The sequence below is a fragment of the Orbicella faveolata genome, unplaced genomic scaffold (genome assembly GCF_042242905.1).
Source record: "Orbicella faveolata isolate gen_17 unplaced genomic scaffold, um_ofav_v1 contig_12, whole genome shotgun sequence".
Classification (NCBI taxonomy): Eukaryota; Metazoa; Cnidaria; class Anthozoa; order Scleractinia; family Merulinidae; genus Orbicella; species Orbicella faveolata.
Window position 1 is genome coordinate 28,634,702 of NW_028301539.1, and position 114,785 is coordinate 28,749,486.

Below are 114,785 nucleotides of genomic sequence, written 5' to 3' on the forward strand. Positions count from 1 at the left end.
TTGTCTGAAATCTGATTTCATTTCGAGAGATATATTGAAACCCGTTTGTAACGAAATTTTATTCCCGCTCTCTTTTCCCCAGGCAAGAATATTCGGTGTTTTTACTGATACCAGCTAAATTAAAGTCTAACGCAGTTTCTAACAAAAGAAACGCCCATTGTCAGTTTTTCGTTAACCAAATTTAACAGCAAGGGGTTTTTAATTTAGAAAGTTGACCACTAAAATTTCAACTACCTCTGGTCATGTTGTAATTAACAAAATCGTAAAGCTAGAGATTATAATTTCAGGGTTCAACTTGTGGCATGAGATGACGGGTGGGGAAACTTAATCCATTGCAAGTCATCTCCCAGCTATTCCCTATTAAGATTGGTCACTTGTAAACCACAAGATATAAGCTTTTAACAGTTCAGGTTGTGTTTAGTACTTCACTGGTTTGGTTGCACTTCGCTTCGCTGCATTAATGAACTGTTGTTCGCTCGGCTTGTCGGGTTGTTTACATCACTTGCAGCAGGCTTCAATGCCAGCTTAAAAAATGTGAAAAGTTCAGTTTCAACGACTGCGTTTTCCTTACTAAGATAACGTTTTATAGACGCGTTAAAACACATTGATAGATCAATCTCGGTACTGAGATTACACTATTTTCTGTTGATTTACAACGTTTGAAATCATGTAACAATTAACAGAACTTGGCAAAAGGAGAGGGCCAAGCCTCGAGAAGACAAGGGACCAACTAGTCGTCGCTGTCTTACCGTGTTCATTTTGTCAAACTTTCTTGAGTCGACTCGAGCAGGCCACGAATGTGAGGAGAATTCAGTCAGCACACGGCAGAAAAGGTGATATTCTAGACGGAACACGTATAGATGCAGTTCCCGCCTAAGGAAGGAAAATCAGTCTCTCTTCTTTGTCTACCTTGGGCAGTCATTATGAATGTTCCTAGCCCGTTTTAGGCGTAGGGTTAGTTGAGAATTGGATAGCTTTAGCTAACACAACACGGAAAATTTGACGCGAAATGAAGGCGTCATATAGTGTGTAGAGTAGTGTGGATCCCACTTCCAGTGGTCACCTTCGCATTCTCGTAGAACTGAGATAGAAAGACTTTTAGTCTCATATATAGCTAAAATTTCGTTTGTTGAAAAGTTGATTCATCAATCCGTCCTCTCTCGAGAAAAAAAAAGGTTCTTTGATTCTCTGCACACGTAATGTTCTTCCTTGTACACTGGTGTGACTAAGGCGTCGTTCACACTTGGTGCCCGGGCACTGTGCCCGGGCACCGGTGCGAAACTGTGCGTTGTTCAGACTTCGGTGCCCAGTTTTGAATGCGTGTTCACATTCGGTGCCCAGTACCTTGTCAGGACATTTAAACTTTCGCGTATTTCACGAAGGCACATGTATTTCTTAAATGTACAAATAAGCATGTTATATGCTGTTTGTACCTTTTTGATGATGTTCTTCCACATGAGGAAATTACAAGATGACAGATACGAAGAAGAGAGACTAAAATTTACGCGCATTTTTACGACCACCTGCCTTTCAATTGCTTGCAAGTTGAGAGACGTTCTGTCAACAAAGGGACCCACAAGAAGAACATGGGAGATTCGACGATATAAGCATGGTTTGGAAGATGAGTTCCTTCATTTTCCTGAGAGAAAGTGGTTGGAAAGCTATCGCATTTCAAAAGATATGTTCGAACATTTGGTAAGCGAGATGCAGGGCCTTAAACGTACGGTTACTAGATTGCGCAAACCTGTTTCTGTAAGGGTGATCGTGGCAATGCTTCTGAAACGCTTGGGTAAAGGTTTGGACTACCGCGAAATAGGAGACAAGTTTGGAGTCGGCGCATCAACAGCATGCCAAAAGGTGAATGAAGCTGTGCAACTTTTGGTGCGATCAAAGAAGCATATGATCAGTAGGCTCCAAGGTGGCGCAGATTTACAGAAGATCATAAATGGCTTTCAAAGGAAGTGGAATTTTCCGCAGTGCTTGGGAGCAATAGATGGAACTCACATTACCATAAAAGCTCTATTAGAACATCACACAGACTACTTCAACGGGAAGTGCTTCCACTCTATAATTATGCAAGCTGTATGTGACAGCCAATGCTGTTTTACTGACGTTTTTGCTGGTTGGCCAGGAAGAGCCCACGACGCCAGAGTGATCATCTTTCATCAATTTTTGCACTTGACCATAAACTTCTTTGTTTGTTGCTATCCCTTCCACGTTTTCCTGCACTCTAACGTCACTGTAAGCGTCGATTAAAGCATCAACTTGCTCTCTCGTCCACCTTTGACCTTCCGCCATTTTGAAACTGAAGAGCAGGGATTTGTGGGTAAAATAACTGCTTGGAGCAGGGGTTTGTGGGTAAAGTTCTTGGGCACTCGCTAAAATCGTGTGCAGACTTGTGCCCGTGCCCGATTCAGTGCCCGGGTACAAGGTCTCCACCTTGTACCCGTGCCCGAGTACCGTGCCCAATTATTGGCTCGGGCACTCACAAAACGTTGTGTTCACATAGGTACCCGTCAGGCACCGTGCCCGGGTACAGTGCCCGGGCACCAAGTGTGAACGACGCCTTAATGGTGGCTCTAGACAAGGCTCGATATTCGAATTCCACCCATCGAGATTACTCTTTCACTTCAGCTCGACTGAGATGTCTTAATTACGCTGATTTAAGTCTGTAAATGCAGGAATTGTTTTCATTTATTTTAAACCCTTGCGTTCAGTTTTAAATATATTTTACTAAAACGTTAATCAACTTTGATTATGGATACTCTCGAGCAATAGACAATATTGTTCGTGTGACCTTCGTTATCATTAACAGATGTAGCAGACATGCATCACAATTGTTATCGCAAACGGACGAGTCGTCTGCCTTCTCGGAAGGAAAATTTTGATCCTGTTGTTACTGATAACAAAAAATAGCCTTTATATTTCCGGCGATAACCGGTTCATTTTCTTTCTTATACTTATTTAACAATTATTCCACGAGCGCGCGTTGGATATCATGATGTGATAGATAGGTAACGAGGGGCGTCGCGCCGAGTTGGCTATAATCACCTCACATCTAACAAGCGCGAGTAAAATAATTGTATTATTAAAAACGCTCCCAAAATAAAGAAAACTAAAATAAAATAAAAATGAAAACACCCCGAAAAACTACTCGTACGCTTACCATATTTGTAGAGAATGGTATAATGGCTCATATACCATGATGGCTAAACCAGTGAACACTCTTGAATTGCATTATCCAATGATCTAGTTTCTAATAAGTTTCTATAGTCATCGGCTGTCTGAATATTTGAGGGAGACGTGTTGCTTCCATTCTTTAAAGGGCCTGAACTCAAAATTAGATATCTCTATCAGACCCTCGGCCGCTTTCAAAATCGCCAAGTTCATGAAATGACATGCGCGTTTGTGAACGGAAACTTTATCACATCCACGCAAGGAAATGATGATCTGATCCATTCCATTATTTTCTAATTCCAAAAATTACCCGTTTCATTTATAGCGAGTGACTGGAAGGTGCACGTTAGCCGAATAATCGTGCGAGTAATTTCAAATCGAACGAGCACAGCACCCTGGCCAATCAGAGATCGAGGGCGTTGTATGATTGGAATTTTATAGTAATTAAAGTGCTAGGTAGGTGCATTTGTATGGTTTATTAGTACAAGAAATCATTTAAAATTTTGGACGAAGAGTCAAACTCTTCTCGTGTTCTCATAAAACCCTTTTTGGATTTTGGAGTAGATAAATCCTGAAATATTTACCAGGCTTCAACTTTATCCAATGTCAAAGAGCTTATTTTATTACCCTAGCTACAGTATTTGCCATCCGATTAGAAGGCTCCATACAATGACATTTCCCCTTTGCGCATTTGTTACCTTAGTTGAGCCTTGTGGTTCTTGGTGTCAAGTAGATAAAATGTTTTTAATTTTGCTGGATGTTAGATTCGCCAGATCACTTCGAAATCTTTTTTCTATACCGCTTATAAGCCCCCCGGATATAAGCTCACTCCTCCCCGTTTATACGCCTACCCAAAACAGTTATTTAAACTCAAGACTTATGACCGGAATTCTACAGTACATGGGAATATATTTAATTTGATCAGTGTACAAATTGAACTTAAATTTATTGCGATCAACACTTCAGCACGTATACTAACCGACCTTCTGCAAACATGTAACATATAACGAAGCCATAAATTCCAAATGGGTATTGCTTTCCCAAATATATTGTCATTCTACAGAGAAAACTCTGTATTTCATCAGACATAATGTACTTACAACTGCTAAAGCTACTTAGCTGAGTCTAGTTCTCAGGCCATCGTAGTTTGAATAAAGATATAACACAAACAATGGTGAGAAACATTGTACACCAGCGCATTTCATCCTAAACTTAACGTTTCGTTTGCTGAGCAACACACAATTTCATTAGTAACCGTTTCAATTTTTTCAACAACCGTTGCAAAATTGATGAGAATCTATTCCTTACAGAGCTAAGGCCTTCTCTAAACATCAACATTAGATTAATACTGTAGATCATTTTTCTCAGTTCTATAGACCTCCAATAACAATAATGATATAAATAATTGTTCAGAAAATTGTGATGGTTGCCTTTGAAAATGTATGTTAATCAACAAGCAAAACTTCATGCTTGGGATAAAATGCTTTCAACTGTTACGTGAACAATTTTTATCACTGCTGCTTGTGTTCTATTTTTAGTTGAGTCTGTTCATCACAATTTTAGTGAACATCGTCTTCCTGTCTTCCTCTTCTTTGTAAAAGCGAAGAAGGCGACTTTCTCAATTCCTTAGGGCTTTCACGGGGTGATTCAGTTTCTGCAGAGACACCATACTTTTGTCTTTGGATCGAGCTCTTATCCTCCCCTTTAATGACAGAAAATTCTACTTCAATAAATTTGGCAAGTTTCTCTGGAAGATTTAAAGGTAGTTCCTGTACATGGCGCCGACTTTCTGACGGGCTAAACAAAGGCCGGTCCTCGAACTCCTTACGGGACGAACAAGGAGACATGTCTCTTTGCGACGTTGTAAACGGCCCCCTTCTTTCCGAGGGTAGCGATAGTGCTCTTCGACCCAAGTCAAGCTTCGCAGGCAACGTGTTAGAAAGGTTTGGCGAATCTGACGAGATCTTATTTACGAAAGAAGGTTCGGTAACAGAATCTGCACTTCCCCAATTAGCTTCACCAGCCCAACGGCGAGGTCCTGTAGATGGCAAAGTATCGCGTCTTGTGCTTATGCTGTACTTTGACCTTTCCCGGCTTACGTTTCTGTTTGTATTTCCTATCACTGGTTTTCCAGCTGACTCCGAGCGCTCGGTCGAGTTGGAATTAAGTGGTGGTCTTTCTTGAGAAAGATCTGAATCCGATCGAAAAGGAGTTCTCAGAGTTGAGCTCACACTTTCTCCTTTAATGATCGAAAACTCCCTTTCTAAGAATCTAGTGAATTTGTCCGACAGATCTACAGGACGCTCCGGTTTTGGAGTGACTGGAGGGCTGAATAAAATTCGCCGCTGGGCGTTTTGTCCGTGCAGCTCTGTGGAACTTCCAAGCGACAGCTGCTGAGGTCGGTAAACAAAAGCACTAAAAGAGTTAGCCGAATGTGAAGCTTCTTTCTTGGCAAAAGAAGGTTGAAGTATCGCATTGCGTTCCGATTTCTCTTCGCCAGGGCAATGCCGGGATCCTGGAGATGGTAAATTATTTCTGCAGATTGTCCCTTCCTTCCCGACTCGTCTAGAGTTGGTCATCGGAGGTTTCTCCCAACCCGACAAGTCGTCCAAATCGATGCAGCTTAATTCCTCTCGATTCCGTTCCTTCCTTAATATGTTCCTCTGTCTGACAGATCCGGGACGGATACTTGGCAGTTTACCAGCATGAGATTCCCTCTCTCCGTTCGCTTGAACGTAGTCGGCTGCGGTAAAAACTTCATTTCTGCTCTGTATTTCGCCCTTGCCTTCTGCTCGGTCGTACGAGTTTCTGCGGTCGCCGCTACTTTCCCGAAAAACATCGCTCTCTTCTTCTCTACGCCTGTTTCTCGTCCGCGATTTCAACGCTTGGTTAGGAAAGCTAACAAACAGTTCATCCAGCGACAAGTACGAATCCATTTTTCTTGGTCGCCTAATTGCTATAATACGCACAAGCGGAGTTAAAGTTGTCTTTCTTCAGAATAAAAGCTAATAAACACCGCGCATTTCGCTTGAGTGCTGAATTATCAAAGCTACGTCGCGAATTATATCGCGTGAAGTTAGACTTCAAGTAATGATTACTCGCTTAATAACAGGAACTGGTTAATTTGCATATGGAAGCTTCTTCGCTAACACCTGTCTTTTGATATGTCCAATTCGTTCAGGATTTACAAAGCGTAGCAAAAAATAGCCTTGGTGACTGAAAAAGGCAATGAGTTTTTGCAGTTCGTCGCTCTATTTTGACTTAGCATGCCAGAAGTGGAAAAAAGTACTTCTGACCCAAAAATTCATTTTTTCAACGAGCAACATAGAATACTTACTGTAACAATTAATCGCATTGGGTTGTTTGATGACAAAAGAAAATGTTGGCTGCAGAAAATAACGAATAAATTTGCACAACGAAAAGACCAAATGAGAACTAATAAAAAAAAAGGTTTAAAATTGAAGTAAATTTGACGCCGTCTTTCACCAATGTGGCGTTTTAATTTCTAATCTACCGCAGTAAAAATGAAAACAATTGTTTTCCTAAAACGCAGCATCTGCGAACTCTGTGCAGTATATCGCCTGGAAAACAAAGTTATTCACTGATTGCAAAAGCACCTGAAAATGTTTTGACTACGGTTTCGGATTAACTACAGCCCACATACAACGTGCGGACATTGAAATGAGAGTTATCGGAGCGTAGTTAACAGCTGGAAAACTTTTTTTTTTGGGAGGTTCCGGAGCCCAAAAATTTATTTATAGATCAAAACAACTACCACTTTAATTTCTTTGACCTTCGTTAAAAATCAAAATACCGTACCTTCGTACTTGTTTTTTTCTTTTTCATCATAAGACGACGACTGGTGGGATTTAGTTTATTTCTTATTTCAAACGATATGCGCTAGCAATCGAATTTATGGGCCACTGGAAAGCGATTTTAACGGAAAAAGATCGTTGATTAAAATTTCTCTTCTTAACAACACCGCGTTTACATTTCAACTCGTCTTGAGTACACGAAAAGCAAATTATTCACTCTTTAGAAAACCACCAGCCGGGCCTGTCAAAGGTCCCAGCATTTAATTGATAGCCTGTTGTCACTGTGATCTGTGGGACACAGGAAAATGTCTCTGTTATGGTAAGTTGCCTCTTGAATGCAGACATTTTCGGTCCCATTAGCTCCTATTGTAACGGGATTACGCCCTTTTGCCAATACACGGCTGGTGGGTTTTACCAAGTAGACCACAGTTCCTTGCGTTGCACCATTCCCGGCAATTTTCACCTTTCAACATTCTGGTCACTGGATCGTGTACAGAAAATGAGAAGAAAGGACTGAAAGCGCTGGTCGTTGTTGCATCCTCACATTGCACACTGATCCGATTCTACCATCTTCCGTGAATAAACCCAGTGTCGGCGTTCTTTGACTTTTGTTATATACCCGCTCGAATGAGGCCATTGGTTTCGCGAGCACGAAATTATGTCCCGGTAAGGATGGCCACGAAGGACTGGGGCCTACGCAGAAAAATCCACCGGCTATTGCGCGCGCGGCATTAGAAACACAAAGGGTATTTATTTTTTCTACAGAAAAGAAAAGCAAAATACAACAGCACTCACCTAATACTTCACACTCGTTTTAATTTAAACATCTAAAAGGCACAAATGACTCTATTCTATATCTTACGGCAAATTGTAGAAGAATAATTCTCTGTATAATTATATAAACTCCACTCTCAATTTAAAAAAAAAAAAAAGAAATATATTAAGCTATTTGTATGAAAATGTATTGAAATAGTTCAAATTTATATCCCAGATAATAAAATTACTTAAATTTGATTTCGAGCAACAGACAAGGGAAAAACACTTACAGTTAATTTAATGTTTTTCGCAGATTTTAAGAATTAGTCCGAGGTTCAGATAAACATTTCTCAGCTCAAGGCCCGAGCCTTCCTTCAATATCCATCTGATTAATATATATCGATCAAACTGACTTGTTGACGGTTTGGTTAATTAACAATTAGACCCGTAGCCCGCAAGGGCTACGGGTCAATAGCCCATGAGGAGAAACCGAATGGGCTATTGACCCGTGGCCCTTGAGGGTGAAGGGTCTAATTGTTTTAGCATCACCCAACTAGTCGGACAGAAAAGGCAATAATAAAGTTAGCAAGTGCAAGTTGAAAAATATTGATTTGGGAATAAAAAGAAAGAAAGCGTCACGCTCGATTGCGCCAATTTCGGTACTCGAGGACTATTACTAACAGCCCTCTAGTAGTGTAGCCAATTAAAATGCAGGATTTGCATCAGTCCACTAGTTGGGTGATACTAATACTCTTATGCATTAATGCCGAGCAGCGCGTGCGCACCAAGACCGACGGTCTGGCGATAGATAGATAGTATTATGTACCAATCAGATTGGAAGTTCATCAACAGTCAATAGCTAAGTTATGGCAATAATTACAGCGATCACACAGATATAAATCAATGTGCGGTCTCAGAATTGTCGCAATCGTAATTGATATTTTTGAATGCAGATGCTAAGATTTTTCCAAAGCAGCATTAATTGAACTTTCTAACACTGAAATCCACTGGAATTTCTGTTCCCAAGAGTGTGCCTGGCAGAACCACAGTTTCTTCGGCGATACGATGGTAAACGCATTTTTTACATCTAGAATGAAATTTAAAGACGTTAGTGATGTACAGTAAAAACCCTCATGTAAGAACCTAGTGGTTTAAGGTCGTTCGCGCTAATTGTTTCTGGGCATCCTTACTGCGCACGCAAATTCACGCGCCACGTCATGCATGAGAGCGCGCGCTAAGTAATAAAATGAACAATGACAGGGCAGATGGTCACTGGTATAGCTTTCCCTGGATTTAACGATCTTGGACGTTCGGTGACCCCTATTTTTCTTTTGATGAATCATTTTCTCTACGGATATTCTACGTTTAGCGAAAACATGAAGAAAATCTATCTAAAAGAAGTTTGAATTTTTTGCAGAATGCACCATCGAATTCCGTTCTTTTTAGCACTTCGTTTATCTGTGCGACGGTTTCAAGTGTCTCTTGACGGGTTAAGTTTTGTGAAAACGTCGGTAAAATTTGGAATTATTTACGCAACAGACCCACTTCTACAAAATATGACTAAGATAGTTTGCCTCCGTTGACTCACCTTCGATATTTTTAGCTACAAACCTCTGTAGAACATGCTGAAATTAAGAACCTAATTAAGAACCCACTTAGCCTAAATTGCCAATAACTACCACAAAATACAAAAACCTGTTTTGCCAGACTTCAGAAAATGTAGGTTCTCACACGCGGGTCAGTTTTACGGTAATTTGCGGTAAAAGTTCTAGACAAGTGTTTTCTCGAGTAACGTGTCAATACGTATTTAGTAGTGTCAATACGAGAGGGAATTCGAGTAACTCTTACGAAAATACGATGGAAACAATGAGTAATTAGGTAACTTACATTTTGAATCCGCTAGGTTCTCCACTTGCAACTTCTTTAACGTCAAACATGCTTGGAACCTTGAACGATAGATTTGAATGTGTGAAAGGTGTTGTGAAAAAAAATTCAGAATTCTTCCGCCTTCTTATGTAACTCCAGGGTCAACTATTCCTTTAGTCTGCTTTAGCACATGTACCGCCAACTGCTAGCTAAATTATACTTACTTATAGTTTCGTTGAACAAGTCTTTGAAAAGGAACAAACTTGAAAGTCAGTGTCGTTACCACAAGTGCATCATTGAACAGAAACAAACCAAGGTCACCAACTTGTTGGTAGATTCTGACGTGAAAACAAGCAAACAAAATCCAGTGACCAATTTTAAAATAGTAAAGCAATGTTACAGGCTCCACGGGTTGTCCAAATGTATCTCTGCCGGCAAAGCTACAAAAAGAACAACTTTGGAAAGAGAAACTCAAATATATAAGGGAACCTATATTCGTAATGCGTTTTTGAATATGACTGATTTAGGTAGGTAAAACTTAACGTGTTTGCAGATTTTTATTAACGAAACGAATCTATGACAACAATGGCATCGATGAAATCGATGAGTAATTGATGGGCAAACGATGCGAGGTCAGTTGATAAGTCACTGAATATTGCCGATGATCAATCAATGAGTAACCCATGAATAATCGAAAGGCTACGAGGCAAGAGTTTCAGGCATCATTGATTAATCATTGAGGCCATTGACTGGTCATCGATATGATCTCGTGGAAACCATCCTCTGCTTAGAATGTGTACGATTGAGCTTATTTTGGAATTAAGTATCTGTTCGATTGCGTGTTTATGCCAACTTAAGAATACACGGAGTATATTCCAACGGTCTGCTCTAGGGAGTAGAATACTTGGAATAATCCAGCCGGACTTCGCGTCGTGTCGCGAAGAAAAATCGTCAGAAAACCCTTAAGGAGACCACTCTGGGCGTGGCTCGAGCTTTATTTGACCCCCTGAAAGATACCACTTCAAACGGGATAGGCTCGATTACCAGCCGCAGTTCAGGACAGGAACCCGCACTAGCAGACTAGATTCTCGAGACCGGCCGAAATCGAGCCTAAAAACGGAAATAAGAGCGTTTTCTTTGTTATTATTTCTTCAAGTGCACCCTAAAAGATACTTTAAACGACTAAGAATAGTGGCCTTTCGACGTGAACACCCGAAGTGAGACCAGAATCCTTAAGTTATACCCCTAAGCGAGATGACGAACATCCCCAACCTTTTCAATTGGGAGTCCCCCGGGATAAACATGTCACTCCTGTACCTGAATTCTGGTTTAAATTGTCTACCAATGCTTGGGGTCGACAATAGGATGACATCCTCCTCTCGAACAAAATGGCGGCTTTTCTCTGCCAGTACCTGCAAAGAGAAGGCATTGCTTTGTTACTTTGACGCTACAAAGTCATTCAAGACAATCAAATGAATGGAAAAATAAAGTATGAGAATTTACCGGGCAATTGATTATTCTTTTCTGCAAATCTTGAAGAAACCTCTCTCTTTCCAGGCGTTCTTTGTACTGCAGAACATAAAAAACCAGGCAACAACAGTTAACAAAATAGACATCGCTTTCTTAATACATGTAACTGCTATTCATTCTTCATATAAACTGTGAGGTAAATAACTTTTATCATTTTGGTGTTTGGCTATCCGCTGAGAAAATAAGCCAGTAGAGCAGTTTGAAATTTTAAATCCAGTTAAGTCACTGTATCAAAAACGTAATAACTGGTATAGAGCCGCCAAGTCACCTGGGCCGGGTTGTTCAAAGTCTGATTAAGCTAACTTAGGATTAGCGAGAATTTTGATTTGAGCTTTGAAAATTTTCGGTGAGGTTTTCTGTTTATACAGTTTGTGCTTCAGTTTTGAACTTGACTAAGCTCAAACTACAAAAAACGTAAGCAGTAGAAAACATTTTTATGCAGTAAAAATTAATGCTCCGGTTAACATTTAATCCTGGGTTAGCGTTAACCGGCTTTCGAGCAACCCGGCCTAGGTCAGTAAGCTATCGTATCAAACTCTTATTTAATGTTACCTAAACATTAGTCCTGCGTTAGTCACCTGTTCATCAATGATGAATTGTAAATGAAGCCTGCGTTACTCCTTCGTGAAGTTATTTATATGACTAACTGTGCTGTTTTGGAACTATTTAAAGTCGAAAAGGAAAATTCCACGCTAACCAATCCGTAGATTTGCAAACGGACAAGAATATGTTCGAGTCCAACGTAACTGAGTTCTAAAGAGTGATTTCTTAGATTAAACTGCTAAATATCTAATGTTATTGTGATGTTCAGTAAGCATATAGGGCGAAACATTGTAAAATAATATTTGGTTATGAGCTAAGAGATACCGTTGGCAAGTCCTATAGGGTCCGACATCCATACAAGATACCTCAAGATCTATCTATGTGTTCCCCATTAACGCAACAGATGCTATGGGCAAAAACGTATCGTCGCGAAACCCCTCCGCTAGAAGCTTTCTAAGGGTGGAGGGGAGAGGCGTAACTATAGTACAGCGATGAGGCGGATGGAATAATAGATAGAAGATAAAAATGTTCCAATATGATACGTTTGTTTAATTTTATTTTTACCTGTCTAAATAAACTGTCGAGGTCCTTAAACTTCGCGATGGCCTGGGCCAAGTTTTTTCTATCAACGTGGTCTGATGGGGTGTACTTCATAAATGACTCCAGTAGCTCCACGTAACTTAATAGACAATGCGATAAAAGGAAAGCCTGATAAATTAGCTAGTTGTTTAGAAGTAGTGATGTTCGGAAATGGTTGTTATTTCTTGGAAAACGAAAAACAGGTTAAGACTGCATACGAGCCAAGTGGCCCATCAGGACGGAGCTTATCACGGTTTCTGTAGCATGAAGCGACCAAGAATATTTCTACTCCCCCATAGATGGGATGCTAGTCCATCGCAGGGTTACCCCCAGCATTAACTTCGCTGTTACCCATATGTACACCTGGGTGGAGAGAGACACTGTGCGAGTAAAGTGTCTTGCCCAAGAACACAACACAATGTCCCCGGCCAGGGCTCGAACACGGACCGCTCGATCAGGATTCAAGCGCACTAACCACGAGGCCACCGCGCCTCCACTGGAAAATGAAAGAATACCACAAAAACTTTGTCGTCTGTTTTGTTAGGGTTACACGCCTGCTGACTGGAAAATCTTGTCAGGGACGTTCGTGGCCGTGATGCATTGTCCCTGATGAATTCGGACAAACTGTTGCGCGCCCCTGTCCATCAACCAGCATTCTTCCTACTTGTCAGTTGATATAACAGGGACTTCAATTTAGTTATTTTTATAAAGAATAGCATTAGCCATGTTCACTTACCTTTTAATTCTTCTTCCTGGGAGAAATAACAATTCAGGTAAACTATGGGTAAAAGGAGAGACGTCAAAGAATTCGTTATCAGCAAGTAATTTCTGAATCAACATTTGAATCAACTCGACAATATTTTCTCGACGAACAACTAAATTCTTAAAAAAAAAGCATTAAAATAGAATTGTGGGAGTCAGTAAGGAGAACTGATGTTTCGAGTCTGGGAATTGAAGTTTAAATTTACATTTCGACCTTTGGGCAAAGTGACAAACAAAATCTGGTTGTTAGCAATAGATTTGCGACAATTTATCGATTGAAGGAAACTACTCACTAAAGAAGAAAAAAATATTGTGATCAATTTTATCGTTTTAACACTCAAATGCTATTCGTTAATTTCCAAATAAACGATTCTATACCACACTTACCTCATCATTTTTGTGCTTGGCTGCCTTTCTTGGCGACCGAGAAATGAGCGGAACTGGGGATTCTGTTCTTTACACTGTTGAACATACAAACAAAGATTACAGCGATAAATGAAATCTGACTAAGACAGAGCGCTGCAACTGGCAAGACATAGATTGCTGGCACTTTTTTCGCAAATACAGTAGGAACTAATACAGCAAAACATTTAATACCTGTACCGACAAAACATCATGACATAACGCGGAACTAACTTACGATGTACAACAAATCGTGATATCGAAGTTAAATCTTAGAACAAACTGCAGACCAATCACGCGCTGAGTTATCTGTAAGATAGCGACTATTTCAACTGCAGCTGAAACCCGTTAGATTCAATTTAGAAATTAAAATTTAAACTGACAATCTCGGTCTAAAAGGGTTTCAGAAAATAACGCGCATAAAACAGTGTTACTTATTAAATCGTCTTACCCGCTCAAGTGTTTGCAGTGTGACAGGATAGTTGTTGAGGAAATTAGTGTAAGCTCGCAGCTGAGTTGTGAACCTCAGAAAAATGTCTCCCAGCATCTGAAAGTGGATATCATGTATCGAGTACAATATCAGTTTCTTACAGTTGTCAAGTCCATGATCAGTGAGCAACAGGAACTCGTTGAAGTTGGGCCATTTAGTGGCGATCATGGGCAAGATACTTTACTCTCAGTGCCTCTCTCCACCCAGGTGTATAAATGGGTACCGGCGAATTTAGTTCTGGGGGTAACCCTGAGATGGACTAGCATCCCATCCAGGGGGCAGTAGAAATACTCCTAATCGCTTGATGCTACAGAAACCAGAATAAGCTCCGACCTATTGGACCACTTGGCTTATATGCAGACTATGCCGAAAACTCTTGAAATTGTGTCCTACCAGTGCAGGGAATTTAGGAGGTTTAAAACCCCGTCGCTGTGATTTTGATTTCCGGGATATGAGTAGAGGGACTCCAACGGAGACGGTAGCTACGGTCAAGGTTGTCTATTATTTACAAGGCAGAGAGCATTCATGCGATGTTGCCACAGGGAACGCAATGCTGGTGACTTACTTGATGTGAATTCCATTCATCTAAACGGTTCGACAGGTCGTTCACCAGCAAACTGAAACAGAGACCAACAATACAATCGTAAACCTGAGACACAAAGCCTATGCTTTATTGACACAGCTTTATATCGGCACCTAGCCTGCGAGCAGATTGAAGGAGACTCACCTCGCAGACTGACAAATTTTCAGTTCACACAGTACTTCCAGTTTTGTTCAAAAGCTCAATAAAAGCATGAAATGTTTCGTTGACTCGTGTAATAACACGGACACTGAAGGAAATTTCGCATTTAAAACAAGTGAAAGTGATTACATTAATGAATTGATTGTTGAATATTGAACTAGCTAGTCATTTCAGACATCAATATTAAGAAGTTTTTTTTGAACATTAAGCCCATTGACCGTACTCTTGGAAGGAATAGTGGGTTCAATTTTCCAATAATCAATTTATTATCGCATTCTTGAAATGACTAGCGGGTTCAATATTTAAATAATCAATTAATTAATGTAATCTTGAAGGGTACGCTTCACTTGGTTTGACTGTAGGCTCCTTTGGCTAGTTATACCTGCTAAGACCCAGTAACGTCTGGCTGTCAGCAAACAAACTCTGAATGTTGGCGGAGCTGATTATGGCCCTGAAATAGGAAATCAAACTGCAGTCGATCATTTTTTTTCACAAATAAATAGCTGAGGGCTTCGCTGAGAGTTAAAGAATGAGAAATTAATTTATGCAATTCTGAAAATTTCAAAACGGGGACGAATATTGTGGAAATTCCCCGGCAAAGTCTCCAGGAAATATGAAAATTATTGAATTTGTAAGGAGCGAACCATTCAACCGAAAATTCCGAAAATTCCAGAATGAAAATCAAATAAAACGGAAATTCCCGTGACGTCCGAAAATTTGCGTACACCTCGCGAGGTTGTCCCTTTCTCCGAAAATTCCGGAAAACACTGTTCCATTCGCCACGTGAAATTTTCGGAAATTTAGACCAGAATTTTTCATCGAATGAAAAGTGCCCCAAGGCTTCTTAAAAGCCAAGGGGTGCTTACCATTTGTCAGAATAAACCAGTTGACCGTTGAATAATGGTAAGGGTTTTTCCAAAATCAGCAAACCAACCGAATGAGATGGCGCTTACCATTTACAATTCAATTTCCCGTTATTGTTTTCAGCTGCGGAGAAACTGGAAACTGGAAAATGTAGTAAATGATAAGGAAATTCCGTCGTTCCGTCAGGAACGGTAAAAGAGGTGGTGTATAATTTCGAGAACAGATTTCCCGGAAAATTACTGTGCCATTTGACTTTCAACCGAAATTTCGGGATTTTTTTGGCTAAATGGTAAGCATCCAAGATTACCAAATGCTTCTTTAATCTGGACAAAGGAACACCGCGAAAAACAGCTGACACTAGTGCGATTTCATCTCCAGCCAAAATAATAATGAAACGCAAGATCACCCTTTCCCCTTATTTGAGAAACCCCCGAGCGGCCAGCAAAGAAGAGCAGCACCTTTACATGCGGGCTACACTCAAATACGACTTCACTAAAGATCGAACAAAGTAATGTACCTGTTAGAAGCAAGGGAAGCTTGAAGAGGTTTCTTGAAAACATCTTGAATTATGGACAAGCCGCTCATATAGGTCAACTCTGTTGATAATATTTCGTGAGCTACTAACGTCCTTTTCTCCCCAGCAGTAGCGCCAGTACCAGGTTTCGAGGCGAGTTTCTGCAGAAAAGAAATTGCTATCAGTTAGACTTCGAGAAATTCACTTTAACTTTCACGGATTTGTTAGGAAATGAGTCGACGAGTGGGGCGCGAATTCAAACAATGGCTCTCTTTTCACCAGCAAGCGAGAATTTGACTATCTTAATTGACCACTCCCCAATGGAGCATTCACGACCAGGCTTCTCGCATACATTTGCTTATTTGATCTTCAGCGTAGATTAGAAAGTTTTGCCACCGAGACACTCAGAATGATATCATATGAACAAAGCTCGAAAGGTAATACTTCATTTCAATAAACAAAAAATAAAATAAAAATAAATAAACGTCATGCCCCTATCCTGTCATGTAATCTGGGCCGCGGAAAGAAATGATTCCGTGGAAAGACAAAACATTGTTGACAAAGGAAGCTATAAGGTTTGGGTCTGAAGAAAACGTTAATGAATTGTTTGAGTTTTAAACGTGGAAATCAGAGCATCCACAATTCGATTTGTGAGAACTCCAACTAATTTCACCTTGTTGTAACAAGCCAAGGGTCTCCAAGGTAATGCTGTTTTATTGAAGTTACAAGACAAAACATTTAATACTTACATCAGTTTCAAATTCTCTTGTTGCAATATCATCCTCGGAATCAGAAACCTCCAAATCTGACAAAGCTTCCTCTTGCTTTGTCTAAAGAGAGGAGATTCAAGTCAGACCTCACAACTAATACCTCGTCCACACCACGCCAGAGAAATTTGAAAACGCAGCTTTATTTCTTTGGTTAGGCCAACCGTCCACACTAATCCGTCACGAAAACGGAGCTTTTCGAAAACGCTCTTCAAAACGGAGGAATTTGAAAACGCCGGCCTTGTGTTTTAGTGTGGACGGAAAGCATTTTGAAAATGGAGCTTTTCGAAAACGACGACGCTACGCTTATCACGAAATTTTTCTGTCTGAGTTTTCCTCAAACACAAATCCAAAATGACCGATGATTGTTGCGTTTTCAAATTTCTCCGGCGTAGTGTGGAAAGGGCCTAACTTCATTTGAGACTTCGTACCAGACCTATGTAAGACCTTGGCTGCCAAGAATTATTTTGTTATTGTTTTTGTGAGTAAGTTTTCGTTTTCGATATTTGTGCCAATACAACTGAATCAGCGGTGATGTTTTCCTTTTTGTTTGATGCTAAACTTTAATTTGAAGAGTGCAAATCGGTCGTGTAAATTTTGCAATACGGAGCTTTATTATTGTACTACTTTAAATTAAATGTTTAATTACTTCTACGCGAGGTAGAGAACTGAAATTTAATTTACGGATTGAAGTCATATTTAGGTGCTCTATAGAACAGTTGGACACAAAATAGCGTGCTATACCCTACAGTTTGGCTCAGGATGAGGAAAAAAGATCTATGACCGCCCGTTGATAACAATTGCAAATTATCAATAATTACTAGCCTTTCCTGATTACTTTCAGCATAGTCAGTTTCCCGAAAGTTGTGAACATAAACAACACAATTTTATGTACAGGTGCTCCTAAAACTCAATTAAATGAACAATATCAGAGAAGCCTCCACAGAAACGTAATTTATTTATTATAATTAACCTTTAAATGTTCCAGTGAATTAGTTTCTCATTACCCATCTATATGCCGCTCATTAAGCGTGACCTTTATGAGAGTTACAGACATGTGCCTGGTCATAACAAAAAGAGATAAATCACAACTCGGCTCGTTTTGGGAGAAAGTGACATCCTGTTATTATTTCCAACGGTCATCATAATTTTAGAAACAAAAAAACCTTTCTTTTTGGATAAAAACTCATCTCTTACATTTACTAAAACGAGATTCTGCAACACGGAAGTAATTTTTTCAGTTTTGTGCCGTATGCTGTTCAAGTTGCCATACGAAGACAAGGCAGTTCTTTCCTTAAGATATTTTTTTCTGTTTGTAGAATCTGTTCTTGGACATGACAGTTTCCGGTCACTACAGATACGAAGCTGCAGATTATGCTCAACCTGTTTAAAATTAATGCTTGCACATTTCCATTTTTTCAGCTAGTTTTAAATTTAACTGTTTTTTTTTCTTAATTTGGTTCAACTAAATTTGTCAGGTAAATGTAACCGGAGAGCGTAATGTATTGGGAGCTACTGTGAACGCACCGCACGTACAGGAAGCGATGTTCTTCTATCAGCAACAATGGATCAAACGAAATGTTTTAACAAGCATATCCTGAGGCACGCAAACTCAATGACGAAATCATAACTTTGCTCATCTCCAAAAGGCAAAACCAAATGCATGCGTCGAATTTTGTCTTTGGATTCACAACCAAGCGAGCTACAGTTTGTTTATAGCCACAGGTCATACAGGTGTAGTGAGTATTAGGTAGCAGGGTTTTGAGACGATTTTTCATAACTGGTGAACTTTTATCAGTCGAGCCTGCGGTACACTGAGAAAATTGCTATGAGAAATGGCTAGTTTAAACAGACTATTCCGTTTGAATCTCTGCCTGGGGAACAGGGATGGCGCAGTGGTAAGAGCGCTCGCTCAGGTTCGATTCCGGCCCGGTACCATATGTGAGTTGAGTTTGTTGTTGGTTCTCGCCTTGCTCCGAGGGTTTTTCCCTGGGTTTTCCGGTTTCCTCCCTCCACAGAAAGCAACATTTCCAAATTCCAATTCGATCAGGATCTAGAGGACCTCCATGAAAGCCAGCTAAGCCGCTGACGTGGCTTCCCCTCTAAATATTGTAACTTAAGATAGCAAGAATTTGATCAGTATAGATTGGATATACGCAAAAGGAGTAGGGTTAGTTTAATCCAATCGCCACGCAAATGACTAATCCTAGAAACGTCACTCTTTACGAAAACCCAAATGCGGGAAATGAACTACTGTATTTCCTTAAGATTTTAAATATCATGAACAGGTATAGAGGTCTGCTCCGTGTAAAACGCATCAGTCTGCATCATTTCATTGAAACTAGGTGATCGAAGCTTGTGAAAGACTAATTTTGTACACAGTTTTAGAAAATTGATTTGTCGACCGCTTTCTATAGCTTTGTTTCGGCTTGAAGGTAAACGTTCTTCGTGGTCTTTGTGAGTGTACGTAAATGGGTTGTCATCAATGGGTGATTTTCTTTGATAGAGCGGCTTTCGATTGAGTGTCGTAAAACCAAAACCAAATCAATTACTTAATGATTACTCAGCCAATCTCAAACCGTAGTAAAACCAAAACCAAAGTAATTGTCTGATTTCTTTCGACACTCAATGAAAACCGCTCTTAGAAGAGCATTAGTTATAACTCATTTTAAAATTATATTCAGTCTAAATGAGTTTTGATTCAAAGTCACCCTTCCTATCTTGCTCCCGTGCTACAAATGTAAAAGCAATGGGTAAAACGATTTCTTTCCTACTTTCACGCATTTTTCAGAGGAACATTGGATGTTTTTGAAGTTCGATTCAACCAAACATGAACAAGTCTGAGCAGAATTTCGGAAAAAAACGCTTTTCCGCCCTTTTAATCTAAAATCAATTGGCCTTTCTTTTGAAACTATAAAATCCGTGTTTTGCATAAAAGCCTAAGCTAGGTAATGCTTACTAAAAAAAGGGCCGCGGTACACTAAACCTTGATTGGAAAAACATTCGGGACAAATCATTCCGAGTTAAATTAATTTTAACAAAAGTAACCTAGAACTGCGCCATAAAGTATTAAATACAGTGATATAGACCCCAAAGTACCAAACACTTTCATATAGATGGGTCTCGCGATCACAGAAGCGGAACCGGCGGAGATAAAAAAAAAGCAAGTAACGGTTGAAAGTTTCAAAGAGCTCCCTATTCATAAAACAGAAAAAATCTCAAAATAACCTGTTAGGTGACGTGTCAACAAAACATACCGCACAGGTATCGCAGAAGTCATGGGTTCGAATCCCGTTCAAGCCTGATTTTTTTTTCAGGCTTTAATTTTACAAGTGCGTAAGTTGTGTACATAATAAACTGCGATGATTATTCGTGTCTTTAAAACACGTACTTTACTTCATTTTGCAGATTTCGAGAAAAAGACTGAAAGGAAAAACAATGTCATCATTGGAACTTCCTCCTCGCAGCATTACTCGAGTCAGTTTGGAATTTTTTTCATGGACAGTTTTGGCCTTGGCCGGTTTCCTAGGGAACATCGCAGTGATCGCTGCCTTTGTACGAAGTCAATTCTTACGAAAGTTTACACCGGTGTACATCATTGCCCTTGCGATCAGTGACATCCTCAACTTTGTCACCAATGGCACGTTTGTAGCAGTAACCCTTCACGCCGGAAGTTGGCAATTTGGGTCCTCTGGCTGTTTTGTTGGCGGATTTTCCACTCTTTTCCTCATGCAACTCACCACTAGCACCATGTCACTCACGGCCATTAACAGATACATCCGGGTTACCAAGCCTGAGCTGTTCAAAAAAATATTCGCGCCAAAAAAGTCCATCGTGATTGTGGTCTGCCTGTGGTTCCTCGTCGCCTTGACGACGCTGCTTCCGTTCGTCATTGGAGATTCAGAGTTCGCTTTTATGGCCAGCTATGCGGTATGTGTTCCCTCTTTTAGGCAAAAGGTTACATTTTACGTTACGGCTATCCATGGGTCCTTCGGGGTTGTTTCTCTGCTAATTGTAGCTGTATGCTACATCAAAGTTTCTCGCGCTATAAGACAAATTCTACCGCGGGACGCGCAGAATGAAGATGAAAACCAAGGCGGGGAAACCTTGGAAAATGGTGACGTTGCGATGAGAACGAGAGAAGTGAAGATCACAAAGATGATGTACGCTATCGTGCTGGTCTTCGCAATCCTCTGGATTCCCACAGCAGTGATTATCATTGTGACCCGCGTCACGCTCGGTAAAATCCCTCGGGATGTCTCGATGTTGGTGCCTTTCGCATACAATATTAGCAGTTTAACAAATCCTGTGGTGTATGCAAGCATGAACAGGTCTTTCAGAAGGGAATTTAAAATGATTTTGTTGACTATATTATATTACCAATGTTGTAGATAGTGTTTGCACAAGTGTTGCGTGACGCGATTACTTCAACAACTAAGTTGTTGAGGCGTGACATTTCATACGTGACACTGGAATGAATGTATCGGCGTAAATAACTTTGCGAGCGTTTATGAGGATAAATACGTGACTTTAAATTTCCATACTTGCGTGAGTCTTAAATTTGGATTTAATGTGGAAAAAACTACGTAATATAATATTTTCAGTCAAGACAATTGCGTGACATCTAAATTTGGATAAGTGCGTGAAAATTTAACGAGGAAAACTGCGGGACATTTTCATGAAGAAAACTACATGATTTTGGATAGTCACTGGGCGTGGAAATGTTACTTATCAAATCCAGGTCAACTGCAATGTGACTAAATCTCCAGGTATTTTTTGCTGGCTTCTCCGGCTTTTCAGGTTTAGTGCAGGTTGTTAAATTAGAATAATCGCATATATAAATGTATGCAGTCAGTAAATAGAACATATATTTCTGCACTATTTAGAAGAGTAGAGCTGTTTAATTGACAAAGCCAGCTTAATCTTGTTCACTCGTGTATCTTTGGTCTTTAACACATGACCTAGAATTTTTTTATCGTTCAAAATATGGATAATAAGCAAATATGACATGCAGCACATCTTTCATGCAGCACTCCGGTCAGTACAACAGAAATCATTGGTCTTACCATTGTTTTCTGAACTTTCTTCAATTTTCTATCTTTGTGTCCATAGTTCTGTAGATAATGAATAAGACCTTGAACCGGATCGCTCTGGAGTAAGGAGAACAAGACGATAAACGCATTTACCCTCAGTAGTTTGTAATCTGACTTCCAATGTAGACAACACGTTAAATAAAGAAGAAGTGAGTGGTATCAGAGAATTGAAACTAGGTACTTTCTTTACCCAATTCCTGGATGCGTTGTCCTTTCCAAGAGAGATGACGGCATCAACAAGCACAGAGGCAATCTCCGACACTCGGTACACCTCACACATCCCTAAGGCTTCAAACGTGATTTGTCCTAAAACAACGACGTCAAAAAATGCATTAACGCTGCAGATTAAACCCAGATTGGACACTCAGCAACTAGAATGAGCTGTCTTTTTCTATGACATCTGTGGATCGGCGCTTGTGGACTATAGCCCTTTACATGATTGGCTTGTATGGCAACGGACGTTTCACTGATTTGGTGACGTAAAAGACAAGCTTCAGCCCCCGACAAAAGACAAGCTTCAGCCCCCGACGCCGGAGAAATTTAAAAGCGGAGTTTTCACACTAAAGATGCATCGAATGTTTTCCGTCCACATTTCGCCAGAGAAATTTGAAAACGCAACAATCACTGATCATTTTGGAATTGTGTTTGAGGAAAACTCGGACAGAAAGTTCACACGGTTATCGTGGTGTCATCGTTTTCGGAAAGCTCCGTTTTCAAAATGTTTTGCGTTCACACTAAAACGCAAAGCCGGTGTTTTCAAATTCCTCCGGTTTGGGAAGCGTTTTCGAAAAGCTCCGTTTTCGCGACGGATTAGTCTGGACGGTAGGCCTAACTGTGGAAATAAAGCTACTTTTCAGTTCAAATTTCTCCGCCGTAGTGTGGACTGGGCCTTCGACTGGACTCCTATTCTCGATAAATTCCGTCACGAGTAATTGTGTATTACGCTGCTTTACATCATTTGTAGTTCATTTAATGAGCCATTTGAACTGAGAAGTTATTGGAATGCATTCATGAAGTACTAATATTCAAAAGCACTCCTGCTGCAACTTACCAACAAGACGCTTAGCTAGATTCCTTTGCTCTTCACAGAAGAAACAGTTGAGATTCTTTTTTACAACATCAACGCATTCCTACAAACAGAAAAGCATTCTTAAAATAGCGCCAACAACTATTAAAAGTTACACTATGATCTCGAGATTTCTATCTTAACAGTAGAGTGTTTCTGTTGAGGGCCAATGGGCTGATAGTTGCCCTTGGAAATTCTTTTCTTCAAATTATTATTTCCAATTATTTCTCTACATTTTTTTAAAACTAGCACTTAAGTTCAAGTTTCAGCGAAATCGTGCGCGGACGGGCGCTGACTGAATTTTCATTTGAAACTTGCAGCCGGGGACGCGCACTCATCAATTCACTCAACAGGTTTGAAGTTTTATAATCGCATTGCGGTGAATGTCTTTCTTTTAATCCTCTGGCAAATTAAAAATTGTCCAGTAGTATTTCTGAATCTTCCTAGGAACTGCGCACCGTCTAATGGTTATAAACGCAGCATTTGCTTTTCTATACATGTAGTAGACTTTTAATGAAAAAAAGGCCATGAACATTACTTGTTTTATACAGTCAAACTACACAGTGTTGACAGACCTCAATGTAATCCACGGTACTCGACCAAGCTCCAAGTTTTGTGGCATTGAAATACAGAGACGGCGGTGAACCACTGTTAGGTACAAACAACCAATCACTTTCCACTATGGAAATTGAAAATAATAAGTATGAGAACAGCTAACAATCTAACCAAAATAAATTGGTAGTTATAATGATTATGCCAACCGAAATATATCAGTGCAAACTGAGAGGCAACGAAGCAGTCGAAAGATGGAAGCAAACAACAGGAAACAGGCGAATTGCGCGGGAAAACGCGCCAAAACCAACCCATGTTTCTGCTCCTGATTGGTTCGATTTAACAGTATCTTTGTTCTGATTGGTCAGAGCATGTTCTATGAGCTCAGCAAATGCGAAAAATGAGAAGAAGAATTTTCCTGTATTTGCGCGTTCAGCTATCATTATTTCTTTACAATACACGATTGCAAGATTTTCAAGGTTTAAGAGGCCCTGCGCCTAAGAAACGACCGATGATTTCCGGCTAAAAAATAAAATCGGCCGATTTTTATCTCCCAAGTAGAGGTTACCGAATACTATTTAAAAATGAATTTCTTTTGTTTCAGTTTCGCTTTAAACCAAAAATATCGAGCCGCAAACTTTTTCCGTCTGATAGTAGCAAAATCAGGCTGAAAGTAAGCCCCCGCAAAAAACTGTTCAGAAATTACTCTCGCAACGCAAAATAATGAGAAAACTACACAGTGTTGAAGAAAAAGGCCTTTTAATGCAATATCATTCGATAAACATCAAAAAACTGCCGAAGCGATTAACAAATAAAGTTTCAAATATTGCATACTAAATTAGATGGAGCGTTGGAGCTGATTTTAAAATAATTATTTCTCAAAAGTTCAACGCTTTTGAAAGCAATCACAGTGATGAATCAAACATTGGAGGGATACAAATCACGTTTCTGGAAAAACATTTTTCGGCCAAAGTATATTGGCCTTGTACAAAGTGTTTAAAGTTACCGTGTTTACCGTTATCCTGCTACTTCGGCGAAACACTTCTCTTTTGCCAATACGGCCGTGGATAGCGTGGTAAACGCCACTTTAAACCTTGCTAGGCATTCAAAGACCGGTACCTCTACTTGGGAGATAAAAATCGGCCGGCCAGAAATCGGCCGGAAATCATCGGTCGTTTCTTAGGCGCAGGGCCTCTTAATTTTGCATTTAAAATCTCTCTTAACAAAAAATGCAAAAACAATTCCGACTGTGTGTCGTTACATAATCCTAAAGAGTCAATGTTATATGGAAGGTAAGCTAAGTATATTCGGACATGATATCGAAAGTTTTACCTCTAGCAAATGATCCCGTCATTCCTGTTGGACAAGAAAACTGCATGTCTGTCAAGAGACCCAGCTGTACCAAAAGATCCATGCCTTGTTCTGAAGAAAGGCGAGGAAAAAGTCGTTAAATACACTAATAACACTTACACCGCTTAAACTGGGTAGAAGGAAAATTTTTCATGACTTTCGTGTTCTTGTGAGGAAACTTGCCAGTCCGTTTGGCTACCCAACGCAAGTTTTTACTACCCAATTTTCAAATTGAGGCTACTTGCGAGCATGTTTGGCCAGAACTTAGCACGCAGATAATTGTGGGACCTTCTTTCCCTGCCCTTAACTTGTTACACTCCTCACCTGTTTCTACCAAAGGAACAAAGATGTCCACGTGACCTCCTGATTCTCGCCCTGTCACACTTATCGTCAGAGTTTCCCAGAAGTGTCGCATAGAAGGCTCGTTAACGGTCTCTAATGACAGAGTCTGACCTGTAAACAGAAGGCATTCTCGTGATACGGATTCAACTGGGACATTCTAGTGGTCGGAAACAAAATTCGACGCGACTCAAGGGGTAGAATCAGATTACGTATAACTTTAAAACTGTTTTAAACAATTTCGGCATTTTTCTTCCGTGGAAGTTCTGTCGACGATCTTACTGAAAGCACATGTTCAACCTTCGTCGCTTCGCGCCGACAGGAACCGTTCAGATACTCTTGTGCCTTGCAATTAATCATTAATTTGTGCCAATTCTGATTGAACCCGAACATTCCAAATATACTCCTTCATGTAGCTTTGACAGTTTCAGAGGTTTTACGGGAGGCATCGTTTTGACCCAGGGTGAAAACAGCATAGCCGCTTGGTGTCCGCAATGGCGAGCTGTCTGCCACGAGGAAAGGAATGTGGGCGTCATTGATTCAGCTACATGAAAATCTTGGTTACTGACCTTTTACAAGGCGTAGAGTACCAGAATCTCCCCAAGCAAACACACCAATGCTCCTGTGAGAATTAAATGCAGAAAAAAAAAGTCAAAGCGGATAGAAGTTTTAACCATAATCTCTCCCAACTAATATCTTGTAAGCAATTGCGGAGAGAGGGGTAAGAGGAGATGATATTCCAGTTCATGAAGATATACCGATTGACAGAGCCCGCGGTTTTCGTCCTCGACGTTGTTATGAAACACGATGCACCCTCGTTGCGTCATTGCTGGCGAGACTATTTCGGGCTATTTCAGAAGTACTCGTGCAACTACTTTCCAGTTCTACACAAAAAATTCCACACTGATGACATGGCCTTACGGAGATCTCTGTCGTGCTCTGATTGGTTTGAATTTTCGCGCGCAAGTTACGACCAATCAGAGTCAGACATAATTGGTATCTCCGTAGAGTTACGTCATCAGTAAGGAATTTTGCCGCTTGAATGTCTGAATTCGTCTGAAGAAAAAAAGAAACTCAAGTGCACGCGCGATTATTTCAGATTTCTCTCGTCAGTTTATAGTCAGAAGATCGACCGACCGTTCTTACCTAGCTTGTCTTCCCTGCAGAGCAAGTCTAAGTTTTTCCATCAGGGCGTCCAGTGTTGTGCCTTCATATTCGTAAGGGATTGCAATGACACCAAACATCACAGCTTCTAATAACAACTGACAGAAACGAAGAAAGTCAGACGATTAGAAGAAAAAATAATGAGGTTAAAAACCAGTCAAACATTTTACATGTCGAAGATATACGTTTCCCGCCTACACAGGCATGCGCCACCTCAATTTAAGTTAAGAGTTTGAGCAAGAGTTAAGAGTTTTCCAACGAAAATGACTCATAATTTGTTTCCATTTGGTCTAAAATTGGCCGGGTGTAGTCTTTAGGAAGCAGTGTACAGTATTAATTTTAGAAACGTATCAGTCTTCTCTTGTCATCGGGTAGTGAAGTAAAAATACCACTTATTACCTGGCAGTCACACACAAAACAATTTTATAATAGGTGAACTTTAACAAGCTTGGCTATTACATGTCAAGAGGGCATAGAAAATGTTACACGCACTATTGTTAATGAAGGAGTACAAAACAATTTTCAAACCCAAATACCTCAAGGGACATCAACCGACTCACCTCAGCCGCAGGGATTTCAGACGAGATAAATATAACGGCTGGACAAGGTTGGCTTCGAAGGTCCTACAATTAAAAAACGTAACAGTAAATGAAATTTATCATGACTGAAAAACAGCAATTGTACAGCAAGATAACTGGCATAGATTCCTGGTTAAAGGAGCTACGTCACAGTTTGAACATCTTGAAGTGTTTAGCTTAAATTGTTCCAGTTTGTCGTTTGCAATCGTTGTTTATCTTCTCAATCCTTAACCATCCTTGTTCCTTTGTGGTTTAAAATTATCTCTTTAAATAGTGTTTTTCTATCTTAGTAAACTTTTTTTTTTTTTTTTTCAGGTTTCCTTCAATCTAACTCTGAATACCGTGACTGAGCTCCTTAAAATGAAGTCGAAAGCGGACGTAAGGTGAACTTGCTTGCGTTCTCACTTGTAGAATGAAGTGACTGGGTCACTTTGTCTCTTCCAATAGAAATAATAAACTAAAGTACACCTTACATTTAGCGTCAGATTGAGAATTCAGATTCAGATTTTTCACTCGATTTATACACGGGTTAAAATAACAATAATTGTTTACAATAAAAAGAAGCAGAACAGACGATCGGCAAAACACAACACGTACTAATATTTATTACCTCCTTTTTTCTTGTTTCCAACACGGAATCGTGCGCACTGGGATGAATTCCACAAGTTAGATCTTGTCTGGAAGAATTAAATCAAGAAGTGAATTCTAAACATTTCTCTGTCACAAGAATTCACGATTGGAATCAAATGGACGTGTAATGACTTGAAGGAGCTTCTTCACGGTTTGCGCATCTTTAAAAGTTTAGCCTAATTTTTAAAAGTTTTTCGTTTGTAATCCGTGTTAATCTTCTCCATCCTTAACAATCCTTGTTCCTTTATGGTTTATTATTATCTCTTTGGTGTTTTTCTATCTTAGTAAACTTTTATTTTCAGGTTTCCTTCAATTTAAAGGTAACTTTGCACGTGGCCAAAACAACTCAAAATAACGAGACTGAACTCCTTTAAAACGACGTGTTACATGCACAACACTGTAGTAAGCACTTCCTCAGAAAGAAATTACTAAATCGCATACGAGTAGTCTGGATAAATATTTCACCGGTCTAGATCAAAAGACTGAAGCTCTCGTTCGACAAATCACATTGCATGATTCAGTTCACCAGGGGCGCTCGGGTACCATACACCTACCGTCGCACTGGCGATTTTGGGGCAGGTGTGGCCCACGACTGCTCCACCACCGATTCATCACCTGTAAAAATCAAATAAAAAAAACACCGTCAGTTACTGTAACCATACCTGAATCGAATGTTCCTGTGTTAGCGTCAAACTAACATCATGAATCATGATGGCAAACAACTCAAGATAAGCACAACGTTGAAAACATACCTCCAGATTCAACAGCTAATGCCTCGGTCAGGGTCAGCTTTGATGGATGTACAGGTTCTTTCCCTTCCTCAATTACATTCCCATTGACATCATGAATTTTCCCATCCTATAGGATAATTTGTAAAAATCCAAAAATAAGACCAAAGCCCTTCAAATCCAAGACCTTAAACTCCCACCGAGAAAGGCTGGATGGAGTGGAAAATTTTCATATTCATGCCACACCCACCAAAAAAATCTTGGAAGGTTCTGCTACTAACTGACATTTGAGAAAGGAGGCATGGCTTATTGTTGCAAGGCTTATTACATAAGTAATAATATATATAATAAATAAATATAGATTTAGCCAAGCCTAAAAACTGAGTTCTTGGGCCGGGTACACGCCCACAAGCAATACCGCTAGCCATGATAACCATGAGAAAATCAATTCATGGGTTTCCTTTCTTTCTTATGAGTATGGTGCTCCGCTTGGCAGGCCTTTGGGCTGCCAGAGCTCTGCTATAAATGATAGAAATAGCATCAACTGAAAACTCAGAAAAATCTGAGTTCCTGACGGGACTTGAACCCAAAACCCTCTATGGTGTAGCTGGATGCTCTAACCACCAAGCTACTGGAGACTCTATGGCAAGCAAGGGTGAAATGTGGATGTTTGAATGGAACCGCATCGCGTAGTCACACAGCCAAATAATTACTTGGCACATATGAACTCATAACTGCATGATTTGGCAGTCACATTGAGGCATATCAAAGATGCAACCAAACTTCCTCCAAAGTGAGTAATCTAAGGAATACAAATGATAGAAATAGCATCAACTAAAAACTTAGGAAAAAAAATCTCTTCTTATTACTTTCTCCACTTTCTCCATACGCATGTGTGCAGGAGCAGTATGCGATCTTCTGTGTGGAGGTCTGGTACTCAGTCCCAGTCTCTCAGCTCTCAGTTGGTCTGGGGAATGAGGCTGGTTTGGATTATGTTCATAAAATAAAGCCTTCCTGGCATTCTCCAGGTCATGGGGCTGAGGATCTGTGTCCAACCAAGGTGGGCGACGTGTTTCTGTGAAGGTTCAAACAAAGGATGAGAATAAGAGTCAAAGAGATGAAAGTGAACTGAAAGGATGACATCTGGTGATACAACACAGATAAATATTATTATCACCAGTAATATTACAGTTACTGTAAAAATTATATTAATTTAATTATTACTGTTACGAACACCTGCAGTGGATTTTCAGTGAAAAGCTTAAGACCAATAATTCATGCCCACATTCACTTGCTTAGTACTGAGTATGAGGAAAAAAGGTAAATTTTAGTGCTGTAATGAGTCAGTGAAGCTGATGTTTGGATCATTAGTCGTCAGAGCACTCAAATTGGCACCTCTCAATCTGGAGTCCACTACACATTCATCCTTTTGGTTTGGCCTAAACTGAGGCCATTGATCAGTAGCTGCAAGATGATTAGTAATTGCCATACCTTGTCTGTAGTATTTAGTCTCTCTATACTGTCTCTTTTCAACACCTTTTTGTTTCTCTCTTTTTTGCGTGGACACTCTTGCAGTGCTGTCAGCAAACTGACCATACTTCTCTGCCTTTAGAAATAAAATTCACAAAATTTGTTATTAGTTGACAGGTAATTAGAATGCAATAAAGGATTCATTAATAGCCTACAATACAGCAAGGTCTTGGTTTGAGATTTTCCTGTAAAGACCTCACTCTCAGTAAGTAGTTAGTTTTTTAGCACATAAAATGTTTGATAATAGCTCCTAATTCACATCATGTGTAACTATTTAAAAGGCATCCACAGTCAAGCATTGATCGATACCCTCAATCGATACCCTTGATCAACATCTCGATCGATACTCGATTGACATCCCGACCAATATTCAGTCAACACTCAATTGACACTTGATCAACAGTCGGTCCATAGTTGGCCAAGTGTCAACTGACTCTTATGCATCAATAGAAAATTAATCGAATGTCAACCGAGATGTCGAGGGAGTGTTGACTGAGTGTCAATTGAGGTGTCGACAGAGTGTCGATCCAGTGCTGATCTGGATGTCGATCCCTTAATTCTTTGGAAAAGTAGGAAGTCCCAACCCCCTCCCATGTTCTTAAAGCTCTGCTACATGTGTAACACCTGAGAATCACTAAGGTTTGGGAAAATTTAATTGACCTTAATAACTCTTGACCTGTCTCAGCAAAGTACATAGATATGATTATTGACAATTAAATTAAAGTAAATACACATTATTGTTATTAGTAAACACAATTACACTGATTAAGCTAAGCCATCTTTTTAATGATTCTGGCATATGATTTAGGTTTTTATATTACGGAAATGTATGCATTTATTGAACAAGAAAAACCACCAACCATTCTGGATGGAGCTTCCATATCAAGTGAACCAGCACACATGATGTAGTGATGTTTCCAACATCCATATTCTCTGCTACTTGGTGTGTATGGCAAATACCAACCAAATTGTAAACATTTCGGCATCCAGATCACATCTTGCTCACTTATAAACTTCCATTGCCAAGACACTTGCGCAGCACGACAAAGGCTTCTTGGATCCAGGAAAGAAAAGATGTAAGTGGATATAAATCGAGGCAAAACAGTTGTATAATCTAAGTGGTGAATTGGAAGTTGCTTTTTGAACCAGCCTTCATTTACAAATCTTAATTGTGATTTCGTGCATTTCTTTAGGATGAAGGCGAGGAATTTCTTTCGTTGGGCATCTGTCCACAGAGAGAACTGCAAATGAAATTAAAAACAATTATTTTTTAATTGCCTCATGGTTATAGACAAATCTTGTCTGATTATTGTAGGGATCAGAGGAGCTTAAATGCTGGCCGCCTTGCCAGTATTTAATTACTATTCAATACGAAACTTCCAATAAAACCACTAGCTGCAAAGGTTTCTGTCTGTGCAAATTTTGATCCTTTTTGGATAGTACGATAGTACGAGTTCCTGAAGTTTACTCACTCAGATGCATGTTGAGCGAAAGAGGCCTAAGTGAGGTTGGAGTGAACTGAATTTGTCCTAGGCGATGAGAATCTCTATTCTCCTCACCAAATTAAATAGAAATCAGACACTGATCACTTGAGTCTAAAACCTTCACACAACTTCTTAAATAAACAACAGGGATGATATTTGTTTACAAACATTGTTTTTGTTATTTAAATGTTCAAAGCATTAAACAAAAGAAAATTTTTGTTTCACCAGCCAATAGTTCTCTGGTTGGCATATTAATAACAATTGGTGACGTCACTGATATCTTTGCTATATGCTGGTTACAACTGCCTTTTCCTTCCCCCCCCCCCCCCACTCGCTGAATTCGGGTTTCTGCCAGAACACCCCCCCCTTCACCCGCAAAAAAACCTCACTTCAAAAGTAGTAAAACGTGTGGACGATTAAACCTTCTAATTTTGCAGTTGATTCAACCATCATTTCGCGTTGACTAGAGTTTGATAAATACCGACAGATCAAAACGAGCCGCAGTTTGAGTTTTAAGCTTATAAGTAAACTTTAATTATCTTCAATTAGACAATTAGTTCACGACTCCCAGTGAATAATCTAAAGTTTAGACTCTGCAAATTTGGTTTACAAATTTATCTAATGCTTCTGTAACCTTATATTTTGTATCTGCCTTACCCAGTGTCCGATCAGATCTAAGCGTTCCACGAAGATCTGAAAGAAACAAAGTACAATACAAACTTGAAATTAGCACAGGTAGCTACAAGTAGCTACAAGTGCTTTCAAAAATTCAGGCTGTGAAATTGGCATAACACAAAAGCTCAAATTGATTGTTTAAACACTCTATCAGCTGGACAACCGTAAAATTTCAATTACAATTGAAGTCTCGCAAGACAAGTCTCGCAAGGCTCTCTTACCTTACTGTTTGAAGCACTGTTTACTACTGGTGTCCAAGCACTGTAATGAGTTTTGTATTTATCGGTATGAAATCCATGCTCTATTACGGAGGGCGAAATTCGTGGTTTTCTATTACCACGAGCGCCGACTATTTCGTTCTCCGTTGCGAAGGCCTCTGTTTTTCTCGTTTTCTTGATATTTCCCGAGGTTGGCCGTCCATTTCGCGGTGTTCCCACCGACATCGCTGGCTGTTGGCTCGATACAGTCAAGTTTTAGGGATGAGACAAAAGGCTGAACAGTTTTCAAAAGTGTTTACAAAAAGCGCGCACATTTTGAAGTTGGTGGCGTCCTTGAGTTGTCAAGGAAAGTTGTGCTCCTCAGGCTACCCTAGAGGGGAAATGTTTCTTTCGACAACTGGTGATGCGAATGTAAGGCGAATAATTTTCTCCATGCCCCTGTATTGAAAAATAAAACAATATACAATAAGAGAAAAGGCACTACGACCGTATATATTTGTAGGCTAGAAACTCATATTTTGGTATGAGGCCTTGACAAACTTAGGGAGGGTGCGGCGGGGAGAGTTTGAGCATGCATGTAAGAAAAATCAGTCTGTTAAAAAACAAAGAGATTTCTTGTACTTTTTTCTGTTTTTATTTTTTATTTTTTATGTTTCCCTTTTTTTGTACCACGTCAGTGGCCTAACAACGTGGTGACCCTGGTCACTATATACACTACCTGCTCTGGCTCCGTTTTACTGGGGCTCCTCTACTTTTTCGGTATTTTCGTTCTTCTGTTTTGGAGAATCATAGCATCATCCCCCCTCCATGGGTTGCATATCATGTGGATGGGAAAAATAACGGTGAAGTTTTTCCAACGGAGATCCAACTTGATCTATCTGTCACACGCGAGAGTAGAGTGGTCTACCTGTGTACCTGTGCTCGTATAGCGAGGAGACTGGATCCCACCGACGAATTGTATATTTTTTTGTCGCTTCATGCCTTCTTCACTACGAACATTAAAGACAGAATGATGAGACGATATGTCCTCCTCAGGACGGGGATTTGGACAGTCAGGCGAACAAAACTTTGACGGTATGAGAGTTATCGCTTTTGCTTAACGATTGGACAGCAGAAAAAAGACAGTTTTCAATATTTGCGATGTGTGCTGGTTTCAATTCCAGGTGGTCGACCAAGTAAATTTCTGTACGCCGGAAAAAACAAAAAGATTGATCCTTGGGGTACCAACGACAACGATCATGAAAATGGTATAGAGCTTTCTCTACAGCCTAAAAATACGCTTCTGAAAACGAAGGATACCCGCAGTTCGCCAGGTAACAAGCTTAAGTAGTTGTGTTACGATTTTCGTGTGTTAGCTATACTGTTTTGTTTGTAAGCTAAACCCTTGAAATCCCCGGCTTGAATCAGTTCTCACTGATTTTGCAATTTTTCTGATTGGTATTTTCGTAGGTTGCGAACTCGACGATGTTTGGAGTATACGCAAAAACGTTCAAGTCACACAGGCAAGCAAGAAAGGAACGGTTCTAAACACAAACAAATCTACGCCTTCATATTATTCCAGGCATGGTGGTTTGAGCGGTAAGTATGCTTTTAAGCTTATCAACTTTTCAAAGAATTTTTGTCTTAATTAACTCATAAGTAATCGCCGACTTGCATTCTTCATTTCTCTTGAGAAATGATAATTTCAGGGTTTAGTGGTTGGTGTCAATGAGTGTTTTGTTCTTTCCCTCAGCTCAATTTGAGCTATTGTTGCGGCTGCTTGAGTTTATTAAACGCACCAAACAGTTTCTTGCAATATATACCTAACAACTTAACTTTTCAATTTTTCTTCCAGGGACAGGAGACGTGGACAGCTCGATCTTAAACAAAGGAAATAACGACGATTTTCTCGGCTCAAGTGCTGGTGAGAATATTGTTTTCGTTTCTTGCGGTGTTTAATTTGTTCGTTTTCTACCCAGCATGAAACGAATTGCAAGATCTCCGGCCGGTATTTTATTGGGTTGTGTGAGAAACAGTACCATCACCGACTGTGTGAAAGTCGCTTTTGCACTAATTACTTGTACACAACCTTGTAAATTCACCGCCGTTACGTTTTAATGAATTTTGACAAATTTTGTGTACGATGACGCGAAAGCTATTACATGTCTTTTGGTTCTGTTTGCTTTGGAAACTGAGGAATTTACTTGAGAAAACGTATTGTTATGTGTTGTGTAAACGGAGCGTTGTTAGTTTGTGTTGCCATATTTTATCAGGTTTATTGGAAATAGGAATATTTTGGATTTTCATTTATCATTTGAAGAGTGAGTTTTTCTGTGTCTCTGAACATATATACATGTATGTAAGTTCTGGATAGAAACTCAGCTCATGAAGCTTAAGTTTTACTTTGGCATGGCATGTTACACTAATAAGCAGTGCTTGGATCTCATTCAGGGTGCTTAGAAAACCAAGTTTTGAGATTTTCCTTTGGGCAGGCTGTGACTATGATACGTGATAAAAGGTCACTCTCAATAGCCCCCAAAATTCCATTCTGTATTTTGAATTGACTCCAAAATTTTCCAAGGCCCTTCAATTGCTCGACGAAGGAAGAATTCACAAGCCAACTACAAAATCCATAAGCCTCCGGCTATCAGACATGACCTTCTCTGCATGTAGCTCATTGGTTTCTTTATAGTGTCGACTGGAAAAGTTCCACTAAGGAGTAAAATTGCTTGGTATCATTTTCAGGTTTTAAATTATTTCCTGTCAATGTCAAACACTGATATCATATCCTGTCTTGTGATAGAAATAATATTGTGTTGGCTGGAAGCCATGTAATAACCACTCTGTTGAAAGCTTTTTGGCCATGATGCCATGATGTTGGGCTATTTGTTAGTTTCTGCATTTTAAGGAAATTTTCAAGAGCCTTTGGAGAACTGAAAACAGTTCTAGAAAGCTCTCATGGTATTTCTCATTCTTCCAAACATACTCTTGTTCATATGAAAAAATAAAATATGCGAATAGTATTTTTCCAAATATTAATTAGCACTAAGGTTAAAAATTTCCTTTCCCAAAGCACTTATTGCCTTGAAAATTAAATTATTTCTAAGTACAAATTACCTTGAAATTGGAAATTGAAAATATGTAGGAGTGTGTTTTGTCTTTCAAGAGTGCGCATGTATATTTATCAACAAGTAATAAACAACACTTTCAGTAAATTTGTTGTGTTGTAAAATCATGGTTACAGGTAACATTTCTCCAATGGAACTGTTGTAAGGCCATTGTGTCATTGCAGAAATATCCATACCCCTGGCCCTCCAACGGAAGGTTTTTTTAGCTCGAACCCCCCCACCCCTCTGGAAATTCCATTTTAGTCCCATACTTTCCTTTAAAAAATTGGGCTTTTGAAACCCTCCTCCCCCTAGGAATTTCCGTTAACCTTCCTTGGGGTGGGTATGGATATTTTCTGGAACTACACATTCTGGGTGAACACAACGTAATTTCTTAATTTCTTCATTCTTTCCTGATAATGATCTCAGGTACAGATCAAAAAGTGATATCAAACTTACTTGTAATAAAAAATAATACTTTGGGAATATGCCGTTAAGCCTGATTGGCCTAGATTCTATTCCGTCTAAGGGTTTTTTAACCCAGAATTTGGCAAACAAACAAAAATAAAACCTCACTTGAACTATTAGGATTAATTTTTATTACCAACTTGCTTGGATAAAATTGAGATTAAATCAGATTGAAATCCTCAATTCCCCATTACAGTCCATATGGCCCTATCTTCATCAGTACCCACAAGTCATGTGTGTTTCTAAGTGACTTTGTTAGCCCTATTGAAGATTAGCAAATAACTTGTTGACACTTGGCCAGTGCTGTAGTACAGTAAATTATACAGCTGACTATCTTGAGATAGTGGGCTTCAATTGTAGAACAGGTGCATTGTATTCTATGTATATACACAGGGGTGTATTCTATGCCAGAAATTATTAAATCTTAAATCTTGCATATTAATAGAGGCCATTCATCTATGGGGCGCTGTTTGTAAATTTATTATTTAGACCGAATTTATGCCATTTTCCCCTTATTTATAAATAATTGGAAATGCCACAAAATTTGTTTACAAATAAGACACAAGAACTTGTCCATTGATATGTATATAATTATTTTAGGTACGTCCTGATTTATAAATAATCTTTTACCATAGAGTTATTATATATAAATAATAAACTAAACAACCTCAATTATTTATAAATCAGGTCATCTCTAAAATAATTATTTACATATCGTAAAGTTTGTAAATCCCATTATTTATAAATAAATTACTTCGCAGAGAGTGTAAATTCATTATTTAGAAATAATAAATTTCACCTCACCGACTGTAAATTTATTATTTATAAATAATGAACTTCACTGAGTGTGTAAATTCATTATTTAGAAATAATGAAGTTTCACCTCGCCTTGTGTAAATTTATTATTTCTAAATGGTGAACTTCATTGAGTGTGTAAATTCATTATTTAGAAATAATGAAGTTTTATTTCACTGACTGTAAATTTATTATTTAGAAATAATGAATTTAACTGTGTGTGTAAATTCATTATTTATAAATTCATTATTTATAAATAATGAAGTTTCATCTCGCTGAGTGTAAATTTATTACTTAGAAATAATGAACTTCACTGAGTATGTAAATTCATTATTTAGGAATAATGAAAGTATGAATGGCTGACTGACCCAGCGTCTCTTGCCCGATCGATTTCGGAGGCTGTTTCTCGCGCTATAAGTGAGACAGTTAATTCTGCCCTTGCTCAGGTAGGTATGCAGCCTGAAATTCAGCAGTGGCGGATCTAGTGGAGGCTCCCCCCCCTTATTTTGGTTAATTGCGTTTAAGCGAGAATCACGCTTCAAATATCTATTGTGTAGTTCTTAGTCACGCAACAATTCGGGAGCTCACACTGCAACTGGGACAACGACAACGACAACAACTACTCAAAGGCCGAGGTAACAGGTAAATTTTAAGACAAGAAATTGCTGCATGAAGAAAATGCAGAACTTTTAAAATCGGGAAATCGAATAATGTGTTTACCTGCTTAGATAATTCTTTGTAGCCTGCGAACAGGCTCACGTTGGAGCACAAATGCACTCGGCATAGCTGAGAGCGAGAAATCGACGGGCAAAGCCGCAAGAGGAGAAAGTCACTTTCTTGGCGCCTCTTTCCCGCCCATCGCTATTCTTCTTTGTCACTCGTGCGTTTGACTCAAACATGAGCCTGCTCACAGGTTAAATTCTTTGTGACCTTTGTGACCTTTGGACAGATAGCCGTGTGACACACTTTGTTTGGCTTGATCAAGTCACAGCTAGGCATGTCTATTCCAGGCAAGTCCAAAGATCGTACATGTGGAAAGCTAAATTCATTTGCGTTTAAACCATTGTTGAATAGACCTTTTTTGACTGGGCAGTTTGTTGCCCCATTTCAGACCATGTGATGATACTCTTGAGAATTCTTCCTTTCAAATTTTCAAATAGTTGCGCGTATATGAATAAATAAATAATTTTTAGATGAATAAAAGAGCAATTCTCTAGAGAATATCACGTGGTCTGTACTGGGACAACAAACCGCCCAAGCGAAAAAGGTCTATTTCAAAAGAAATCAGAACTTTGACTTAACACACCAAGCGATTTTTATTTTCTTCATGCAGCAGTTTCTTTTCTTAAAATTTACCTGTTACCTCGGCCTTTGAGTAGTTGTTCCTGTTGCAGTGTGAGCTGCCGAATTGTTGAGTGAATAAGAACTACATAATAGATATTTGAGGCGTGGGGGGTGGGGGGAACAGGCCCCCGGGCCCCTCCCCCAGATTCGCCATTGCTGAATTTCAGGCTATTTCTAAATAATGAATTTACATACTCAATGAAGTTCATTATTTCTAAGTAATAAATTTGCACTCGGCGAGATGACACTTCATTATTTCTAAATAAGAAATTTACAGACGGTAAGATGAAACTTCAGTATTTCTAAATAATGAATTTACACACTCAATGAAGTTCATTATTTAGAAATAATAATTTTACACAAGGCGAGGTGAAATTCATTATTTCTAAATAATGAATTTACACACTCAGTGAAGTTCATTATTTATAAATAATAAATTTACACTCGGCGAGGTGAAATTTATTATTTCTAAATAATGAATTTACACCCCCGGCAAAGTAATCTATTTATAAATAATGGGATTTACAAACTTTATGATATGTAAACTATTTTAGAGATGACCTGACTTATAAATAATTGACAGAGGTTGTTTAGTTTATTATTTATATATAATAACTCTATGGTAAAAGATTATTTATAAATCAGGACGTACCTAAAATAATTATTTACATATCAATGGACAAGTTCTTGTGTCTTATTTATAAACAAATTTTGTGGCATTTCCAATTATTTATAAATAAGGGGAAAATGGCATAAATTCGGTCTAAATAATAAATTTACAAACGGCGCCCCATATTCATGACGATGCAGAGATATGTATTTATATTTTTGAGTGGTAAAAGTGAATGAGAAATGACATCATTAGCCAGTGTAGCAAGCGTTCCCATAAAGAGAGCTTTTCTAGATTCTGGCCACGTATAGATTGGAGCGAGAGCAAAAACTCGACAATGTAGGGGGTTGTGAGGCGAGAGAGGAACTGCTTCGTCGAGTTTTTGCTCTTGCTCCAATCTACGCGTGACCAGAATGCGGAAATGCTCTCTGCACAGGAAAGCTTGCTACGCAGGCTATGACATCGTCATCCTTATCATTGAGGATATGGATATAGCACACAACTCAGGTCTCAGATGTAGTTTCGTATGAATTTTGGGAGTGGTGTATTTTCTAGTAAAACACTTGTGTCTGTATAGTAAATGCATACATGATCCGTGAGATTTACCAGTTGATGGGTTTCTTCTTTGATACTTCAATATCATGATAATAATTTTAAGTTGTTAATGTTTTTTTTCTTCAGATCGCAAATCATGGAGCATTGCAAGAGGAAATTTTTCATATTCAGACAAACCCAAGTTCAGTCCAGGTGGCATTCATGGCTCATCAACAGCAAGTCAACCTGACGACTTTCTAGACACTAGTAGAAACTCAGATAATTCAGCCACAGATGAATTTGATATGGTACAGAGGAAAAACCTCTTGAACAGCAAACTTAGGATGGCTGGGGGTACGTTTTCAATACTAATGGCAAGAAATGTATTATTAAAATAGCAATCTCTTGTTCATTGTAAGGCTTATAATTGTGCTTGCACCTTTTAAAATACAGTTTTTAAGGGATATAGAAAGTTAATTGTGACAAAATTTGCCATCAGGGAAAGGTTCTTTACACCGAAAAAGCAACAATCTTTACTCTGCCAAAAAAGGCGGAGATGTATTGGCCTACAGTTCTGGATAGTGCGACAGGCGTGGGACTGAACTGGCTGGCTCTGACCATGGGTAGAGTCATAGTGTTGGGTTCTTGGGCATGACTTTCACAGTGCCTCCCAACCCAGGGATATTAAATGGCTTGTGGTGATCAGTTAAAAACCCGGCAAAATGCTGTGGAGTCAAATGCAATTACTTAAACATCCCATTTATGGGAAGGGGCAGGTGGGGACTACTTCCACTGAGTTGCTTCATGATATATGACACCAAGATAAGCTCTGATGGTTACAGACCAAGCTGTGTCTGTTAAAGCTTTATCAAAAGTATTGAGACTTGCCTGGGTAAATTAAAGTCTGCATACAAGCCAAGTGGCCCCTCGGGCCAATACTTATCTCCGGTTCCTTTAGCATGAAGCGGCTAGAAGTAGGTCTACTTCCCCTTGGATGAGATGCTAGTTCGTCGCAGGGTTACCACCCAGCATTAAGGTTGCCAGTACCCATTTATACTGTACCTATGTGGACAAAGGCACTGTGAGAATAAGAACACAACACATTGTCCCCAGCCAGTGCTTGAACCCAAACCTCTTGATGCAGAGTTGAGTGCTCTAACTATGAGGCCACCACACATTCCACACCTGGGTGAGTGGATGGGTGCTATTGGTATCCTTGAGTTTTACAAATTGTGTGTCAGGATTCAGGACCATTCCATATTGGCTGGATGTTGTATTTTAAATCAATAGATTTGAAAGAACTCTGTTGTTGACATTGATCATTCTTTCAACCTGCTTACAAGTTAGATGTTTCAAATCTGGTGAATAATCACTCATTTTAAATTCCATAAATAATAATTATTAATATGAATTAGTAATCCAATAATTTATCAGTTACTGTAATAATAAGTAAATCCAGTAAGTAACCATGCAAGTGCCAAATAAAGTGAAACATTGACCTGGAAGCAGAAGCCTGTTGTTACAGGTGTGAAAAATTAATATGGTAGTTGTTTAACTTGCAGCTCCGCAAATTGCAACCAGAGAAATGTCGGCAAGAACACGGCGTGCAAAGAAGATGCATGATGCTCACCTCAGGTCAATGGGTTTGGCTCAGTACACCCCTGGAAATGGATCGTATATCTCTCCAGGCGAAGAACAAGACAGCAACAACTGGAAACAAAGTGATGATGATGATGATGATTTCTTCTCATAGACTTTGCTTGGTACCTGACGCCATCATATTTATAGCAATATGTAAAATAGTAAAAGTGTACATATTATATGTGTGTGATAGACACAAAGGTGTGATAGATGCAAGTGTCTGACTCAAGAGTTTTTTTTTTTTTTCAGTTTTTAAAATATACAATGACAGGCGTAGTTGTTGACTTGGTCAACTGCTATGCAACAAATTTGTAGGTGTAGATAGTTCAGTATTTCATGGGACAACTTTTGTCGCATGTACAGTTTCTCTTCCCAAAATTTGATTGCTGGGAGAAAGTGTCAGGTTTTGGGATCGATTAGACTTCAAGCAGTCTCTTTCGTTTTCTAGCATGTGACAAGTTTCTAGCATGTCGGTGAGTTTCTAGCATGCAGTGAGGGACAAACTCCTTGTTTCTTTCCCTAATTTGCGTAATCTTAACTCAATCCTGTGTGGAGGAACAAATAAATGCCAGAGGTGTCTAAATATCTTCTGACTCCAGTTTCCCATTCAGTCCCTTGTGGATTAAGGAATGAACATTGCTGAATTGTGAAATTTCAGAAGTTGTTGTCACCATTTTCCAGGAATCTGTGTGAGCCAAACTGGTTTTGAGCTCTGAAGAAACTGTGTGCATCAACCATATGCAGCAATATACTGATCAATTTAATTTTGTACAAGTATTAAAACAAATTTGGAGTGCCTTGTTGGCTATTCATTCCTCTGTAGGAAAAAAGGATGGAGGCTGTACATTTTTACACAATACCATGTAAACTTAACACAGCCAATTAATGCCATTAAGTGTACTAGATTTGAAGATGTTTGAACTTTTCTGTAGTTTGATGAGCGTTGTGAAGGGTTTTGTACGCGAAGAATCATCGGTAAATGTACCAGTCGCTATCTTTTTTTCCACAAAGGATGTTGGATTGATTTCTTTGAAATTACCTTGGCCTAAAAGGTAGGTTAAATGAAGGCTTTCCTCACAGGGTATCCCAAAGGAAAAATAGACAACTATCTCCTATAAGTCTTGACTAGCCTCCGTCATAGACGCTTCCTACCGAGGGTTAAAATTTCCGTCAGCAACGCAGGCTGGTCTTGAAATACTGTACAGGTTTTTAAATTTTTTTGCAATTTCCCGGGTGTCCATTGCAGTTTCTTGTAAGAATTTTTCATTCATATTTTTTTATGATTTTATCTACAGTGGTAATAGTTCATTCATTTACTCTTCAATCCAAATGCATGGGTACAGGGTATTTAATTTTTTTACTCGCGAAATGCAGAAACAGTTAAAATGTACATATGATCAGAAAGCCCATATTTCATTAACTTGTAGTATTTAATTTAACGCAACATTTGAACGAGATCTGTGAAAGATAAGAAATAAATACAACGTCGTTTTCTTGAGTTATGATTTATTGACTACTTTCAATTTTCAAACCAAGGTCTGTCTGTTCAGGGGAGCCTGAGGTAGCATTGTTTTCCGTTGCCATACTGTGTGGGAAAGTAGCGATCACACTTTCACATTTTATCGCACGTTCGACACTTAAATTGCCCTCATTCGGTTGTTGGTTCTTCTAAGTACTTGTTATACATATCTTTTAGAAATACTTTCAAGACAGTAGATCCAGTCAAGAGAACACCTCAAAACAATGATTTTCTTTATTCTAAGAATTAATAATGTGAATGGAAAATATATCTTTATATATGCCGGACAACGTAATGACATAGTTACGAAACTTGATTTTGATGGAAGGGTCAAAAGAAATAATAATAAAAAAAACAATTTGAATTTTACAAACAATTTCAATATAATTCATTAAAATAAATAACACGCAACTCTTCTACAAGAATTATATACATTGACATGCCGTATTTTGTTATTATTATATTTTTGTTAAACGAATTTTTTGAGAAAATATTACGTGCAATTTTAATTGTCTAACTAAAATATATAATTTAGGCCCAGTTCAGACGTCGTGCTTCTGCCGTGCCGAACTAAATTGCAATTTGGTTCGACTGTAGCACGGCAGGAAATCAACTCTGATTCAGACGTCGTGCCAGAGTCGAATCAAATCCAGGGTTTACTAAAGCCTCGTAACAATTCTCCTCCTAACTCCCCGAGGGAACGAAATCTCGCCAAAACACATTGACATAATTTCTGGATTTAGTTTGGCGCGACAGAAGCACGACGTTCGAATCGCTGCCGTGCCAGAGTCGTGTAGCACGGCAGAGCTTGTCGAACTTAATTGCTTGCCGAACTTAATTCAAAAGTTTGATTCAGACGCCGTGCTTCTGCCGTGCTTTTGTCGAACTTAATTCCTGAATTTAGTTCGGCACGGCAGAAGCACGACGTCTGAACTAGGCCTTAGGGAAAAAATAGATTTCATAAAAAATCCTACCTAAATGATATTAATAACAATAATAAAAGCACTTATATATACGAATCCACACGGAAAACGGATAGTAAAATTGCATTACAAACGACAACTCTAACTCCTTTGAAAATACTATGCGAACCGAGAAATTTCAAAGATTATCTCATGTAGATGTCTTTACGTCAGGTTTGTTCATCTCATATTGTAGTATTTATTTATTACTGAAGATTAAAGTTAGATCAGCCAACGAATAACAACGCTACAAAATGTCGACAGCATTTACGCCATCTGTTAACTGTAGAAAATGTGGGAAGAATTGAACGCTGACCGAAATATTTCCCTTCAAGAAAAGTCTTATTTGCACTCGTTGGTAACGTAACTCTTACCATATCATGGCGCTACAAACCTCTGTCAATGGACACGTCTAAAAGCATCGTTTGGCAAAGGTTCGACTCGTTTCATTTCAAACTTATCACGACAGGTAATATAAAGATTGCAAACTCTTCTTAGTTGCATCTGTTACAGGGACAGTGTCACGGATAACTGTCGAAAGGACTTAAAAAGATGCCACCATAGTTACTAGTTTTGTAAGAGCACTGAGATTTTACTGATGTAATACACTAGAAATAAATTATTATTATTATTATTATTATTATTATTATTATTATTATTATTATTATTATTATTTCTTTTCCTAGCCTGCGAGAAGATAGATTTCTAGAACATGCTAATGAGTGGCCAAATGGTAAAATACTGCAAGAAAAACGGTGTTCTTGGTCCTCTGCGGGATCACGTGACCTCCAGTGGCTTGACATTGCGGAAAACTGCACACTTTGATAAATCTGGGGTAATCAATACCGATTTTCTCTCTGCAACTGAGTCTGCGAAAAACAAACCGTAAAAAATGATTTATTGGAGGCATTCACTTTTCCATGTTTTTTATTCTGTACCAGGAGCCATAATTATGGCTCTTGTCTGTACATAACTCTTAGTTTGTAGACCTATTCAACCCGTTCAGAAAGCGGCCAGTAAGGGTGTCCACGAAAAACAGTGAATTTTACTTTTCCTTTATCCTAAATGTCCCTATGAGAGTCTGGGCGAACCAAACCTTACCAGCGCTTTAACTTATTAACTACCATCAGTTTTAGATTCTAAGTGTTCTGTGCTATGTTTTCAGAATTGCCCTCGTGACTTTTTATCCTAAAGCTTACCGACACAGCGCGAAAGTTTCTTTAGCATAAACATCTCATAAAAAAACAACTGTTTTGTTGTGGTATACTATTAAAACCTACCTGAGTCGGGCGTAACAGCTCCTTCTCCAGCGAAATCTAAGGAAATTAGAAGATGCCAAGTAAAACTGTCAAGAGTCTTATGAGGAAAACTGAAAGACAAAGTTTAACGTACAATCTGTGCTGTACGAGAGGAATTGTTGCTCGAAGTGACCTGACGCGACTATTTGAGTGTGGCGATGTTCGGATGTGCCAGGTTGCTAAGCACCGTTTTCTCAATCTAACCACAATTTACCTTGATCAGCAGAAAGATTCTGATGGTAGTCAATCTGCTGCTGTTTGATGAGCTCGGCGAAATACTGAAAACGGTAAAGCAGGAGATAAATTACAATAGAATTCAAACACAATTCAAAATTGCGGAGTTGTTTTAAGTATGTAGGGCTACCCTAGTCTGTCACCCAGATCTGACTCTGATTGACCCTATTAAGTTATTCTTAACATTAGGGAGCTTAAGTAGACGCTGAGTACGACGCCTAGTCAAAAATGAATTCATATTTTACCAGCGAAATTCGCAATTGTCTGATCTGTCCAGTACGCCTATGGCTCTAAAAGCATGCTCAGGCTAAATATGTAATGACAGCGTTCAATTAGAAATGAAAATACGACAAATTAGCCGCCGCTGTTCGCGTTCCCCAGACTAAGGAGAACTTGGTCATTTCACGATGTTGGTTTGCAGAGGACGGCAAAGAAATGTACAAAGATTTATAACGCACGTGCATAGGCATTGTTCTGCTCATTAAACCTTTTGCTTGGCGACGTTCTCGTTGCTTGAGCAAACGTCTGTGTTCCGCGCTGAAGAGTTGCATGGGACTGGACCCGAGAAATTCCATACCGATGACGTAATCACACATGATTGGCCGTTCCTGAGTGGTTTACAGATTTTGAAATCATTATTCAATGGTCATCCCAACTGTAGCCTACGCCACAGATGGTCTAAGCTGCCGGTATAGGACTAGTATATCGAGGATTTTGTGACACGTCTGGCTGCACCACAGGTTACCCAAGCGGATCCTTCCGCAAAGAGGTAGTGCCTACTACTGGGATAACTGCGCCAGATTTTTAGCCTAGATTCACTCAAATGATACAAACACCAGATGGTAATAACCAATTCACCCCTCTCCCCCCGCCCCCACTTACAGTGGTACGAACATTTTTGTAAGAAAGCTGCTCATTAGCTTACCTGAACAATTTTGGCATCAGAAAAATGTACATAAAGTCTGCTTAAAATTTCAGAGCCATCCTAAAACAAATAAAGAGAAAAATGTAATGTTAAAATATTACTACGACTATTTGTCGTATGCGTACTTGTAGAATAACTCTCACATTGGGGGTAATATCTTAACTGGTTTAACCAAAACAAATCTTACCCCGTGAACTTCTACAACAAGTCCTGGGGTTGATCGCTGACTCCTGCAAAATACAATAACGGAATGATTTAACTGAGTATTTTCAAAGTAAAGAAGTAGGCGACAACAACTTTAAGAGGAGAAAACAGTTTCCGCAGAGAGCAGAGTGCATGTTCAACCCCTCTCTCTCACAAAATTATTTTGTATTTTTTGGCAAAACCTCAGAATCGGTAAATTAGGGAAGAAGGTTTCAATGTAGACTTTTCACTTGGCAGTGAATTAATTGACTAACATGGTTCATAGATACCTGGTATTGATTAAATGAATGCTTTTAAGCAATACGTTTATGTGGTACTGATTATTGTGCTGTGCAATCCGGTTGTGACTTTTAAGCCTATGGAGGAAACCTTAGTGCAGCAAATGATAGCCGTTGAACAGTAGTTTTACGGAGTACTGTTTATTATGCTGTACAAGGCGGTGTTAAATTCTGACTCTGTGAAGTAAACCCTAGTTCAGGATTTAACTCTTCATCGATTTTGAAATTCGACAATATCGGATTGAAAGGGCTCCCAGCTGATAAGAAAACTCTGATTAAAAAGCCGCACACGAGAACTCAAACAGTTAAAGATAACGGATACAAATACCTCTTGCAGGAGGACCACTGAAGACCTCCAAGGCAATAACAATAGTAATAAACGTACGACTTATTTGCCAGTTCCAAGAAAACGCTGAAAGGGAAACACACCAAAAGATAGGGAGTGAAACAAGGATTTTCTGACTCACTGATTAGCTCGTTAGATCGATCGCTCGTTCGTCGTTCGTTCGTGGGTTCGTTCTCCTAATACAACAAAGCTCCTGTGTCGAAACTTTGTCCCTTATAGCATAACACGAATATAATGAATTTTCTTTATCTCAAGGTTGCGATCGACGATGGAAAATTCAATTTTTTTTCCACCGAATCACCCCGTATATCTTCAAAATTAGTTCAGTATTGATCTATTAGCTGTAACATATGGCTCTCTAAGCTAAGATTAATATATCTGTGCATGATTACTTCAGTGTGATAATACAAATTATATCCATGCATAAGTTCAAAGTATGTGAAAAAGGGTCTGTACTTGAAGCAAAAAGAATGCAAAATGTAACAATAATTTAACGCTTGATATCCAGTGCGTTTGAACAAGGATAGTTACCTGTGAACAAACGCCACAAGAGCTGCATTTGTCTGAGATGAAAACGAAAACGCACTCATTAACACCCTGATACTTAAACAGTTGTATTTACATTACACAACAAAACAAACTGGCATCAAGTTTAAAGTAAGGGGTCAACAAAGAAAGATAGGAAGGCGGGCAGGCAAGCAGGCAGGTAGAAATGTAAATAGGCAAGAAGAGGGGTAGATAGGCAGATAGGTAAGCAGGCAGGCAGGCAGGCAGGCAGGCAGGCAGGCAGGCAGGCAGGCAGGCAGAAGTATGGATGATTTGAGCTGTTACTTACTGGCCACTGGTTGGAATAATTGCAAATTGAATGGAGATAATGCCCCTGTTAAAATACAAGACAATGGTCAGTTCTGCCCTTCTCTTATTGGTCTGGATTGCCAGTTCTCTTTTAAATAAAGCAATTCATATACTTCATTTATTATGTCTCTGCTGTCAGTGTCAATCGTACGCTATCACTGCGAAAGCAATTTTTGTTGCAGCGGTTTTGATGTAGTAGAATTCATCACATTTCCTACTATTTGAAAGCTGCAATCTTTTACAACAAAATAGCTATCTGAATATGAACGGAAAATCAATGACATTTTTTTGTGTAGCGTGGTTTTGCCGCTACAAACGTCTTTAGCTTTGACGGGTTGATTCTGATCTATTGTGCTCTATTTCTGATCTATTGTCAGTTATTGTCAGGATTTAATCTACGTTGGTCATAGACGGGGAAGACCGGAGAAAATGTGTTTACAAGGAACTTATTCCATCTCTGTACACATGGCACTTACACATTTCACTACGTGACATTTCTCAATGAAAAAAAAACCTCTTGTCTCAGCTAACGGGAAGCGAATTAAACTAAACAAACCTTATACTGTGGCGTCACAATGAGATCTGTTTCAAAATCCAACAAAGACACAAACCTCTGAAAAAATGTATGAGAAAAATTGTAATGTAATACAGTGGGCACCATAAAAGTTCATAGTCTTCTTGCCAAACACATGCAGTGAAAGTCTCTGTGCGTCGTAAAATCATTTCAAATGTAAAACCATGAAATAAAATTATTAGTGAAGGAAATGATTTCCATTTTTACTTTGTAAAAATGTCTTCAGAGCTGTTTTCAAAGATGTGATTGGTTCAAAAGAGTTATTAAATCAATCCACAAAATCGGCAACACGAACGAAAAGGCTCTTTGTGTATAACAGACATGCATGGTTGATTCTCGAGTGGATTTATGATTTTAGCTCAAAAGATTACCTAAGTATGTTTTGATAAACAAAATTACGTTTTAACTGAAGGTAATCTGAAAATAATAGTTTACTAAGATAGAAAAACACCAAAGACATAATAATGAACCATAAAGAAACAAGGATGGTCAAGGGTGGAGAGGATAACCACGGATTAAAAACGACAAACTTGAAAAATGTACTTTTAACTTTTCAAAGATGCACAAACTGTGACGTAGTTCCTTTTATAGACAAGATTGGGAAGGAGGGTGCGGTGAGATTGTACTTTAAATTAAAAGGTTCTACGTGTATTCAGGTAAACTGGATTTCCATGCAACGAATACAACTTGTAGGTCCCTGGGAAACGAGAACATCAACCCAGTCTCCTGACACTTCGATATCTTGGGCTTCCACCGTGGGTAAAATTGCAAAGGCAAAATGTAAAATCTTGTCAAATGATATGCCTTCAATCGTCAGTTAACTTCCTTAAAGCTAACGAGAGGTGTCCTTTCTATCTTTATGAAAATAAACTTCAACTTTTAGAGAGGAAGCGACATCGGCCTTAGCTGGTTTTCACGCGGGCCCTCTATCCTGGTCGAGTCGGAATTTGGAGATGTTGGTTTGTTTGGAGGGAGGGAAACCAGAGTACCGGGAGAACGAGGCGAGAACCAATAAACGCAACCCACATATGGCACCGGGACGGAATTGAACCAGAAACGCATTGATGGAAGGCGATACAACGAGGCAAGAAGCACCAATATTTACAATCGTTGAATCTTTTTCAGTCATTTACCTTGACAGATTTGGGGACCATGTTTGAGTGTTTGTTCTTAGCAAGTCCAACAAGTTTCAGCCTGTTTTTTGAAAACATTCACAAAATTAACGTTAGAACTCATATGCAATAAAGCAATTACAGCCGAGACAAATTCTACAGCGCCATTTACATAAATTCCTAGTGTCGCCTCACAGTTTTAAGAACAAATAAACAAACCATCCAAAAAAGTTAGCTTAACCGCGCTTACTTTGCCAAACAAAATACTCGATCTTATAGGTGCTCGCATGTCAGTTCTCTCATAACAAATTTCTGCTTTCTCTTATAATGGAGAATTTGAATTTGCTTACGCACGGACCGTTAGTTTTTGACGGGGTTGAGCAATTATCTGGGACATTATTTATTTTCACTTAAGGTCGTGCATGATTGTTTTTGGTGGACAATAGCTTGTGCAAGAGTTTTTTTTAAGGTCAAACACAGGACCTGGATGGTAGAAAATGCTTGCTCGATTTTTTCCCCATGGCTCCACTTGCACAATTTTTCTCCAGGAGCTTTTGCAGTGCAGGATTTTTTTTCTTTGGAAATTGCCAAAACCCCAACCCCCCCCCCCCCCCCTAAAAAAATAATGGTTTATCCATTAGAACGTTTGGAATGTCTCCGCTCAAAAAAACAGCTGCCGTCAAACCAACACATAAGAAAATCAAAGAACACAACTTGTACTTGCCATGAAAGATCAGCGATTTGTAGTGGTTTGGTTCTCCACGGATCTACGGCTTTTCCATTACTAAACACAAATGAGATATACAGTTAAAAACATAATTATGACTGTTTTAATACCGTACCCAAAATCGCAATTAGCCGATCTGAAACCGTGTCTACTCTCCTGATATCCTGCGATATCAAGTCACTGAGCTGATATGGCTACGATATCATGCTGACCTAACCAAATTTGGGTACTGTACATACCTAATCGTACATTTCTGGTAGGCTCGTTTGGTCTCGCCATGGGTATTTTGGCTCGACTACGTCTCGTCAAAATGCGAACCATGGCTCGACCACACTCGCCTGATATGCCGCCGAAGCGTACCAAAAAGGTACGATTGGGTAAAAATACAACTTGTTTTACAAGCAGATAAAGGAGCAAACCTCATATTCTCAGGAACAAACATCCAAAGAGCAGAAATGACAGTCCGCACATCCCTGGTCAAGTTATAAAATAGAAAATAAAAAATGAATTTTATCAACATTTCAAACTAGATGTATTGACCATTATTTAACAAGCAGATCCGTGTTTCTGCCGAGTTTTAAACACGAGCGAAAGTTTAGGAGAACGAGAAAGCTGTGGAACACGAGCCGAAGGCGAGTATTCTCACAGCTTTTTTGAGCTCTCTCAAACTGACACGAGTGTTTTTACTTAGCAATTAGATTATGAGCCCGAGATTTCTATCACGTGTTAGTATAAATCTACCAGCGATCTATCACGAATTCTGTTGTAGATAGTGAGGACCCTGGCAGTTGTCACTGAACAAAATGGCGGCCACTTCTTTGCGTTTTCGAAGTGTCTGTCAAGAGTATTTGAAGTTTTATAGCTACCTTGTTGCCTCATTTTGCCCTTTAGAAAGTAAAAATCAAATGTTATGTAAAGGGAACAAACCTTTCATTTCGAGGTTCACCAAGGACAACCACTGGTCTTCCACAAAGAAGAGCAAAGAGCAAATGAACTCCACAACTCAAATTATTCCGCAACAACAGTACATTAGAACCTGTCAAAGATATTAAAGCTCTCAGAATAATGTGACAAGAGTGCAGGCCCGGGTTGTTCGAAAGGTGGATAACGCTATCCACCGGATAAATCACTATCCAGCGGAGAGCGTGGTTTGTTTTGTTAACACTTATCCACTGGATAGCGATTTATCCGGTGGATATGGCGTTATCTAGCCTTCCTTCTACTGCTTTGTTTAAAACGGCCGTTACTAGCATGTGAATATATTAGTATGTGAATGAATTAGCATGTAAATGTATCAGCACGTGAATATATTAGCAATATTATTATCTGAATATATTATCATGTGAATATATTACCATGTGAATATATTACCATGTGAATACATAAGAAGTCATCGCAATAGACCACTTTCGATGTATTAAAATTCAGCTTGCCAGTGAGGCTTAGAGGACACAAACAAAGGAAATTGAATGACCATGTTTATTCATTTCTTTTGTTTTTGTCCTCTAAGCCTCACTGTCAAGCTGAATTTTAATAAATCGAAAGTAGCTTATTACGTACGCAACTTAGACAGTTGCGAAAATAAAGCCTGGTGTTTGTGATGAATGATACGAACCATAAGTGAAAAGCATTCTATTTTCTTTACTATCGCAAAGAAATGAAAACACGTTTGTAAGTAAATCTTAAATTCCTCACGTAACATTAGATTACCTGAGTATGTTTCCAGTGGTTGGCAAACTTCCTCTGCAAAGCATCTCAGTCGAATTTTTTCTGGTCTGTGAGAAAAACAACTTCATACAAACTTTGTACAATGACATTTAGGTAGGCTTAAAGGCGTTGAGTAACGTGAAATTTTAGTGCTTGGCCATGGAAAGGAGAATTTTTGGTTTAGTTCTCAAAGCCTTAGCAGTATGGTTACGTTGTGTGTGAGTACTCAATATATAGCCAGTTTGGGGTTTAACCCAAAGGAGCATTTGAACACGAAGATCTGGTTGTTCAAAGCATGTTTAAACTAATACAAGACTACCGCTCAGCCAAATTTAAATTTAGAACTCATAGTTGACAAAAATAAACAGAATTTCCCGAAATACTGCGACCTAACTCTGTGTACACGCATCGTTTAGCGAAGGTTTCGTTAAAAATTGCTTGCCCTTCACCTTTGACTTTGGCTTATCTTGAACCATAAACCCGGGGGAAAATTCCATTACAAAGGACAGGGTTGCTCAGCGGAAAGTTTGAAAAGAACCCCTAAGAGGTACCAAGATCCTGTTTTGTGGGCGTGGCTTGAAATTTTTTTCATCCCTAAGAGGTACCAATTCTAAAACAACACCTTCTCTCCTGTCATATTCCTTTCAGCTCATTACCCTTAAAGGTACCACAAAAGCTCCGCTGTGGACCGTTTGTGGATGAACACCCTGAGAGGTATCAAAACTACTTTTTTAACCCCTTAAAAGTACGACGAGCACCCCTGTCTTTTTCATATGGAAGTCCATCTCCCTCCCCCCCCCCCCCCCCCCCCTTTTCACCGGGATACAAAACTTGAACTACGCACTTCTGTAAGAGAGAATATAATACTTCGATTAAATTTTTTCATGCAGTTCTCTGTAGCTCAGTGATATGGGGCAGCCAACCGATATCTGGGAGGTCTTGGGTTCGAATCCCTTCAGGGATTCAGATTTCTTTCTTTGTCCTATGCTCCTAGCATGATGAAAATTTTATCATTTATAAAACCTTTGTTTGAATTTCTAACCTTAAGCTGTGAAGCAGTCTTCTTTTAGGTAGTCGGTCTTCGCCATTCGGTGTGGAACTTCCTGAAACCTCTACACTTTTAACTCTCCTGTTTAAAAAATGCTTTACAAAAATGTTACTCCTAGTTCTAGAGGGAACCTCCAGAAAATTGGTATTTGGAATCCTCTCGGATTTTGGTGAAGGTAATGGACTGGAAAGTTTTTTCTGTAACATGGGGTGCTCGGCTTTTCTTCTGTGATGCTTGTGCTGGCCTCTTGAGCTTCCATAACCACAAGAATTCGACAGACTCTCTAAACTTAAACTCTTCCTTTTTAAATGATTCTGATGCGAGCTGACGCTTGTTTCATACATTGCGCTAGTTTGTCTCCCGTAGCGGGATCCGCTGTGGTCTGACAAAGCATCTTCATCAAACAAGGCATAGTCCGCTAATGACAACTTCTCACGTGCCGTACTGAGGGTTGTATCGGAATGCGTGGACATGTCGTCATTGTTTTCCATTCTTGGAGACTCCGAGCTGCCACAGCTTAAGGTTTCCAGCCTTTCTGCTCCTTGCAGATCAGCATGAAACCAATTGCTAGAAGTAACGAAAAGACAACTGATCAGAGAGATATTTTCCAATACCATAAAAGTACTTTCCATCATCAAGGCATAGTTAACTCTTTTTTATTATAAACTAAATACAATGTCTACCAGCTAGGACAAACGAGAGGGGATGAAGAGAGAGTAAGAGAGTGAAACCCCCATATAGGCCTTAATCTCAAGGTTTTTTTAAACATGTTACCCATTTCTTCCACGGATGTTACCACGCGCGTTGAGTACATGTTTTCATGGAATGCGTGTAAGGCCGCTTGGGCTGTCACGTGATCAAAATCTACGTCACAGGATTGGCTACTTCTAGACCCTCTTAGGATTTCCAAAACCGGGATTGATCTAAAAATAACTTGAGGGGGAATACCTTGGGAATACCCTTCATCTTCTCTTGTATAAAGCAATTGCAATATTTAACAGTAAAAATTAGTTGCTGTTAACGGCTACATTTAGATTTAGTGACCCTGTTAAAAGAAGCCAAAAATAATCACGTGCCTTTTCTAAACGGAGGTCTGTATTAAGTCAATTCGTGCTTAAAAAAATAAATACAAAGGATACAAACATGGAATAACACTCACGAGGGTGCAAATGGTGAAAGAATTCCATCACTTGACCTTGAAGATCCTACAAATTCATCCTCAACACAAGATTGAAATGATTCCAAGCTGAACAAACTTCCTAAGCTGCCACACTGGAAAATAAGATAAGGTAACAGAAATAACTACCACTACTAACCAATAACAGTCTACAACATAAACAAGAAACTGCACGCGTCCATTTCATAGTTGGTTCATCTTTTCCATTACTATACGTGAAACCAATTAAATGATTGATTGACTGGCTGACTGCCTGGCTGACTGACTGACTGACTGACTGACTGACCGACTGACTGACTGACTGACTGACTGACTGGCTGGCTGGCTGACTGACTGACTGACTGACTGACTGACTGACTGACTGACTGACTGACTGACTGACTGGCTGGCTGGCTGGCTGGCTGGCTGGCTGGCTGGCTGGCTGACTGACTGACAGACTGACTGACTTTACGACTGACTGGCTGACTGACTAACTAACTGACAGATTGACTAATTGATTGATTGATTGATTGATTGACTGATTGCTTGATTGATTGAATGATTGATTCACTGATTGATTAAGCAAACATGTGTTAATTGACATCAAATTTAAGTGAAATGTAAGCATGACATGAAGTTATCTTCACTGCTGTTGAACGAGCGTCTAAAATCCCAGTGGGTACTCTCCCACGTTTTGGCATTTTTCCCGGTCACTACACAATACAAAGTTTCATCAAAGTGGATGCTTTCAATGAGAAATCTAAACTGCGAACAGGCGTTAGCTGATAGCATGTTATGAGAAATACACCGAAAATCAATCAAACGCAGTTGAATTAACGTTGACTGAACAGTGAAATGAAACAATGTAGGGCGTCACGATAATTGGGTAGGTTAGAAAAGACTAAATTAAAAATCATTAAATATCTACATGTGACATAGCTTGAGAGTCGTGATGTCGTGATTAAAAAGAATTTTCTTCATGCTAACATACTAAACATTGCATCACAACGTTAAATATGTTTAAAGTAAAGTAACAGGAAAAACTCATACAGACGACTTTCTTGTGGGGCATTCTTGACTTGGAGGGTTGGAAGAACAGTCATAACTCCACTGGTTACTTTGAGTACACTTCCTATACACACAGTGAAGAAAAAATAAAGGCTTGTGTGGATCAGATGCTACATGAGACAAGTAAATTTAATAGATGGAAAGGGACTAAGAACCGGGGGGGGGGCATCCTTGTTCTAATTAGCATCTTAAAGTACAGTGATGTTAGCATAGAGAGCAAACTGTAGTAAGCCACTGCCCGAGGAAGGAGAACATACGACATGCTCCCTTAACACACTCTCAGTTCCTCAGCACACGCATCATCTCCCTTTTAGTGCTTTACAAACTAATGTTTAACACTCTTCTTAGATTGCGAGCAGTCTCTCTTTTGCTTGAAAATCCGTGGGAAAGAACGCAGAGAAGAACACGACACAAGTGAACGGTCGTGAGCGTGCGAGATTTGTGGCTTCGCCGCTCGCCGCTCGTATGTCACGCTCGCCGTCACGCTTGCACATTCACTTGTTTTGCGTCCTTTCCCACGGATTTTCGCGAAAAAGAGAGACTGCTCGCAGTCTACATTCTTATCAGTACCTGGTTTCTAAGGAAACGTATTACATGACGCCTGCCGTGACGGTGTAACACACGAGGGACGCACGTAAGAACGGTTTTCAACTGAGTGACGTCAAGCCAAAACCAAATTAATCACTCTAGCCAATCACAAAGGACACAGACAATCCAATGAGCCAATCAAAACTCCAGGTAATTACATGTAGCTGACGAGAAGCGCGGGAAAATGTGTGCGAACGAGTCAAAATAGGAATTGGTTTACTGATTGGATGAAAAAATGGCGCGAGTTTTTTAAGCCAATCGTGTAGCGTAGTAAGTGCAAAATCAATCCTCCGTAGGAAAAAAAATGGCGACTGGTACATTTACCCATAGTTCTTAGCGCACGAAAACCTTAATAACGTTTATAAAAGCGTGCAGAAACGTTATAAAATCTTCCAATCTAGGCTACTCGATGACCTTAGTACAGGGACAAGTATTGTAAATATTTGGCTTTCTTTGTGTCTTGTAGGTTGTGTTAGGTTCGCAAGGTATTGTGGTAAAATGTACAGCCGCCATCTTCTTTCCTACGGTGGATTACTTTTCGAGACTCAGGTGAAAACTGCTCTAGGTGACAGTACCGATTAGAAAAACAACACCCAACAAGGTGCAAGTGCTTGTACGTCATTGCTGGATCTTGAGAAGTCCAGTAATTCATTTTTTCGCATTTCTACATTTTCAGCCGGAGTTAGTTCTTATTTCATGATGGAGACAGGGAAAAGATCTACATATTAAAGGGTCATCGTCACCATTTTTATCGTGATTTTGTAAATCTCAAAACCATAGATCGATCTTTGGAAGATGAACAATAATGGTTTTATTTTTCAGAGCAGTACTCGACAAATGATTGGAATTCATTAGGAAGGCAGGATGGGTAACGATGGCGCGGATGGAAACGGATCGTGATATGGATTTTTGAAAAAGCGTCAGAATGTCAATTTTTCAAAGGTTCAAGTTTGGCTAGAAAATCGTTGAAATTTTGCAAAAATGTTGCTGTAGTGTGGACTTTCCTCAAGAAATTGCTTTTAATCATTTAGTTAGAGCTAATTAGTTCTTGTTACATAAATTTAGGGACCATTATGTGAATCTATAACAGTTTTAAGCAAAATATCTTGAGACAGTGTCCCTTTAATTTCAGTAGAATACCAACAAACTTCAATTTTATAGGGCATTGTCATCGGCTTTAACATCGTCACTGCATTAAGCTGGAAGTAACCCCAAGTACACCGCAACATTTGAGGAGTGGTTATATGAAAGAGTAGTTGTAATTACTCAACAAAATCTAAGTCTTGGAAAGTGCTGGAAACTGTTGTCAGCCACTTTAAAGGAGCTACGTCACAGTTTGCGCATTTTGAAGAGTTTAGCCTAAATTTTTCAAGTTCGACGTTTGTAATCCGTGTTAATCTTCTCTATTCTTGACCATTCTTGTTCCTTTATGATTCATCATTATCTCTTTGGTGTTTTTCTATCTTAGTTAACTACTATTTTCAGGTTTCCTGCAACTTAACGGTAATTTTGTTCGTGGCTAATAAAAATAGCTCAAAATACCATGACTGAGCTCCTTTAATTGCGCGTGCAGCGCCTCATTTACACTATAGTTGCCATAAAGAAAACATCACTTAGAACTTACATGTCAATATTGTGAAGGAAGTTGCTCACTACACTCCGACCAACTGTGAGAAGAGAAGGAAACCGCTCTGAAATAACACAGAGACAAAAACATTTTAAAGGTGCTTTGACAACCTACACGAATAACGCGTGCCTCATCCTAAGAATGCCCTATTTTCTTACAATTAATATTTGTTGGCATGAAGACATCCAATGGCCTATTACACTCTTCTACACAATTAGGTCAGGACAATCCTTTTCTACCGATCTTGTGGGAACCATGAGAGCTAACTAGTCACGGTACTCAAGAAATTATTAATCATTTGTGGAGAGTTATCACAGCATATTTTGTAATATTTATGCCAAGATTTACATCGCAAAATGTTTACGTTCAAAAGGGGAAGTATGTACAAAGCAGCTCATTTCCTACAAAGGGTCAAAGGAGGGAAATGAGGTTTCCAAAGACAAAAAAAGGTGTTTATATAAAGAAGCATGGAAAATTGCAAATTATCCCATGGGGTGCCTGCTTCCGACTTGTGCGATTTTTTTCGGTTAAAAATCTACCAGTGAACCTTTCAGTGTCATTAAAAGTCGTACGTGCACAGTACCGTGGTAAGGGCCATTTAACATTTCACCATGAAAAGAATACATTATTATGATTGTTAAAGAGTAACAAATGACTTATGCTTCTCACCCAGATGGCTTGCCTCTGTCTGCTCTATTAACAGTGCTGCTGTTTCTCTGCTGTAATGCTACAGATGAATGAACAAGGGAATGAAAAATCAACATTTAAGGTATTTTATTAAAAGATTAAATTTCCCTATTAACATCACATGTAAATCAAAATAAAACATTACTGAGCTAGGCAAAGTGACTGGTCAAGTACATGGGCAGCACAAATATGCACGACACGATGGGGTGAACCGTTTAAAATTAATAATTTAATATCAAATATTAATTTGTACCTTCAAGATGTTTCGTAATCTGTTGAGTCCTTCTTTTGCTCCCCACTCACACAGATCATGTAAATGGCTTAAAAAACGCACGTAGATACAAGTCAAGTGTCAGTATGTATTATGATTAGTGCTGACTGTTCATGCAGTTTAAGTATTATAATGACTTATGATTTTGTAGTAGGAGAAGTCTTTACTTATGGTACGCGAAAGCAGTCCTAAGAGAAAGCTACTGTGAATGACCAAGACGAGACACAACACTCTGGCTGATGGAATGAAAATACAATGTATGAAATACATGTAAGTTTTGTCCGGTACCTGAATTGAAAATGGTTAGCGCATAATAATGTCTATTACTATTGCTTACCGTAACTGTTTAATGCCGTTAAGATAAGACTCGGGAAAACAAGATTTGAGCTCTGCCTGGCAAAATGAAACAAGAAATCAAACTGAGGCACAATTTTCATGGCACTACTTCATCTTGGTCTGAGCACTGACAACAGGCTTTACAGTGACGTGCTTTCGGTTTGGACACTTTACTCCTACAGTTCCCATAACTGCCAAGTCTCAGTATAAATAGAGTATACCAGCAAAAACTGTTTAGGGGCAACATAAAAAATATTGACAGGGTAGCTGGCATTCGTATTTTTTTAAAAAGTACAGCTTCTTAATATTTATTTTACTGTCTTATATCACTGACTTGTGTAATGAATGATTGTATGACCTTAAATTCACTTCTAAGACACAAGTGAGACATTCATAGTACACCAAGAACATTTCAATTTAATTCAGCGGATCTTTCAATGTAACAAGCAACCTACAGTGTATGTCATGAAGATCTGGCAATGCAAAGCAGACCAATATTGTCATAAAGATTTCCCACTACTCTCTACAACTTGCAAAACTTGGATGAAGGACTCCGCATTAGTTCATTTACAACATTTTTCTCAGCAATAATGAAGGTTATAAGTTGCCAATTGAAAGTTTGTCCAAGATTGTTTCTGTTTTTACCATACCATAAAATGTACTGATATTCAAAGTCAATTTACATGACCCATCTATAGAAAGCAGCCATAATGCCAGAAATTAATAACCCATAGTATTGGATACTGCAGAACATGGAGTGGCTTTTAAGTCTTCTTGGAAGTGGCTTAAGGTTACTTCCCACCTTCGCGGGTGCCCTTCGGGAAAAAAATCGTACGTGCGCCAGTTTCAATAAAACCCCAACAAACTATATATCATAAGAAAGCTTAATAAATGTACTTTACGAAAAAAATACAATTTCAGGAATGCTTTCTTTTAGGAAGTGTCAGGAGGTGGTAAGGCGTGAAACGACCAAGGCTTCTTCTATTGAATTTATCGGCTATCGGATTCCGCAGTACGAGCAAAATGGCTGCACAGTCTTATTCACAGGGCATCAATCAACAAAAGTATGTCGGGCTTTCTCGATATTCTGATTGGTTGTCTAGATATCCACATCTAAAGTTGGAGTAACCAAAAATATGCGAGACGTGTTGCATAAATGGACGCCACGGGAAAAATGTGTTAAATATCAAAATTTCCCGACACACTTTGGTTTGTCATTATCTCTGGAATGTTCTGTCGAAATTTCACGAAAATCCGTCAAATCTGCATACCCTATAAATTCGGTCAAAGTGGATGTATTCCGCCAAAAATCAAATGCGAGATTTTAGCTTGTAAAGGTTCGTAAACAACTCGCGCCACGCCCGGAGATTATCACGCCTAATAAAACTGCAAACCAATGGAACAACAGGACCTCCTAGTGTCTATGACAATAGATCAAGATTTCCCGGGAAAAACATCGCATTGCAACATGTTGTTTTGTTTTTTGTTTTTTTTATCTCCCTCAGTGGAGTTCAATTTAGGACGGCGACGTAATATAATGGGCAGAGACGCCAAAGGCAAAGGCAAAGGAAAAACCCGTGCCAAAAATGTTTAAGGCGGAAAATGTGCCGCTGAAAAACAAGACGTTAAGGAATCGACGGACAGCTTAAGAAATACCCTTAATGCTGAAATGAGTTCCCTTGGGTAGGTTTCATTTTCTTCATCGCTTCCGCCAGATTCCGACGAAGAATCTTGTTCACAGCCTGCACTGACGTTGAGTTTGATTTTAAAGCTACTTGTTCCAAGGATATTTGAACGCTCCGGATCTTCAGCAGATGCCGAGATTGTCGAAGGCGTTTGGCCAAGCCAAGAGCCTTTGTCGCTTTCGGCAAGCTTGTTTTTTTTTTTCTTTCCTTGACAATATGGAGCTTTTTCTTTCTTCTTTGGGCCGGTTTTTTTCGTTTTCTTTACCCAAGGACTTTTTTCTGCTTTCGATTTTTCCATAGGAGTTAGCGAAAAGAGCTTTCACGTGGGAATTTTTGTCAAGTGCGTGATGTAAATAAATGACATGAAATACGAGCGATGAGCGTTTGCCGCGAAAATTCCCCCAGGGTTCTCGCCCGTTGACAAGATTATGACACCTTCCTAGTTTATTAACTTTATTTGAAAATATGTTTTTTCTAAATAACTCGGCCGCTTTTCGAGATTTTTAATGTTTTTCCTTTGGAAACGCTAGATAAAATGACGAACGTAAATTTTGTCCAATGAAAGAAAAAACGATTTTTTTGGCCTCTGAAGGTGGGAAGTAACCTTAATTCTTCATGGTATGAAATGATTACTCAAAGAACTCTGAACTTACATTCCCTTTTTTATGTCCTTTTAGAAGATCTTTCATATCTGGGAGTGAAAATGCTGCAACAAAATTACAATCAGATAAATTTTATCTAGAAAGCCTAGTAGGTTTCTTGTGAGAAAGAGCAATGTTCAAAAGACTGAAGTAAAATATATCAATACTATTACTATTGTGCTAAAAGCAAAATGTCATAACTTTGGGTTTGGGTTTTTAAGGCATCTCTCTCTCTCTGGGCTACAGGATTGTGGGATGCCTCTTGCCATGGTGGGAGGCACAGTAGCCTCATGGTTAGTGCGCTCGTCTCCAGATCAAGCAGTCTGGGTTTGAGTCCTGGCCAAGGACATTGTGTTGTATACTTTGGTAAGACACTTACATGTAACTCTCACAGTGCCTCTCTCCACCCAAGTGTATAAATGGGTACTGGCAAACTTACTGCTGGGGGTAAACCTGCGATGAATTAGCAACCCATCCAGGAAGGGAGGGGGGGGGGGGGGGGGTAGAAATACTCTTAGTTGCTTCATACTATGGAAACAGGGATAGGCTCCAACCTGAATTGGGCCACTTGCCTCGTATACAGACATAACATTACCTTTACCTCTTTGCCATGGTAGTGTGGACAACACCCCTCCCCCCTAATGAAACTGTTGGTCAACTGTCAGGCAACAGTTGTCGATAAACGTGTCCACCTGCAAACGGCCAAAAGATGGCTGACTGTTGGCCAACAGATCATATTTCAGACTATAAAACAAGACTGCCTACAGGTAATAAGATAAACTAACATTACAAACCTCTTCGTAATGAAGGTTGTTGTTTAACAAAGATAGGTAATTTAAGTTCACTTGCTTCATTTTTTATAAGAGAAAACCCATCAGCATCTGTGTAACTTCGAGTCCGTCCTTCTGTCATGTCCTCCAGTCTTCTAAATTGTTGCACGACCCTTGCATCATGCTAAAAAAATACCAACAAAATACACAGTCATTAGTCAGGGTATTTCACTACATGAATAGAAAAAAATGCACATTAAATATATATTGAATAATAAGATTATAAAAGAAATATTAAATAAGCTAATTGGTAACACTATTCTAGACTAAGAAAAAAAAGACATCTCAGTAAGGGAGGAAAAGAAAACTAAGCTAATATTAACTAGTTTATAATGAAAGTTTGATCTACAATGTTTGATTTTGAAGGCTAAGCAAATGATTTAAGCATAGAAAATGATTACTACAAAGCCATGAATTATATGCACCTTCATGTAAGAGAATAAGAAAGGCTTGACTGCCCAACAGTTTAAATTTACATCTGAAGAAGCTAGTCATAAAAGGGGATAAGTGACGATTTTGGTTGCTTTTCTTTTTTCTTGCTCCAAATTAGCTGAATTTTTGCATGTGGTCTTCAATGTAATAGAAAAACGTGTTCCTGTATTTTTGCCGCTGGTTTTTGCTTCGCTTTATAAAGACGCCGCTAGGAAAACCGAGTGGTTTTTTGCATACGCAATATCCTGAAAACGAAGCAAGGTTTAGCGCAAAAACTACGGGACATTGCTAAACATACCTAAACAAAACTCTATGCGAAATTTGGAGCGTTTTCGACAAAGTTCACTTTTGATTAAAATACCTAACGCCCTTTTCCCGCCGAGGCTGCAAATAAACGAAGCCGGGCCTTTGTTATGATAAACAGAGCCGATCCTTTGTTATAATAACCAAGCCAAGCCTTTGTTATAAGTCGAAGTCTCGCCTCGGTTTATCATAACAAAGGATCGGCCCGCCGCGACCGCAGGGACTTTGATCTCACTTAGAAAGCAGCAAAATGTCAATTTCACGCAACGTATAAGCTCAAAAATGTTGATTTTAGGTCAATAAGGTTTAAATGTTGATTTCACGTTAACGCGTGACGGCAAGGATGTTGGTTTCACTTAGAAACCAGCAAAATGTCAATTTTACGCAGCGCATAAGCTCAATGATGTTGATTTCAGGTCTAAGTAGGTTGAAATGTTGATTTCACGTTAACGCGTGACGGCAAGGAGGTTGATTTCTCTTAGAAACCAGCAAAATGTCAATTCCACGCAACGTATAAGCTCAAAAATGTTGATTTCAGGTCAAAAAAGGTTGAAATGTTGATTTCACGTTAACGCGTGACGGCAAGGAGGTTGATTTCTCTTAGAAACCAGCAAAATGTCAATTCCACGCAACGTACAAGCTCAAAAATGTTGATTTCAGGTCAAAAAAGGTTGAAATGTTGATTTCACGTTAACGCGTGACGGCAAGGATGTTGGTTTCACTTAGAAACCAGCAAAATGTCAATTTTACGCAGCGCATAAGCTCAATGATGTTGATTTCAGGTCTAAGTAGGTTGAAATGTTGATTTCACGTTAACGCGTGACGGCAAGGAGGTTGATTTCTCTTAGAAACCAGCAAAATGTCAATTCCACGCAACGTATAAGCTCAAAAATGTTGATTTCAGGTCAAAAAAGGTTGAAATGTTGATTTCACGTTAACGCGTGACGGCAAGGAGGTTGATTTCTCTTAGAAACCAGCAAAATGTCAATTCCACGCAACGTACAAGCTCAAAAATGTTGATTTCAGGTCAAAAAAGGTTGAAATGTTGATTTCACGTTAACGCGTGACGGCAAGGAGGTTGATTTCTCTTAGAAACCAGCAAAATGTCAATTCCACGCAACGTACAAGCTCAAAAATGTTGATTTCAGGTCAAAAAAGGTTGAAATGTTGATTTCACGTTAACGCGTGACGGCAAGGATGTTGGTTTCACTTAGAAACCAGCAAAATGTCAATTTTACGCAGCGCATAAGCTCAATGATGTTGATTTCAGGTCTAAGTAGGTTGAAATGTTGATTTCACGTTAACGCGTGACGGCAAGGAGGTTGATTTCTCTTAGAAACCAGCAAAATGTCAATTCCACGCAACGTATAAGCTCAAAAATGTTGATTTCAGGTCAAAAAAGGTTGAAATGTTGATTTCACGTTAACGCGTGACGGCAAGGAGGTTGATTTCTCTTAGAAACCAGCAAAATGTCAATTCCACGCAACGTACAAGCTCAAAAATGTTGATTTCAGGTCAAAAAAGGTTTAAATGTTGATTTCACGTTAACGCGTGACGGCAAGGATGTTGGTTTCACTTAGAAACCAGCAAAATGTCAATTTTACGCAGCGCATAAGCTCAATGATGTTGATTTCAGGTCTAAATAGGTTAAAATGTTGATTTCACGTTAACGCGTGACGGCAAGGATGTTGGTTTCACTTAGAGACCAGCAAAATTTCAATTTCACGCAGCACATAAGCTCAATGATGTTGATTTCAGGTCTAAATAGGTTAAAATGTTGATTTCACGTTAACGCGTGACGGCAAGGATGTTGGTTTCACTTAGAAAACAGCAAAATGGTAGGAGCCCATGATGGGCTCCTGAAAATGGTAATTTCACGCAACGTATAAGCTCAAAAATGCTGATTTCAGGTCAAAAAAAGGTGTAAATAAAAATAAAATGAAACAAATAAACATTTCAATAAACACTTTTTCAAATACGGCAACGTCTTCAATGGCTAAAAAATCACGAGATAAAACATAGTTTTCGACAAACGCGATCGTAGCTTTATGTCACGCACCGCCATAACTTCCAAGTTCAAAATGCGCTGGTACCTCTTATGCCTGATGAGGACAACAACTTTGGCGGCTGTTTAGTTTTGGATTTAAGAATTTGATGACTCCACGTGAAAACGCTCTATAAATAGGGCTGACAGATTAACAGATTAACCCTTCTGCGCAACGTACGGGTCTCCATACATCTGCATGTCCCCTGATCCCAGAAGCTCAAAACACTAAAAATCATGCCGATTTGAAATAAAATCAACGCAAACTGGATCACAGATCTGTTACAATCGATCGCCACTTGCTGGCCATTATTATGTTTAAATCTAGTTACCAGTTCGAGAAACGTCCGCAGAACGTAATCGCAATGCATGCCGGGAAGGGTCTTTACACCTCGTGCGCGGGAAGACATGGCGGTCGATACAAGACAAATTTTATCACTCTAAAACCAGTTCTCGCTTTCCACACTTTGACGCTAGCAACGCTTGGCAAATGGGCCACAACTCGCCAGAGGGTATTTTTCTTGTGCAAGAACTGCTCTTGGACTTTGCTACCTGGCTCGATCTGACTTCGAACGCCGATAACACGATTACGGTATATCAGCTGCCTTCGAAGTTTCAGAACACATTTTGATTCTTTAAAACGTGCTGATGACTTACGGGTTTATCGAGGCTTTATGATGCCTCTCAACCACCAGGTAGGCACACAAGGTACTTTAAAACAATGCTTAAGATATTAGTTGACAGAGCTCTAATACGGCACATCTCTTTTTTGTTTGATGGCATTTCGTTTGACGCTCGATCGATTCACGTGTTGTGTTCACGTCACAATAACCGGTGTAAACAATCCGTTCCCAGATTTCCGCTCTATATGCTGTGGGATTTGGTTTTGACTTCATACACTATAAACAGTCTGCCTGTTTGCTGTTCAACAAATAAACTCCTAAAGACATGGCTAGGAAAAGCCAAGTTTTTTGCCTACGTTTTAACTCGAAAACAAAGCAAAAACCAGCAACAAAAATACAGAACCACATTTTTCTATTACATTGAAGACCACATGCAAAAATTCAGCTAATTTGGAGCAAGAAAAAAGAAAAGCAACCAAAATCGTCACTTATCCCCTTTTATGACTAGCTTCTTCATCTGTCCATCTGTCCATGTTCTGTCTGTCTTACTCTAGGGTTCAAACTCACTGGGGCAGATCTAGGGGGTGTGGTCGAATGAACCCCTTAATTAAAAAATGAGGCAGTAAAACACACTGACTTGGCCTCAGAATGCTGGAAATCCCATTTCCAAGGACCTCAGTTTTAAAACTTTTCAGGAGAGGATGCCCCACAACCCCTACAAAGGACCACCTTCGGACATCCATATCTCAAAACCCGTTCTCTAAAATCTGGTATCTGCCCCAGAATTCAGACAGGGCAATGTATCTTTGTTGCCATTGCCTACTGTTAGTTTTAACTTAATTTTCTTATTGTCAATGACAGATAGCAATGAGAGTAGCAGCTCTCTGAAAGTTTAGACTAATTGACAAAAGGTTTAATCATCATTTGTGGGTAATTGCAGAGGTGGCGACCACTGAAAATAGTAAACTGTTTTCCTACTGAAAGGAGCAATAGGAATAAGGTTGCTAAATCAGAAAGTAACGTACAAAGGCTGTTACTTTCAGAACTTTACAGTAACTGAGAATATACAACTATCACATGGCCTTGAATAGCACTTCACCTACCACCACGTGAGGTTTAAGAACTTCTATTAACTTTCTTGTCTCCTTTATGATGATCTCATATTCCTCCACCTCGGTGCCCTTTGATTTTTCTGTGTCCTGAACCTGAATGTCAAAAATGCAATAAAAATAAATGCACAGTAAATTTTCATTCAACACAATTTAGCAAGTCTGATTTATATATTTAAAAGTTATTATGTGACCAAGGGAGCTGGAGCATGCCAATAACTAATTAACCTGTTTGCTAATCCAATATATTCCAAGTATTAGACTGTCCAGTAAATATGTCAAGCAAGTTTCAGGAATTTGAATAGTGACCTCTTAACTGAGGGCCACTTAACAAAGTTTTGACTGTACTATAACTTATCATACTAGTGGCACTTTCAAAAATATTTTTAATATTAATAATAATAATATTTAGTATATACCACACAAGTGAATAGTGCTTTTTGCACGCTCTGATTGGTTAACTCAGGGGTGATTAGCAAGTACTATTCACCTCCGAACAGCCGGTGCGAGAGATTTTAAAATTTCCAACCGCTTGTCACACATAAAATAACATTTTGGTCTGCTAATTATTAAGCTTGTGTGGTATATACTAAAACAATTATTCACCTCAGTGTCGGTGAAAGTGATGGATATTTACCTCCACTTCGGTGAATAATTGTTAAGTAGTACTCAAACTTGTGCACTGTAACTTAAGTGACATTCTTGCGTTAAGCTTTCAATTGTTTTGTGTTTTATATAAATCACCCTTTCCTGGGAGGAAAAATAACTCGTATTGTACACATTTACGGTATATAAATTTAGTACCAACTGTTTTGTTATTGTAAAATAACATATAAATCTGGTTGAGCAAATTGTAATTGTACCTTGCGTATTGCTAATCAAACTCGTATATGTGTTATCATAAATAAAAGCATACAATGTGTGAAGTACAGAGCTAGCTTGACATCTACTCTATTACTACTATCATATGACAATGTGGTGATAATAATATTTATACTGTACTGTACCTTCAATGCCTTATCAATGAGACTACCTAAATGAGCATTTTCCACTAAGAAAATAAAAACAAAAATAAAAAAGTTAGATGAATAAGAATCAATTGAAATTGAATTATTACAAAATTGTTTTTTAATCTTATCTGTACTGAGCTGGAACCTATAATCTTTTTGCAAGTAATGTAATATGAAAACACTTACTACACTGAAAGCATTATTCCCTCACTGACAGTGGTTACTTACAAACCTGTGTGCAAACTTTTCATGGCCATGACATCAGCCAAACGCTGTTCAAGGTCTCTTAAGAACGTTATTCTGTTCCCATGCCTGAAGAGCCTAGACACCTAAAAATCATCCCAAATCACTCAATAAATAAGTATTTAATTAATAAAAGAAATTATCTCCCTAATTAATCTGCAGAGTTGTGGCCAGAAGTTTAATGGTTTCTACTGCAGTGGACATGAGGATTAAAGGTTCTGAATCAATCATTTACAATAGGTCCATCTGCTGCCCTTGTCTCGCAGTGACAAACTTTTAGCTTGATTTGTACCAGTTTACAAAAAGTATGTATCTGGGATGATCAAGGATAGAGAACACATCATGTCCTAACATCCTTGAGCGTCAATCTCTATATTACAAATTTATTAATATAATACTATTAACTAGTAACAATAATGTTTAAACTGTACCTTAGTAAACTCCTCCATGAGACTGTCAAGGAAAGAAAACATTTTTCTGCACATGAAGACAAAGAGTAACATGGCATGAGATTGTCGTTAGGTAACCAATGAATGCTGATGAAGATACACACCATGAAGCTATAATAACAGGTCCAGGTAAGGGGCCTGCCACCCAACTTTTCGGTGAAGGGGACGGGAAAAAACTATCAGCTAAACAAACAAAAAAGTATTATCTGGGTGAGGTGCAGACCTTAAATTCTGGTTCGGCCACTGAATTGTAATGTGGCAGAGGTTTCTCACAGTAGAGCGCAAGTTATTGATGCAGTACACCATGCGAATCCAAGATTTTTCTTAGGAGGGGGTGCACCACTAAGGAATGGTGTAACTGTTTTTTTTTGCAGAATACCAGTTACATTAGAAACTGGCATGTCATCTCATGCAGGGGGGGGGGGGGGGGACACATCCCATGCACCCTCCCCCTAGATCTGTCCCTGCAATAGACAGTCCCAAATTATACTGTATAATTTTGCTACAACCATTTCCTTACAATTCAGGAACAGGACCAAATTCAAATGTTTCCGAACCTTCCAGGAACTGTAGTTGTAAACTGAGATTTCTGCTCTGCAAGAATCTTAAACTATTATCTATAATACTTAATCAAACATTAATTATCTCAGCTAGTTATTGATTGACCCCCAAATAAACATTATTCCTGCAAAGCCATAAATTTCATTTTAAAATTATGTAAATTTATATAAAAGTGTTCATTGAAAGTAATTACCTTTTGCATTGGGAAATGTAGCACATGCAGTAAGGTCTCACAAAACCACGAGCATGAATATCATACAGCATGAAGTGGTGAACCTGTAAAATGTTCACATCAGTTGTTTATGAAGTCAAGTATTCCAGTACTTAAAATCAACATAGAGTGGTTTACAATTACGGGTCATAAAACGAAAACCAAACCAATTAATAACCAATTAGACAACTAAACCAAACTCGAACTGTAGCAAAATCAAAACCAAAACCAATTATTATAAGTAATTGCCTCTGATTTCTTTTTAAGACACTCCATTGAAAACTGCTCTTAGTAGCACAATTTGTTCAAAACGTAACTCAGAATAAAAAGCGTGTGTCACACTAGTGGTAAAACAAAGGAATGGACAACATCCAGTTGATGAAAATGTGTTTAATATATTCTTTTCCGTGAAATAAATACAAAATCTTAATTTAAGTACAAAAGCTAAACAGGTCTTCAATAGTTCTTGAATGCAGTTCTCCTTTATTATTTATCAAGTAATCACAAGGTTAATATGGTGTAATAAATAATGGTAATTGAACTGAGTGGAGTGCAATTTGGTCTGAAATCATACGCGTGATTTCAAAATCGAACGAGCGCGCAGCGCGAGTTTGATTTGAAATCAGAAGTATGATTTCAGACCAAAATTGCACGACACGAAGTTCAATTGCCACTTTATTAGATCCATTTTGAAATCGCACAATTTTATCGCCTTAAATTTTAGATTTTTGGTGCATTGTTCCAGTAGCCGGTTTGTTAAAAAAAGCAGAACCGGAAACGCCTTTACGTCTAATTTAGTATGCAAAACGATGTCATGTGATGAAAACTCATTCGAGCATGACAAAGAAACAAGCAGTTCTAAAGTCAGAATGAAAATAGTCTACTTCAGGTATAAAAGTTCAATTCCCGTCACCTGAATCAATGATGGAAGGCCTACCTTTCTTCTGTGGTTGAGGCTGAGACTTTTTATTCATTGTCATTGGAGAAGGAATTTGAAGGTGCATATCCTGTGTAATTCTGCGATCGATTTCTTTTGAGTTGTGAAACTCCCTTGAGTGCACAATGCCCAGTGGATAGTACATTCTTTTTCTTTTAAATACCGTTCAATGGCATGATTTTAAGGGGTCCAGCTCGTTATTATCTCCGTTTCTTTTTGTAACCTCGGCATAGGACTCAATACTCAGGACCTTGTCAAGTTCTTGCAGCGCCATTTGTTTTAAGATATTTCCAAGATGGCGGGACTGGCACCGGCTTTGTAAGACGTTCGTTCATGCACTATTTTGTGCAGTGTGGTGTATTTTGACTATGTTTATTCACAGCAACAGAGTTGAGCTGTTTTGTTGCTTCGTTTGAAACTACCAGAAACCTGGAAACATCTACCTTCTTGAGATGACTCTGAATTTGTTGTGTGGTTTTCGTTTGTTTATGTTTTACTGGACTCAGTATCATACGGATCTTGAGCAGATGTTGAAGAAAAATCGCCAAAATATTCGTCAAAATGGACACTGAAAGTTGGGAACTTCCAATAAAGTAGGTCTTCAGCCTAAAGGAGCTCATAATCGTCATTCAGAAACTGTAATTAATTAAATTCGTCAATTTTTTTTGGAAAAAAAGCTACAATAACAACAAAGTTTTGGCAATAGTATTTGCAAAATTCTCCACACAGTGGGTTTTTGCCTTTCATTTTCCTGAAATTTCATTGATTACTTTAAACTAATCTTGAAATCTGATTGGTTGTTTTGTTTTACTGGCCCATTCTCATTGGCTGAGAAAAAGATGCGATTTAGAGCAAAAAATAGTGTGATTCATGAATAAATCGCACCACTGAGAGCCAATCAGATTGCAAGGATAACCAGTGATTTCAAAATGGATTTAATAAATTGGAATAAAAATTATCAAGTACTTACAAGTAAATTTTTCAGGCTACAAATTATACTCATACTATCATGCATCCAGGCTTGTGCAATTTTTAGCCTGAAATAATTTACTTGAATTTGCTTAATTTTTTGTTCCAAATTGCACTCGAAATTGTGTCACCTATATACTAATACTTGAATACAACATTCACATTTCTACAATATGTTTTATTATAGGACATAACCAATACCAATTGGAGCAATAAATTAACGTCACAAGTAACTTACATAAGCATAAATTCCATCTTTTCTCTCTGTTAAAAGCAGTTGAGTATCTTCAACAATGGAAAAATTAGTGCCTCTGAAATAAATAATGAAATATTACCTTACCTTACCATTGATACAAAAACAGTCTTTTTTGTCACAACCAAACGCCCCAACATGTACATTTTCTTATAAGAAAACCCTTTACGTGGTAACTTGACCGCCCTGTTAATGCAGCCAACCACCACATTCCTGTAAAATCCCAACCTGTGTAATCCTTTATCATTTTAGCCCAGCCACTCAAACCAGTTATGTTCATCTTTCCACGATTAATATACATGAAATATGTACTGATTGAACTTTCAATTTGTTTTGAAATGAATAGTGATATCTGCAATTCAAATGCTAATTAAAGAACAATTATATCTGTCAAACCATCACTGAAAATAGACCAGTGATGAAATTTAACCCTACCCCATTAATAGTCGGCCACCCTGTAAACACAGTCAAATTTTCAGTCCACTGTTAGTACTAATTTATCAATACCTTGCTTGAGTGTAATCCACTGACATTACATGAACAGAAAATGCATTGATGTCAAAATTTCCACCAGCATTCTTAGGAATTGTCATCTGGATGGGTTAGAAGATCAGATAAAAGAAAATAAGTTTCATTTCATTTGTCTGCGAAGATTTCACTTAGCCCCACTAAGCATGACACACTGCAAAGACCTCTCTAGCTAGCTGTGACTTCATCAGCAATGACAGGTCTGGACTCTAGGGAGTGGGGAAGGAGGGTATGTTATTGCTGAAAAATATTATATATAAATGTACATGTATGACCTTAAGGGACAAAAGTTGTCCTGCCCCCCTCCCTCTTTCACTTGAGCAAGAACAATGTCAATCCCCCTTACTCCCGAGTCCCAATTGAGCTCAGGATCTGCCATTAATCAGTGTGGATATTTTCTCTTACATTTCAGACATTTCTCTTGCAAAGAGTGAATAATTGATTTGACATTTGTTCATTGGCATTTTAAAATGGCAGTAATCATGACCGAAATCTATCTTGTTCATAAATGTACACAGGTTCCCATAGAGTAGAAAGAAAGGGCAAAGAAGTAAGAGGAGTGAATGAGCAAACAAAACTAACCTAAGTCCTCTGTCCCCCAACTCTCCACCTCTTTGTCCACCACAACAAGGAACAAGAGACTCACATAAATGGTAACTGGTTGTTTAGCCCCCAGCTAGCTAGTAGCCCCCAGCCACAAGTCAATTAGCCCCAACCAGAAGGCAAGAACACGGTCTATTTCTCTCTCTTAAAGCATGAAAATGTGGGCTTATGAACTCCTGATTGGGGGCTAACCGGCTAACGGCTAATCGATTCGGGGCTCAATGACTGGTAACCACATATAATTTACCGTAAATACCTGTTACATGGGAGATCATTTTAGCCCAACCTCTATCAATTAACTGCAACCTCTACAAAAGCTACCTTGCTACGACTGGCTCAGTTTTTCCACCCCAGCCCTGTATCAATCGAAGCACTCTGCTATTTTTACTGATTTGGTGATATGTTTTCATATGGGTCGCGTAACTTTTTTACAAATCATCCTTATGGCGTTTTTTATGGCTATATGTACAAAGTCTACATTCTGCCTAGCCTGTGTCAGAGGTTCAACAACAATTTCTAAGTTTTTCATGCTTCTGTTCAATGCATTGCTTTTAAAACCTTTTACTAATGCTCAAGTTATACTCTGTGATTTGTATGATATAACTGAGGACTATACAAACAAACAAAGCACGCATTAACTACTTAAAATTATTAAGCTTGTATTCAGACCAGTCACGCGACAAAAACAAGGATCAAATGTTCCATCCTTGATTGTCTCCGTGATCATCTTTCGCTACTTTTGTGAATATAAATGTATTATAAAAGTAAGCTTACACAGATCTGACTCACCACAGGCTTAGGTCCTTCATTTTCGGAGAATTCGGCAATCAAAATAAAATCTCCGTCGAAACTTGATCGCGACCAGGGATTCGATCGTGGAAGCCTATCGCACGAGAAACGCAAGTTGTAGGCCAGTTTATCCAAATTCATCCCTCCTGCCTTCAAGTCTTGGAGCTGGACCCCGTCTGTAAGCGAAACATCATAAAAATATGCTCCGTTGTACATGTGCATAGCGTTTTGCTGCCAAGGAAGTAGATCGAATGTAAATCACATCGCGCCAGTCTTTTCTTGGAACTCAGACTGTCTGAGGTCGCTGGCTTAGGCTACATTGGTTTCTCAGCCAAGCGCTTCCCTGAGTGGTCAAGTTGTAAAGTTTTCTATCGGCAGCATCCCTACAGAGGTTTCTTATTCATCTATAGGTCAGGAGAAGCATTTTGAGATATAAATTAAAGACATCGAAAAAATATACAACTCTTTACGTCGAGCTTGCTTATCCAGGTACCCGGTAAGCGGGCTACTCAACCCAGTTTTACTCGGTTGACCGAATCAACGCCTGACGTTTTTTGCTATGTTTCTTCATGATGGAAGGAAACGAAGAACACATGGATGAAACAGAGGCGCCAGATCGTAACAGAAATTCGTCTTTCCTTCTCAAGGATGAAGGTGAACCTTATTCCGTGTTTTGAAATTAACTGTCGTTAAATGATCCCAGAATGAAGCATAATTAACTTAGACGACTTTGGCAGGGGTGCCTGGAAAACCCGAATAGCGAATAGCGAATAGCGAATAGTCCCGAAAAGTGCGAACAGTCGCGAAAAGTGGCGAATAGTGACGATGTAGTCGTCAATACTCACCGCTTTAGGTCTAATATCCTGCGTTAATTAATTATCCAAATAAGCAACAGAATTTCAGTGAATTTGTTACCTTTCCTTCTCCGGACTCAGGCTCGGGCCGTCCATCGCCAACATTATGAAAACAGAAAACACAAGGATAACCTAATTAAGACGAATTTACGCTTTTGGAGCGGTTAAAACAGAAGAAATTACGTTTAGAAACACCTTTGGTCTTGATAAGGGAAAATCTCGTCCTACGTTGCTGCGAGTTTGACTGCGAGATACTGGGTACCCTATTTGCTTCGATTTGCCACTAATTTGCCACTATTCGCCACTATTCGCCACTATTCGAGACTGTTCGCCACTATTCGCACTATTCGAGACTATTCGTATTATTCGCTATTCGCTATTTGGGACTATTCGCTGTTCGCTTTTCGCGACTATTCGTTATTCGCTATTCGGGTTTTCCAGACACCCCTTTGGCAGTGGATTGCCTCGGATGACGTCTGGAAATGATTTTAACATGTTCGTGTATACTATAATTTTTCGTGATGCTATTTAGATTCTTTGGATGTTGATTTATATGGGGACCTCCTAGCTGTGGACCTCAACCAAGAAATGACTTATCCTGAGGTAAAAACCAATGGCTGGTTTTCTATAATATTATTGAATTTGTTAAGCTTAAGTTCTCTTCAGTGACTTGATTACGGCGATTCCAGCGAAGCCTATTTCAGTGCAGCGTGTGGACCTCGTTTTAAATTAAAATCATGATTCGCCTGCCATAACTCAACAATAACCAGTTTAATCCCCTTACTCTAGTAGGTTTTGTGGCCTTCCGGTTACGTGTTTACACATTTTCACTACATGTTAAAGTGCACCAGGAGCCATATGGCTCCTGAGTGCACCTAACCCCAAAAATTCTTTTTCGCTAAAACGAATGTACTTGTTATTTGAAATAGTTCTGCGAAAAAATTTTTGGATTCCGTGAAATCCTCGATTTTCTGTGCCCCGACGAAATCTCGAAAATAGCTCCAAAACACCGCCATTTTGTTTCACGACCGAGTTTGAGGAGAATGGGTCCAGCGGCTCTTGTGACGTCTACCCAGGAAGGTTCGATATCTCACATCCTCTCGTTTCCTTCAGGATTGTGCAATACACATTCGAAAAGTGCGCAGAAACGCCTTCCAGAGGTGCTATCGGCTGTTGCAGTAATATTCCAGATTTAAAGAAAGATATACTATACAATTTACTGACGATGATCGGCTAATGGTACAATAAAGACGTAAACGACGGTTGATTTTGTCGAACCGAAACAAGCGAACTGAATCTGTGAGAACCATTAAAGAATTCTCACTGGAATTTGTTCCGCAGACTTTCGAACGCTATTTTCATAAAATTTTCTGCTTAAAGCTAACCAGAAATTTTTAGAAATACTGCCGAAAACCTATATCTTACAATCCCGCAGTATTTATAACATAACCGGCAAAGTTGTGTGATCGGATCATGATCAAAGCGTATTAACTGATATGTAAATAGGTCGCAACTGTACGCCGCTAACCAGCACTTATTTCTCTTTCGATTTAGATAAAAGTAGAAAATTAATCCTTTAGAATTACATCATAACAAAATTGTTAGACTCACAGAGTTTTTCGAAGGCTTGGAAATCAGCAGTGCGACAGAGATTCTGTGCAATAGCGTCGAAAATATGACCGCGGAACATTATCTGCGGACCGCTTAGGGAACACATCCTTTTCGCTTATCCGACGAATTTCACTGCAAACTTTGAGAACAATTTACTTTGGTTATTTGGAGTTACGACTTAAAACGTGTGACAATGTGAAATCGGTAATTGTATGAAATGTTTCCTTCCACCTTGTTCTCGCAGCTTCAAAAATACAGGTCCAAACAGTACGATTTTCAATCGATCGAAGCCAATGTTTTGGAGGTCATCAAGTCTCGAAAACTGCAACACGTACGTCGCTCTTATAAACATGAAGCATTCAACAGAAAGTAAAACACAAACTGGATTTAACAGAACAATCATGCCTTGACAAAATACATTCTCGCTAGGGACAAATGTAAACGGGCTATAAACACGAGTGGGAATCTTATGTTAAGTTGACGAAATTACCATCCAAAGCAGTCCTTGAGTTTTCTTTCCTGCTTTTCGTTTGCCTGCTCCTCCACTTCGTATCTAGCTTTCCATTCCTAATATACAAGCAGCTCGTCGGCAAAGAAGTCTTCTCCTTCGTCGCTTGAAATATTGTAAATTGCTCTCAAAGCTCTAAGTAGTGAGTTCACAGTTGTCGAACGTGCTCGATCGAAGTTTATTTTGGTGTCTTCCAAATCGAAACTTAACTCTGACTCCAGTGACGAAACAAAATGATTCTGAGACAAAGCTTGGACGTTTTAGTCCCAAAATACATCGGAACGATTAGTTTTGTTTTCCATTTTCTCCAGCAAATACAGAGAGCTGACTGAGGCGCTATTGTGTTTGGTTCCTGGGTAGACGTCATCAGGAACCGCCGCCCCAGACTCCCTAAAACGCGGTCGTGAAACACTTCAAGCGCGACTTTGAAAGAGCATAGAAAATCGAGGATTCAACCAAATTCAAAAATTTCTTCGCCGAAATGCTTCAAATAAAGCCTAGATTCGTTTTAGCGAAAAAGAATTTGGGGGTTAGGTGCACTTTAATTCCATCTTATGTTTATTAACTACATTTTAATTCACATGCAAGAGTAGGTCAAGTGACAAAGGTGAGATCATTTTACGTAAATCATGATTTTCTTTGCATGATTCATCCATTTGACCATAACCACAAAACAGTTTATTGGCCTGCTGATTATCCACTTCCACAATCTCACTGCGAATGCTCTAGATACTGTATCATGATGAAAATTACTCTGCAAATTAGGCTAAGGGTAGCTTGAATCTAGCCGTGGCTTATTATTAACTGCCATAGAGGTGTTACTTGTAATACGTGTGGTAATACTTCAGTCAATTCAAAACTTCAACTACCCCTCTGGGGCCGGATGGAAAACTGAAAAGTTGTATTTTAGCAATTGCTTATGACAATTGGATCGTACAAGGTGGGTTTCACTGAGCCATTTTTTTAATTATCAGCACTTATAGCCATAATAATTATTAAGGGAGCTTTTAGCAGGTTATACTGTTACTATGGCAACCTGTTGTGTCACAACCAGTGATCTGGCAGTTTTCTGATACCATCAGTAGTAGCATTAAGTGATAAAGAGTGGTTATAATAGCTCATGAAAAGTGCTGGAAACTGTAGCATGAGTAGGACGACTTTCTGTAAGTCACCCAGGTTTACACAGTGCCCTAAAATCAGCAGTAAATTAAAGTCTGGAGTGTTTTTTTCTTACCTTCAGTTAAAAAAGCTTTATGAAGAAAGTCAGCAAAAAATTAAAAAGCTTGAAGTTGAGGTGAGTGTGAATGAAATCAAGTCATGTTCTAATTTGCTTCGATCAAATGAATGTAACTTATTTTACCCTCAAATTTGGTTAACACAGTCATTCAAATAAATCCCTTCTCATCTCCAGAGGCCAAGTTCTTTTGGTCAGTACCAAGAATCGCAACCTCTGGGAAGGTCCAATTTTCTGAGCATGTACAGAGTAATCATTTTGTATTCTCAACCAATCAGATTTGCCAGACTTGACTCTGAACATGTGCAGAGTGATGGGATGTCTGTAAATCACGGACTTCCAGTGTTAGACCTTCCCAGAGGTCTCGATTTTTGGTGCTGACCAAAAGGAGTGCGGCCTCTGGGGACGAGAATGAAATAAATCAAACTGGAAATAAGGTAGGATGCTCAAGAGGATCCACACAGAACTTTGCTAAAGAAATTTTCCCTGACGTTTCCTACTGTTGGGTAGCTCCACTGCTAGTCCTAGCTGAAGATAATTTCAGTTGCAACCTCTCCAGGTTTGTAAAATTAAACCAGATTGTACTTTTTCAATTTCAGACTCAAAAACTAAAGGATGAAAACTTTGTGCTTAAGAAGAACATTTCAAGTTTATACCTTACTGCACGAGAGGAGATTAAAAGGAAAGATGCACAAATCAGAAACCTTCAGGACAAGGAAGTGAGGAACAGAAAAATTCTGGCAAAATCACAACAATAAATAATCAGTGACTGGAATTAAGTCACATTCAAAAGACAACTACCCAGCAGTGACCATTAACTGCTGTTAAACAAAATTTTGTATATAACAGAGCTTCAGTTCCTTTTTCTTGTTTGAACTCCCTCCCCTTTGTATTATTATAATTGTGTTACAAGTCACATAAGAAACCAATGTAATTGCACTTTTTTTTCACCAGACTCTGTGTTTTCCACTAAGACCTGTCTTTTCCACTTAGACTGCGTGTTTTCCACCGGACCTCGTGTTTTCCACCAGGCCCCGTGTTTTCCACTAGACCCAGTGTTTTCCACCCAGACCCCGTGTTTCCAACACCCCGTGTTTTCCACCCATGCAGACCCTAAGTTTTCCACACCTCATGTTTTTCACAGACTGTGGGAGCCCGTACCCTGGATACCAACCCCACATCTTTTATCTAGCCAGACTCAAGAGACCAGTGGAAATCGAGCTTAAAAACGGAAACAAGAGCGTTTTTTTTTCATATTATTCCTTCACATGCGCTCTAAAAGATACTTTGACAGCTGAAAGTAGTGACATTTCGTAATGAGCACCCTAAGTGAGATCAGAGTCCTTACTTTATACCCCTAAGTGAGACGACAAGTGTCCCATCTTTAGAGACCCAGGGCAGTTAGTTGGGGTAGGAGAATCCTTCAGTTTCTGCCGGATGTATTTCCTCCCGCCCCAACTAACTGCCCCTGGGTGACGAGGATGTCTAATATGTTCAATTGGGTAAAGAAACAGCTGACAGCTTAACGGTTACTAGCTCTTGCCTCTGAAACAATCAAAATGGTTTCTTTCTTTTATTAAGTTGTCCTTTGATCAATACAAAAATTTCCATTGGAAAAAAATAACAGATACTTAGATACTAAGCCAGCACAAATACACCTCACAAATTTAAAACAGAACTCAATCAAGGTTATTGAGATTTTCTCCCAAAGCGAACAAGCTGAAGAATATCTCTCCACAGTTTTTTCCACGCATCTGGAGATTTGAATGCTGCAAGCCAGGCATGCAAACTATGAAACCTTTCTTTAGATGAAGGGTCTTCCACCTCCTTCTCCTCCTCCAACACGTCTTCATCTTTGATGACCCTACCAAGGCTGGCAACTGTTACCCCAATGTTATTCACAGATTTTGCTCTTACGAATTCAGTCACTTTTTCAATTTTGTGGCCTTGATACATTTCTTGTCCAGTTTTGTTTACTTCTAGATCAGCATCTGTTGTAACATGTTGGGGGAATGTTCTTCGGTATTGTTGAAATCGCATCAGCCATTCTAGCCAGTACTTTTCACACATTGCCTGCGACATATGATGGATATCTGCCGGATCACCATTTTCATATGCGATAACTATCACTCCATCACAGACCTGCAAATAGCAGTTAATAACCTTAGGACTTACTAGTAACTATTCAGTTTATCATGCACAGCGATCACACACTCTGACCACTGAGCTACAGCAAACTTAATTTATATCTTTATTTATTTTTCATCTACTTACAAGGACTATTGTTTAATTTGTTTCATTTTATGCATACATGCCTAACTGGTCTAGCTCTCATCTAGTTTTGGAACAAATAAATTTTGCTCCCGTTGTTTAGAAAATTATGGGCAAATAACAATTTGGAGAGAAAAATTATCCTGATGGCATGTCTCCCCAAAACAAAATTAAATTGTTTATCACTATTACCCGAGAAGCTAATAAAATTTCACTAAATGCACATAAAATCAGAATATGAATCACATTCATGAAACTGTGGCCTGAATGCAGTTAGATTAGAATTATTATATTATAAGTCTTTGGTTTTGAGAAGAGAGGACAACTAGAAAACTGGAAGAAAAACTTCCAACGGCCAAGGACAAGAACCAACAACAAACCTAATGACTCCTAACTGGAACTTAACTCAAACGTAGGCCATTTCGGAGTTGCCTTTTTGCATCTGTGTCAAAACAAGTCTTCCTGCAAAACCATTTATCTGAAACTGAGTTCCACCTACAGGTTCATTTTCATGCAAATCAAACTCATTTTCATAAGAAAGGTTTTGCACAAAGACTTGTTTTAAAACAGAGGCACAAGGTAACACGGAAATGGACTATTGTTCAGAGGCAAGCAACACTTTACTACCTGATTACTCTGATTTAGATGTAAATGATTCGTGGGTAACATTGAGTTGCAACATTACAATCATACAGAGTCAATAATTATTTGAGATGCACCAAACCTGAAAAGGGTAGTTCTCATCAAAATTCACAGCACCCGCATAAGCGACAATTTGTTGAGGATATGAGTAGCAGTCCTTGAGATTGGTTTTGTGTTTTGCAGAAGTCTTCCAATCAATCACACTTAGTTTTCCCTTATATTCTGCAATAAGATCCAGTGTCCCTGCATATCCCAACAATGGATGCACCACAGCACTCTCAACTGCTACAACATTTGTGATGTCTTTTAACACATGACTGACACTCTTCCAGTACCCCGAGTCAGGCGAACCTTCCTCTACATATGGAACTGTGCTGTTTTTAAAGTACAGCTGCACAACCTGTTTTAAAAAAAGAACAAAATGTCTGTCATTAGTTATATTGTTAATCCTCATCCAGATCCTCTTTGTGTTAACTCCCTGATGCCTGCTAAGATCGATCATTAACATATAGTTAGTATAATTTCAACCCTCGGATGTACAAGCAAACTCATACCCCCACCGTGTAACAAGGGGCTGGAAGGATGGATGGAGCCCCTCCCCTTGGGTTTTTGTTCTGTTAAAACACAGTGAAATAAATGTCCATTGAGCAAATAGCTCTGAGCTTGCTCTATAAGATGACACCTTTTTTTTGGTTATGGTGTCATATGAAAACAAACAACCTCATTTGACCTGCCATCTTGTATCCGCCATCTTGGATTTCACTATTTTCTTAAAAAGACAGACATTAATACAACATCAGTGGGAGGTGGGAGGTGCGATGGCCTCATGGTTAGAATGCTTGTCTCCAGATCAAGTGGTCCAGGTTCAAGGCCTGGCCAGGGACATACTTTTTGTTCTGTTCTTGGACAAGACACTTCACTCTCACTGTGCTTCTTTCCACCCGGGTGTATAAATGGGTACTGGCGAACTGAATGATGGGGTTAACCCTGTGATGGACTAGCGTCCTTAAAAAGTTGTAAAAAGAACATTTTAAATATAAACATTTTCTATTGTTGAATAATATCAGGTGCATGTTTGAAAGCTATTAGTTTTAGTTCTGTTACTAACAGTATGTTATAAGTAAACTCATTTCCTTACATGATGAAATAGAATTCCTCTATTGAAAGTATTTTTTTTGTTCTTCTTAAACTGTTCTTCTCCTAGCTCAGAAATCTGAGACTTTTTCCAGTTCTTCAATGCAAAGTATTCACTAGCTGGCCTGGTGTGCTTGAGAATTGATGTTACACTGTAATACTTGTCAAGGTAAATTCTGTCACCATTGCGTTGTATTCTATTTGCATACTGAACTGAGAGAGGAGACGACAAGAATGAAGAAACAACTTTCTGGTCTGCAATCTTGCTGTGATTTACAAATGGACAATAAATCTCACTTTCTGCAACATCTAAATGACCATCCACCTGTGAAAAATTCTAAATCAAAAGAAACTTGATTTAATCAGTGTTGAGCCTGAAAGCAAAGGGGGCTACCCAAGGAATTTGATTGTGAGGTCTGTCCCCTGAGTTAGGATTTTGATTGTTCGCCATGTCTCCGCGGTAGCGAATAATTAATTTATTGTCACAGTTGCCATCTTCAAGGACCAGAGTCTGGAAATGAACCATCTGCCATCTCGCAAATATCCAGAAGTCACTGGGAGTAGAGATCTTTGTCTGGAGCCCAATGGAAATCATGTCAGAAAGTAGTCAAACAAGGAAGAGTAAGTGACACTATGTTTTCATCTTTTTATACAGGCCATTCATACTTTCAGTCTATACTTGTGCGTATTGAAGGGAAAGAGCTTTTGCTTCAAATATTTTTTGTGTTAGTACTAAAACTCTCCATGTTTTACATATGAGGTTTCTTACCCCTGAGAGAGGGGAATTTTCACTGGTACTTTTTTCAGGTGCATAGCCAGGATTTTTCAAGGCGGGGGGGGGGGGGGGTAGGGGAGGGGGCACACTGTGTCAAAGTGAGGGCACTCACCAGATTGACGTGTAGGATTCTGAATTTTTTTCCCACCCTTTGTGCTCCCGCCCCCCCCCCCCCCCCCCCCTACAACCCTCTGGCTTAACATTGATAGGTGCATAAGACTACTTGTAATATTTTAAATTACTTTGAAAATCTGCAAGCGCCATGTCAAATTAACACTTCGCACCTTTCTGTTTGTTTTGAGCCATAAATCAAGACGATTCCAACGCAGCAGCTTACCAAAACAATTATAAGCTCTTATGGTATGAAATCGAGCCATCTTGGTTAAAAAGCAGCCAGAGAATTTATATTAGGAACACCGTTGTGCTGCTTGCATGTGGTCCGCCATCTTTCCTTTTCTGACAAGTAGCAAGAGACCGCTAGAGACTGGATGCTGGTAGATGTAAACAAACATGGCGGACGTCGACTACGTCTTCAAGGTTCTCGTACTTGGAGACAGTTCTGTTGGAAAATCAAGTCTTATTAAGAGATTTCACTCAAATGTGTTTGATCAAAGACTTCCAACGACTATTGGGGTCGACTTTTTTATCCATGACCTTGAAGTAGACGGGAAAAAAGTCAAGGTACTCATTTCCCGCATTTTCTTTGGTGTGCCAATGTAACATGTGTAAGCTTATTACAAACCTTTTTTTTAATTTAAACCTCAAGATTTAGGAAACTAAAGGAGTTTTCGCATCGGACACTAAAATCGTGACATAAAAGGCTCACATCATTTGCAGGCGTACATTAGTTCATCTGAAGCGCTAATTCGTGAATTTTGCAGTGTTAGCATTTTACAGCATTTTAGTTAAGGACATATTAAGCTTATGGGATGACCTGACCGCAAGCTGTATTAAAATTACTTATTTTCAGATCTATAAAATCACATGTATCCGTCCATGAAAAAATTAGTATTTAAAGAAGTGTAGTAGAGTTCCATGACATGACGTAAGTGTCTCGATCTCTCAGCTTTGCACAGTACTAAAAGTTATCGTACATTGGGAAATATGAGAAAGTCTCCTTAAACTTCTCATGTTAAAATGCCTAGAAAGAATGTCCAAAAGAAAACTGTATATTTGGGTCTTACAACTCTCAGTAATAATCAGCATCAGTTACTGCAAATGTCCAATCTTCACCCCACCCCCACTCCCTCCGGTGTTTAGTGGGGCAATTGGCCATTTCCAAGTCGCCTTTTGCCTCTTTGTCAAAACGAGTCTTTGTGTGAAACCATTCATATGAAAATGTGTTCCCCTAGAGGTTCATTTTCATGTAACACTACTGTCATATGAAAGGTTTTGCCCAAGGACTGGTTTTGAAACAGAGGCAGAAGGGAAATGGCCTACTGTAAATCCTCAAATTAGCACCCCCCCCCCCCTCGAATAAGCACCCCTCCTATCGGCCAAAATTTAAAATAAGTGCCCCCCCTTGAATAACTCCCCCCTCCCCTCCCCCTATTTTGTGGTTGAGTAATGAGACAGCAAAGAATGTATAGTTTTCATTGTGTAGTATTAAATTTGTGCATTTTTTCAGTTTGTGAACATGTTAAGTTTGGAAAAAAAATACAAGTACTTTAAAGTCTAGGATCAGCTTTTTATGTCAATAAACAGGTCATGTTGTTGTTTACGTGCAGATGATGTATTAAAAAAAACAAGAAGATCTGTTAGATCTTATAACCGCGCTTTTAAAATATAACTGTTTTCTTAGTACTACAGTCGCAACGCAGTGCATATTCCAAAGCAATCTTTGATGATTCATTGATTACTGTAGACATCACAGCACTTGATCAACACAAACTCTATTATCGCACCATCAGTCGTAGCCGTTGTGACATCTCCGATGACGTAATAGTCTTAATCTGGAACTTTCTTCGGGATATGTATGGGCATGAAGATACGAACACTATTACAAACCGCTTTCTTTCTTTAAAGTCACGATTAAATTTAATTGTTTTTTTCCCTTGAGTTAAGGGTTAGCAAAGAAGTCACACGAGTCACATAAGTCAAGAATTGCGTTATCTACGGCTATCTTTAGTACGGTGGTTATTTCCGTACCAATGACGTAATCTTTGCACGTTCTGACACGTTCTTTGCTTGGCTTGCAAATATTTAATTTTCCTTCCAATCTATGAACTGGCTGCGATGAAACAGTCAAAGGATTTACTTCATTTGCATAAAACCACAAGAAATACTCACAAAATTACAAATAAATTAATGACCGTCGCTTCTGCTGAAATAAACTTGCAAAGTAAACACAATCATATTTGTCACGTAGCGAAAGTGAAAGCTGCAACGTCAGCGCATTCCATGGCTGACGTAATACCTTTTTTCAGCGTATTTATTATTCCCTTTAAATCCAACGCTTTGATAAAACGAAAAGAAAATATATTTTACCCACAAAAAAGAAAACAATATCCGTAAAATTGTCCGTGTATTTATGTTTTAACAGCTTCTGGCGGAAAAACATCACACGTTGCGTGACTCAAAGTTTGGCCGAGCGGAGGTCTGCATCTGGTCACCGACAAAAAAAAAAATAATAATAATAAACCACGGGTAAACCTAGAACCGCGCTCAGCCCATGACCACGCTGTTAATGATCATGTGAGGCCATGATTTGGGAAAAATCAAATAAGCGCCCCCCTCGAATAAGCACCCCTGTCTTCTCCTAAATTTGGAATAAGCACCCCTGGGTGCTAATTCAAAGATTTATGGTATTCATTGCAGTGGGGTTCAGGCATTACAGTTCCCTTTCCAGTAATGAAATAATGAGCCTTTTTCTTTGTTATCTCTTCTTGCTTAGCTGTAGTTTACATGGCTTGCCTTCAGTTCCCAAGGCTTAACTTGTCTGGCTAATATTGCAAATATTACTTTAATTAATTCTGTTGACTGGATTTTGTTTGTTATAGCTACAACTCTGGGACACTGCAGGGGAGGAGAGATTCAGGCAAAATGGATTGACCAATTCATATTACAGGGGTGCCAATGGTGCACTTGTAGTGTTTTCTCTGACGTCTTACAAATCATTTGAAAGTGTGAAAAATCTCTGGTTAGAAGAGTTTTACCACAAAAGGTAAGGATTTGGTTGGACGCTGTTTATGAAAGGGAGCAAAATAAATCTTTTTAACAAATTATTTTCTCATTAATTAATTAATAGAAACAAAATACAAATAAATAGAAAGTACTTCTAGTTTTTACATGTAAGGAATGCCAGGATTGAACAATAAAACATTTCTTAAAATTTTTTTCAAATATTTATAGTGAAACAAACCTCAGATTAAAAGATCCCATTGTAATAATAGCCAATAATAAAATGTGCCAAACAAAAGACCAAAATCTTTGAGCAAAATATTTATTTATAAATTTTGCTGACCTATGCCAGTTGTTCTGTTTATTATATTTTCTTGTAATCTTATACAATCAAACAGGCAAAATGGTTAAAAGCTCTGGGACAGCTTAATTAGTTGAAATAAATATGTGTCAGCTACTAACAGTTATTTTACCTACTGAATAAACATCAAAATTATTGGTAGTAAATTTGTTCTGAATTGATCGTTTTCAATTCCTATCAGTGGCTCAGATACAATTACCATTCTTGTGGCCAACAAATGTGACTTGGAAGATAAAAGAGAAGTGGATGAAGCTGACATTCGGGTGAGTGTGCCTATAAGATGCCAGTTAAACAGTGCTTAGAGAAGCTTGGTCGTAATCAATTCAGTACTGATTGCTGCCATTCACATTTTTAATGTTTGGCCTGATAATTCATTAGACAGTTTGGTGTTATTCCCAGGTTTTAATTTGCAGTACCAATTAATACACTTCCCCAAGGACAAACTGAGAGAGAGAATACAATAGTCATATTAATAGTGTCTTACACAAGAACACAACACAGAAACCTTGGCCAGCACTCAAACCCAGATCAATGGGAGGTTCATTCGATGAAAAATTCTGGTGTAAATTATTTTCTTTGATACATGGAACAGCATTTTCTGGTGGAATATCCAAAAAAGAGATCCTTAAAACCTGTTTACCCCAGATTTTTAGAAATTTTTCCCGTTTGACTTTCCTCTGAGAATTTCCAGAATTTTCGCTTGAATGGTTCCCTTTTTGCAACTTCAACAATTTTCAGACTTTCTGGAAACTTTTCCCAGAAATTTCTGCTCCATTTGTCCCTGTATCCAAATATTTGGTTGAATGGGATTTGCTGTTGATGTGGACTTAAAAGTATTAAGCAGATCTAGATCCTCTCTCATTTCTCTTGGAAATAAAGTGTGACTTTTTTTTAAATCTTACATGCAGGAATTTGCAGAATTAAATTCCATGTGTTGGCTAGAAACAAGCGCCAAGGACTGCACTAATGTACAAGAGACTTTTGAAACAATGGCATACAAACTGTGCGAGAGTCACGAGCAATATCTGTCATTCGACTCAGAACACAGCAGTGGTCCAGGAAGCTTTACTCTTCATGGTGCTTATGGTGTGCCACGACAACCAACCAGTAGTGCCAGCTATTGTGGTTGTACCTCAACATAACAATGCCTGTTGTACAGTGTTATCATCAGTAAGGCTGGTTTTCATTAGCAGCAAGCATAACCCAGCATAAACTTGATATAAGCATATTAAGCTCAAAACTTGGTGGCAGAGTTGTGTGAAAGTCTATGCTACATAATTATCTTTCTCTACAGCATGACCAGTTTTTAAAAGGCTTGCTTCTGCAAACCGTGACCTGAGAATGAGCACAAGAACAAAACATTTCTCACACAGTTTATGTTTACTACCCGTCAACAAATGTCCTTCTTATGTGTACCATTTGCTTTTAATGAAAACCAGCCTTAAAAGTTATAAAAAATACATTGTTTTAATCCTCACAAGTTTACAGAATTTTTTCAATAACAAGACGATTTTTTTTTTAATTTTAAATTTTTTGTTTTATAATTTTGGAATAGGTAGAAAAAATTTCAGGGAAAAAAGTTTTCCAACCTTTTATCCCATCAATTCTCTTTAAATAGACACTACTGACTATCAAGTGTCCAATGGCTGTAAAAGGTGTTCATCTTAAGCATAGTTAGGTTACAGTACAATGAAAAGCATTGCAATGGACTCCTTGAGAGACTCAGTCTAGTAATAGGTGGCCAATAGGCTTAAACACAAATGTAACGTTTTAAATAAACGACTGCAGCACAGTAGAGACCATGCTTGTTCTTTTATAGTCTAGTTGTTAGAATTTTACAATTTTATTACATTACTGTACATACCACTATGTTGGTGTACAGTTTCTTGTTCAGGGAAATCGACATGTAGAAGCCTGAACAATTATTTGAACAAATCATTATTTAAACAGGTTTGCCAACACACAACAGCTTACTTCATAATACATCTCAAGGGATTAATAATGTGTGAATCACTCTTATAAAGTATGGCTGGGTTTACATCGACACGCAAGCCATAAACACTTAACATTTTTTGGTGCTTATATGGTTGATGGTTTCACACTCTAAGAGGACTAATTTTAACGTTTTAGTTGAAGAGCCCTCACAGAAAGGAAAAAATGCACAAAAATGTTAAGAGTTGTGTACTTGCTGTTAGTAATAAAAATTAGCTTTGTTCATTTTATTTGTCTGAAACTTCAGTGCTTATGACAAGTAGAAGAAGGGCACCATTATATAGCTCTTAACAAAAATTCTACACAACTTGAATGATATTGATGAGAATCTTTATTGCTCACTGATGTGATTTTATTTTATACAGCTAGGATGATCAGTGAAGTTAGCTCATACTTAGGATGAATGCACATGTACAGTAGTAAAACTAGTATAGACCTCTTAAATATTGAAAGATTAAATTAATAGAGAAAAAACAAAGCTTGCAAGCTCCATTAACTATCTCTGTTTACATTACTGCTTCTTTCTCCATGCAGTTGTTATTCAGTAATATGAATGTAAATGTTATTGTAGCTATTATGCTTGACTACATGTATGTATCAACAAGTGCAAGCCGTGTCTAAATGAGAGTAACTTACAGTGACAAGTAGTTAGAGATGTACTGAACAGTATGAGCTACAGGTGATATCAGCAATTGCATTACTGAACACTGTTGACACAAATTGACTTGAACTAACTGCTTACCGTATTGACCGCATTGCTAGGTGCGACTTATACTTTTGGAAATAAGAACAGACATTCCTAAACTGACAAGGGCAAACAAATTGCCACACATTAGAAATTGGGTACGGTATCCATAAGGACCTCAGTCAACAAAATAGACAAACTATGGACTCATCTTTGATCTAGAGTAGAAACAGATCAAATGTGACTACAGATGGATTGAACCTTAGCACAACTTTGTAGTATTTTATAGACTAAATAAATATCTCTGGTATTCATCCAGCAATAGTCTGTTTTTCACTGACTACTACTCAGATTGTCAAAATTACAGTCACAAAAAAACAGTTTCTGAAGACAACCAGATTGGGTGAAATTTTCACAAATTTAATATGTATTTTGCAATTTTAAAAGTATTATAAAAAATTTGAAAAGCGAAAAACTAAGTCCCTTACTGCATTAAATACAATCTTGTTATACACCAACTGTGATACCAATGATAAAGGCGTATTGAACTAAACACCATTATTAACACTATAAATAACACACATGCCAGAAAATCATTTGACTTTTAACACCTCAGCTCTAGGTTGCTGGCTAATCTTGCTCTCTTTAATTTTTTCATAATGGCCATATGTTAGGTTGTACATCTTCATCTGTGACAACTGAAGATCATTCCGTTTGTAGCCAGGAATGGACCCTTCTTGGAAGGTCTTGTAAGAAAAACCACATGGTGCACCCTGGGTAAACACAAGTATAATGTAAATTGCAAACAAAAAAAATGATGAAACGTACACACTGAAAAAAAGCTGATACCCTCTTTATGCAATAAGTTTGTTTGTTGTTGATTTGTCATATTATTTACTCTTGTTTGCAGAAAATGAATGATTTAATTACTAATTTTATTATTGCTTATGTGCACGATTGGTCATTAATGGATTAAGCATAAGACTTCAAAAAAAGTTCCACATTATGTATCAATCACTGAACCTACTAAGTAATTGGGTCATCCCAAATAAGAATTAAGTTCAACTGATGGAAAGTTCAATGTTTAAACTAAGCCTTACTCTTCGTTTTCTAGCACTTATAGTTACTGTGGGTGAGCAATAACTCCCATGTCAGACTGTTGGTTCCTGACAGCTGACAACAGTCAGCCAACAATTATTTACCATCAGTGTACCAACTGTGTAAACTAATGCAACAAGACAGTTGTCAAATTTGCTGCAGCTTTTTAAATTAACAGACGTTAAGACCCACCAATACTGTGCATATCAACAGACTGATAAAAACTGCACATGGCTATGATCTCACCAACAGATTTTGGGGGAGAAGTTCTTCACTTTTACCTTTACCTTATTTGCCATGTTTAACTGTGTTTAATCTCAGCACTTACCTCATTAGCAAACAAAGTCATGAGGAATCTTCCTGGCTTGAAAGCATCAAGGACCTTGCTAATCAGTTCTCTATAACAGGTCTACCGAGAAACACAACATTGTTTTAAACTGTACAGTAGTTGTAAGAATTATCAATGTTACAATGCCTAGAGTTTAACTCCCTGAAGCAACTGTCCAAAGAATTTTAAGCGAACACATTTGCTAAATTGCACTTACATATCATACAGTAATTTATTTGCAATTTAAGTAGCATGAATTGGAAAATTGCCTGGACATAACTGCCCTTGACGTGATCATATCTCACAACAATTTTGTTGCAGCAAGTATTGCTACTTTTTGCAATGTTTACTGCGCTGAAAACATTGAGTATCTGTTTATTTTAGAGGGCGTTTTATTTTGGCAATGTCTTGTGCAACTTACCATGCAATGGCACAACTGAATTGTCAGATGAGTTGTATGAAAAATTGTCTACAGTAAAAGCACATCAAGTTAATTAAATGCATATAAATTGACTTACCACTTTAACATTTGTTTCAAAACTGACATATGAGCATTCTTCCTGAGGTGTTATGTGAATACTGAAGTAACTGTCCTGTGTGGGAGATTAACAAGACTTGTGAGTCTAAGAAAATGATAGATCCATGGGCCATGCCTTCATTTGCCAGTTATATACAATGACAGCACTTTAAATTATCACATGAAACCAACTTGAGCAGTTAATTGAACACAATTTCAACCAATGCTTGCCCAACTGTCTTGAGTTTTTTCTGACCCTGAAATAAGAGTTTTTAAAATACTAAATGGTTTGTGAGAATTCTTAACATTAGGTTAGACTGCTGGCAGCCGGTTTTTTTCTCTAAGTGTCACTTAGACAAGTATTTAACCATTGTGAACACAAAAGAGCAGTATGGCTGTGGCCAAGTAGGGAAGAAGGCGTCTTCTTGTGCATGCCACACCCATGTCCTGTCTCATTCCCCTTTAGGCTAAAGCGTCTTGCCTCATAACCGCTACTGAATTTCGACACAATTTATAGTTGTTTTGGTAACCTTTTCATTAGCTTAGAAAGTCACATTTAATTTGGATATTTTTATAAAAATAATAAGCACATTTTAGTAGGAATATCATGATCATGTGAGAGAATTTTAAAACTTTATTAAATACTAATAGCACACTCATCGTATTAAAGGATTACTTAAGACTAATCTCTCGGGTTGTTTTGTTCATTAATCACAAAGTAAACAAAGTGGTATTTTAATATTAAATCAGTAATAAATAACTAGGTTTGCTGTGTTGATATTAAAACCACTTTGCAAGGCTAACAGTTGACTTATGAGGACTATTATGTCCTTTGTTTGACTCAACACAGTGTAAATTAAAAGAACAGAAAAAAATCTAGGTTTAGTTACTGCACCTTTCCGTAACAGGTGTACTCCAAACTTTAAAGCTCAACCAACGAATGCATTTTTCACTACTGTCAATTAAAATTAATGTTCGGCACTGCTCCCAGCTTGCGACTACTGCTGAGCACTGTTTCGTTGTCCGAACTGTGCTCAACGATTTCATTACTGTGTGCTTGGCAGTAGTTGGAAGCTGGGAGGAGCCACTCAACATTTCACTGATGATAGCGAAAAGTGCATTTGTCAGTTGAGCTTTGAATTTTAGAGTCCGCATGTTATTGGAAGGGGCAGTAATAATTAAAGGACTCTGCTCACCCGGAGGTGTTTTGAGTCAGGGAACCACTCTGGAGCAGCAACATTGTTGTTCTTTAATGCCAACATCTGTTTACATTCAGTAATAAATGTTACTGGTATTTACATCTCTTAAAAAAAGTCTTTTCAGGAATGTGACTGGATTATGACAAGTGCACATTGCTTTTTTGGTACAGGTTCTTGTTTCTAGGTGCGTGATAAGTAAGTGCATGGCAAAGTAAGATATTCAAAAGTGAGATGCTAAACGATGTACAAACATACTCCAAACTTAAATAATTTAATAGCTGGAGATCTTTTCAATAACCTTGTGACATCCATGACAATCAAATTATCAGTTGCCACAGAGAGGAGTTAGTTGGTTGCCAGAGTAGGGAAAACGTACTATACATGGTACTATTTAAACTATGCATTTACTGAAAATGTGCCAGTAGATGCCAGAAGACACTTTTTCTCCAATGACTCAATTAAATCATCACACGTTCAGGTGAAGATCACCATGATCGATAGAGCTCCACACTGACAGTAGTCTCCTGACTACACCATTTCACAGTCAAAGACAAAGCTAAACATCCCAAGCATTTTGATGCAACAAAGATAGCCTGAGCAATGATTAATTGAAACTAAATATAACCAATTCAACTTTGAGGTGTTTGCAGTTGTTGTAGTTAATATAGTCACATCTCTGCTATACAGACGCCTATACATGTAAGTACCAGACTATAGTGCATGGTCGCTTAGTTATGGTCCAACCATATGCAAACATTACATGTACATTAAATATTACCGACACATTACCGACATCTTACCGACAGATCACTGGCTGTTGGCAATCTGTCAGCCGACTGTTGGTCTGTGTTTTGGCCAAAACCTGTGGGCCATCTGCTGGACAACAGTTGGCTGACAGTTGACTGACAAACGGCCAACAGTCAGCTGACAGATGGCTGACAGATGGCTGACAGATAGCCAACAGTCGACCAACAGACAGCCAACAGGTTTTTCCAGAGCTGTTCTTCACAATTACTGATATTAATGAGCAGACACTTCTCCTATGAGGAAACTTTTCCTAGTCCCAAAGGTTTACTAATGGACAGTTTCACAGCAGTTGGAAGACTTGTAGTAAACTGATTTACTTACATCAAGAAGGCCATTAGCTGAATAGCCACAGGGATCAAACAAAGCAGCATCAATCACTGTACCAGGAAGAAAGCCACTAATACCTGTAACCTAGACAAAAACAGAAAAAATTAATATGAGAGGTCCTCTTGCAGATAAATGACTGATTAGGCTCCTCTTTAGGCCTAAAGAATATGGACTTTGCATTCTAGTATGTGCCTCAAACCAAGACTTGGCAGATAACCTCAATCTAATTTCATAGGCACAATAACATGAAACAATGAAGCAGAAGAAAACTTACGCACAAAGAACTATTTTTATTAAAAATATATTATTAATTAAATAATCGGTCGATTAATTAATTAATCAAAACTATAACAAAATTCTTGTACGTGATTGGCTATCAGCAGCCCAATTTGAACATTAATTGGACAGTGTAGGCGTCATGCTTGTAATTGGACAGTACGCGTCATTTTGCGCACGCTGTTGCAGTGTACTTTGTTGAGTAAACTGCTGTGTTTTTCAGCATTCATAACGAGGTTTAATCATTCAGCGCTCAATCGATGGTTTGTTCAATTCTCGAATTTTGTCATAGTTTTGATTAATTGGTAACAGGCCTTCACGTTGTCCAATTCAGTCTGTAATCATACTCATGATTAACAAATCAGACTCCCGCTTCGCTGTCATCCGATTTTGTTAATAACTCGTATGAGCATTATTAATTATAACTACTAGCTTACTTGAGTCACTTCATCTGCATCAGAAGATGTTGTCTTGTAGAACTTGTTCATGACTTCTCTATCAAGATCGAGCATCAAAATGTGTGCAGGTTAAAGATTCATAATGAAGTCAGTAAGTCATAGTGATGATAGTTACATGCAATACTTGCCTAGCTGACAACTTGGAGAAAAAAACCAATATGGATCCTAGGTGCAGTACTATATTTTATAATCTTTAACTAAAATACTGTTGTTCTGAAGGATATCTCCAATGTTTGGTCTGGCTGAGTAACTCCTGGCAGAATGTTGTGAAGGGTATACAGATACCTGGGAAACAATATGGCATTTATCATTTACAACATGCTGAGGCAACAAACCAGTATATTCTAGTTTACAACAGCCAAGGCCATTTCCGAGTTACATCGTGCCTCTGTTTCAAAACGAATCATTGTGCAAAACCTTTCGTATGAAGCTGAGTTTGATTTGCATGAAAACAAACCTTAATAATCATTTAGGACTAAATAATCAACTTCAACTAAAAGATATTACACCATAATAATGATCTTTGTGTTCATTTCAATTACTTTAACTTTAAAATTCATTTATTGTTTTTTTTTTAATGACAATAAATATGACAAAGTTGGCTAAAAAACAGTAAATCAGGTTCCTGAAAATACTTGTAGCAAGATTAAGTTAAAGTAACAGGAAAATATAAGAACATACAATGCGACATGTATCCAATATTTTAATGGGGGTGTATCAGAAGCAGCCAATGAAATAAGCCCAACTAATTAATTCTTAATTAGCTTTCAGAGTTGTGTGAATCAAAATCAGCACAAAGTGAGTTGTTGCCTGTTGCCAGCCTTGAGAGCTTACCAGGTGTCAGAACCATTCAATCTTCCAAGAGCATAACATGCTCCATCTAAAACAATAACACACAAAAAAAAATAAATTTCAACAGTTATCGGTATGTACATGCTCGTTTACAAACTAATGGTGTATATATGATTTGCTGTCTGAGGGTCGGTCCGTATAGTGACCAAGGTCTTGAAAATGTTGCCATCAACCTGCTGCCTTGAGCAGCATTCTCAAGTCAGAGGTCACAGTTTTTCACCATAGGGACCGACCCTACACCAGTAAATCTCAAATCACTTTCAACTTTTACCACACAAACATCATGCACACATTACCATGACCGTGGTCAGAGATAGGAAAATACGGACCGTGCTAAGAACCATTCAGAATTCAGATTGTAGGACTCATTACTGTGCCCTCTTAGAAAAAAATAGCAATTAGGTATTTCACACGTGAACATTATTTTACTCTCATTGCTCAACTAAAGAGGTGCATATCCAAAGCTTCCTCAAATTTGCAGACTATGCATTACAATGGGTTTGAATTGGATAAAGGGTACATGCATCTTACCTGAAAATAACTGATCCAGCCACTTAACCTAAAAAGTTAAAGGATATAAAACAAGTTGAAAGTTTGCACAAAAACTGTTTACTTAGTACCTTTGTTAAGCTATCACTTATATGTATGAGCAACCATTGAACTTATTTGATACTGATAATTTTATCAATGCCATGTACATGTATGACGGCACCTTATGCCCCTACTGATGATGATGATGATGATGTGCGTGTATGGGAGGGAAATTATTTAATGAATCAAATGTTTGTAATGGGTATTACTAAGTACATGTAAATTAGAGAAACCAGTCTACCAAAATAATTAAAACACTGCAAACAAAATGTCAAAAACTCCCATTCTTCATCTTAAGCAACAACTCAATTCTAAGAAATTAACTAGTGGGCAATTTAATGCCCAACAGCACACCCCACCCAATTTTTTAACGAGTGTCCCCTGGACCCACTGAGTACATTTACTTAGAGAACTGAATCATGTCAGACCTCTTGTTGGAATGTTTGATGAGGCACGGGTTGAAGGCTGGGCTCTTGGTAATTCATACGTGAGTAGAAGAAATCCTGTGGAATTAATGAGCACTCCATTAATATTGTAACATCACAGGAGCAATGTTGTGATTTAATTACCAGCATGTAGCTTTCCGTCATTAACAACCAAAGAAACATTTAAAAACCAACTATTTCCTTTTTGACAGTCATCTAGCAGTACTCAGAAAAATGTCTAGAGCTAATTTAGACACAAAATCATATCTACGTAATAGCTTCCTTTCATCACAAACATTACAACCTTAGTTCACATACATAATTTTTCTCTTTCTTCCTTTGCAAAATTATAAAATATGCTATTTATTAGTGTGTAGAGCCCAATCTATGTAAAATTTCATTCATGTCAAAGTTTGCCATTAAGAGATCAGATATCCAAGATACATGTATGCTCTGGACTGCAAAAGAAAGATTCTACATCAATTGCATCCCTACCTGCACCTCTGTCAATCCACACTCCACTTTAGCCAACTCCAACAGTGGCTTGATGCAATGTAAGAGTGTTGTTTGGCCGCAAGTCTTCAGGATAAGACGTTCTCGGGACACAAACATGCTGCTCTCACTAAAGATTAGAAGATTATTATCAATAATTTGTTGCAAGATTAAACTGAATGAATTAAGGCACCTTGAGCAGGTTTTTCAAGAATGTTCTCTTTACAAACAAGGAGTCAATTTTTACAATGATTTTGTAACAAAACTATGTTAAAAGTCACTTCAAAGTCAATTCTGAGTGAACTTCTCATACAAACTACATTATTGTTGACCTGTAGGGCTTGAAAAAAACAGCTGTCCAGTCATTTGGAACAAGAAGATTTTCCTGCTGGGCAAGCTACTAATTAGTTTGACTCTCACTTGCCTGATGGGCAAGGGTCCAGGCAGGTCATCCAGCTAAATTGCAATAAAAGAAACTACTGGTAAGACTTGCCGAGGACAAGCAAAATTTGGGAGCTGCTGGCCTGAAGGGCAAGCTGGAGTTCAATTTTGTTTTTAACCCTGTGTTGACATATTAAGTATCACGACACTTAACCATGTTTCTGGCAAATGGATGAGTTCCAACTGCCACTTCCAGCCCATCATGCAATGTCGATCAGAAAATTGCGGGACTCCTCATCTTGAACAGCTCTGTCAGTGGGAAGGACTACTGATCATGACCTTAGAATAAGAACTTTGAACAAGAAAATGCTTTTCACGCAGGACAGTTTTGTCACATCTTACCTCAGAAGGAATGCAATCATATCATCATTCCTCTTTTCACTGATAATTGTACAGTTCACCAGCATCAAAAGCTCTGACCACTTCTCCCTGGTTTAAAAACAAGTGTGTGTCAAAATGGTCACAAATAAAAGTCAAGTAAATCCCCTAACCTAGTCGATGTAAAAACCAGCCCACTGTTAAGTCTGCAGTAATACATGAATCTCAAATGTTCCTAGTGTGGTACTCACAGACAAATGTATAACATATATTTATAATGATTATCATCCTTCTGAAATAGTCAGTAGTCCAAAATGTTTCACCTAGCTTGCAAGGTTGAGTGTGGAAAACATCAAGAGCACTTAATTTGAAACTAAGTTGGAGAACATCAAACTTATGGCAAAGATTGGACCCAGCAACAATACTTTCTACATTGTGGTAAAAGGTAAGTTAAGTCTGTATACGAGCCAAATGGTTCATCAGGCCCGAGTTTATCCGGGGTTGTGTACATGTAGCATGAAGTGACTAAGAGTATTTCTTCTCCCCCTGGAGGGGATGCTGATCCATCACAGGTTTAACCCCAGCATTAAATTTGCTGTTACCCATTTGTACACCTGGGTGAAGAGAGGTACTGTGAGAGTAAAGTGTCTTGCCCAAGAACACAACCCAATCTCCCTGGCCAGGGCCCGAATCCAGACTGCTCAATCCAGAATTGAGTGCACTAACCATGAGGCCACCGTGCCTCCACAATACCTGAAATTTATGAGTTTAATTTCATTTTCATGTGAAACAAAGATATTTTTACTAAACATTTCATGAAGCTCTATGAACACAGAATGCCATAAATTTAACTAAAGTATGAGAAGGTCCTAGGCACAGTCAGTGTTAAACTGCATTCCACTAACCTTCAAACATTATTTACTTAATTACATCTATCTGGCCAGTTTGAACTTCATGTGTGCAAATGCACAGTAAAGCAGATATTACCATATAATTAAGTTATTCAATAGTACAATAACTGACTGACTGTTGACAGGTGATCGAGTGTTGATGAAGTGTCACCGGAGGTGTCGATTAAGGTTTTCAATAAAGGGTATTGATCGACACTCAACCGCAGATGCATTTAGTACACATGATCCCTTTTCTTTTTAACATTTGACACATTTTTTTGTGGCTGAATTGGCAAAGCTCTATTTCAACATTTTTTTAGGGTAGAGAAGACAAACATAATCTCTCAGTTTTCAATTTTTTTCAGGTTCGCATCTCTACAAATTATCTTCTTTAGTTGGTCATTTCCCACACTCTTATCACCAATCTGAATGACAATGTATACCATGCCATCTAGAAAATAGAGCCAATCAGAATGGGTGTTGTATATTTAACAAAGAGATTCCATGTTGCCACGCGTCTGTTCAGTAATAGATCACAGATGACGTCAAAATGTGGTAAGAACAAATAAGTGGCACAGGAGGTGATAGCCAAGTGTGTCACTGATGTGACATAAACATTTTGCTTATTGGTTTTGTTAAATTCGAGACAAAGCAATGGTTTCTTACCTTAAAGTAATTTCAAGAACAATTTTGGGTTTGGTTTAGTGCCGACTGAGACTGCTCGAGTATTTTTTCCGAGTCATTTTCTAGAAAAGACACGGCTTTTTCTTTCTTCTTCCAGACTCTCATACCTGTTCAGTGCCTCGACAAGACTTTTTTGTACTTTATCTTTCCCCAGTCATGTAAAATAGTATCTAAATTCTCAAAACTTTCCACCATTTTAAACACAGATGGAAAAACTTTGAAATGATGGCGTCAGTCGTGCATCTGCCCTCTAATAGATCATAGGTGAGAACCAATCAAAATGCGAGAATAACTTAGGTTATTGTATAATTCACCATATTACATTCAACCTTCCCATCATGCACCATGCGTACGTGGCATTGATTGTGTTGGCCAGTGTATTATCTATGTCATGGTATAAAATAGTTATGCAACGCTCTCTCGTGGTATACCATGGAATAACTCACTCATCACTTGTACTTTCTTGGTATTCACACTCAACTAAAGACTCTTGTATATACCGAGAAAATACAAGTGATATGTGTAATATATATTCCACAGTATTTCACTCGAAGCAATGCATAACTAGTATATATAGCCAACAGAAGGAGAAACAAGATATTGATTGCACTAGGTTGAGTTAATGACACCTGCCAATGACAAGTTACCTAAATACTGTACATATATGCATGACAAATACTGTATGGGAAAGCACCAATATATTTAAGTCTTTTGCGGCAATAATCCACTGATGTCAAATTAAAAATATTGCATCAGTCGGATAGGATGGATAATAATTGACATCAGTGTTAATAGCTTCGATCGCCCTCTAACAAACAATTAAAACCTCCCTTTCTTTGTCCAAATCGTTTAAAATGAAGGAATAATTTAAACATGAGCATCTTTTAACAACATGGATCCCTGCGGTTATGAAACAACAAGTCACGGAAATGTACGAAGGAGATAGCTTGACGTAGAATGAGCTAAACTTCTTTGAAGATTTTTCAACTAAAAATACCCTCAGGGTATTAGACTTCGAGTTTCGTACAAACAGCTGTACTAGACAAGAATGCATGTTGTACAAATTTCGGTCCTGAAATCTTGGCTTCGCTTACCCTATTCTGCATTCCCGCAGCCAAGTGATATATAGCAAACTAATAGTCACACAAAATAGAAAAGTTCTTATGCTTTCACTTACCTCGGAATTGTCCTCAAATCACCTGATAACTCGAGCTCGCGACCACTGTCAGCTCCCAAAATCGGTGTCCACCACACTTCCATGAGCTTTTCGGGTCCCTCGAAAAATCCCGCGCTTTCCATTTCCCGAATACATGCGACAGATGACTTAAGCTATCAGGCATAAACAGCTGAAATATTAGAAATTCGAATAAGGGCTAAAGAACCAAACAAACACAAGAAATTCCCTTCTCCGTGAAATAAATCAGGCTTAGACAGGCTCAATGAAAATTAACTCATTGAATCATCAGTTACAACGAGAACCACGAGGTGATAACAGGGCTGAATAACGTCTGCACATGTGCGAGATCTCATGGCTCGCGCTGCCGCGAAGGGCCTGGGCACCATAACAAACCTCGAAAAAATGGCGGCGTTTTCAAAAAGTTTCGTATAGCGCCCGGTTTATGGTGAAAAAGTAGAGCCAAACTAAAAACGGTAGAAAGAAATCTTTACAGTAGTTCCCTCGACCATTGGCCGGCACATACCTTTTTGTACACAGGGGTTTAAAGTTTGTACAATTGGTGAAAACAGCGTGTCAGGTTGAGTGCCGTAATAACAACACAAAGATCATCTTGTTTTACACACCCAAGTTGGTTTGGACTGAAACCGTGGCCAGCCGATTTCGCTTCCACAGATCTGTTTCACGCCAACTGCCCAGAATGGAAATGTAAAATTACCTACAACTTTTACGATATAGGAAAGAGTGATCTGATTATTTTTCACGCTCCAGATATGCCACGATTCGTCAGTCCCAAAGGACTTTAACAAATTCACAAATATCGGTGTCCGAGTCAACGAATGGCCTTTCTTTCCAGTGAAAGTCCTCAGACTAAGCCTCTCGACCATATTGTAATACCGGATGGCTTTTTAACTGGACGATAACTTTCAAAACGGACTCAGATTTTCATATCCCCTATGGAAGTTACGTTCGATTGTCATCGGCTGAAAATCCACCGACATTAATTGATTACGCAGCAAGCAAGAGCAAATTTGTGATGTGGGCTGTTTCACACTGCGGCACTATTCGAGAGAAGTATGTCAAAAAGCTTCTGAACTACATCAGTGTTGATATTTATGGTGAATGTTCACGTATCTATGGACAAGACAACCAGTGTTCGAGATCAAGAAACTGTGATGGTGTTTTCAAACCTTACAAATTTACTCTGGCGTTTGAAAATGGAGTTTGTACTGATTATACCACGGAGAAATTCTGGACATCACTAAGTAGGAATTCAGTACCTGTTGTACTTGCCAAGGATTATTACAGTGCTGATGTGGTTCCACCAGGCTCGTTTATTAGTGTGCAAGACTTTCCATCCGTGAAAGCTTTGGCAGAATACCTACTGTACCTTGATAAAAATAACACTGCATACAATGAATACTTCTCTTGGAAAAAGACATTTGCAGACCAACAGAGCGATTTTAATTTTTCAGCTTGTGATGTTTGCGATGCGCTGCACGATGAATGCCTTAAACCCAAAGTTTATTTTGATATGTTCAAGACGTTTTGGAATGAAGATGTTGATTGCAAAAAACGTGAACAAATGCTATCAAGACTTATTGAGAAAGAGTAGGAGAAGTCAAAGATTATGACATGCGTTCGACACATTTAGTTTAATGGCTTGAATGATTTCATTCACCGACTTTCAACTCCTGTCTAAAGCAAAAATCAACATTCTTTATGAACAACGGAAGTTTAACAGACATATAAAACATAATTAATGACAAAGTCTAGTATTTTCCTGTAGATTTAATTTCCTTGTTTTATGCATGGTTAGCAATTAGAGGTCCCATCACTGATAAAGAACTGATATTTGTTATTTAATATGTTTCAGGACAACGTTAGCTCACAAGTTAATAGAACCATAAATATTTACATTTGCCTTCAAACTCCATGTGAAATGTTTATACTTTTACTGGTATTATTCTTAGCTGGAAGCTAGCATATTAGCTAAACGTGCGCGTTTATGATAAGCAAACTCTCGTCAAACTCGTAAGCTAATATCGGCCACAGTACAACAGTATTTACATTGCCGTTCCTTGGTTTATGCTTATTCTTATAGATCTTGGCTTCAGAGTACTTTTCCATCGTTTCCAAACAATTTCGAACTTAGCTGGATAAACACTGGCTGTTGCTTATCGTCTACACTATTCAGACTAACCCTAACCAGAGAGAGTTATTTTGCTGGCTGTTAGGTCCATATAGTGAAAAACAGTGACCGAGGTCTTGAAAATTCTCCCCGAGGCTAGGCCGCAGGCCAAGGGCAGCATTTTTAAGGCCGAGGTCATGGTCTTTCACTACACGTACCGACCCTAAGCCGGCAAATAACTTTTTTTTTTCTTCGCTACGGTAAATTGGTTTTTTAAAATTACAAACGGCTTTGTTCACGCAACGTTGTCATTGAATCGGCTTACGTGCCGTCTACTAACGATTTGTAAAAAAATCTTCGCAAGCGAGTAACACCGATACTAGACAAAGAAAGATGTATTAAAGAGCAGATTTATTTCGAACTACTTTATGTAAGTTGTATTTATTTCACCATTTAAGTTGTCCAAAATTGTTTTAGTTTCGTGCAAATTTTGAAGTCTTACTACAAAAACAATTTCTGTCAGTCGTTGCTATTAAAATCACTTAAAATCAGACTTTTCTATCGTAAATTGAATAGCAGAAAGCGAGAAAATTCGTTAAGTGTATTGTGTATTCGTTAAGGATGTTAAGTGTATTGTTGTAGCGGAGGTTTGACTGTATTCCGCAGAAATTTTCTTAAATACAGCAACGATCAGAAAGGTAAACTTGACTGCAATTGACTCATTTTCAGGGCGAGAGAAACACTGGATTACGCGCCATCACAACCGCCAAGCTAGAAACAACCAAACAAACTCTCACAACTTCAAAACACTCAATTGAATTCACTTACAGTGATTTTCCTGGCCATTTAAAAGTGAGTAGAGATAAACTTTCGTTGATTAAGCGTCGATGGAAGTTTAAAAAATTCAAAAGATTGACGATAACCGCTAATTTTTAGGAGCGAAATTTAGGAGCGGTCCGTACCTCGGGGTCCGGATGGAAATATCCGGACCGCTGCAACGCGCGCGATTAGCCAATCAGATTCAAGGATTTAGGATTCTGGACCGCTGAGAGGCTGGAGAGAAATAATAATTAGGTTCATTCTCTGTCTATTTTACTTAGTTATTGCACAAACTGGCTAAGATACGAGTGTCTAACTACCCACTCCTGACTTCAGAAATCCCAGACGGGTGTAGAAATAACTGATCTTGTGACGCGAATTCTACTCACATGGACAGCAAGCCCGAGGCCATCTTTACAAGCATTTTCATCCTCCGCGGAAACATCCATGCAACTTTGACGCTTTTGCGTGCTATTTACTAGTTCTCTTCACTGTGTCGAAATTACGGACTTAAGAAAATACAGTCGAAGCTCTACTAACGGCCACCTCCCTAGCCACTTTTTTTCGTCCCGGCGGACAGTCCATACATTCACACTTATTTTAACCTCTCTACAACGGCCACCTCTCCACAATGGTAACAGCCACTAAAGCGCGTCCCAAACTACCAAAATTACCTCTCCACAACGACCAGTTAATCAGCGACTGACGAATGGTGTTTACCAAACCCCATGTTATATTGTAAAAGGTCACGAAACTTGATCCGTATAACGTACCGCGCGTTGTTGGTCTCTGTTTCTGTTTGGTTTCTGTTTTATTGATATATTTTGATTGTGTTAGGTCCAAATATAACAATGTTGTACCCCCGGAAAAACAGGTGTCATACTACACCCCTACCAATGGTTTGTGGAATGATGTAGGCAGTTGCAAATAAAAATGTATTGTAGGTTGTTCGTGGCATCGGCAGCCAGTTCTCTCTGCAACTAAAATGCTCCATTCCCCCTGCTGTGTATTCTTGACCGCTATCATGAGTGGAACAGTTAACGCCAGCGCGCCTAGCCACATTATGGCGATTGCGAAACGCACAACGTTTTTCAAATAAGAAATATAATTGACTACCCTATGACTTAATTCCTTCAACTTAACACAACAGTTAATATCGTCTTCAGCTTCATTAATTTCAATCTTTATCTCACCGAGATCTGGATCTTAAAGAGTACTTAAGTTTAGTGCTATCCGTTGTTACTTCTTTGAGTTCGAAGTTACCATCGTACTTCGACTGAATATGATACAAAAAATGTGAAAGAGTGTATCAGCGAAGTGTTTAGCTCAATACATGAACAATCAGCCAGTCAGTCTTCTTGCCTCCCTGCGAGCCTGTCTTTCGGTCGGTCGGTCGGTCGTTGCTTGGTCAGCTGGCCTGTCTGTTTGCTTTTAGCAGCCCAGGTCTCTTGCCACAAACTGGTTAAAGGCGAGTGTCCCACTCAAGGTTGCTTGTTTCTCCACTGGCACGATGTCTTCTCTGACGCGAAGTGTATCCGCCAACAACAGCCACCTTGGAACGGCTTTGGTGACTTGTCCCCCTGCAGAGAATTCGATAAAACTCGCGGCGATAATTGCCTGAGAATATCACATAAAGAATAGGATTAATAGCGCTGTTACAATAACCAAACCACGGGATGACAAAGCTGACTTCCATGGGGATTTCGAGCATAAGGGTTGGCTTGTAAATTCTTATCATCTCCAAAGCTTGAAACGGAAGCCACGACAGAGCGAAAATGATAGCCACTGTTATCAACATTGTAGTCGCGCGTCTGCTCGAGTCCTGGACTTTTTTGTGTGCTGTCGGATTTTGATGTCCAGGGAGCTTTCTGTTGCAAAGACGTAACCCAGCCAGACAGTAGACTAAGGCGATGATTATCAGTGGAATGATGTAAGCAGTAACAAAAAGGACTGTGATGTAGACTTTGGATGACATTGTTTGCCAATACTCTCGGCAAATCGTACCGTCCCCTCCCTCCAGCTGTATATTCTTGGTGGCTATCATAAAGGGAAGCACTAACGCCAGCGCACCTAGCCACGTCATGGCGATCGCGAAACGGACAATGTTTCGAGTCATTATCGTTTTCATGGGAAGTAGGATGGCAAAACTGCGATCGAGGGAAATCGTCACTAGACTGAACACTGAGGCTGCAAGGGATCCCAACTGTGCAACGTGAAAGAACTTACATAACACAGTGCCCATGAACGTGCCAAACCATTTATCCCACACGTAGACCCATTTGAGTATGTACGGGATATCTATGGTCATAAGCAGATCAGCAAAGGCCATGTTGGCGATGAGAGTGTTTGCTGAGCTGCGCATGTGGTTTACTGTGAAGACGATGTAAATCACCAGAGTATTACCGATCATTGCCAGGATGATAACAATGACGGCAAGGATTGTGACTCCTATCTGAATGTTGCGCGGGATCTGGAATCCCTCAGGAGGCGCTTCTGTAGAATTACTCGTCATGTTAGCAGGCATGGAATATCCTGTTGATGAACAGAATCACTATCGTTATTATTTTGGTGGCACTTTTGGATAAAAATACAGGCTTTTAGGCAAATTATACTGTTGTAACCGAATTGGTATGCCATTTTTTAACATTTAACATTTCTTCCAATAACTTCAGCAAAAGTTCGTTCAGTTCACTCTTTTTATTTTTTATTGTATTCACTCCCATATGGTCACTTGACCCAAATTAAATGGCTATTTGTTTCTTCCAAAAACAAAAGGTTATTTATTTTGAATATAAAATACCTAAAAATTTTAAGCCTTTGGCCTCTGTCTGCGTAGAATTGGTTACGTTAAGAACTGATTATGCTCTGATTTCCTCTCCTCGCGTGAGAAATGAAGTTGAGACTGAGATAAACTTGAATGTGAGCAAGTGTAAGCGAATGTGCCCGTTGTAACACTTATTACAATGGGTAACCGTTCTCATGGAGCAATATGTCATAATAGCTATTGTATTATTTGCACTATTTGGTTATTTATTTACAGAGTGTTCCCAGTTAGCACAACATATGCATTGCTAAATTTGCTCGGCACATTTTTGATATCGCATGATATTTCGAGTCATTTTCTGGTTACCTCTCAGTAAATTAAAGGGGATCTCAAAATAATAAGTTCCTAAGATACAATAACACCAAACTTGTAATAAAACCCATGCCAAAAGTTTGACAAATTTATGAATGCTTATTTACTCTAAATTCACGAGAATAATCATGCAATATTACTTGCTGATAATATACATGCAATTTAATTTCAACCTTGTGTACTCAATTTCAACTCTTTGCACTCAACGTTCTGCACTCTTTGGTTTTAACTGACGCTCTCTTAGCCAATCAGCATGCCGATATTATCAATGTCATTATTAGTGTTGTAGTATTTGCCGCGCTCGTGCAACCAGCTGCAATTTCAGCGCAATTTGAGTGCGATAGTTTTTCATAAAGCGTGGTAAAACGAACAGATAATGTAGTTTGTATCAGAGTATGTATACCCGCTTTGTTTTTTCTCGTAATTAGTTTGAAAACACAGGCTTTATCACGTTGAAATTTCGACCGCTTCGCTTTCAAATCCTTGTCAAAAGTCGCAGCAGGTTTACAAGCACGAATTTGAGTTGGAAATCTAGGCGGGACAAAATTGAGACGACAAACGTTGCGCTAAAAATCGCTTGAAAGAATGGGTACTTTGACGAGTTTATGAAAATGCAGTTGAAGATATCGTTGGGTCTCCTTGTGAAAGAAAATAAGCAAAACGCTCCACACACAAAGAGAACATAAAACAGAAAAACTTGCATGCAAATATGATTCGCTATGAATGATTTGGCAGATATCCTGTGGTGTTTTCAGTAGAAAGTTTAGATATTTACCGGTATAAAATTAACCAATTTAGGAATTTACAATTGAAGCTCAGTGTGTTCCCTGATGACTCAAATTAACAAAAACAAACCCAAGAAGTTTCAGCACAGAATGCTAAGTGTTGACAGACCTCTTGACAGATTGTCTGTTAACCTGAGTCACACTAGCTAACCCCATCTATTTAACAAAAGAAGCTTTAAGACAACACATTTGACACAACGATCAGTTCAACTCCATAGTCTGAAACATGTTACTTACGTGTCGGAAAAAAGAAGCGTGTTTATCGGGTATGTAATCCCAGCTGATATTGTTGAAGACTAATAAAACGCTCATAGTCTCTTAACAATCTGTATCTACAGAAAGTCCTTTCGACGTTGTCAAGACTTCACTTAAAGAGATTTTCGCAAAACGTATGGTTTATACCCTTTTATAAATAAAATTAGGAAAACAATTCGCTGGCATTTTCTCCACTGACTGGTAAATGGCAGATGACAAAGCCGTTCTGATCAGATCCGTGCTCACCTGGATTTACCGTTGCATTCATACTCGCCCACCGCCGTACAAAAACACACCATGCACGAATTCAGCTGCGGTGGATAAATGTTCCTGTCTACGAGAAAGGGTGGGTATATCTTATGAAATAAATAATTCAGACAGATTTGTGTTCCAAAAGAAGAATAAAAATATGAGAGCAGATGGTTTGCTTGTAAATTAAGTTTTAATTTTGTTCGGAACCAATCAAAGGCAGAAGATACTCGTTTTGTTATTGTCCTGTAGTTCATCTCCAGTCTTGTTTTGACCAGTTATGCCTCGGTATGCAGTCAAAACCTTTTCCTATTCATCCCTTCCATTTTGCTCATAGTCAAAGACTTTAATTTAAATGCAATTATTTTTCACACAGCTAAACTATAGTTAGAATTAAAATAAGGGAACTGGAAGAAAGGTATGGTATAAAGTGATTTTTGGCAGTTAACAATTCAAATACTTTTCGTTGTATTTCCTGCTAAGTCTTTTCACTCAGCTGACATATATATATTGACATATGACCATTGTAGTGTTACGATTACTTTCTGTTTCAATTTGCAATTGACAGTTTCCGCAGGAAGCTCTATTCACTAGATAATCTGTGGGACCCTTAGTTCACAGATTAGTTTTCTATGGTAAATGAAATTTGACTACGATTAACAAATAAAGAAGTCTCGACTGTGCTCTGTTCTGTTGCAAAGCACGCAGGAAACGGTGGAGCACGAAAGACATTTAGAGACGTAGTCGAGTGTTCTCCCTTTACCGCTTCCTAAGTGCTTTACAACAGAACAGAGCGCAGTCGAGGCTTCTTTATTTGATTTATGATAAAGAGTGATAACTATAAAGCTAATCGAGCTGAGTGAAACTGAAGTAATGCTTAAGTACAGGAGGTAGGTTGGCACTAAAGCTTGATGAAAGCAATTAATTAGTCAATAAAACAGAGACGAAAAGAAGAAATAAATAAATAGATAAATAAAAATAAATAAATAAATAAAATAAATAAACAAATACCAGTTGAAAACTCATGAACAGTAAGACTGTAAGATGTTTAGCTTGACTTTGTTTTTAAACGTTTTAAGGGGGAGGTGTTTAATACTTTCGTCAAGGTGATTCCAAACTTTTACAGTTGCAAAGCGAATGTTGAATTTACCATAGTTTGTTTTGATGGTATTGATGTATTAGGTTGATTTAGAAGCAAGCCTAGTATTGTATGAGCGTACAGATGCTACTGTTTGAAAGAAATTTTCAAAGGAAGATGGAAGAAGATTATAGTAATAGTGATACATGAGGAGTGCATTGTGAAAGGTAACAAGATCAGTTAATTTAAGGATCTCTAATTCCTTAAAAAGAGGCTCAGAGTGTTCATCTGGTTTTGAAAAAGTTATAGTACGTATAGCTCTCTTTTGAGGAGTTATTAAGGGTTTAAGAGTAGTACTATAAGTATTGCCCCAAATTGATAAACCACAGATGAGGAAGGGGTAGATAATTGAATAATATAATTGATGTAATATGTTTCTATTTACATAATAACTCATTTTAGATGGTACTCCAATACCTCTTGAAACCTTCTTGCTCAATTCGTGTAAGTATGGTTTCCAGTTCAAATTGGAATCAAAAGTGAGTCCTAAATATTTAACTTGATTATCAGATTTCACAGACATATTGGAGATACTAAGATTCAACTTATGAGCTATTCTTCTTTGCGGAGAATGAAATATCACAAACCTAGTTTTTTCAATGTTCAGAGATAGTTTGTTAGCATATAATCACTGGCTTATCTTTTCTAGTTCTACATTTAAGTTTGTTTCTAAATTTAGAACGCTAGGATTATTAAGAAACAAACTTGTATCATCAGCAAAAAGGTGAAATTCTAAGATATTGGAGCATTTAGGTATATCATTTATATATAAAAGAAAAAGAAGTGGGCCAAGCACTGAACTCTGAGGTACTCCACATGTAACAGGTTGGTAATCAGAATTAGTACCAAACAAAGAAACAAACTGTCTTCTGTTACTTAAATAAGAAACAAACCAATCATTTGGAACACCTCGTATGCCATAATACTCCAACTTGGCTAATAAAATTTTATGGTCAACTGTATCAAATGCTTTACATAGATCTAAGAAGATTCCACAAGAGTAGGTGCCATTATCAATTGATCTTTGTATCTTATCGTTCAAGAGGAGAAGAGCATGGGTGGTTGAATGTTTTGATCTAAAGCCAAACTGAGTATTGCGTAGTATAGAAAATTTCTCAAGATAGCTAATAATCCTATTATACATTAATTTTTCAATTAATTTATTATGATCTCTTCAAAGTTCGCATTTTAGTTTTATTTAAAAATATGGATCAAAACGTTTTTTGCCTTGTGGACTCCGGCTGCATTGTGGCTCATGAAAACATGCACTTTTCCAATGGAAATTACGAAGTCTACGATGTCAAAGCTTGTGGGTGAAAATGCAAAATGCTCAGCTGAATTTGAAAGGAGCCACAGGTATTTATGGCTTGCAGCAAGATTGCTGGAACTAGCGTCAAAGTGACAAAGTTGGAAAGACTCAGTACTGCTCCCGCTGGTTCTACTCGGCCGAGCACAGGAGAGAATTGACAGAGTTGTATTTGTTGAGGTTCACTTCGCTGAGATGAGTGAAGATCGCCAGTTATTTAGCGAACGAGCATTACTACACTCCATGCAAGTTAAGTGTTGTTTGAGCATTTTTACAAACATAAAAGCTTCCCATCATAAACAGAGACAGCTCAATTGGTGTTTTCTGTCGTCGTTTTACTTCTTAAGTATAATTTCTGCCTTCGCAACAAATAAAATGTCTTTTATCAAAACATTCACTAGATTAAGAATTTATTTTTTTCGCTGCATGATTACCGTTTTGTCGGAATCTAAAAAAAACTCGTTATATAAGTACAGTTTTAACACTACTGTTGTTAGTAATGGCCTCAATGAAGCTATGTTTGTTGCAGAAAAATAGTTCGTTTCCACTGCGTTTGTCAGAGTCATAAGGGACGTTTGATTTGGGTAAAATTTGTCAAAATGCCAAAGCAAAATTTTGAAATTTAGCCAGTCAGTTAGTTATTCAGTCAATATTTTAGTTTAATTTTCTCCATAAGTTACAAGTTTACTATATTAAAGCAGAATCGCAATAGCTGTAAATTGAGTGGATCACGGCTCAAGAAAGCCTAGCTATTGCTGTGAAGCCCACAGATAATTAACACTTATTCCACTAGCGGCGTCGGAGATGAGATGATAGATAGCCCATGAGGCACCTGGAGTGGTGCGACACACTCGCGGCGAAGACTTTTCCCTCGCGCGTCTTCTCGCCCACGGGTATCGCTCCTACCTTTATCACTCAAGCAAGCGCCTGCTAGGCAAGCTTGATTACCGGAGACTGAAAAAGGACCACTGTTGTACAGGACATACCTGCAGCTTCATTGATAACTGAGCAATTATAAATTTTCCTTACCTCAGTGGCTGTTTAACCATTAAGTGATATAGTAAGGAGAATTTGGGGTAAGACACGTGCCTCGATATAAATTGACCCCAAAATGACTAATTGCAGCGTCGCCGTTATTGTTTGATTTTATTCCAAATGACTTTTTGATAAGTTGGCCGTTGCCGCAAAGAGCCACGAGTTCAATTAAAAATACAAACAGGTGGAAGAGTTTTGAGAATAAATTATAACAATAGGTTTTCCTTGGTGACAATTGTCAAACTCACATTTCACTAACTGAAACACTCACTTGAACACATTTCTGTTTCTTCCAGTAGTATTTTAACAATTGTCGGAGTTTTGAATGTCCTCGGCGAACGCAGTTTGTTAAAGTGCGTCGGATAGCATATTTTCTCCTTAAGAATTAATACTCTTTGTAGAGCTCTAAATTAAAGCTACCGATAATTAACAAATATATATATATCCATTCGCTCCGTCAGTATTTGGGATAAATTATGGCGACTGTGTTTCTGCTCCCATATTTCAGTCCAGAGTACACCATTCGACACAAAATGTGCAGGTTTTGGATCTTCTCGTAAATTGGTTGCTTCTCGCAATATTGTTGTGCGACTTGTGCTAATTCAGTTGTTCATGTTTTTTTTTTTTTGCAGACATTTTGCATTAAATATTTTTTTTATTTTGAACCGTGTGTTTTCTGTTTGAAAGGCCAACACATTACAAAATGACAGCAGGCATTTTTTTCCATATAAGGTAAAGAAGCCATGGCTATTCGCTGCTTACAGTAGCGTGTAAACCAATCAGAAAACTAGAAATGAAATGAAATAATAGTGGCAGAGAAACGGTTAATTTAAAATTCGTAACGTTCTATTTTACAGGATGGGAATCTTTTCAGCTGCAAAGTCTTGTTTCCGAGGCTTTCTACTTGCCTGACAAACTGCACGTGTTACCGGCGACTAAGAACAGTGACGCCAAAAGCCAAGAACAATGGCGGCTGGAAACTATATCGGCATAGCTGTTTTCCTTTCAGCCCTAAATATGTTTCTATCCATCACCGCGATTTTGGGAAACATACTAATTCTGTTTGCTCTTTATAAAGTGTCTTCTCTTCACTCCCCGACAAAACTTCTGTTTCGATGTCTCGCAGTCACGGATCTGTTCATTGGTCTTATAACGCAACCACTCTTTGCTGTCGCTATTATGTCTGACGTACCAAACGTGAGCTTTAATCGGCTTTGTTTATACTACGTTGGCAGAGTAAACTCCTCTTCAAGTTATATTTTATGTGTGGTATCGGTCCTCACATCGACTGCAATAAGTGTGGACAGACTGCTTGCGCTGTTGATGGGACTAAGATACAGACACGTAACATCAAGGCGCGTTTGTATGTTCACAACTTGGTTTTGGTTCATTGGTGTGTCGTGCGGGGGTTTGTACGTTTTGAGAAATGATATTGCTTGGTCTGTAGTCCTAGTCTTGGTCATTATTTCTTTAGTAACCTCGGCTTTCTCTTACATCAAGATCTATCTAAGGCTTCGCTCCCAGCAAAGACAGTTACACAGTCAACGAGAACAAGACCATGTACACCGAGAACAATTCAAAAGCGGAAGGACTGAACGCTACAAGAGGGCCGTGGCTAGCATTTGGTGGGTGCAGTTAGCCATAGTGGCTTGCTATATACCGTTTGTTATTGTGGCCACGCTCAGAATTCATGGAGGAATCGATGGAGATGGTTTGCAAATGGCACGACGCCTTGTGGTGACTTTTACCTATTTCAACTCATCGCTGAACCCAATTCTTTACTGTTGGAGGATCGCAGAAGTGAGGCAAGTAGTGAAAGACGTAATCTGCAGACCGTTAAACTGTTGTAAATCAAACTAGAGTTTACAACCGAGACTGAGAAGAAGAAATGTACGACAGAATAAAAACCGTTCACAAACCGTAAAACTTATGGGAAAAGAGCACGGTCACACTGAACACGATAGATTATCGAGGGCTTCGGAGATGACATCTTTCGCTGTGTTTTGGATTTTATTTACGTCCATTCTATTGTTCTTTGGGGCACATGCAAAACCAAATGAGCGGACTTTCTGGTTTGTTAAGCTAACACGAGCTAGAGAAACATGCCAAGGTCGATTGAGGCGGTTTGACGAGGCCATTGCTCGGTTCGTGGACGGGAATTTAAATTGCTGGGCCTGTACTCGGCATTGGATGAGAGCCACTCAGGAAGCGAATGAATATTGCTCGTCTCCACTCTTGGAGCACTCCACTGAACTGTCGAAAAGAAAAGTCCTCAGGCGGTTTTACCGTCTCTCTGATCAGGTAGGAGCTAATGTTTCTAATTACCGGCCCGGAACCCGATGGTGTAATAAGTGATCATGATTGCTGATAGCGTTTTCTCCAGTGAACCAGACTATGTTCCACCAGTACAAGTAAGTGAAGTGCTTGTTTTTGTCTAATGCAACATTGAGATGATTATACAACATATAACTAATATTTGATGCCCCTGAAACTGAAATACCAGTCCCACAAAGTCCACACACACAAACAAACACACACACAAAATAGGCTGGAGCCATATTTTGTTCGTTTGTTTATTTGCCAATTCTGCCCACCAAAACAATACTGCATATTTGCTACTTTCTTATCACAAAAAATCGTTCCAGAACTATACCAAAATATTTTATCATGTATCTGCTCCTTACATTTCAGAGAAACAGTGAACCGTCAACCTCCTCTCCAACCAGTGTGCAGTTGCCTGATGGCAGACAGGTACATGTACATATAACAATTAAATGTGATAATAATCAATTTCTAATTATAAAAATTGTCAGTAATAACAACATGGAGACAATGTTTTGGTATGAATCTTCTTAGGAGAATGCTTCACAAAGCATGGTCAGTCAACTTGGGAAAACACTGGAAAATAAGGAAATAATATCTTCAGGTATACATGTAGAAGTTACAACAAATTTACTATTCCTGTAGGATAAAGTATACTGTTTGTATAATTGTATTTACTAATTAAAACTAAATAACTCTGAGGAGGCACTGCAACAAGAGGAAACATGCAGGTACGACAGATGAGTAAATTAGTACATTCTAAAATGAAATGATCTTTCTGATTAAACATTCCCTCCACATCATCCCCCACTGCATTAATTAATGTTTAAAAAATAGTTATAGATAATTAGAAATGGTTCTTCTATTCGAATGAGTGTTTACGCACATGCAGATGCAGTAGAAAAGCTTTTAATATACATTATACATTATACATTATATTTTGTAGCCAGTGCCAGACCGCTATGTTTAAATACTATGAAAACAGTGGCGGGCAGCTGTATGGTGTGCATGAAGCAGCAACTAAAATGGAGCAGACAAAAGCCCTTGATAGTCTTGATGTCTCTGCAGAGTTGCTAGTCAGTATAATCAGAGAGCAGACTCCAGCAGCAAGCCTGCCGTACCACTTAAACCAAGCCCAGCTGAACAATACCAAGACAGCATGTATCTTCATTATAAATGACAAAACGGTGGCATTCATCCCTACACAGAATGGAATAACTGTGTTTGACAGTCATTACCATGGGACAAGTGGAGCATTTTTGGCAATGGCCCCAAACGATGCAGCGTTTGAACTGCTTTCATGGTTTAAAACGATTAACAGCATCCCACATAATTTAGGAAGAGTAACATGTGTTTCATTTAGATAATGAAATATTTCGATCGATTGAGATAAGCAAACTCTGTACATAAAAGTACTCTACAGTTGTATAGGTACATGTAGCCAACAATATACGTTCCTGGAGAAAGCATTTTTTGAGCTTTAAGTCTTGCGAGTAAGCTTACGAGTGCATGCAGGTGCTGACCATACAAGTTTTACGACTGCAATTCCATACCACAGCGTTTATGTTAAAATAAATTTTACGACTCGCTAAAGAAAGGTGTCATTTTGATTACAAAACAAACTAAGATCGTAATACTCACGTCTGGCGACACTTTTCCAAACTCTCGCGTTGCCGTCAATGTCCCCCAAACATCATTTGTCTCTCAAACGAAGCAAACGACTGTCAATCGAAACGACGCTGAATCGTGGCGGTTGAATCCAAAGCTCTAAATATTTACCGCGTTAACTACAAGTTTTCTTGTATTTCTACATACATACATACATACATACATGATTTATTTGATAAAGCAGGTTACAGATCAATTGGCAAGACGTTAAGTCCTGATGTGGACCTGCACTATCTAAGATAATAAATTACAATAAGATCCTACATAATACATGATCCAAAATTTATTTACAATAGCTGAATAAATAATGATAGGTAAAATAGATGAATTAATAACAATGTACAGTAAAAATAAATTAATTAATTAATCAAAAATATTTGAAGTCCAGTGATTCTCGGCATTTCTTTGGGAACAAAAACTTCGAATTGTTCAAATTGTCATTTTCAAAGCATAAAAAGGAGATATTTGCGTTTAGGTGCCAAAATAATGGAAAAATTTCTGCTCCTTTCTTGTCGTCATTCAACTGAACACGAAAGAACCACACATCACGTTCGCGCCGAAATTTGATTTTGTTGTGCTGACCTCTCGCACATGCGCAGACGTTATTCAGCCCTGTTCGAGGTGATATGGGCCCGGTGATATGCTTTTGTCACAACCTCATTCCCAGGCTTTTTCCGCTCTGCCTCCCATATCCCAGACTCCTTTCGGCTGAGTCGTGGGAATAGCCCAATCAAAGCACTGCTTTCAAAAAGCCCTTTTGGTTGAGGTCTACTTTGTCACTATCCAGCTCATCCATCCGATCTGAAAATTTGTCTCAGAACTTGACGTTAGAAAACGTTGTAGCTCACTAGTTCTTCGTTTAGTAATATTTCCAGCTTTTAGCGTTGCGTTACATTAGCTGCCACGTGGTCCACGCGCTCTAAACAGTCTATCTATTTATTTATTTATTTATTTATTTGTTTGTTTGTTTGTTTGCTTTTATTGATTTGTTGATTGCGATTTAGCCCATGGCAGGATAAAATACAATAGCAATAATAGCATACACAATAATAAAAAAAATAAACGCCCTAATACACAAACAGAATCAAAAAATGGAAAGGTTCGGCCATTAGACGAAGTACTAATCGCTGGAGAGAGACCTTTCAACATTACCCTCGAGGACGAAATGATATTGTTTGTGCGATCGTATTCGTGTCCAGACAATGTTAGCATTACGAGAGTCACGCGGTTTCTATTATTTCTCCTCAATTTAATGGTCTTTAATACGCGGTGGCTCCCATAGTCTAACTTACGATCGCAGCTGCACAGTTCCTCAATTTGGATATAGAAACGAGCTGTTGCTGAGGTTTCGGCAGGTTAATTCGCTCCATCAAAACACACGTCCGTCCCTCATGACGCCCTATCCAGACTCCAAAAAATACACTTTTACAAATTAGCTTTTTA

General features: G+C 38.6%; 10 protein-coding genes and 1 pseudogene across 10 annotated transcripts; 6 read left to right on the forward strand and 5 right to left on the reverse strand.

The window, feature by feature from the left end:
* Positions 1-7,791: 7,791 nt before the first annotated feature.
* LOC110058468 (epithelial cell-transforming sequence 2 oncogene-like) lies at positions 7,792-32,616 on the reverse strand. The gene is made up of 30 exons (XM_089283184.1): positions 32,218-32,616; positions 31,979-32,014; positions 30,698-31,078; positions 29,799-29,913; positions 29,177-29,382; positions 28,332-28,437; positions 28,134-28,194; positions 27,560-27,626; positions 26,932-26,994; positions 26,354-26,469; positions 25,777-25,829; positions 25,193-25,321; positions 24,851-24,940; positions 23,542-23,645; positions 22,952-23,030; positions 22,091-22,206; positions 21,874-21,957; positions 16,790-16,870; positions 16,044-16,201; positions 15,045-15,113; positions 14,486-14,537; positions 13,882-13,977; positions 13,416-13,489; positions 13,003-13,044; positions 12,252-12,366; positions 11,118-11,183; positions 10,932-11,026; positions 9,839-9,952; positions 9,636-9,694; positions 7,792-8,835 (listed from the first exon to the last, which is right to left on the reverse strand). The coding sequence occupies exons 1-30, from the start codon at positions 32,437-32,439 to the stop codon at positions 8,705-8,707; spliced, it is 3,180 nt and encodes a 1,059-aa protein (XP_089139310.1). The 5' UTR covers positions 32,440-32,616; the 3' UTR covers positions 7,792-8,704.
* LOC149117440 (rhodopsin, GQ-coupled-like) lies at positions 20,246-22,067 on the forward strand. The gene has a single exon (XM_089283185.1). It carries the CDS (start codon positions 20,246-20,248, stop codon positions 21,200-21,202), a length of 957 nt encoding a protein of 318 aa, XP_089139311.1. The 3' UTR covers positions 21,203-22,067.
* Positions 32,617-33,029: 413 nt separating the features above from the next.
* LOC110058479 (uncharacterized) lies at positions 33,030-42,190 on the forward strand. The gene is made up of 6 exons (XM_020765134.2): positions 33,030-33,288; positions 33,378-33,527; positions 33,664-33,792; positions 34,049-34,117; positions 39,199-39,405; positions 40,614-42,190. Exons 1-6 carry the CDS (start codon positions 33,237-33,239, stop codon positions 40,802-40,804), a joined length of 798 nt encoding a protein of 265 aa, XP_020620793.2. The 5' UTR covers positions 33,030-33,236; the 3' UTR covers positions 40,805-42,190.
* A 224-nt stretch (positions 42,191-42,414) lies between these two features.
* On the reverse strand, positions 42,415-72,950 carry LOC110058327 (guanine nucleotide exchange protein smcr8a-like). The gene is made up of 31 exons (XM_089283186.1): positions 72,435-72,950; positions 71,022-71,107; positions 70,500-70,572; positions 68,338-68,420; positions 67,566-67,611; positions 67,124-67,220; positions 66,889-66,932; positions 65,876-65,977; positions 61,335-61,494; positions 60,553-60,605; positions 58,216-58,271; positions 57,861-57,927; positions 57,590-57,647; positions 56,918-56,984; positions 54,688-54,769; positions 53,641-53,753; positions 52,476-53,048; positions 51,437-51,501; positions 50,654-50,762; positions 50,146-50,199; positions 49,724-49,783; positions 49,021-49,081; positions 47,870-47,926; positions 47,294-47,338; positions 46,990-47,021; positions 46,441-46,524; positions 45,818-45,860; positions 45,631-45,690; positions 44,686-44,749; positions 44,454-44,489; positions 42,415-44,042 (listed from the first exon to the last, which is right to left on the reverse strand). The coding sequence occupies exons 1-31, from the start codon at positions 72,654-72,656 to the stop codon at positions 43,951-43,953; spliced, it is 2,844 nt and encodes a 947-aa protein (XP_089139312.1). The 5' UTR covers positions 72,657-72,950; the 3' UTR covers positions 42,415-43,950.
* Positions 72,950-77,596, forward strand: LOC110058318 (uncharacterized). Its single transcript, XM_089283188.1, has 4 exons — positions 72,950-73,088; positions 73,821-73,891; positions 76,648-76,701; positions 77,241-77,596. Exons 1-4 carry the CDS (start codon positions 73,004-73,006, stop codon positions 77,397-77,399), a joined length of 369 nt encoding a protein of 122 aa, XP_089139314.1. The 5' UTR covers positions 72,950-73,003; the 3' UTR covers positions 77,400-77,596.
* A 584-nt stretch (positions 77,597-78,180) lies between these two features.
* On the reverse strand, positions 78,181-81,869 carry LOC110058559 (mitochondrial genome maintenance exonuclease 1-like). The gene is made up of 4 exons (XM_089283187.1): positions 81,748-81,869; positions 80,693-81,025; positions 79,637-79,954; positions 78,181-78,783 (listed from the first exon to the last, which is right to left on the reverse strand). The coding sequence occupies exons 1-4, from the start codon at positions 81,838-81,840 to the stop codon at positions 78,331-78,333; spliced, it is 1,197 nt and encodes a 398-aa protein (XP_089139313.1). The 5' UTR covers positions 81,841-81,869; the 3' UTR covers positions 78,181-78,330.
* A 39-nt stretch (positions 81,870-81,908) lies between these two features.
* Positions 81,909-87,939, forward strand: LOC110058593 (uncharacterized). The gene is made up of 4 exons (XM_020765251.2): positions 81,909-82,144; positions 84,463-84,626; positions 85,126-85,207; positions 85,853-87,939. The coding sequence occupies exons 1-4, from the start codon at positions 81,974-81,976 to the stop codon at positions 86,084-86,086; spliced, it is 651 nt and encodes a 216-aa protein (XP_020620910.2). The 5' UTR covers positions 81,909-81,973; the 3' UTR covers positions 86,087-87,939.
* LOC110058570 (S-adenosylmethionine decarboxylase proenzyme-like) lies at positions 87,250-98,833 on the reverse strand. The gene is made up of 13 exons (XM_020765223.2): positions 98,502-98,833; positions 95,775-95,861; positions 94,995-95,121; positions 94,503-94,577; positions 94,015-94,042; positions 93,466-93,511; positions 92,856-92,916; positions 92,611-92,691; positions 91,892-91,981; positions 90,761-90,826; positions 89,566-89,640; positions 89,048-89,128; positions 87,250-88,394 (listed from the first exon to the last, which is right to left on the reverse strand). The coding sequence occupies exons 1-13, from the start codon at positions 98,621-98,623 to the stop codon at positions 88,215-88,217; spliced, it is 1,119 nt and encodes a 372-aa protein (XP_020620882.2). The 5' UTR covers positions 98,624-98,833; the 3' UTR covers positions 87,250-88,214.
* Positions 98,834-98,903: 70 nt separating this feature from the next.
* On the forward strand, positions 98,904-100,427 carry LOC149117441 (core alpha-(1,3)-fucosyltransferase-like; annotated as a pseudogene).
* Positions 100,428-102,856: 2,429 nt separating this feature from the next.
* On the reverse strand, positions 102,857-104,005 carry LOC149117442 (RYamide receptor-like). The gene has a single exon (XM_089279527.1). The coding sequence runs from the start codon at positions 103,970-103,972 to the stop codon at positions 102,911-102,913; it is 1,062 nt and encodes a 353-aa protein (XP_089135653.1). The 5' UTR covers positions 103,973-104,005; the 3' UTR covers positions 102,857-102,910.
* A 5,920-nt stretch (positions 104,006-109,925) lies between these two features.
* Positions 109,926-112,248, forward strand: LOC149117443 (histamine H2 receptor-like). The gene has a single exon (XM_089283189.1). The coding sequence runs from the start codon at positions 110,319-110,321 to the stop codon at positions 111,210-111,212; it is 894 nt and encodes a 297-aa protein (XP_089139315.1). The 5' UTR covers positions 109,926-110,318; the 3' UTR covers positions 111,213-112,248.
* Positions 112,249-114,785: the final 2,537 nt, after the last annotated feature.

Excerpts from the sequence above, each read along its gene's own strand:
- LOC149117440 (XM_089283185.1), top strand. The coding sequence starts at position 20,246 with ATGTCATCATTGGAACTTCCTCCTCGCAGCATTACTCGAGTCAGTTTG.
- LOC110058468 (XM_089283184.1), bottom strand. The coding sequence starts at position 32,439 with ATGTCGGTGGGAACACCGCGAAATGGACGGCCAACCTCGGGAAATATC. Across the intron at positions 21,958-22,090 it reads ACAACGCATCCAGGAATTGG|AGCGATCCGGTTCAAGGTCT; the intron begins GTAAAGAAAGTA and ends TCCTTACTCCAG. Across the intron at positions 14,538-15,044 it reads ACGTTACTGGGTCTTAGCAG|TTTGCTGGTGAACGACCTGT; the intron begins GTATAACTAGCC and ends TCTCTGTTTCAG.
- LOC110058479 (XM_020765134.2), top strand. The coding sequence starts at position 33,237 with ATGTCCTCCTCAGGACGGGGATTTGGACAGTCAGGCGAACAAAACTTT. Across the intron at positions 33,793-34,048 it reads CAGGCATGGTGGTTTGAGCG|GGACAGGAGACGTGGACAGC; the intron begins GTAAGTATGCTT and ends TTTTTCTTCCAG. Across the intron at positions 34,118-39,198 it reads TTTTCTCGGCTCAAGTGCTG|ATCGCAAATCATGGAGCATT; the intron begins GTGAGAATATTG and ends TTTTTTCTTCAG.
- LOC110058327 (XM_089283186.1), bottom strand. The coding sequence starts at position 72,656 with ATGCACATGTACAACGGAGCATATTTTTATGATGTTTCGCTTACAGAC. Across the intron at positions 51,502-52,475 it reads AGACTGCTTCACAGCTTAAG|ACCAGAAAAAATTCGACTGA; the intron begins GTTAGAAATTCA and ends TTTTTCTCACAG. Across the intron at positions 49,784-50,145 it reads TTTGTTCCTGAGAATATGAG|TAATGGAAAAGCCGTAGATC; the intron begins GTTTGCTCCTTT and ends ATTTGTGTTTAG.
- LOC110058318 (XM_089283188.1), top strand. The coding sequence starts at position 73,004 with ATGATGGAAGGAAACGAAGAACACATGGATGAAACAGAGGCGCCAGAT. Across the intron at positions 73,892-76,647 it reads AAGAAATGACTTATCCTGAG|TTAAAAAAGCTTTATGAAGA; the intron begins GTAAAAACCAAT and ends TCTTACCTTCAG. Across the intron at positions 76,702-77,240 it reads TTAAAAAGCTTGAAGTTGAG|ACTCAAAAACTAAAGGATGA; the intron begins GTGAGTGTGAAT and ends TTTCAATTTCAG.
- LOC110058559 (XM_089283187.1), bottom strand. The coding sequence starts at position 81,840 with ATGGCTCGATTTCATACCATAAGAGCTTATAATTGTTTTGGTAAGCTG. Across the intron at positions 79,955-80,692 it reads GAGGAATTCTATTTCATCAT|GTTGTGCAGCTGTACTTTAA; the intron begins GTAAGGAAATGA and ends TTTTTAAAACAG. Across the intron at positions 78,784-79,636 it reads ATGAGAACTACCCTTTTCAG|GTCTGTGATGGAGTGATAGT; the intron begins GTTTGGTGCATC and ends TGCTATTTGCAG.
- LOC110058593 (XM_020765251.2), top strand. The coding sequence starts at position 81,974 with ATGGCGGACGTCGACTACGTCTTCAAGGTTCTCGTACTTGGAGACAGT. Across the intron at positions 84,627-85,125 it reads GAAGAGTTTTACCACAAAAG|TGGCTCAGATACAATTACCA; the intron begins GTAAGGATTTGG and ends AATTCCTATCAG. Across the intron at positions 85,208-85,852 it reads TGGATGAAGCTGACATTCGG|GAATTTGCAGAATTAAATTC; the intron begins GTGAGTGTGCCT and ends TCTTACATGCAG.
- LOC110058570 (XM_020765223.2), bottom strand. The coding sequence starts at position 98,623 with ATGGAAAGCGCGGGATTTTTCGAGGGACCCGAAAAGCTCATGGAAGTG. Across the intron at positions 93,512-94,014 it reads GCTGGATCAGTTATTTTCAG|ATGGAGCATGTTATGCTCTT; the intron begins GTAAGATGCATG and ends TTATTGTTTTAG. Across the intron at positions 91,982-92,610 it reads ATGCAGATGAAGTGACTCAA|GTTACAGGTATTAGTGGCTT; the intron begins GTAAGCTAGTAG and ends GTTTTTGTCTAG.
- LOC149117442 (XM_089279527.1), bottom strand. The coding sequence starts at position 103,972 with ATGCCTGCTAACATGACGAGTAATTCTACAGAAGCGCCTCCTGAGGGA.
- LOC149117443 (XM_089283189.1), top strand. The coding sequence starts at position 110,319 with ATGGCGGCTGGAAACTATATCGGCATAGCTGTTTTCCTTTCAGCCCTA.